The sequence below is a fragment of the Coturnix japonica genome, chromosome 2 (assembly GCF_001577835.2).
Source record: "Coturnix japonica isolate 7356 chromosome 2, Coturnix japonica 2.1, whole genome shotgun sequence".
Classification (NCBI taxonomy): Eukaryota; Metazoa; Chordata; class Aves; order Galliformes; family Phasianidae; genus Coturnix; species Coturnix japonica.
The window spans coordinates 19,163,544-19,307,722 of record NC_029517.1 but is presented as its reverse complement, the minus strand read 5'-3'; the positions used below and the strand labels follow the sequence as shown (position 1 = coordinate 19,307,722).

The 144,179-nt window shown below is 38.7% G+C and overlaps 1 protein-coding gene and 3 long non-coding RNA genes across 5 annotated transcripts in view; all 4 read right to left on the bottom strand.

Moving 5' to 3' along the window:
• The window catches only part of ZNF804B (zinc finger protein 804B), a 195,437-nt gene extending 166,740 nt beyond the window's left edge, over positions 1–28,697 (bottom strand). The window contains exon 1 of the mRNA XM_015853517.2: positions 28,100–28,697. Within this exon, the coding sequence (XP_015709003.1) occupies positions 28,100–28,447 (348 nt within the window). The 5' untranslated portion in view covers positions 28,448–28,697. The remainder of the gene's footprint in view (positions 1–28,099) is intronic.
• A 12,505-nt stretch (positions 28,698–41,202) lies between these two features.
• LOC107309066 lies at positions 41,203–49,925 on the bottom strand. The gene is made up of 3 exons (XR_001553058.2): positions 49,817–49,925; positions 44,000–44,354; positions 41,203–43,474 (listed from the first exon to the last, which is right to left on the bottom strand). It is a non-coding gene; the product is annotated as an uncharacterized LOC107309066 (long non-coding RNA).
• A 32,855-nt stretch (positions 49,926–82,780) lies between these two features.
• LOC107309069 lies at positions 82,781–127,792 on the bottom strand. Of its 2 annotated transcripts, none has more exons than XR_004306391.1 (2): positions 127,692–127,789; positions 82,781–82,944 (listed from the first exon to the last, which is right to left on the bottom strand). It is a non-coding gene; the product is annotated as an uncharacterized LOC107309069 (long non-coding RNA). The 2 variants fall into 2 exon arrangements; XR_001553062.2 differs by lacking the exon at positions 82,781–82,944 and adding an exon at positions 99,372–100,019 and having other exon boundaries at positions 127,692–127,792.
• Positions 127,793–128,629: 837 nt separating this feature from the next.
• Positions 128,630–140,463, bottom strand: LOC107309070. The gene is made up of 3 exons (XR_001553063.2): positions 140,268–140,463; positions 139,062–139,328; positions 128,630–130,569 (listed from the first exon to the last, which is right to left on the bottom strand). It is a non-coding gene; the product is annotated as an uncharacterized LOC107309070 (long non-coding RNA).
• Positions 140,464–144,179: the final 3,716 nt, after the last annotated feature.

The window sequence follows — 144,179 nt, the reverse complement described above, 5'->3', positions numbered from 1 at the left end:
GTGTGACAGCAAGCCTCTTCAAATGTATGCCAAAGGCCAGACTGGCATCTGGAAAACCATATGGGGACTCCAAGTGATTTTATTTTTTTTAATACCCCTTTTAAACTTAAATGAGTTCCTTATGGCTCTCTACTGACGCGTAGCATTAGTCTGAAGGAGCATTAGGGTCAAATAGTTTACTCAGGAATAGCAATTTAAGGATACCGGCCATTGCGGGCATGTTACCACCCTTCAAAGTTTCAGGTACAGAGTAGTAGCTGTTTCCACTCTCTCTTGTACTTTCTTCTCCCATATTTAAGGATCTTAAAAACAATATTTATACTTGTGAAAACATAAGAATTTTGAATATCTGTTTCTAAGTGTTCAAAAATGATGAATTTTGAAATATAAGTTATGGTTACAGTTTCACTGTCAACAACAAAGAAAGAGCTGGTGTATTTTCAAGCATTTGCAATCTGTGCTTCAATGTATTTCAGATCCTGCAATTCTCTGCTTTAACGCTTGCTCTATGAATGCAAAAAAAGATGGCACTCGGTACTGGGATATCAACTGCCTACTTGGAAAATGATTAATTTAAGATAAATAGATGCTGGCTTCAGCTGCACTGATTGTATTTCCTACCCCAATGCTGCAGAATCAGTGTTTCCACTCAGATGTTGTAAAACATATGCAGAAATCATTCTTTTCCACTCACAAACCACAGTGCATCACAGATTTAATCTTGCTCTTCTATACTCTGTGGCTGAATTTAATTTTACTTCTTCCACAAGCCTAACAGACAAAAAATGTTTCCTATTTATTTTAACACAAACTTCGAACTCATGTTATTCTGATTTCAACCCACTTCAATTTCTTAGTTTAATCGCAAATAACAGAGCTTAACTCTATCTACGAGTACATAACAGGATCAATTTAAAGAATTTGTTAAAAACTTAAGAAATTACAACATACCTAACCAAAAACATGTGTGAATTCTTAGTGATTGTGAGACTTAACAGCATGAAAAATATATACATTTGAAGAAAGAAGAAACCTGTTGCCACAAGGCAACGTTATGAATTGTTCCATCGTAAAATATAGCTTTTAAATAGATGCCTTCTAGAAAACCTAACATTTTAAAGTCACGTTATATTGCACATCTTTGAAAACCCTATTCTGCTGGTTTGGAGCACTTCTCCACTTCACAACTCAACATACTAGATTGGGTTTATACCTGTATTCCTCTGTCTGTAGGATGACTCACTCACCATAAACTATTAAATATTCAGGAAGTCAGGGTAGAAGACAAAGAGAAGAGAGGGAGAAAGACAGGATCAGGCAAAACTAGAATTTTATTTCACAAACAAAATAGAGATCGAGCAAACTGGAGGCAAGCAGAATAGTGCAAGTTACAGTCTGGATATCAATATAGTAGTATCAGCTTTAGTGATGAGCTAAGCCAGGAGTCAGAATTTTAACAGTATGGGGGGTGGAAGCTGCATTATATTGAGGAAGCCTCTGGATCACTCCAAAAACATGAGCCCTCAAAGTCAGCCATAACTTCTCACCTCTTTAAGGAATGATATATATCCTTTCCAACTAGCAGTGTTTTGTGTATCACTTTTTATGCATCACTATTTCCTAGCTTGTACAGATTTTCTACAGGAAAAACTTAACACCTCATCTGGGAAGAAAAAAGTGCCTTGCAAATCAACTTGAGAGTTTGCCAATCTTTCTCTTTGTGTACTGGACGCACTTCTATTTTAAAATGCAGGCTTTCTTTTATGTCTTGTTTTCTCATGATTATCTCTGTGGATGAGGTGAGGAAAAACTTCCCCAGCTGTACCAAACAATATCCCTCTACATATAAGACAGGGAAATCCTTACTGACATGGAAGAATTAGTATTGAAGCAGCTACGTCAGGCAAGCAGCCCACAGCACCAGTAGGCTGACTTCTTGTATCCTTGATGGTCATTCTTATTATTGCTTATTTCTTAGAGGAGGATATCTTGAAATGAATCAAACAAAAGACTACTAATTTTTTTGAGAAAATTATTTTTAGCGCACTTTGATACTTGATTTCTGCTGGGAAGACTGACAAAAAGTTGTTTGTTTTTTACCAAAATCAGAAAGCACCTGTGTACCTAAGAAAAGGACAAGAGATAGGTAGGGCTGCAGCACTTTTCTCAGCAAACAAGTTACAGAATTGCAAGTTTGGAGGTTGGGAATAACCCATCCACATTACACTGGTCACAGTAGTGTACGAGAGCGGTTGTCATTACTAGAATTTAAACATGAGACTAATGAAAGCTAGAAGAAATTTATACTGGCTAATCCACAGCTCTGATCCTTCCCAGTGGTCTTAAGATGTCTTCACAAGAAGATAATTCAGCAAAAGCGGGTCTTCCATTTTAATCAAGAAGTTATATTAACAGGGTATTTACCAGGAACAGAAGTAACAGTGGTGGGGGAGTTAGTGAGGAGAAGGAAGAAAGTTACCTAATCAGTTTTTTTGTTTATGAAGGGAGCGTGTGTTCTGAGAAGTCATACTGTATGTATTGGCTTTAAAAACAGCATTATTCCAGAGCTAGCACCTGCCATTTGTGTAAAACAAAAAGCTCCATGGGGTATTTTTTCTCTTTTAGCCCTAAGCGTGTCTTAAAGTAGGCTTATGTAAGCACTAGTTAATAACCTTGTTCTCAAGCATTTAACTATGGAAAGATTTAGAACAATTAGAGATTAATCATAGGAAAAAAAAAAATTCAGACTGACCTTTTACTGGAGCAACTTCTACAGCTTTTCAAACCAATCAGTATGAAATAAGTCAGATAAGCGTTCCTTGGGTTGGATGGAAAAAAATAAAAAGAGCTAAGTCTATTTTAAAAACAGTGAACAATGTAATGTTCAGAACTCGTGTGGCTAATAATCTCTAGTATTTTTATTTAATGCATTATTTAAAGCACACGTAAGATTCCCGTGAAAAGCCTGGAAGCTTGCCTACCCAACCACAGAAAAGACAGCAATAAAGATGTGAATGTTGGGAACCACCTATAGAGAAGACGGATCATTTTACTCTGCTTTCCTATGTATTTTCTTCACAGCAGTCTCAGCCAGGGGATCCATTAGTGCTGCACGGTGATTCTGAGTTTTAAGCGTTTGTCCACAAGAATCAATCTGCATCTAATAAACCATTTTATGTAAACTCCCAGCAACTCTAGCAGATGATAACAAACTTAGCTGAAACTGCTTCCTGTAGTGCAACAACATATGTGGTGCAAAAAATAAAAGTAATTTTTAATTCCATGCATGACTTTATTCCTTCTAGTGTTTGGGTGGGTTTTTGTTTGTTTGTTTTCCAAATAGTGAAAGCAGCACCTTGAAGACACCAGTATGTGAAGTTGTATCTGTTGTTATCCCTTGACAATAAACAGTGTGAGGAGCAGCTCTCACCTCTCCCAGGCAAAACAGTCTGTCTGAATCACTTGAAAAGATTCTTGGTATGTTACTCTGTCTTAAAAGGCTGGATTTTTTCCCCTCTGTCTTGTGTCTTACTTGAAGTCAATAAAAGGATGTTGTACACAGCTAGAGTGATGTCCGCAGGCAGAAGCGGGCTCCTTTCTGAGCTCCAGAGCAAAACAAACCCTTTGGAGTACCTCTTTACTACTCTTCTTCTGCCTGGCACTTGCTTGCTAACAGTTACAAGACAGCATACAAGTGATTTACACTCAATCCAAAGGAAATGTACATACAGCCAGGAGTACAGTGCAGTGCAGCAGTTGACAAAATCCTTCTATGAGATGCAGGTTCTGGGAAGTTCTGTTTTCAGGTTTCTGCTATTCTTTGCCATGGGTGGGAAAAATTAAGCTTCTTGCTGGAATTTCTAGTTGTCACTGAAGTTATAACCACAACCATAGGATGAGCAAAGAAGCCAGAAAATGGAAAGAGCATATGGGCTGAACCTCAGGGAAGCCAAGCACAGTTCCCCAGAAATAACATTTAAAAAATTACACCGTGCAGTAGAATTACTGAAAGCTTACATTTTAAATACCAATCCTCTTGCACAAAGGTGCAGTGCTGTAACAAAGACTCATTAATGGATCACCATATTCTGAACTCCAGATGCTGAAATTAAAGGTACATAAAAATAGAAAAATGCCACCTATAATGGTACCACATCACAACCTCATATACTTCCACATACAACACAGGCATAAATACATCAGATTAAAGGACTTGCTGTAAGTCATATTAGCACAGTGCGAGGACTCCCTCCAAACTGAAGATATAGTCACAATATTATTGAAAAACAGCAGTGACATCAACAGGACTATGTGGGTATAAACCTGAATGAGCCAAGGTGAGATTCTGGACATGTATTTTCTATCTAGATATCTGTTCATTTCTAATAAACTCATTAATCACTAAATATCCTATATTTCAGGAGCTGGGCCATTTGGCAAAAAGAACTTTCTTTGTTCTTAGAGTTCAATATTCTCTACATTTAGAGATTACTTTAAGTGAAAAGAGAGTCCTTGTTTCTGAATGTTGCTGGAAAGGTACAAACATCACAGCCAAATTTGTTTCTCCTAGAAGCACTCAGGTACTACCAAAACAAGGCAAAAACATTACCAGTGAAGCTGAAGAAGGCTGATGACATAAAAGATAACTACAAGTCAAATTATCTTTATTTGCCCTGAAATCTTAAGCAGCATAAAAATCAAGAGTTCAAAATAGCTCAGTCAACATTCAGATGGTAGCCATGTTGAATTCTTGCCTGCATGAAATATCCTTCACAGTGTAAACTTCTGAAGTAATTATCCAAAAATACATGACTTAATTTGAGTTCACTGAATAACATGGAGAAAGTGTCGTATTAAAAAAAATAAATAAGTAAAACTCATCACAAAATACAGCCACAGAAACATGTCTTGGAGCAGCTATGTTTTACTTAATCCCATAAAACAGGGATCCTCAAATGCATTAAACTGCCTTCAGAAGTATAAAGTTAAAGCTCATTAAAGACAATTCGAAAAGTTTTAAACCCTCTTTTGTGGTATCAGGGGAATATTAAACATAGCATTCTGTAGTTTAATGACACACTCTGAAAACTGTATACCCATATATACAGCATTTGTAAAAATCTCCTTGTAAAAGCTTGAAAGAGAAATTTAACTCGCTGTAACACTTGTATAACTTAGGCAATTCTTATCTGCATGCAAAAAGATGTTTTGAAGTTTCTTTAAAGAAAAAAGGCATTTTTTAATATAGCTGATTTAACAGTAAGAAATAATTTGTCAAAAAAAAAAAAAAAGGAAAGAAGGGGGGGAACATTTGAAGTAGAAATGGGGATTAGATCAATACTAATAGCTTCTTGCTTTGACTGTATGCTTGTAAGTAATGCTTTGACTTTTTTTTCATGCAGGTAATCCTATCCATTCAATTAATACTTGTGAGATTTAATCTTATTTTCAAAAGGTGGAATAAGATGTTGAGATAGTATCCCTAAGAGTAGAGATAGACAAGGTATGAGAATCACCTGTCCTACCACCTGCAAAAGTATCTTCTGAAGCAGAAAATCAAATTTTGCATCAGTACAAGTTGACAGAGCTTTCTTCTGGAGGTGCTAATATAAGGAAGTGGAAAGATGTGAGTATATGTGGTGTATGAGAATTTGGCTTCTTTTCCTGTCTTTAACTTCAATACCTGTGAGCTTGACAGGCCAAAATTCTGCTAATTTGACTGTAGATTTTAAATGGTCCATCCCCAAAACCAAATACAGATGAAAAGCTGTTAACATGCTGCAGGTAACGTGCAATTTTTAGAACAATGGCCTTGGTTTACGCTTATGCTGCAATTTTTACAGGGATCTATTAATTCTTGGAGTCCTCATTTTTTTCTGAGGAATACAGTGGTACCTTGTAACTTCCGGTGTGCAGAAAACAAAGGGGATGTCTTAATATCAAATGCAGGTCTGCCTGTTGCACATTTAGCCAGCATTGTGATTAGTCATTTTCCAGTCTTTCACTATCATGAGCAACACATAGGTCCCTAGACAACTAACCTCTCAGGCTACCCTGACGCATACGCCTGTGCTGAATTTCAAACTCAGCCTGTTTACCCATTACTGTTTTCATGAAAAGTATTCTTACCATTTAAGCTGACTTCAGCAGCCCAGTGTTATTGATAACCATTAATGTTTTGGGCATAGAGAAGAAACATTCACTTTTTCCATAGGCTTTTACTATTGACCACCCAGGAATACAACACTTAACAAAATGAGATGACACCGGATAGCTGTTTTTCATTACAAAATGCTGAGTCACATTTTGCTGTATTTCATATGTTTACTACATAAATAGTCCACCATCTGTATACAAATGCACTCTAAGCTGCTGTTTTCAAAAATCAAGCCTACTCCCTAAAACACACAAATCCCAAGCACATGGGATAGCCCTTATTACAATGTGCACCTGGACTCCTTGCTCACTGCAGCCTATAAGGAATCTTCCTAATGATTTCAGCTTTTGATAGCACAGAAAGAAAAAAAGAAAAAAATTGGAAGTGGTGTGTGACGAGAACTAATTTATACTTTCTCCAGTTGCTAGCAGATGTCCTGATGACTGGAGGGTGCTTGCAGGGGTAAAGGGAGATGTTCAGTGCAGACCCCAGTGGAAAATCATGGGACACCTTTAAGGAAGACCTACAGCCCATGATAACACTGCAGCTCTCTTCCTATGAAGCCTCAGGAAAAGTCTGCTGTATAGTAGATCACATACCTTAATTTGTGCCCATAAGGGGTCTCTCCATAGACCAGAATACTTCAGCACCTGGTATGTTATTTAATGCAGTCATGATACATCCACATAAGCTGGCTCTGGTTTATCTCATTATATCTTTGCACTAAAATTGTGACTCTCTGAGCCCATATAATGCATTCACATCATCTCTGCCTATGTGTGAAAGAAATGATGCCCCATTTCCACTGATCTGTAGCTCTTGAGCCCACTCCAAAGAAGGCAACGTAAGAACAGGTAAATAACCATTCATTATTATGCATTTTGCTCAGAAAAACATGAGTGGGTGTATCACAACGGTAAGCAGAGCAACAACAGCAAAGCATCAAATTTCTATGCCACAGCAAGTGAGGATTCACTCAAACGCAACAGCCATGGGCAAAGAAACAAAAGAAAGAAGCCACTTACCTTCCAGAGGCCTCAGGTAAACAGGAATCTCCAGCAAGATAACCCTACCTCCACTGCCAACACTTACATGAGGGCTGGGAAGGCTCACTCCTTGCACCTGGGATCCCCTGGGCTGGCCCTGTCTTCCCACCAGGTGCTCAATCACTGTTTCAAACCCTGATTTAGCATTTCTGCTACAGTGGGTAACTTAAGAGTTCCTGTTTTCCAAGACATCACATATTTAAGGGATGTGTAGAGTTAAGAAAAAAAGACAAATCAAAAACTTTGTATTATCCCTGAAAGACAGATTTAGTGAAGTTAAAAACAAAGGCACAAAACTAAACGCACAAACACGCAGTTACCTAAAACACTTAGATTTTAAGCCCTCTGACCAAAAGAATTCACACCTCCTCTACTGAACCATCTGGAGGTACCAAAACTGTTTGAAAGGAAAGATTGTCTCAGAGCAATACCAAGAGTACTAACCCTGCCTAGATGTGCCTGTAAGCCAGCACCTCCTCCCTGCCATGTAAGCTCCTCCATTTGTCAACACCAGGCACTGCAGTGCTAAGAGCAGGCTTGGTCAGAGCACCAGATGAACACAGTTATATTGTTAGATTTTGCATTCAGAAACCCAAGAGGAGGAAGGCTCTTATGCAATTCAGCACTTAATAACCTTGTCCTTGTCCAGAATTTGAGAGCTATGTTCTGCATCCCTCTAAGCATGATCAAACTCAAAACCCAGTCTAAAACTTCCTGTGAATGCTTTAATCTTCATAGAGAACACTGTACTTTAGGATTTTTTCCTTTTTTTTTTTTAATCATAGTGAGAAAGGACAAGCCAAACAGTTGCTCAATTTCTTCATCTCTAAAAATACGTAGATACCTTCTTCACAGAGGCTCTGCAGGAATGCACCAGTTAACATTAGAGCATTGCGAACAGGCAAGTGCAGTATAAATGCCAAGTTCTGTTACTACTGCTAGTAGCAACAGTAATCATACTTGACTCTTGTATAGTGCCTTCCATCTGAGAATCACAATGCGTTTTACAAAAATAAAATATTCAGATGCTATAGAGGTGGGTAAATATTATCTGCCTTTCAGAGATGGTGAAACAAAGGCTCAAATCAGTTAATTGAATTGCCTAAAGTTAGCCAAGGGAGGCAAGCATAGAGTCACAATAGACTGTGCACATAAGAGATCCTCTGTCATCCCTAGCCACTAGAAATTCTTTCCAATGTGCTCTCACATCACTTTTATGAGCTGTCTTCAACAAGAAGTTTTCATTTTCTTTTCATTTGCCTTTACATTTCCTATCATTATAAATGACAGAATTAAGGACACCACACACTATCCCTTCATTTTTAGGATAGGTGTCATCTACTGAATAATTCATTTACATGTAGTAATACCCATTAACATTTATTCTCCTCATTATTTTTTAAAGTTTGGTGAACAAATGGAGTGTATCACATAAGAATATATATATAAGAATATAACCCATATATATATATGGGTTTTACAAAACTATAAATAAAATCCTCTGAATTCTTTGTGGTCCTAGAAACCAACACTCACATTTTATTATTCTTACTCATGCTTACTAAAGCTCTTTCTTGAAAGAGGCACTTCTATTTAGAAGAAATTTCCTTTATAAATGTATTCATTCTTATGCAAAAATCCTGCTTTTAGAAAGTATTGTGTAGGTGGAATTATGGAATTATGCCCATATGGCCAGGAACAACCACATGCTACCCCTCTGTACACTCAGCTGCTCAAGAACCCTAGCACTAAGTAAGTTCACGTCACGTGCACGAGCAAATCCCAGCTAAAGGTGACATGGCACAAGCCTGGAACCACATCTCACTTTGTAAACTCAAAGCATCTGATGTGGGACTAACTGCCCATACTGATTTTCCAGGAGTATTTGTTTTTAAATAGCACACAAGATATCAGTGGCCTACTAAACTACCCTGAGCTGATACAGATTATACCACCTCACTTCTGCTAGAATTTTCTCATTCATTAGCAAGGTTGCTGTAATTTTTTTTATAAAGTCAGCCACTAGCTGAATAACATTTAAGTGCACGCAGAGTTTCACATATTGGAAAATGCTGAAATCTCATTAAAATTATCAGAGCCAAGAGATGACAAGTGAAGCAGATAGGTGTGTTGCTACTGGACCCAGGTGAATATTGCTAACACTGTTCTCACAAAGTAAAGTGAGGAACTCTTAGCCATATATCTACATATATGAATATTAGTATAAAATTAATGTAGAGAAACATAATATATATACTGGGTATCAACTTAATACTTCTTCCCTTTCCAATTAGAATACCACGTTTTACCAAAATGTCAGATTCCTTCTTCCTCAGCTTCAGTGAAAACATCATTTCCTTTTCCCATATATCTTATAAAATTTGTAGCAACATTTACATATTGTACCTTACATAGCACTTCTTGGAGTGCATCCAGAGGAGGGCCATGAAGATGATCAGAGGACTGGAGTACCTTCCCTATGAGGGCAGGCTGAGAAAGCCGGGGCTCTTCAGCCTGGTGAAGAGAAGGCTCCAAGGAGACCTTACTAAAGCCTTCCAATACCTGAAGGGAACCTACAGGAAAGCTGGAGAGGGACTTTTTATAGGGCATGTCCCCTACTGGACAAGGGGAAATGGCTTTGAACTGGAAGAGGGTAGATTTAGGCTATCAGGAATAAATTCTTTACTGTGAGGGTGGTGACACACTGGGAACAGGCTGCCCAGTGAAACTGTGGGTGCCTCATCCCTGCAGGCATTCAAGGCCAGGCTGGATGGAGTTGTGAGCAGGCTGGTCTAGAGAGAGGTGTCCCTGCCTATAGCAGGGGGCTGGAACTTGATGATCTTAAAGGTCCCTTCTAACCCGAACCATTCTATGACTCTCTGATTGGGTTCTCTACTTAACTTCAATCCATTGGAACATCCCCCACCAGTGCCACCTCAAGGCCCTACCACACAGGCTACTCCCCACAGGAGCAGGCTGTAGTGCCTCAGCCTCCTTGTCCCCTCCCGCTCCCTGAGGAATTAGCAGCTCATTGTGTGTGCACTCTGCACTAAGCCATCACACAGCATTAAGAGCAAAGCACGCATCTTTCCAGGAACAGATAGGGGGATATAATGAAAGCAAGCAAGTGTTCCTTCATACAGAATTACTGCCTTGCCTTTCTCTTCCCTTTCCCTTCTCCGGGTTTGTTGGATGTATTTTTACCAAATTAATGCATAAAACAGAGGCAAAGAGAGGCAGTCAGATGTCTACAAAATTTCCAGTATTCTGTGAAAACGCGGCTGTGTTCCTCCTGCTATCCTCAGGCTGCAGCGAGGAGGGCTCCAATCGAATTTAGGTTCAGAGCTTTCTGCCAGAGAACATTCAGTGCCTTTAATCCAAGCTGATTTAGCATGGGAAGTCATTGTGCATGTGTAAAACACATTGTTTTCCCTTCAAGAAAGAGCATAGCATCTCTGTATTTCCAAAACCGACATAAGATGCTGGCCTAAATTTTCAACCATCTGACACTACGATCATTTTGATACTTTCTTCTTTTGAGAATACAGGAAAAAAAATAATAATAAAATATAAAAATAAAAAAGACAATCTCGTTATTAATGGGAAAATCCTCAGTCAAAAAAATACTAAAAAAATTAATAAGCAAACATCTACAATGAGTTACATGTGTCTAATTTTGGGAAAAGGCAAAATCTTAATGAAGGTGTGATAGTTTTTAAAGGAATACTGTTGGGTATCCTACATCTTAGGCAAAGTCTTTTACACTAATGCATTTAAATACGCATTTATTTTCTGTATATAAAGTACTGACTGTTCATCTTGTTTAAAGTTTAGAAACACATATGATTCTGATGATGATTCCAAATAGTGGATTACAATTTATAATGGTTTTTTTTAGGAGAGATCTGATCATACAACAGACCACCACACCTGTAGCCTTAATCTACTTTAAAGACCGTTAAATATTTCAGCCTTAAAGATATACAACCACTTAGCATTAACCTAAACCAATTATGGTAGCAAGCAAATCTCCACTTACCACATATAATGTAATATGTCTTTTTGCTTCAGAAAATAGTTAAAGGACTGGAAATGTATTTCTTCTTCATGTAAAACAAAAACGTTGGTAGATAACTGTTATTATTGTAGGTATCATCTAATGAATCCTCTTTGACACCGTTGTTAATTCACTGTGTCTAGGATTACTTAATAGTATGATTTTGTATGCCATCAACAAAATTCAAGACCTCCTGTGTACCATTCATAAACCAAAATAACACCAAGAAATCTTCTCCGTTTCAGCACATGCAAGATCAAGCCCTTAATTCACATTATGCATCACCATGTGTGCACAGCATAAAATTAATTTGATGCATTAATTTTGTACTTTATATTAGTACTTTTTAAAATATCCCTCTGGGAGCACAAAAATGTTCAAGGAGGTGACATGTCACTCTGCGTGGCAGATTAATTGCATGGGAAATTCCCCATAAACAGTTTTACAAGAGATTTTGCTGAAAACCATAAGAACCGAGCTCAGTAAAATTCCTTGAAACTGCTACAAGAAGCACAGATTAATTCCTGTACTAGTTACAGGGAAAAATAATGTACCTTTACAATCTCTTGTTGCAAACAAATGCCAACTCTCTGTGCAGGGATGAAGCAGCAACCTGCTGCTGAATGCTTGTCCCCAGCCTGCCACAAGCACTCAGAGAACCTGTGACACTTTGCCAATACTAACAAATGGTTCAGACATAAATTATTGCATGTCTGGCTAAAAACTACGCTTCCTAGGGACATATCTACCATCAAAAGTTGTGCTCCTGCAACTGAAAAAGCTATTGATTCATCCCCTCCTTTGCACAGAATCATTCCCAGCACCATATCTGAAAAGAGGAACCCTTCCCTTGCTCCTGACAAAAGCTGCACTTTGTTAGAATTTTTGTTTGTGATAGAGTAAGCAGCTCACTAACAGAGCAACAGTTTATAGTTTACACACCTTTAGGAAAAAGCTGGAATTACAATCAAGGAAGGAGATGTTTCTAGCAAAACAAATCACATATCCATACTGAAAGCAGCCTTTCTTTCATTACGTTGCCTGAAATTCATACCTACACAAACTAACAGTGCACAAAGTATTCAAAATCCTATATAACACGTATCTGTGTCTCTCAGGTGTCTGAGGGTAGAAGCAGACCAGTGTCTGCAGGATAAATATCACAATGAGGCAGCAGAATCTGATTCCAGCTGCAGTTGTAGCCCAATTCATTAACCAGCTACAGAGTGAGCAAAAATATCCTCACACATAACTGCCAAAATTCCATTTTCCAAACCTTCTACTTTTTTGTGTCAATTATTTTAGATCTACTGTCATGCTGCAGACCCTTGGTCACAGTTGAATGCTTTTTATCTAGCATGCTATCAGTAAAAGAACAAAACCAATGGCTAAAAATGTGTCTATTTTTGCATATTTAGTTTCCCCTTTTTCCCTGTCACTTTCACCTTCCCAAGGCAGTTCTCCACACCACCCCCACCCTGAGCAACCAGCAGTGACACCCTGTGCATCTCAAAAAGGCAGGATGAGCAACCCAGTCCTTCACAGCTCTGTCTTTCATGTCCTCCTGCAGCTTGCCTCCTGTATGTTTTGATGGAGACAGAGAAGTGACCATTAAGCTATCACAGCACACCCTGGTGTAGTGCTGCCATCGGACATGCCTACAGGAGGACAAGCAGAGTGTGCGTACATCATACACCTCATTTAGAAAAACTGAAGCAGTCTCAAAAAAACTCTGGTATCCACTTAGATCCTTAGATGCAATTTTCCATACATAGTTTTCTAGTAGCAATTTTCCAGACTTACCAGATTATTCCTTAGTATCACAGTGGAAGTGCCTACTAACTATGGGTAAAAAAAATGAGACACCTCCATCTCCCACTTGCCTAATGGTACCATCAACAACAAGAAGGAATGAGATTACATGAAGGTGAGCCCCTCTTGCCTAGTAAAGCATTGTGCTCAACTGCTTCCCACTACTGAGCTGCAATGCTGGAAGCTTTCCGGTCTCCCAGCTGTGGCAGCTGCCTGCTCTGCACTCATCTGCATGACAGAAAATGCAAGGTAAATTCACACTCTTGTGAAGAGACCATATCTGATTGTTCTCTACTTTAACAAAGCACAAAGTTCCATTTAAGTCATTTAGGGCATAATTCCTCCTCAAGCAGCCCTATGGATAATGACTGTTGGCAAGTTTCTGGTAAATATTATGTTGGAGGAAACTAACAGTGTGGTCCAAGAGGAAAACAAACAAACAGAAATCCCTCATGAGGCAGTTAAATATACAAGCCCAGAAAATCAGTTTTACATTGTTAATAAAATATTGTGCATTAGATTCCAAAATAAACCTAAAAGTGACACATGTCCCCCATAGGAAAATAATCACTGTGTCAACAGCTGCTGTTAGCTAGCCTAGTCACCAACTTGTATACAAAAATGTAACAGCAGAGAGTAAGTTACTAGTCTAATATTCAGTTACTGAGCTAGTACCAAGATATTTATTAATATTAAACAGTATGAGGATATTGTCCTGCCCTAGGCAACCTGATCCAGTGGTTTGCAACACTGCCCACAACAAGAGGTTGGAGCTCAATGATTTTAAAGATCCCTTCCAACCCAAGCCTTTCTATGATTCTATGATCACTATTTCATATTACTGTATTTCTAATTTAGCAAACATTGTAACTGACTTCTGTGAAGCTTTTCCTATGCTGGAAAATGTGTCTTTTACTTAGATCTGATTTATGCCAACCAAGAATCTGGATCCTGAAAGCACTTGGCACTTGTGTTACCATGATGAGTATTTAAAATATATAGTATAACACTATCTCAAAGTGAATTAATCTAGCTCTGCTAAACCCACTACAAGAATAAGAAATATGGAAGCAAGATCTGAGTCAAACTGCATGCTTCCAGAGAAGGGTGCAAATCAGATCTGCTAAGCAGCAAGAAAGGCGTTATGATGACTGTGCAAATATATACACTATAGCAGCATGGTCTGTATCTCACCAGTATTGTTTGTCAATCAGTAATATAGAAAGACAGTGTACAGAGCCCAGCAAAAAGAGAAAGGTCTTGTTTCTGGACTACAGTATTTCCTTTCTAATTTAGACTCTATGACTAGAGTGATGTTTCAACCCTGGAGGTCCTGGTTAACTAGTATTCACTAACTTTGGCCAGACTACTTACAAAACAAGGTCTAAATAAAATCTGAGGACCAGAACCACACTGACATAAATAAGCCTTACAAACTGAAATCAATTAACCACATTGATTTACACAAGCTAAATTCTTCCCCTGAGTCGATGGCCTCTGGGTGCTTCTATTGCTTACGCATTTAAACAATGCTTGAAGGAACTGTGTAAAGCACTCCAAGAAACTCATTATGATTCATAAATGTTCTCTAACCTGCTCTTTATCTTTGAAACTTATTGCCCAAGAAGTGAAGCTGAGTAGCACATGGACGTCACATGTACTGGTACTGTCTACTGGAAGCTCAAGACAGATTTGTAATTCTGTTTGTAATGCATGTTGCCACTCCATCTTGTCCACCCACCAGCCAGCTGTCAGGAGATGCAGATGCTACTCATCAGTCTTTGGATGTCACCACACAATCCAAGGTACAGCCCTATCTTCAGCATATCCTTATGGGAGCTGGAACCAAGGCTACACTCACAGGTAACAAAGTAAATTTGTGACATGGCTCAAGCACATATGCAACCATCAATACGGTTTTGTATTTACAGTACTTCCCAGCACAGTTTTGGGTTGTGGTCCCCACCGTTCTCTCAAAGCCCAGATATAGTTTGGGGATCAAACTATATGGGCAGTGCTCCCAGCAGGAGGTTAGGAAAAGGCTCCCTTGTTTCAAGGTGAAAAAAAGTGTGTCCATGTGGGAAAACATTGTAAGTGTCTACATTTGCCTTCAAGGCTCTGTCACTTCCACCTTTGCTGCGCAGGCATGGTGTCAGAGTTCCTCTGACAGGATCCTGATCTCAGTATCCACTCTGTTTTATTCTATAGAGAAGTTACAATTAGTGGTTAATGCATACGTGTTATTAGGTCTCAGCTTCTTCTAAAAACTGTAAGCCCATGATGGAGTGCAAAGAGTGGGAAAGCAGAGGGCAGTCCCACAATGTCTGACACACAGAAAACTTATAGCTTCAAGGAGAATCCATAACAGGTCTTCCACCCAGTGCTCAATATAGACATTTGTTACTATTACAGAAACTTGGGTTGATGAAAACACTTAGGCATGCAAACAACATCTTATGTTGATTTCCCTTTAGAGAGTACCTCCCTTTGTTTGATGGCATGTAAACACCAATGCTGAGCAATTCCAAATTCCAATATACATTTAATACCTGCAGAACTGTTCTGACACATCTATAGGTTTGTTTCCTTCTGCAGGCAGTTATAAGCTACACAAGTTCTCTTCTGCTCTATCTGATATTGTATCAGAGAGAAAAGAAGATGTGAAGTTTCTATTAAATTTTTAACATAGGTGGAAGGCAAGTGGATGAGGCAGGCTCTTCTCAGTGGTGTATAGTGACAAGACAAGGACTAATGGCATAAAACATGAACACAGGACGTTCTGTACTAACATGCAGTGATGGAGCACCAAACAGGCTGCCCAGAGAGGCTGGGGAGACTCCCCTTCTATGTAGATTTCCAAGACCCAGTTGGACACCTACCTATGTGACCTATTGCAGGGGTACCTGCTTCAGTGAGGGGTTGGACTTGATGATCTCTTGAGGTCCTTTCCACCCCCTGCAATTCTGTGGTTCAGTGAAACTAAAACTTCTGGCCAAATACATTGCACAGATTAAACTGCTAACCGTGAAGTGACTCCAGCAGGTGCAAAACCTGAGCAAGATTCAAAACCAAGAAGTCAAGATGAAGAGAGAGTTAGAGCAAATATGCAGAGTCAGTGACTGCTGCTCTACGAAAAATAGAAACAGGAGATATATAGTTTCTAGAAGAAATACAAAGTCAAACCTCACACACTGAGGATGAAATGTCCTGAGGTTGTCCAGGTTGCATCAAGTTTCTCCAGATTTACATCACAGAAATGATGTATGTTTGGTCCTGATTTCAGGTGGTGTGGGAATTCACAGGCATATAGGACTGGCCAGGGCAGAGCACCAGGAGCATCAATCTGATGCACACCTTGAGGTAAGATAAATGCTTATACATCTCTATCTCTACAAAAGTTCTTAGGGCTGTTCTCTGGCACTGGGGACACAACAGCCTGTGTCAGTGCAGTGAAAGTCTACTAGCTTCCAGAAGCAAGTATTCACATGCAAACTGTGTGCTGGCAATGGCCCTGCCCTGTGCTAATTCTCCAACCTTCCCCAGATTTGGGAGAGGGTCTCTAGGTCCATGACACAAGAACACTGGAAACAGTGCTCACAATTTTATAGCCTATCTGATTAAGCTCCGGTACTTGGCATAGCCCTGGTGTTGTTTACTAATACAGATGCAGCCTTTGAGGATCTGAGCCTCCGTGCTTTCTGTGGTGAGCTCATTTACTTTGCAATTAACCTCTCCAATCCCATTTATTATACCTGCTTGCTTTCCTGTTTAGTGTCGCTTCTGAAAACCAAGCCACCTCCACGTCTGCCAGCAGAAGTACCTACAGCCTTTGTTCACTGTCCTTCAGAACAGCAGTGAGGATTCACATTCCTATTGTTTCTTCTCCTCGCTGTGAAGTACAGCGTAGGACTCCAGCTCTAAATCACTGTACTTGAGGGCTCATTCTGTTCTTAATATGCAGATCTTATCAAAATATATTAGTACCATCGAGTAGAAAATTGATATCTCTATGTTTCTTCAGATGGCACATATCCTTTATAACTGTAAGAGTTTTGCACCCTACAATTTATCATACAGTACGCTATAATCAAAAACATCAATCTTTTTAAGGCTGTCGAATGCCTAATGCCTCATTCACCATCCTTATTAAGCAGAGGTTAGAATATAAACATAAACTAAGTACATAACAATGAGAGAAAAAAAATTATTTTATGATATATGAGATGAGAAGCCATACCTTTCTTTAAGGAGACAGTTCAAAGGAGCTTTACATATTTAAAACTCTTCATGGTAAGGTACTACAATCACTTAATCAGTTATTATTCTTTGCCTGCAATCAGGAAGCTAATTAGAATCTTTCTAACTGCTGTCAGGCAAATAGAAGGGTAGGAGCTGAACTTTGTACGGACCTGGGAAGAAAGGCTGTCAGCAGTGCCTCACAGCAGTGGTGGTCTCACCACTACTCTGATTATTCTGCTGTGGGTTGTGGACATGGGGCTTTTGTTGGGTTTAGGGTATTTATAAATGATTATTCAAGTTTACAGTTTACTTGGTGCAATGATTAACTGCAGAAGCTTCTAAAACATGCATTTTGAGTACTTTTTAAAATAATTATTGTATTCGTCAGACAGTGCTCTTTGGAGTGTCAGAAAGGCAACATTACTGCAATTAGACATATTGTGACCAAAAAAAAATAAAAAATAAAATTCAGGGTAAGCAACAGCATTTGGATAGAAGGGAAAGGTTTTCAAGGTCCTTATTACTGAAGCTAATAGATGAATTCTAGCTTGAAAAAGAAAAACTAGAAGCAGATTTTCTGCTAAAATATTGTGTATACACACTCACCCTATGTCTGAATATCTCAAAAGCTTCCTTTCCTAGGCTTAAAGAATTTGTCTTCAAGAATAGACAGTGGAAACAAAATATTTTTTCTATGGTTTTTGAGAATGTTTCTCACCGCTTGGTTTTGTTGACTCTGAAGATTATGTGAGTGCTGTTAAGTCATTCTGTAAACCTGGATAAACTCTTTTCAAGGAAACAATTTATTTAACTTCCAATGATTTGCTGTTAAAGGCTGATCCCACAGCCTGCAAATATCAAATTCTGTCACCTACACAATCAGTGACTATTTAAGGTGATGAAACAATACTGTGAACAAATAGATACCCAGGCTGGTAGACCTTTCTCCATCAGAAGTCATAAGACAGAGTGTGGATAGAACACTATTTCAGCTATCACCTTAAGAAACATTTACTTTATAGAATGAAAAACCCAATTCTCTCAATAATCCTTTTTTCCAAAATCTTCACAAAATGAAAACTTGTTCCTCAGTAGTTACAAGAGAGCTCTACACCAGTATTGCACAGATATATTAACCTAGCCAAAATGGGAAGTGTATCCTTCTGCTCCAAGTGTCATGATTTTCAAATAAGGCATATCCTCTAGGGATTACATTTAGAGGCAGGGTTTTTTGTGGTTTTGTTGGGGTTTTTTTGTTTGTTTGTTCGTGTTCTGAGGACTGTTAACTTCTGAGATAAATAACCACAATGCTGCATATGTTTTTTTTCGTAGTTTAACTTCTAAGACACACTTATTATCATACATAATAATCATTATTATAATACTAAAATGCCAAATAATGGATGTGAGCACAGTGAGATGGTGAGTGGTGTGTTTCAGCAGTGGTGACAACAACAGTGGGTCACCTCCATTGATGCAGATTCTGACAAGCACGGCATGTAGGCTCTTTTTTGTTACTGGTGAAAATGCACAGCTAATGGTAGTGACTATGTTTAAAAATAATGATTTGTGTCTGAGGATTTTCACTATCAAATACTATTACTATATTATTTGTATTGTATTCTGCAGAAATAAAAAGGAGGCATTACTTTAGGAGCAACCTATGTATACAGCGCAATATACACTTCCAACAGAAATCCCTTACCACATGATGTATAATACATGATGGTGTTAAACAGATCTTCAGCAGAAGATATAACAAAAGACAAAAATAAAACACTTGTATATTCAAAGCTCATTCCAATGTCATTTTTGTTTCATAAGATATGAATACAATTTCTGCATCAGAGAACACACATCTGTGATTTTTCTATTGATTATTAGTAACAACATTTATCACTCACTCCCAGAAACAGAACTTTCTGTATGTTATTTATTTTGTGCTGTCTCAATCACTGCTCAGCCTTCCTTATATTGCCTCTCTGCCATACTGAATAACCAAGTGCATATATATTTTTCCAATGAAAATCCAAAATCTTTGTACTAAAATCTTGCTGCCCTTCTTTGGACCTGCTCCAGTACCTCAATATCTTTTCTGTACTGAGGTGCCCAAAGCTGACCACAGTACTTGAGATGAGGCCTCACCAGTGCCAAGTACAGGGGCAGGATGACTTCCCTAGTCCTGCTCACCACACCATTCCTGATACAAGGCAGGATGATGGTGGATTATGTTTGGTGGCCCTGCTAGGCAGGGGGGTCGGAACTACATGATCCTTGAGGTCCCTTCCAACCTGGGTCATTCTGTGATTCTGTGATGCCATTGGCCTTCTTGGCCACCGGGGCACACTGCTGGCTCATATTCAGCCAACTGTCCATCAGTACACCAAGGTGCCTTTTCATCAGTCACCTTCTTTCCGCATAGATTTTGCTGTCTTTTCTTTACAGCAAAGTAAGTGCATATCTAATACTGAAGAAGTCACATGCCATTGTCCAGTAGATGAACGCAATATAGTATCCTTTGATCTCTATCAAGGAAGAACAAAAGTACAGCTTCGTAAGAAATGCAGTTAAACATACAGAGAGCTAGGAAAGCCTGCACTCAGTGGCATTTACAGGGTGCCTAATTATTATTTTATAAGAACAAACTACTTGCAAACACATCACATTGTGTGCTCTCATCTTTTGCCATATGGGGACCTGTATGATTGTGCTTTTTAGTTTTATTTTCTAAACAATCCTCAGTAACTGTGTGATAATTCTGTGCTCATGCAACATGGAACCAGGTGTGCAGTGCCCTCCCTGCAGTGATAACTGCATCTCTAGGTGCTCTTTGGCTTAGACCTGTTGGCCGTATGAGTTGTGGCCTCCCAGCAGAGTCTGCTCCTGTGCCATGACAGCTTCCAGCACTGCAGGGCAGACAGAGCATTACCTGGAAATAAGCAATGCTTTTCCCACATGGAGAAATCCTTTTAATTATCCAGTACGCTGTTCACCTGCCATTTGGACCACAGTATTCACCAAGCAACCAATGTGTGATCACTGCAAATTCTTTCCCTGTCCATCTATAGTGCATCACTAGAAACTTCTTGTGACCATAGACAAGGGTATTGATATCTGAACCTAGTTTTCCTGGTTAAATATAGCATGTCATGATTGCACATCTTTTTTGCCATCTCAGAACAACTCCCCCAGAAAACATCAATGGTCTGAGCTTTTCACACAACTCAAAAGTCATTCTTCCTCTGAAAATTTGATGATGAGCACAGAAAACAAGAAAACTAGCACAGACAAATCATTTGTACTGTTCGTTGCTGAAACCTATAAAAAAAACCTACAAAAAAATAGAAGTATGAGAAACTGAATACAAAAACTATCCTTTGAAAATAACACTAAAAATGTATAGAATAGCTACACACAACTATAAGAGTTTGCATTTCCAGCAGACCACAGACCGTAGCAGTCACAAAGTCCTTATTTGTAATTTCTATTTACACCTATCCTGCAGATAGGATTTTTAACCCCAAAATGCTGCCTACAGATTATTTTACTATCAAAGGGTGTTTTCAGAAGTCGAAGCCTTTGCTTTCCAATCTAGTTTCACAAGCCTTCCTTCCTAACCCATTACAATCTAAGCTGGAAGTGCAGGCTGCAGATATACAGCCGATTACAACTCAGAATTTTCTCAACAACATCAAATATATCTCTCCAGTTCAGTCTGAGCAGAATATAGATGGAATATTTCTGTTGACACAAATGCATTAAATCTGTTTTACAATGCGTTCCAGGGAAAACATAAATTGAAAAATTAGTATAAAATAGAGTTGATTAATGTATGAATTGTTTCAGAGCTGCATGCAATCTCCCAGCAATAGATTCTGCTTCTTTACTTGAACCAGCTTGCCAATTATCATTATGTGTAACTATGAAACTGGGACAAAATTATGATGATGATGTTTACAACTTATCCAGTATGCACATAAATTTAGTCTAGTATTAACAATTAAAAAAAAAAAACCAACAACGAAACGCAAACAAAAAGCTGTCATTAAGGCATCTTACAACTGGGTACATAACTGTGCTCTGTGCAGTCCACAGCATTTTTAGGCACGCAAGCTTTCCCCAGGACAAATCTTGTTACCCATCCACAGTAGCTGACTGCACAAGACCAGCAGTCATACATGCCCACATAAAATACAGAAATGCAGAACTCTGAATATCTACATCCAATATTAGAGTGCTTACCTACAGCATCACCTGTGCATATTGTCATCGTAAACAGAGTTGTTTTGATGATACAAAAAATAACAGCAGAGCTGGCTGAACCTTGAAAAACAGTGTTTCCAACTCTTGATAGGAATGTGAAATAGTTGTTTTAAAGGATATACTTATTGCTATTCAAAAATGTTTGGATGCATGGAGTTCTGCATGCACATATGTTTGCAAAATATTTTTCCCCAGTGAAGACCATTTAATTTCTTGGATGATCAAACTGGAATGTTAATGGTATCCTTGAGTGTTAGGTTGGGAATTCCAGCTCCTGCAGGCCCATTTATACATCTAAACTTATCTTTGCCATTGGGTTGTTCCTGTGATGAACTTCATTTGACCTTTTAAATAAATTTCCCCGATACATGTTGTTGTTTTTTTCACAGTAGTACCTGTAAACAAACCTTTCACAGTGATATCCTAGATCTGGAGCTCTAAAAGGATTACAGCTTCTGCTGTATGTTGTAACAAATGCAATGCCCTGGCTTCAAGAGTAAAGACCCACAGGGCATCAAAAACAATGTGTCCATCCGAAGAGCAACGTTTATACACGTGGATAGAAAAATAAAGCAGCAAAACTGAATCTCTTACAGTGCACTACCAGCAGCATTTTAAAATAGCAGTATCTCAGCAGGTAGTTAAAAATATTTTGCATTTCTATTTTTCCCCTCAGAAAAATCAACGTTTTCCCTTGGGGAACAGTTTTCCACACTCTTCTTAATGCATCCTACAGGTTGCCTAATACTAGTGAGAAAACTGGCATTTGCAAGTAACAAGGACTACAGTCTTTTAAAATAATCGGTTGAAATGTAATAAAAAGCCTTAACAAATATTCCTGAAAAGTGTTACATGCCAAAGGAAGGAAAAGAAAAAAGAGAGAAGCGCACTTTGTAGCAAGATGTTCTATCAGGGGAAGCCAAGTAGGAAAAAACAACAACTTGACCAACTTCTTGGCCATTCTTTGAAAGCTCTCTTCCTTCACCATTTAGCAACCCCTCACTAGAAGGTCATTCTTTCAATGATGTTTTTTTATGCAGAGAATCATATATCAAATGAAGGTATCTGCATTAACATATTGCTACACTCTGCGTGCGTAAAACGTGTCTGAACCTCGAGTGAGGGTGCAAATGGATGTAACAGCAATGTCTCAGATTGGAAGTAATGGGCAAACAAGTATTGCCACATCCAACATCAGAAAGAAATCAATCTAATCTTAAGAACTCAGTTGAGGGACCAGTAAAAATACTAGACGGCTAGAAGGGCACAGAAAAACATAAAGCACCTGTTTAACATTACAGCTAATTGTGAGTGTAGGAAATGGCCCCAGAAGAAATTTGCTGAAGGCAATTAAATTTGATTATAATATTATATACAAAGTGTGAGGCCCGTTGACAGAATCAGAAACAAAATATGCTCAAAAGTCATAGATAACAAAAAAAAAAAAAAGGTTTAATACATGGCATAAGCAGCAATGCTACAAGTATTTTCTGAAGGCTTATTTTTGCCCTCTTGCATTGCAGAGATTTACAGAAAGCACAGAAACTCCATTAAAACCATAAAATCAGGAAACAAGTTTACCTCAAACTTTAGTGTGGGCTCCATTGACGCTTATGTTCTGCAGCATGCTGAAGGCACTAGGGTGGGCAGAAATACATTTAGCTCTGATATGAAGTGCTCAGAAGCAGTGAGATCAGAAAATAGGTAGAAGTAAGGTGACTGACCTCACCTGTGTTTCTCCCCATGTGCGCAATGCAGAGCACATGGCAGCATCTCAGGGAGCACCACCTGCCCCACTCTCAGCACAATGCAAGGCTTCCTCCTGTCAGGAGCCCACCTCTGCACCTGGCAGCTCAACATAAGAGTGTAAGCATCATTTTTTGTTTCCTTTCCTATTTCTCCCTCTTTTTTTTTTTTTTTTTTCCCTCCTATATTATTTTTAGTACAGTTGTTTTGCTTTGTTTTGTTTCCCTTTCTTTCCATAATAAGAACTACCCAAATCCCATTGTTTATTGGAGCCTCTGGTTCACTACTGGTCACTTCATACAACATCTCTTAACACGTTGCTTTCTCCTCCAGACAACTCCTCCAGCAGTGCCCACAGCACAACCTACCTCTGCCTTTGGAGCAGTTGGTGGCACACACACAGCACTGAGGAACAAAAAGATTGACATCAGTGACTCACAGGTTCCATGGTTTTCCAGCTGATCACAGAGGCTCCCTCCTTTCAACCTTTCAAGTGGCCACCCAGACACTTCACAACGTATGCCATGTCAAGTAACCTCTCAATTGCTTTCTCACATCTCTGCCTGACACACATCTCTCACTGGTGGCAAACACCAAACTCCCATTTTCTGCTCTGGACTCACCCATACTGGTGTATTCCCTTTAACTTAGATACTTGTGCTATAGCTCTGCTGCTCTCTGCTTACAGCCTCTAATTCCTCTCCCACCCCTTTATTTTCTAAGATTTCAAATAACCAGTGCTGTTATCTGCTGCGGAGAGTAATGAGGTGCTGCTCAGCACTGGTTACACTTGCTCTAGTGCTGGAACAGCATGTTTGTGGCTTGATATCAACTAAACAGTCATTGTTTCCAAGTAGCTGTGAGGGGCTTATTTATTGCTATTGGAACCTCTGAGCTCAGGGTGAGGGCTGTGCCTTTGAAGAGCCAGCTCTGTGCAACACAGCAGCACTTCCCACCCCCAACAACCCACAGAAATTAGGCAAACCCTAAGTGCAGTGGAGCAGCTGCCTGACAGACTGATTAGAAAATGGTGTAAAAAAGTGTGTGAAAAATACTGTATTCAGCTGAAGCTGTGGGGAACAACGGAAGGAAAATAATTAGCCAAGTCAGATATTGGCTAAGGCACTGGGTCTTCTGAGCCTTCTGCTTCCTTCATCGTACAAAGGGATCTTTAAATAACTGGTAGTAAACGAGGCTTTGTTTATATCTCACCTTAAAAAGCTACAACAGAGCTGTGCACCCTAATAGCATCACTGGCTCTGACATGATTCATAGGCAAGGGGGCCATCTGCTGAATTCCCAGCACTGCTTTCTGTTGTATCCTGCAAGGTTTTACCTGGAAGTTGCACAGCTGCGTCCCCTCCAGCATCAGCACTGCCAGGCTGTGAGGTGACAGCACGCCTCCAGGCAGGCCTGGCTGCAGGTAAGCACTGCAGCGCATCTGCCGTGGCTGCAAAACCACAGCCAGCAAGTCAGCACAGCAATCCACATCAGGCTCAAAAATCCTGCAGACAATATCCCAGCCTGAAATGCATGCAAGAGCTCCATGTCCAAATGCATTTCACTAAGTAGAGATCTTCAGAGTGAGAAAAATTCCTACTGCTTGCTTGTAATATGGTCACAAACAGAACTTTTCAGGCAAAAGCCAAATGCTTAAGCATGGAATCACCTCTATACAACAAGCAGTTCTCCCCTCCCACTTACTGCCCTTTCCCCTCAGCAGTGCTGGCACTACCAGACCCAGCGCTTTCTTTCCTGACACACAACTCATTGGGAATTGCTTCTCATTCCATTCTTCCTAAACTCATCACCACATACTCCTAACTAGTTTTTTCTACACAGGGAAATGATCAGAGGAAATGTGGAGTTTTTAAGTGACCTTACAACGATGTCTCCCCAGGTCAACATGTGCAGATGAAGTGCATTACCTTTGTAGTCTTCATATGGCACTGAGGGAAGTGGTTTAGTGCTAGTCCAATGATGGGTTGATTTTTGGACTTGGTCATCTCACCTTTCCCAACCTTTATGACTGTAGGTATCTTTGTTGGTACTGCTACAGCACACAGTCTCTCTATACCAGAAAGATGGATCAAATTTGTTTCCGATGCAATAACAGCAAAGAATGCTAAATAAATACTACTGAAAAATCCTTGTTCACATAGCCATGAAATTTGATAAAGGTATTTAAAATATTCACCACTGTTCTCATTTTGGAAAGCATAGCCTTAAGTCTACTGACATTTCATGGTCTGTTAATATAGCACTTTAAATACAGAAAGGTACACATTATACATTAAAAATTTGGTAGGCTCATGAATAAGATAGTTCATAGTATACAAATAGAGGATTGTTCAATGGTAGGAAATATAACTCATAATCTTTGAGGTTACTTCCAAGGTTAGCATTTTAAAAATGGCTGTGAGATATAACTTATATCTTCCAAAGTCACAATCAGGAGCTATTAAATGAAATAATTAAACAAAAAAGCACAGAGTATACAATTAAATGCCACTTGTTTAGGACCTACTTAGACACAGAAGTGGTCTGAAGTTTAACTCAGAGCTTACTGTTAAAGAAAATACAACAGTTTTGAAGGTGTGTTTGTATGGTGCTATTTGTTGGTTGTTTTTATTTCTTATTTATTTTTTCTCCCATGCTGAAAACAGTTTTATTACCTCAGTTATTACTAAATTCCAGTACGGATAACTCCCACCTCCATAATATAAGAACATACCCAGGTGTTGTATTCACTGTTCCCAGTCCTGAACACATTGATGAGCAAGAAGTATATGGTCTGGAAAGTTGAAAGTTTGTAAGCACATAGAGATAACTGTGGAAAATCACTCCTTTCAGTAAGTAAGAGTATATGATTATCTAGCTTGCCAACAAAGCATTCCTTATTTTTCACCTGAAAGCTGGACTCCCCTATGAAAATATGAAAACAGCATCAATAAAAGCAGTAGTGAAAGCTAAATGCCAAACACTTAAAAGTAAGAACTCTAGATCTACAGTTACCCAGCACCAATAAAACACTGATACACCACACACCTGCAGTCCCACCACTACTTGGAGCTCAGCCCAGCACCCCAAAAGCCTCACTGGCTGCAAAGGGTGCTCAATAAAACAAAAGACCTCCACCCCCCTCCCCCCCCAAAAAAACATGAGTGTGAAAAAGTGAAAGTTTCCCCTCATTAGTTCAGAATGAAAGCTAAGGAGTGCTAAAACCCAGGGTTTCTTTTCTATATAAATGGTCAAAAGTCACGTAAAACATCCCAAATTCTGGTCATATTAATTTCAAAACCAAGCGGTCTTGCTCCTAGCTTCAGGCTCAGGAAAGCTCACAGGAAAGAATGTTCCTATGTAAGGAAAGAAACCTGAGCTTATTTTCAACCTTTTTTCCCCCCTTTTCCACTAAACTCTTGAGTTGACTTGAGACTACTTCAATGTTGAGCAACATCTATTTTATTTTTTTTTTTAACAAAGTAAATATTGTTCCTTGATGAGAAACAAAATCAAAACTATTTCCTGGTCTTGTATTTGCACTTAGAAATATATATATTCTCCCACCAGTTAAAAGAACTGTCTCAAAAACGGTCATTTGTTAACAAAATCGGATAATTATATTCATCTCATGAAGCATTTAAGCTGAGGGGAGCTGCACACACACTCACTATGTAGGTAGGAAGAAAGGCAAAGAAGTCGGAAAGTGAAGGATGCGAGACATAACAGTATTTGAGGGATAATATCTCCTGACACTTGAACAGAGCTTCAGTTCTACTGCGCACAGCACACAATACTCAGAGCAAAGTATTTACAATCACGCTTCCTCCCACTTTAGACCTTTGAGGTTTGTCACCTCTCGAACTGCGGGGTGAAATCTCTCTCCCGCTCTGACCGCGACCCCTCCGTGTTTCGGGGGGTTCCACGCACGGGGTGGGATGAGGGAGCGCGGACACAGCTCAGCCGGCGCCGTCCGGCGGTACCGCGGTGCGGTGCCGTACCGCACAGCGAGGAGCAGCATTGAAGGGCGAACCCGCGGGCGCTGTTAGCGAGCGGCTGTAGGGCACCGGGGGGGATTTCAGACGAAGAGGGAAATATCGGTCGCTTTGCTTCATTCCATCACCGAAAGTCAAGAAACAGAAAGCACAGACTTCATCATCACGGGCGGTTTCCTGAAGGCATTTGGGGTGCGGGCGCGTTGTGGGGCACTGCCAAAGCCAAAGGGCTGAGCAGCGGAACGGGGGCATCCCCGGCACTTTTGGATTGCGGGAAGAGGCTGTCCGGACCCAGGAGCGCTCCACCGAGACGGAGCACGTTCGGCCCCGGCCGGGGAGCGTTTGGGATGCTCAGCGCCCGGAGGAGAGGCTGCGACGCACCGCTCTGCCCCGGCCCCGAACGCCTCTCGCGACCCGCCCGGACATCACAGCGCAGCACGGCGGCTCACCGCTATCGGACATCCCCAAACTTCCCGCACCCTACGCCCAGGCTTCGGGTATCCCGGCACACAGCCAGCACGGGTATGAACGCAGCATCAAAACCTGGGACCGGGCACCGAACCGCCACACTCGAAACCTCCCCCGGCGGCCGCCCCCAACTTCCCTGCAGAGCTCCGGCAGCGACCTTCCCTCCCTCCTTCCCTCCCTGCCTCCATCCCCCCGTGCACCGCCGCAGCCCCACGCCCGCCCCTCCGCGGGGACCCGCGGCCACTTCCCCGCTCGATAAACTTTTCCCCGCCACCCACCCACCCCGCGCCGCCGTGGGCCCCCGCCCCGCTCCTACCGTGCGGGGGGCAAGCGAGGGAGAGAGCGCGGAGGCGGCAGTTACCGGCGAGCGAGCGCCGTTCTTGCAGAGCGGTCCCCTGAAGACGCCTTTGATGCCGCGGTAGTGCCCGTTGCTGAGGTGCCGGGAGCTGATGACCAGGTAGCACGCCATGCGGGGCCCCGGGCGGGCCGCCCGCTCCTCGGCGGCGGCGGCGGCGGCAGCGCTACCCCCGGCGGAGCGGGAGCCCGCATGAAGGAGCGGGCGGAACCGCGGCGGCGACGTCCCCGCCGCCGGCTCATCCAGCGGCCGGCCGAGCGCTGCCAGCAGCGGGGCGATGCGCGGAGGGCGGCAGCAGCCACAGCACATCCGAGGGAGCGCGGAGGCCAGTCCGCATGCTGCTCCGCTGGCGGCAGGCGGCCCCGCGGAGAAGGGCAGCGCGCAACTTGCACAGTCCGCCGCTGCTACGGCCCCTTCCCTCCCTCTTCCTCCTCCTCCTTTTCCTCCTCCTCCTCCTCAGAGCAGGCCGCTGGCAGGCGCGATCCGGAGGGGAGTTTCTCGGCGGCAGCTCCCCATGGCTCTTCCCTCCGGCCGCCCGCTGCCTGCAGCCCCGCGTCGTGCCGTGCCGTGCCGCAGCCGGCGCCGCGCCTCATTCACCTCCGCCGGCGGCGGGCGGGGGCGGCGCGGGGCGGGGGCGGAGGAGGGGTCGGACCGGCCGGCGGCTGGCGGGTCCGGGGAGCTGCGCCCGAGCCCCGCGATCCGACGGGTAGAGGGACCCTCCTCCTCCTCCTCCTCCTCCCTCTCCTCACTCTCTTCACCCAACTTTCCCTCTGCCGGGAGAACCACGTCCTGTCCCTTGCTGCCCTCCCCATCCCCTCTGCCGCCTTTCTCCCGGCCCCTACATAAGCCCCACCGTCCCGCAACGTGAAGCCGGCCGGACGGGCGGGCAGCCCGCGGTTGGTCACTGTGTTACACCCCAACTTCTGGCTGTGCCCACCCCAGAGCACTCGGGTATACGATGCGGTTTGTGACCTAAGTGATGTGCGGGGAACAGCGAGTAGGACGTGCCTCCAGCGATCAGCGCTGAAACAGGTTGTTCTTCGTCCTTCTGCAAGAGGCGCAGTGCTGTGCGCTCAGGGCTGGCAGTGCAAGCTCAGCTCCTTTTCAGCAGGTCACAGGTATTGTCTCTGCTCTGTTACTTACTAAGTCGATAAAAGTAAGTCGATAAATCATCCGGCGTTCAGAGTCACCTGCAGATCTTTCATTTCTTCCAAGTAGATTACTCGAAGCTGCAGATAACAAGCATTTCAGATCCTTCATTTCAATCCGGGAAAGCCCATGTTTTCAGCTACTTAGTGAATGCAACTAATTTTAGCCTCAAAAGAGCAATCTTCCTGTAAACATAAATTTAAATTAAAAAGAAAATCTCACACAAACCTCTGAACTGTATAGATAAAAAGGTCATGAGAAATCAAATGTCAGCTTTTGGCTGTATATGTAAAACAGTGTCATACAACCTTAGTATCAAGTGCTTCCCATACTGTATAAAATTTCACTCTCTGTGTGTGTATGTACATGTATGCCAATAGTCAAATCTATTACTGTATACTTAATGAATAACTATATGATGTTACAAAGCAAATCTGAAGTTAGAATAACCCAAGGTGGGAGCAGCATATTGAGAACATACTTTATTTACCATATATAACAGATTTCAAACATTAAAGTAATAATAATAATAAAATAAAAGAGAAGTAGAGAAAAGAAAGGAAAAGTCACAACTGTGTGAAGGGGTTAAATTGAGAAAATGGGTGTAAAATAAACAGGAGGTAGCGTGTAGCTGTGCTGTGGACTCATTGCTGAAGGCCATGGTAGAAGACAGAATAGTCACATGGCTCAGTGCAGTCAGGCTCTGTGGCCCAGAAACAGAGCTGAGCCCATAGCAGATATGTGCAGGGCTTTTCTCAAGCAAGTCATGATGAGGAGTGACTTCTTAGAAATTACACCACCACACTGAACAAAGATTGCAGCTGTTAATCTGGGGGCAGAGATGAGCTGTTATGATTAGTTCCTCCCACAAGTCCCACAAGGGAATGGCTTGAAATTTAGCTTTGTTGGCATATAATTTACAGATTTTGTTAACTACAAGTTTCTTTCTGAAATTCCTCCTCCATGATCCCATCAATGATTATAGTATTAACTTCAGATTGCTTTGGGCCTGCAGCTTGATTTTCTGGCTCCTAAGTGAACATGCACTTCTGGAAGTGAACACCAGCATCTTTACTCTATGACAGCACAGCAAACATTCCAAAACTTTGCTTTTATGTGCCACAGAACAGAGAGTTTACATCCCACCCAAGCAACATGCAAAGAGGCCTCAATTCTTCTTCTGTCATGAAGAGATATGGGAAGTCCTCTATTCCATAGAGCTGTTTTTGTCCTACCTCTTCAACAGAGCATCCACACCACAGTGTGGCTGGCAAGTGTGCATCACCTGCAGAGAAGCTGCAACAAAAGCAGAAACTCTGCAAGAGCTTCACTGTAGTCTAAGGATAGTACTTTACTCCTTAAACCCACATGGTCTCACATAGTTCATTTACTAAGACTGTATGAAAAGGAAATGATTTGCCCCAGAATAAACTGCACAGTACCCATTTTATCCTGCTGAGAAGGATGATGTGCTCAATTGGCTCTGCTGTGAAAAGTAGAAGTTATTTTAGGCTCGTGTCATTTTGCCAACTCAGGGGAATAGCTACTATGACCACCAATCTAATTTATAAACAATCTGTAGAACACAAGCCTCAGAAAATGAGATTAGGAGTTGTCAAATGAAACAATTAAATAATTATAACATTCCCTGAGTCTCTGGAGATGCTGCACCTTCTTCTCTCTCACCATAGGTCATGCAGAAATATGAATGAACTGTTTGTAGTTTCAGCTGGATTCAATCCTCCACTGCCTCAGATCTCATAAGGCAATTTTCATCTGAGCACAGTGGATGCAAAGTACTACCATTTAGAAAATGACAATTTCTTTGCAGAAGTGTTAGTGTCTTTTCAAGATGCCAACAAGTAGAGAAGCAGGTCAGCTGTCACTTACAAATGATGATTAGACTAATTAAATGTTCTCCAGTTCATCTATCCCTTCAGTTTACACACATTTTTTGCCATTAATGAAGATTACTTAGCATTTATTGCCCCCAAAATATCTTTAAGCTTTGTCTTATTATTCTTTGTCTGGATTGTCCTCATTGCACAATGTGGTGTCAAATTGAAATACCCAGTCTAGCTCTAGAGCCACTGCTTCTGACATACAAATATAATCAGAAAATCAGGCAGCAGAGAAAAGCACATTACTTTTAGTGGTTGAGCTAATTCATGTGGGGGTTTTTTTGGCTTTAGACAGTACATTGCAGATATAGACTTAAAACTCTGTCTACAGTGTGAATTTCATTTAAATTTTATTTCAAGGATTGCTTGTTCTATTTGTGCACAAATTCCATCACTCTGATATTATCTCCTGTACAGGTAAAGCCTGCAGTTATTGTGACTTGCTGGATGCCAACATGATCATTCCTCAGGCCTGAGAGCCCCAATCCTGAAACATTTTTTCTCAATCCCTAGTTGTGCACAGATAGAACAATGACATACTTCCTCATGCCTCCAAACATGAGAAAACTCAAAGAGCACAAAGCATATCTCTTGGCACCACACCTCTGCAAATTGTACTATAGCAATCAAACAAGAACAGAGGGTGTATAGACGCACAGCTTGAATGCTGCTTCACAGTCTGGTTGTTCTTGCAGAGGTAGTTTAACAGAAGAACCCAAACGAACCAAAAGGAAGAACACCCCCTGATACTGATGTGTTTTTTTCAAACAGACTTCCTGAGTAAGTGAGAACTTCTTGACAAGACAATCTGGGTATAAGAATACACAATGAGGTTCCTGACATTTAGCAGCAATATCTTAGCATAGCTTTACAGCATAGATTCTCTTCAGATGTAATGGAGATTTTAAAGCTATAAATCAACTCCTGGCCATATAGGAAGATCTTTGGATTATAATTGCTTAAACAACATACTTGTCTTTCTCCAGTTCCTCTATCCCATCCTGCAATGTGAACACAGCATGCCAGAAATAGAGCTAAAGTGGTCAGTCTTCAGATAGATCCAGAGGTGCTCAAGGCTGGGTTATATGGGGCCTGGGCACCCTGTGGGTGGCAGCCTTTTTTGCACCAGGGGCTGGTACTGGGTAGGCCTTAAGGTCCCTTCCAACCCAAACCATTCTATGATTCTGTGATTCTATGCATACTATGGTTCTCTGATTCTATTACATCCATTCTAGTGGTCTAAAACTATATCTGGTTCCTCCAGGTGAGAAACAAACCTTGCTGAAACTGATGACAGTTCTGGAAGTCAACAATCAGTTTCTCTAGAAATGTTTACTTAAATGTGTCTGAAAACAGTGATAAACTCTTACAAAAACCTAGAGAAAACTGTTTCATTAAATGTCTTATTATTCCACCTAAAGATATAATCTAATATACCGTGTCCCAGTTCTCTGTAAATTAGAATGATGCTTATCATTGTTGGAAGTTTGATTTCTTTTTATCACTGCAGTTCATGTTTCGGGAATGTTTTGTAAAGTTTGATTCTTATTTAGAGTTCCAGGCAGATCTACAAACAGAAGGTGAGCTGTCTTGAGTAAAACTTCCCTGTTTTGCTTTCAGTGAAATGGCATCTTCAAATGTCTGCTTTTCTTCCTGAATCTTCAATGGTACCAATTGCACTTTTCCTGAAGTAAGGTTTGTTAAATCCTTCATTGTATGTCTTTATTTCTTTAATTAATTTGGGTTCTTTTGGTCCTTCCTTATTTTATTTGTCTTGAAGTAAACTGATACTACTTATCCTGACATTTTTAATCCCAGTCTGCCTCTTTTTATCTAAATAGTAGTTACATTCTTACGTACATTTATGAATCACTTATGTAAGCAGTGTGCCACTTTCCTTTGTGTTTATTTATTTTTGCTTCCTCTTTCAGTTTCCATTTTTCTGTGTACAAATTTTGAATCTGTCAAGTTTTATACACTTGAAGCACTGATGGTTATGTTATTCTACTCTTTACTTCATGTAGAATCAATGACAACATTTTATTTTGGATGGAGCTTTTTGGAACATCTCAGCGCTGAATAATCACTTTATATATTACACCTTGCTGATAACTGAATAGCCAGCAAATAAAGCAGTCTCCATGATGAGCAAACCAAAGTGCATGTGTATACATCAGTGAAGAGTGGTAAATCATGCCCTACTTTTCATATGAGCCCACGCTCCACTGACTTTAAGAAAGTCATATAGTTGAACAAGAATCTCATTCAAATAATTCATCTTTACTATAACATTTCTTTGATATATCTCTCATGTGACATTCAGGAAACTCTTTGCATTACTTTCTCTATTGCTGAAAAGAGGCAATATAGTGTTTACCTCAGAGTTACTGGGAGAGCTACTTGATGAATGTTAATTCCTACTAGGAGATGTTGAGAAAGATTGATGATTTCATAATCAGTTAAAAATTTAAAGAAATCTGTTGTTTTCAGGAGGTTTCTGGACACATCATTAATAAATTAATTGAATTAATAAGACTAATTCTGTATTAATTGAGGCTCAATAGTTCCACAGTGTGAACAATAATGTAAAGACATATTTCATTTTCTATTCAAAAACATTATTATGTGGTTTCTTCCTACTGTTAGCTGCATTCGCTACATAATTAAGGATGGACATAGAAGGAATGATGTCAAGTAGCCACTGATATGAAAATTATATAGCAGAACTCCAATTCTATTTTTGTAGCAAATCCTTTTCTTTCAAGAAAGGTGGTACTTGAAAGAGGTGAAGGTTTTACAGTGTTTTCATACACTTGCCAATTTATTATGCTTGCATAAATATTTAATACATCAATCTCTTTCTAAAGGAAGAACATGGTTTGCATTCCAAGTCATATCATTTTATTACATTTACTTATTTGATAAATCTCACTAAAACTTTAATTACTTGATGGGTATTCACAGGAGTGTTTACACACATTTTCCATTGCTCATTGATGGTCATCAGGCTCATCTCCTGGGCTGAGCACTGCATGTGCAAGTGGCCTTAATATCCAGAAGTTGAATAAAGTTATTGCTTTTTATTATTAGGAACTAGAGCTGAATATTAAGTAGAGAGCTGCTATTCCCAAATGATTTTAAAAAAAAGATGTAAAGAGAAGGAAAATATTGTTTAATCTCTCCATCAATAGCCATGTTATCTACAGACAGACAGTGAGGCTGTGGGAGTCTATTTCATCCATAGAATCACTAACTTCAATAACCAACATAACCACATCTGTGAATCATTTTTCCTATTAATACTTGTTTTCCTTGAGAAGTGCTCCAAAGGCTACAGTGAAACAGACCAGCAACAGGAGGGGATCCCTCTTGCAAAGTAAGAGCAAAACCAGCTTTCACTGCATATATTTAACCATTGGCAGTATAAGGTGTTTCCGTCCCCCTGGTATGATCTACAAGGGTCATTTCTTTGGATTGCTTCAAGGAACACACCTACATGTCTGTACTAGTTGTGCACCAGTACATGTGACACCTTCAGGAATTCCATGGACAAATTCAGCTTGATGAGTCAATATCACACTCTTTGTTTTCCACAAGATTTGCCATAAGACATCCATATACTCTCAGCATATTATTATCATTTTTTCTCTAATGGACTCTCAAGCAAAGTTTGTAATAGATGTCACGCTACTTTGTAAAAAGTAGTAATGAAAAATAAAAAGGAAAGAGAATTCATGTTGGGAAAAGAGAGGGCTGAGGAATGTGTGAGATGTCACACAAGTTGGATAAAGATCACTGAGCTGGGAACTTTATGCATGTGGGTCATAAGGAAACAGCAAGTAACTACAGTTTCTGATGGAGAAGACCACTTAGCATAGCAGTTCACTGAGCCCTTCTAGATAAAGAATGGCTAGGAGAAAATAACCCTTTAGAATGAACATAAATAAATAAATAATTGAATGTAAAGCCTGCTGAAATGCCAGGGATACAATTTGTTTTATGTACATTATATATATACACACATAAGCCTATTACATAGATGATATATTTTAATGTATGCATAAATATGTATCTGGTGTCTATATATTAGTGCAGACACATGAATGATGTATAGATATAGATATATATATATATATGCTCAAAATGTTAGCATCTGATTTATTTCCTGTCCATCTTGTTCTCCATTCTTCCCACTCCAGTGAAATGACAATTTTATTTTTTGCTAGGAAACAATGAGAGGGAGGTAATTTTGCAGTCTTCAGCAAAGTAGTATAGAACTCAAGTCCAAGACATTCACATCCATTAAACCACTGTACTATCTCAGATATACATGTTTCCATGGAAGTATTTATTATGCACCACAACAAGTTCACCCTGTTAGCTCTGTATGTATCCTGTTGCCAACATTTCATCATCTGCCCATGATAATACTTCAGCAGAAAACCTTTAAAAAGATTTATAAAGAAAGATATGAAAGACACAGGAAAAATTTCAAACCGACAACAGCACTTGTCAGGTGATATCCTTTGGAGTTCAGCTGTTTGCTGAACAAACACCCCTTCCCATTATTATTCGTCTATGAAATAATAATGAAATAGTAGTGCTTTTTAAGACAAGCACCAACATACTTCCTCTACTGCAGACAAGCACTCTGAGTTTTTTCAGTGTATTATAGAATCACAGTAATCACAGAATCATAGAGTCATAGAATGGGTTGGAAGGGGTCTCAAAGATTATCTACTTCCATCATCTCTTGGAAGTCTCCATGGAGCCTTCTGTTTTCCAGACTGAAAAAGCCCAGCTCCCTCAGCCTGTCTTCATAGGAGAGGTGCTCCAGCTCTCTAGCTATCATCATGGCCTTCCTCTGCACCTGTTCCAACACTTCCACATCTTCCTTTGTGCTAAGGGCCCCAGGCCTGGACTCTCTACTATAAGTAGAGCTTCTTAAGGGCAAGGTAGAGAGGGACAATCACCTCCCTCTCACTGCTGGTCACCCCTCTACTGATGTAGCCCAGGATATCCTTAGCCCTTTGGGCTGCAAGTGCACATAGATGGCTTATGTCAAGTTGTTCATCTACCGGGACTCCTAAGTCTTTCTCTGCCAGGCTACGCTCAAGGAGTTCTTCTTCCTGTCTGAATACATATTTGGGATTGCCCCAACTCAAGTCCAACACCACACATTTGACTTTGCTGAACCTCACTAGGTTTACACGGGCTCACTCCTCAAGTTTGTGAAGATCTCTCTGGATGGCATCTCCTACAGTATCTTTTGTTTGTTAGAAATGTTTGCAAAACATACTTAAACCTTAAGGAAAAAAAATGTGAATGCCATTTTAATTACTTAAATTCCAGTAATTAACAACAGAAAAAGGAAATATGCAACAAAAGAAAAAGGTGAAATTCACTCTCAAATAAAAGGTTAGCATGGGACTGCACAGCTCCTGCCCTCCACAGTATCTCCTAAAGTGTGCTGAATTTTTTCACAGGCTTCTGCATTAGTGTATATTTCATCTGATTTGATCTGAGGTATGTCATTGTAGCAACTTGCTTATGGCCAAAAGTGTAACTGCTTTCTGTGCAGAAATAAAATAGATGTTTGTTTCAAATTTAAATTTAGCCTCTGTTTTTGCAGTCATTTTATGTTCTAATTATAACAATCTAATTTGTAAACAACACATGCTGAGGTTTTGACAGTGAAGTTCTGATGAAACACAGAGTACAAATTTTAATTATATACAGTTCTAATACAGTGAGCACTGCAGCATTTCTGTCATCTTTGAAATGGTAACAAAATGTTAAAAAAAAGTTTTTGAAATATGAGCACGAAGGTAATGAGATCAATAAATGTCAGCTAGAAAAAGTAATCACAACTCTAGAGACTCACTAACCTTTCTACAAATTCTAGAAATAATGGACTGGCTTGGGATGAGGAATTCTTTTAAAACGGGAAACAGATATAATTATAAGGGGAAAGTGAGCCAAAGACTACTGAATAATACCTAAAGCATTGCCTTTTTGGAGAAAAAAATTGTTTAAGAAATGATTAAGAGTAAACAATATTTTTGCTTTTCCTCCCTAAATCCCCATCAGTACACTTCCCCATACATCTTCTGATTTAAAGAGCAAAGTATGATACAAATACATATGTAAACCTAGAGTTAAAATACAAAATATGACTTAAAGGGTAGAAACAGATAATAGTTTTCCAGACTGATCGCCTGATGCTTCTCTTGGGGAGATAGGAATGTTAGAACATTAATTGATCTTTAGATAAATTCCAGATATTTAACACTCACAAGATTTGATGTTGTATGGTTTCTATATTTAATTTATGCAAACCCAAAGCTTAAGCATGAATTAATTCAAGACATGAAATTGTGTGCTACGTTTTAATGCCCCATGGTAAAATCTAACTTCTGTAAGAGCAAACGATTTAGATGCAGAGTGTTAGATTAAGTAATTCTTAAAATGCTGATATTGGTATTTATTTATTTTTTAATTAAAAATGTAGGAAGCATTTGAACCTAAGGTTAAAAAGTAAGGGAAAAAAACATTTTGTCAAACTCATGCAGATGGGCAACAATTTATTTGTTTTAAATGAGATATATGTTGTTTTGGGTTGTTGTTGTTGACAAATTGTTACGATCTGCTGAAATACTGCAAAACTCTGAAGATTCGTGTATACAACAAATCGATTTTAGAGAAATTGATTTTTAAAAGGAGGGCAAATAGGACAGGAAAATATTGTTTATTTCACTATGAAAGTCTCAACACTGACGGAGCTTTGTCACACCTAGTGTATGAGTAAAAGCAGATGGACAGAAATTAGGCTATGGTAATTGGAGTCCACTCAGTGTTTACAGGCAAATACACAGTTTTTTTCATTATGATTTTCATTCATCAAATTATTTTCAAAACTAACACAGACATAAAATAAGCTACAGATATTAGGAGTTTATATTTCATCCTTTAAATGCTAATCTGAAGTGTTAATGCAAAATGGTCCTTATTGAACATACAATGAATGCGTCACAGTATCACCATTAACTTTTATGGTAAATGGTTCATACTTTTTATTTTCTGTACACCCTGTTGAAATAAAATGAATGGCTAAATTAAGTCTTTGTGTCTAATTCCTCCCAGACATTTTTTCATCTTTTCTTTGCTTTGAACTTTTATTTATTTAAGAAGGATTGTCCACATATACATGTGTACATGTGCCACATACAGAACAGGAGGTCCCAGAAGGAAGCAGCTCTATAGCTAGTAGACAATCCAGCAATAAACAGTAAGTTAATACAATGATTCCCTTTTGTTTTCAGCAAAAAAATGAAGTGTATTCTGAAAGCTGTGTCAATACATTCTGCGAACCTGTAAACATTAATTCCAAAAATAAACAATATGTACTTCTTTTCATCTTCTTTTCACATCAATAAGTGCTTGAGAAGAGCCCCTGTCCAAAGGGTCGTCGTGCTGTGGTGACTTTTGAAAGAGAGAAAATCCTGATCCAGCTACAATACTGAATCCATTTCTCTCAGAGCCTGAATATAAAGACGTATAAAAAGCCATCAGCATGGCTGACATACAAGACACCCATTGACAGCAAGACATACATCAAGTGCATCATCGATTTCTATTGTTAATCCATGAAAACCCTTGCATCGTGGAATATTCTAGGAATCTGAAGCTCCTCATGGAATATTCTTCTTTTTCTGAATCTCACATCGCTTCATGTTTAGTAAATATTACCAGCCTTCTTGAGATACTCTGGTGGTTCTTTAGGGGGTCAATTCCAGGAGCACAGCTCGGATTTCAGGTCAGTTCAATTGACCAGGACTTAGCATAACAGTGCTGTGACACAAAGAACGTAGAACTGTGGAAGGGGAAGTGGGCAGCAAACACCTGTGAACGTGGGAGCAGCCACAGGTATATGGATGCACATTACACAAGCCACAAGTCCGTGCCCTTCAGGGTAGCTTTGGAAGTCACTGCCGTGTCAAGAGAGCTGACGCAGGAGCAGCCCAAAGCCAGCAGCAGTAGTTGGAACCGTGCTGAATTCAGGTAAGAAAAGTCTTAGCTGTCAGAAATACAGAATCCATGCCAACACTTTAATTTGCTTTCTAAAATCCCCAGGTCCCTAGAGTCAAAAGGAACTGCAAAAATGAGAACGGGGTATACAGGTATAGTTAAGAGGCTATGTTTAAGGATAGCATCTTTCAAGCCTTTGATTTTGAAGGAAGGGATATTCAGCCAAATTTGTTGCTGCCAATAAAGGATTTATTATGGCATAACATTCCCCATACAAGATTACTCAGAGTAGTCCAAAGTCAGGCAAACTGCATAGCACTGCAGAATGATCTTGTAGGTAACATGGCAGTAAAGTGACAGAAGAAACTCAATGTCAATAAACACAGAATACCACATTTGAGAAAAATAACTCAAACCATAAATCCTCGATGATGGTTAATTACCTACTGCCACTCACAGAAGACATTTTGAAGTTCTTGGGCAGGATTATCTAAAAATGCCAACATATTGCTCAGCAACAGCCAAAAACCCCTGTCAACTGCTAGTGCTAGAAAGCACTGAAGTGCAAAACAGAAAATCATACAACACCTTTGCTCTAAAAGCAAAGGTGAAATAAACTGGTACTAGAGAAGCAGGAAGGGCTTGCAAGCTGAGAAGGGAATTATTCTTCCCAGTTTCTCACATTCTTCCCAATATGAGTTAAGTATACCAAAAACATTGTGAGGATGCAAGCTTAAATCAAATAAACAAACAGTTGCTCTGTATAATCCATCACTGGATTGTGACTTTATTGCTATGGGAGGATTGTCAGGGAAATACAAATGAGCTGGCTTCCCTTCCTGCTATTGAAAAGTCCAAACACACATTCAAAGTTAAGAGTCTTCACAACAGGTTTAACAGTTAGTAGCTCCTAAGAGAGCATAAATAAGTAAGAATTTGCTTGGTTTGTGTTAATTTTCTCTGCTGACCATTGTCAGAGAAAGGACATTGAACAGCTTGTTACAGAAGTTTGTATATGCTTAAACTGCGCACAGTTATAATTTTTGTTCCAGATAAAGTACTACGTATTTAAATCCTGGATAGAGCTGCCATACATAGTGGCTTTGATGGAGCAGAGAAACCAGGTGACAAGAGTAATGTGAAGTTCAATGGTGACAAAACTAAACATTCTGCAGCAAGGACACTGTAACTCCAAAATGGGCAGGGAGGTCCTAGTAGAAAAAGCTGAACCAAACCAAGGCTAACAGCATACCTTTTCCCCACCACAACTGTAGCCAAGAGATCAATGAATGGAGTCTATTCCCTCTCCTCTTCGCCTGCAAAACCACATTTGAGTAGCGAGCCATTTTGAGCAATTCAGAATACACAGAATCTCAGTAAGTTATGAGGGTAGAAACTGGGGCAAATTCATACTTAGCATTAGCTGGCTCCTCTGCTAAAAACTTCACTGTTTGCATTCATAGCAACAGCATCTCAACAACAGAAAACCAGAAAGCCTAGTATATGGGTCCCAGCTGCCAAGCATTCAGACTATCATTCTTGAAGGGCCTCTTCTAGAGTTTGGAAGAGCTTCACTTTTCAGATTGTTTTTATATCACAAAATTTTATTTCAAACTAAAAATACAGATGCATTCGTATACCTAGTCAACAGCAGAAATGGAAAAAAAAACTAATGTTTAACATTTGAAAAACATCTTTATAATTGCAATAGAGTTATGATAATTGACAGCTTCTGCTGCAGCAGGTACTTATACACCTTTTAAATTCTCAGTGCCTAAACACTGCTATTAATTGATAGCACTGGCTATTGCTTCTTAAGAAGCACAGAACCTCCCTCACTCTTTGGGGAAGGATGAAGTCTTTCTGCTGCCAGCCCAGAAAGATAAGGGTTTCAGCTTGGCCTAAGACTGTCTCAGCAGACAGCTTCAAAATGGAGGAAGAGAGAAATCACATTAATGTAAACACCCTGGAGCACCTGAAGCCAAGTTAAAACCTGGACAAATCTTTATTACCATATTTTTTTAAAAGGGACTTTTGGGCAGATAGCATTAAGAAAGATTTATTTCTCAGGTTTACCACAAGATGGAGGTGCTGTAACTCAGAATCATTCATTAACCGGTCAGGAAAATGGTAGGTGTTGTACAAAGGGCACTATAAAATTTTATGAACACATTTAAGAAAGCAATCAAAAATAATTGTATGCAACCATGAGAGATATTATTTTACTCAATTATTTTAAGCAAACTGTATAATGACATAGCAAACTATCTCTGAGCCAGCATTATTTCAAGTTGCAGCAGTTTTCTATTTGCATTTGTATTACTGAGTGCCACAGATACTACTCTGAATCACATATCCACTGAAGGTGGATGGCTGACAACATAAATTCTCAAGAGCATAGAAAGTGGTTGCCAGAGTCAGATGCATACCATTGTCTTGGACATATCAGCCTGAACTCAAGATCCTTTTCTACTGAACTACATCTAGTGCCAGCCAAAAGAGACAATAAAGGATGTTTTTATCTGTAAAATACACAGGTCTAATTGTTCTCACAAGCATCAGCTCTGATCTTCCCCAGAACCTCCAGGATGGTGTCTGCCATCAGAAAGCTTTGAAACTGTTTCTTATATCATAGCTATAGTATGGTATATTTGCTGATGATAAATGCTGCTGGAACAGAGAAGGGAAGGCAGACCTCATTCAGGGTTCCTGTGCAAGCCCAGAAGGCAGTGGAGACAAACTCTCTACCCCAAAAGCTCTTTCTTCTTAGCATCCAGAGATAGGTTCTCCTTCTGAACTTACTTCTATGGGAAAAAACATTAAACACTCTCTACTGTTCCATTTTCTTTCTTCATATTTTGTTTACCTCCAGTTCTTCAGCCACTTTAAGGTGGGTAAGTGAAATTGGTTGGTCTTGTTACGTTACAGTAACGCAGAAATTAGAACAATTAGAATGGGGAGCTCCATGAAGATTTCCAAAGGCTTCCAAAAGTAATGCCTCCTACCTTATTATGCTGTCTCAAAATGTCAGAGCCAAGCATTGGCAATACGGCACAGAAGCTGAACCTTCCTGCCAATATTCTGTTCCATTTTTTGCCATGTGACAGATGACAGCAGAGGGGCAATCTGACAGAAGGGAATCTGACATGGGTGTGCAGATGAAGCAAAGGTGTGGAATTGAATTCCTCCATGTGGAATACAATTGAACCTCACTGACTTTCATTAATGCTTGCTGAATATTTCTGGATACCAAACACTAGATGTGAGCACAGTGAGATGGCGGATGGTGCTTTAAGCAGTGACAATGGTCTATAACCTCTGGTTGAGATTTTTACAAGCAGAGCATACAGGCTCTTGTTCATCACTGGTAAAAATGCAGAGATAATAGTGGTGATTATGTTGAACAATAGGAATTTGTAGCTGAGAATTTTCCTCTATCAAACAGTGTTATTGAAAACCACAGCAGGTATGTAGAGCATGCAGAAATAAACAGGAGGCATTAGTTTTGGAGCAACCTCTGTACATATTTATAGTTTCATAGCACTTGGAAATTTTTTGTTTTCATTGGAGCTACATCTACATTAAAAGACTACTTTAAAAGTGAATCTTTCTTCATATGCCCTGAAGCTATAGACAAACAGTCTATTTAGGCTCTGCTGTACAAATACTGCCTCCACCTGTCATAATCTATCATCTACTAGTTGCATCGTGCATGACTACAGTATAGTTGGTTTTAGGTAGAATAATATTCAAGCTCTAAAAAACACATTGATATTTCAGTAGAATAAAATATATTTGCATAGCAAGAAAAGCCAAAAGAACAGCAAGAGTGTAAGGACCATCTAACAATGGCAGGTGATATCTGAAAGCAGAAGAGTTACTGTATGTCTTCACAAGAATGAATTAAATTTAAATCTCTGAAAATAATTCTCATTGTACATTTGAGTGGATCTTGAATGTATCTAGAAGACAAGAATATATAATAGAGTGAAATCATATTTGATATTTTCTTATGAAGCAGCTATATTTTCAACGTTATCTTTCATTTTCAGTTCATTCTTAGAAGTGTGAAGTAAGTTCCTGGAGATGTATAGCAGACAAAACCCACATGGATAGGGAATAAAGAAGTAAAAAGTGTATCAGATCTCAATTGTAATGCACCTAGTATTCACAATGACAGACTTTACCTGAAAACTTGGAATATACCAAATACCATCAGTAATTTGGTTTAATTACTCTTCTGTAATTCCACAAACTCCTAGAAAAGATACAAAACCAGCACGGATTATTTTGCATGAGTTTCTAAATGAATTTTATTTTATTTTTTTTAGACTTCATTGCTATCATGACAAAACTTTTCACATTAAAGTGGGTTCTGACTTATCACTACAATATTTGGTTGATTAGGTTTACAATCTAGAAATACTCAACTCAATGAGGCTGAATCTGCATTTACTGATGTTAAAAATATTTCCAAATAACAGCCAACTACAATGAAGTCAGAAAAGTTTACATCTAACTGCTTTTAATCTCTTTAAAATTAAAAGCCACAGTTAGAGAAAAGATAATGCATCCTAAAAATAGATGAATGTTGTAGGCTATAAAATTGTCTAATTAAAAACAGACCATCATTCATCATAAATGGTTTTTGCACACCATGTTTTCAATGTGATGCTTGTTTTTCAGAAGATAATTGGTAAAACAATATTTTTTCGTTGTTTAGAAAAATGTACAACACATAAAACTAATGCTTGATGTGCAGATGCCTGTTACGATTGCTCACCTGAAAATGATGGAAAAGGAACCAAATATTAGTGATGTGTGATATGTTTTGTGCCAGAGGAAACCTGTGGCAAAGACAAGGATGCAATCTGTCCAGATGATGAGTACAGCTGTTAGTGTGTTTCCCCAGAACTCTTCTTTTATACAGTTGCTCCTCATCACTGAGCTGTTGGGAAGGCCCAGGAACTCAGCTCTGAGCTGCTTCATTCCTCTTGCAGAGAAGTAACAGCTTCTTCAACTGATGTTAGATTCTTCAAGCAGAGTCTCATGATTTGGAGTCCAATCTTGTTCCCATGTGAAACTCAGTTTTGTTGCATGAAGTAACATAACAATTTTGTGTTCTGCAATTGAGAGCTCTGCAAGGACACATGTAATCAGTTACAGTGATGGTTTGATGGTTTATGCCACAGTCACTTGGGAATTTTTAATAAATATATTCCTGGGCATAGGTACATAGCTGAGAAGAATACTATGGATCAGATTATTCCTTGTAATAGACACTATTTCTTATGTTAAGAATTTCATACTTTCTAAAGTGAGGGTTATATTACTTAACTTCTACTGATAAAGTTAAAATGCCATACAATTAGAGGAAGACAAGCCCTACAGGTTTATTTATATCCTACCTAATGCAAATGTGAATGTTCCTCTATGCCACATAAATATGCAATTACTTCCTTGAAACTTGCTAAGCTGTGCATCAGCAGTTTCTCATGACAGTGAGTAACACAGGTTGATCATCACTGAAAAACAATACCCAGCTTCCCCTCTGCCACCAAGAAAACCCACACCTCCTGGCAATCACAAGCGAGCATCAAATAGCAAGACTTACACAATACTTTTGACAACTGAAAAGTAAGATCAGTCCTAATGCTCCCTCATTTTTATGCAGAAGTTCTCACAAGTTTCATCCTAAAAAAAGCCTGAGGAAGAGTGAGACACAAGAAGTAAATATGGCCCACTTTCAGGATTGTGTGCAATTGTAGGTTGCTGCTATGATTTGCTACCTATCTAAAATGATTTTTGATGTGATACTTTAGCAATAATTGTGAACTGAACGAAATACTTCACTTCCTTGAGGACAGTATCTTTTTAAACTTAGTTTCATCCAAAGGAAAAAAAATAAGCCATTTAGTATAGGAATGGTCAACATGAAATTATTTGGTTTAACTTTGAAAAAACATATCCCCTTTTGGGACAAAAATATTTGCACTATTTTACCAGCTGTAACCCAAAACTGAAGTATAGATTCTGTAGACTTTTTCTTTTCATTTATTATAATTATACATTTGTATGAGGTTGGGACACAACCCACAATACCTCATCAAGGGTGTTTTCATTTCTATTTAAAGATCAAGAGAGGTCTTCATCTTTAGAGAGTTCTGAATTGAAGTTGGGAGGCAATTCAGCATAACGTTATGTTGCAAGGAATTTTAGGAAGAACTTTGATTCAGTAAATTCTATGAAAGTTTGTCACTTAGAATTCTAGGTCTGAAATCTAAAACCTCACATTAAAATTGTGTAAGATGAACAAACAACACGATAAGACCGTATGAGTGTGAGGCTACAAGGAAAAGATGCCAAACCCATTCAAAGACTTTCATGCTTCAGCTCTCCTTCCAGCAGCAGCTAGAATAGCAGCATGCAGTCCTTCCAGCACTGCCACCATGCAAATACATTGCATGTGGATGGAGAGTTCTGTACACATACTCCTAAGAGAAATGCCAAAGACCTTCCAGATCAAGTACTGCCAAAAGAAAAGGAAAAAAAAAAAAAAACCTACACACAAATCCTAGGAGATCCTCTGAAACAGATTCTTGAAAAATCTTCTTACTAGAGTTCATGAACCAATTTTGACAAAAATATGTTAAATACCAACCTATGAACAAAGGGAAAAATTGCTTATAGAGCTTACGTAATTATAGAATTCACTGAACAAATATTTTTGCACAAAAGCAACAATATACTAGCACAGCTGTTTCTTGGCATATATGCTAAGCCTTAATTTTATCATTTTTACCGCCATGATGACTAAATCCCTTGCCAAGAACCAGATGCCATTATGATAGGAAGCCCAAAAACTGCTTGATTGTCAAGATTAGATTTTACACTTTGCTCAAATTGATAATAAAATATCATTATGCAGTGGATACAGATTTATTTACGCTTTATAAGGAGCTTCTAAAATTCAGTAGTTTTTACAGTATGCAGGAGCATTTGGGGGATTTAAAAGAGTACACTAATAAAGAAAGATGAGAGCAGTATAGAAGGTTGGTGGTTCCCATTTATTTTTGGTTGGTTTGTTTAATTGAAATGGAACCAGTTCTGTCACAAAAATAGTTCAGCCTTATTGAATGGTGAGACATCATCTTTGTTTAAGTTCAGGAACAATCTCAAGAAGTCTTTTGCTTGAAGAAATCATGAAAGTCTGGTAGTATTGCTGGAATTTTTATCCTGTAATTACAGCAACTTTCTCCACATGCTTAGAGACTGGAAATATCTTTATAAACTGAAGAATAAGAAATCTCAGAGCTAACCGAGTAACTCTGTAACCTGTTTTCTTCAATTCTGTCAGGTATAAAACATGAACATGAATATTAATGGCATTAATATGGCTTTCATATGCAGTATGCAAAACTGGAAAAATCAAGGGCAAAGAGTGACACTAAAGATAAAAGTTCTAGAATGAAGAAATAAATTTAGCAGGAGAATAGTCTATGGTATAAAAGGATTGAAGTTCCCAATGAACTCTGCATTAGTTGGGCCCAGATCAGCCCCCAGATGGGTTGTCCTGAAGCACTGTGTTAGGTTATTGTTGGTATTTTTTGTTAGTAATATGAAGATTACTAGATTATACTCTATAGAAAATGTGGTAATTTATAACTTTCCATTCACATTACAAATCCTGCCAGGACTTAGATAAAGGGTTTGGAGGGCATTCTACAGGGACAACTTCTGATATGCCTCTTACCTATACCCTGTTCAACCTCCAGGCAGAAAGCATCTGTCCCAGTGACAAAGCAAAGAAGAGAATTAAAGCAACAAAATGGAACAAAAAGTGATTTAATGTCCAGTGCTAGTGCCCACAATCCTGGCACTGCTATCTCCCCCATACTCACAGGCATTAATGGCACCCTAGGCTAAATTTACTTTAGGCAGTGGATGTGTAATGGCAGGTGCAGAGACAGAGGAGTACATACTCAGATACATTCTCATTATAAAGAACAGAGCCCTTCATATCAAGAAAGCTCTACAGCAGCAACCAAAGTGCATAGCAGTTCTCAAAAAACTCATGGTAAAAATAAAGAAAAGCTGTTCAATTAGAAAGCAAAAGATTTTGGCATAAGCTGCTGGAAAATTAAGAGGGTGCTCTTGAATGAAACTACGGAAATGATCTTCTAACTGTAGAGCAAGCAGCATACCCAATCTGTGCTTTCAAAATAGGAAAGTTGAAAATTAGAACTTAGTGGGTTTTGCAGTCCAGCTCCCATTGTAAGAAAAATATGGATTTGGATTTATTTTAGAGAAGTATCTAGGCTTTGGAAATCTGACTATTTTCTTTTCTCACTTGCAGATCATCTTTATTTATCTATTCATCTCCACAAGAAGAAGTAAGGTAAGGCTCATAAACAGCACCTACTTGCTCCTCTCATCTGGCAATTTGCACAGACATCTATTGAAAGCGATCTCAATAGAACATATAGCTTAACAGGTTTTACTTCTTTTTCCATTTCAAACCTAAAAGAATGCAGTTTATGAGAAAGAATGTGCTTCATGATTACATTTAATAAAGAAAAAAAAAAAAAGAAAAAAATATCAGTTTGCTAACAGCTTGTTAAAAGATTGCTAACCACATCAGTTTTCCTTCCTCATTCCAAACAGCAGGGAATCAGCACTGGCTATTGTCTCCAGCTAGAACATTTGGACAGATACAGATAGGCCCTATAGGATGCTGATGGCATGCACCTGTTCCAGAAAGCTGTTCCAGATGATCTGAGGGTGAGGGGGATGAATCTGCAAACAGATTCTCTCCTGCAGTGAGGGCAAGGAGCACGTTCCCAGCAGGCAGTCCCACTAGTGGGGTGTGAAATGTGAGGGTTCATGGAAAGCCCACAGTAAACAGCTCCAGGACAGGTTCACTCACAGATTTCTTGGCATACACACAGCATTATATACTACTGATGCTTGCCAGAGCTGTGTATTAGTTGATAATACATACTTCACTCACTATATTAATTCATGCAATCAAACTTTAGGACAATACTATCTGCATAAGAAAGAAAAAGAAAAATATATTGAGGAAATTGCAACATACCCTAAGTATATAAATATTAAATAACATTATGCTGATATTGTGGGTTTTAAAACTGTTTATTTCTGAAGAATTTGGGGCAAGATGCATTGCTAAGCACTTAATTTAGGCAACAGCTTTCTTGCTGCTACCTCAGAAGCATTTTTTTCTGTATCCTAGTAAATATATATTTAGTAACAGCACCTGCCACATTCAGATACATTTTTATGTGTTTACAGAATTTTTACCATTAGAATTTGAATGCACTTTGTTTGATTACATACTACAGTACCGTACTTGAGGGGGGGAAAAAGTGATTTAATTTCTTCATCCATAACCAATATCATTTATGTCAGCAAAAAGATTACCAGCCCCTCAGTGATTCATCCCATGTCCCCGTTCTCTGACTAACAGTCTGTAAGAAGGTACCGTTCTGTGATAAATGTCAGAAAGCATGCTTTATCTAAATAGCTCAACATACTCTACTGACAGAAATTAGTTAAGGATAATTTATACCCTTTGTTGGCCAAAGCAATCTATGGGTTGTTTTTTTTAAATTGCTTTTGTCTTCAAAATAAACTCAGTTAAATTCTGCTTCATGCCGTAAAATCAAAACAATATTTCATAAATCTGTTACTGAAGATTAGAGTAATCTTTAATTTACAAATGCTGCTACCAGCTATATATGTTTACTTAGCAGAGCTTTGAAAACTTAAGCATCTCTCGTGGCTCTAACAAAAACCACTCACAACCTCACAGAAAAAGAACAACCAGGGCTAGAAACTGTCAGAGCAGCTTCTGGAAATCCCAGCTCATTGATATTTTTCTGTACAGCTGAACTAAGGAACTTGCAAGGGCAGCCTACAAATACAGAACAGGGAAAGTTATAATCACTAACTCAACCTTTCTTATTCACCCATAAAGCTCATGTCTCACGCAATTTTCACTGCTGCTTTCCTCTGGTTTTCCATTTGCCTTGCTCATGTTCTCAGAGGATACTTCTCTTGCCAAGCTTCAGCTTTTAGTTTCTTTCCATTGCTCCCCTTCACTCTTGTACATAAGTTAAAACCATTCTTTGAACGTGCTCACAAGTTGTCACTATCTAATTTCTCATGCATTTGAGAAACTTGAGGAGTTCATACAGATATTGACTTGTACAATAGCTGGTTGCTCTGCTCATGGACAGAAACATAAAGGCTAGTAGTTTCATTTTCGGGTTGACATAAAGCAGCTGAAATAAAGCCCACACGTTTAAACTGAAGAAAATCATTTTGAAGAAAACATGCTCATCCAGACCTTTTAATAAAGCAAAAGGCTGAGCAGACAAGGCAATTTAAGCAGCGTTTACAACATAAGCAAGCTCTGCACATCCACGATTATGAATGTTCACCATCTAATAACAATCCATATGAAACATAATAGAAAGCACAGCAACAAAAACATTGCAGAAAGGTTCTAAACAACAGGAATTGAAGATTTACTCAAATGCAACCTTAGACACAGGAAGAAAGGAATGAAAACACTTACCTTCAAAAGGCCTCAGGTACACAGCGAACTCAAACAAGAGAATCTTACTTCCATTGCCAACCCTTACATGAAGTCTGGAAAGGGATGGATCCTGGCTGCCCCCCTTCTGGTAATTTAGGTGCATTGTATACACCTGAGTTCCGCTGGGTTGGCCCTGCCTTTCCCCCAGGTGTTCAATCACTGGTTCAAGCCATGACTCAGCATTTCTGCTACACCACCACATGCAGAAAATCATTTTCATCTTTCCATAATACAGTACTGAAACAAAACTTTACTATTATTAGTGTATGCAGTATTTAGAGTGTGAGGCCTTCTAGTTCATCAGTTGCATTTTGATGGAAGAATTAAATTCTTTTTTAGATAGAAGCTGAAAAAATAAAATAAAAGGAATTACGCCTTGAGTACTTACCTACAATGTGAATAGAGGAAAAACTGGGTATTGGAATCTAACTTTTAATCTTTCTCTTTTTCCTTTCTGTGTTTAATATCTAATGAAGTCTTATCTTTTTAAAACAATGAACTTTGCATCCAAAGAAAAATCTCTGTGTTGACCTGCATTTCCAGAAAGGACATTTGTGCTTTTACCTATGTTATCACTAAGTTGAAATCTTACTAGATGAAATTTGCCACATGTAAAATTGTACAACATTATGAGTTAGAAGTAGAAAACTTTGACATATGCATGTTGGAAAAATTGGACATGTATTTAATATAGACATGTCCTGTACCTGCTTCAGCTGAGGTCAACAGCAGCTTTTCCTTTGATGTTATTGGAGTCAAAATCATGCCTACTTAAATGTATTGGTTCTGAGCTACACCTCTAAATTTCTGGAGACCTGCAACTGAGTACATCTCAGTCTTTTGTCTAAAACTGTTCACAATGCATAGGAAAATAATTCATTTAGATTGGATTGCTTGTGTGCTGAGATCATGGCCTTGTTCCCTTGCAATGTCTCTGTGTGGATGTTACATAGAGATGGACGAATGGAAGTTGTATTTATTCTATACCTTCACACCACCTCAAATTGTGCAGACATGCTTAGGACAAGACAATTATGGAATAATCAACTATAATGAGTCTGACAGGTGATATTCAGTCATTTTACATTACACCTAACTACAACAAAACATAAAATATGTGCAGCTGTTCTGTGAACTGTATTGTAGCTTTATTAAAGCTCAAATATAATTGCTAATATTTGGTGACAACACTTACCCAATTTTTTTTGCAGTTGTCACTTAAAATGAGGCTGAAGCAGTTATTTCATGTCTTTGACTTCACCACTCAGCCTGTGGCTGATGCAGTTACTGGTGCAGTCAAGCTTTGTGCTCAGCTAGCCATACATTGCTCACATAAAAACAGACTAGAGATAACAACTGCACAGGGTTGATACAGTGGACAGAATTGTGCAGGTGCAAATGAAGTTCTACCATTGGTCCCATAAAGCTTTCTTGTTTAATGCTCTTTGGATATTAATGTCCAATGTCCTCTTTCAAGGCAGTTAGTGAATCAGTCAACAAAAAGAAAGGGAATGAGACAGAATCAGACTGCTGTAAATAAATAAATGAAAATGTAGATTAGGTAGACTGTATCCCAAGTGAGTTCAACTCTAAGTTGGACTACTTTCTGATACTGACGGTTAAACATCATATGTAACAGCATGTAACCATGTGATTTCAGAAGTAGTAACTTCATTACAGCTTTCTATGGATTCTTGCTCAATGCAAAACCCTTCCTGGAATGAAGGAGCTTAGAGAATGTAGTTATAATCATTTTTGTCTGGATGGAAAAAGAAATCAGCCATCACCACGACAACAAACAAAGAACGTATCTTCCAAAAAATGTTAATGGATGATGTCATGTTCCAGAGTTACATGGTAAAATTCAGGATGAAGGTACAATATAACAGCATCTAAAGAATATTTCAGTAACTATTCTTGATAAGGAAGGAAGGGGGGAAGCAAGGAAGGAAAAAGGAAGGAGGGAAGGAAGAAAAGAAGGAAGGAGGGAAGGAAGAAAACAAAAGATCTAAGTTAGAGGTTTTAAAATACATTAATTGTGAGTATTGCAGTTTGCATACAGAAAAGCATTTTTAAAACTGTCTGAAAATACTTTGTTACAGTGCAACTGCTAATGCAGCCTTCACTTTATACTAATTTAATTATAGTACAAGTGGATATATTTTAAGTAGGTAATTTTCACAGTATTAAAGGTACGTAGCCAGCTTTTCAAATGCTGAAGTAAAATTTACATGACAGACATTCACATACATGGTTTGTTTATTTTTAATTTCAATTCAGACAGAAGTCTATTGTTTGAAAATGATAAATTCTCACACTTCTTTCTTTGTTATAGGAGCCAGAAGTAACAATTTATTTATTTGTTTATTTTCAAGTGAAAGAAATACATTCTGCTGGTTTGGGTAGAATAATGGTCTTGTCAGAGAAAGGATATTCAAGGATGGTATGTTAAACTTCCCCTCATCATTATTGTATCAGAAAACAGATTGTTTTTAAAATGAGTAGAAGTTAAGTATTTTCTACTCCATTGCATTAAGCATTTTCACCAGCACCTTCTCAGATTAAATTCTGAGATAATTACAGGGCACAAAAAGACCTTTCCACAAATTCACTTTTTCTTTTTTAAGTAATTTATTCATGAAAACTGCTGCAGATGAAAAAAAAAATAATAATAAAAACAATGGAAGTCTCAAAGGCAATACAGCGCTGTGACTCAGCACTGTGAAGCAAGCTGCGTGTTCCTGTCACATATTCTTTTCCTCTCAAAGGAGGTTGCACCATCACAGAGAAAACCAGGCAAACAAATCCAAACACAAGAGGAGCTCTGACGACTGCTTTATCACCAGTGAGAGCATTCAGGCTTTCAGTAAACCATAGAACCGTAGAATGGCCTGGGTTGAAAAAGACCTCAAAGGTCATCTAAGTTTCAACCCCTCTGCATGGGCAGGGTTGCCAACCACCAGACCAGACTGCCCAGTGTCACATCCATCCTTGCCTTGAGTGCATCCAGGGATAGGGCATCCACAACCTCCTTAGGCAACCTGTTCCAGTGCATCACCACCCTCTGAGTGAAATTTCAGTGAATCACTGATTGACACAATTCTACCCACATTTCTGTTATTTTTTGAAAACAAGGGGTTGTTTTGATATTTTTTGTTTGTTTGTTTATTATGAAGTATTAGGTAAGGCAGATGTCTGTCTTACTCAGAACCAGAACTGTACGCCCAGCCATGGTGTTCACTTCCATCACGAAAGTTTGAATTTGAAAGTACTCACAGCTAAAAAGAAGGTCATTGTTTTACATTTTATAACACAACTTAGGACAACGTGAAGCCAGAATTTGGACTATGCCTTTCCAAATATGAGTAAATTCATCTTCTGTCTTTTGGCATTTGCTAACCCCAGAGGTCTTCATTACTCCCTTGCAGAGCTGAAGGATCCTCTGTTGTGTGAACATGATGCTGAGGCAGCTCTCCCTGGCACGTGACCCTAGCAATAAGCGGTGGCCACAAGTGTGTTTCTAGGACCTGATAACCACTTAGAAAAGCTGGTACTCATAGTGACTTTCTTGACAAAGAACAAGAGGTTGCTGTGTACTAAGATGGAAGAGGGGTGGGTTAAAGCATCAAAACTAAATAAAATAAAAATACGACAAATGAAAATGTAAGTACTCTGAATTAAAGGGCAAATGCAAAGAACGTTCAAACTGCTATTTCATAAATTCTTTTTGAAGACTGGTAAAACTTGACTATTATTTAGTGAAATAGTTTGCGCTGAAGTAAATGGTGCAGCACAATTATTAAAAAATCTGAAATGATCATTTATGTGTCAAAAGAATGACTAGCAAAGGGAAAGGCAATTTCTCCAGTAAAAAACTGTTGCCTGCTGATGCTTTACAAACTTATATAAAGCAACCTTTCTACAAAGTAAATAAATAAATAAATCTAGGTGTGTGCACAAATGTACACAGACTCTCATAGGAACATTATGCGTTGTTTGTAATAAAGATGACCTTGGTACATTACAATACAGGTTAAAAGAAAGCACACACTAAAAATACTGTTCTTGCCCTGACCTGTCACAGCATATAGAGAAGGAAAATATACACACAGTGATATGATGAGCTCAACTACATACTCAGGCAACACATAAATGTTTATGACAATATAGGGAATGACAAAACAAGGTTGCTGGACCAAAATCTACACAGATGCATCTGTGTTCACTGGCATTAGAGCAATACCCAATAACTATCTGCACAATGCCACTGAATAAAAAGGGAAATACCTCGTCCAATGAGAGGTTGATCTCATCCTGTCTCTGACAATGGCTTATAGAGAATGACCACAAAATCAGAAGAGAGGTAGGATATAACAACACTTCCCATGCAATCTTCCAGCCCCACATACAAGTGGCTTAAGGATTTCTTAAACCAGCAGCACTTCACAGCTCCTGAGCTTTCATTGTCTCACAGCACTTTCTTCACTCCTTTTGCCTTGATTACACACTTTCTAAAGAGAAGAGTGAAAAACAACCAAAAAAGGAATGGCTTCTCCATCAAGTTTTCTGTAAGAACACAATACTTTAAAGTGTGTCACAAAATAGGATTTGCAGTCTTGGTGTCAGTGTGGATTCCAGTGCCAAAGCCTCCAGATATGATGAGATGCAGAGCTTTGACTTATAACTGCTCCAAACACTCCTCAAGATATTGCTGGGAGGGGAACAAACCTCTTGCAGTATTTACAGGGTTTTCAGGTTTAATCCAGAAAGCTAATGTAATAAATTTTAAAAAATATAATCGTAATCAACATTGTTAAATCATGAACGTGCAGAGCTCTATATAATTACGAAGCAATGTGAGCTCTGAGTCAAGGACAGACTACAAGAACAGATAATACAATACAGAGAAAAACTGTAGAACGTTAATTAAAAACAGAAAAATGTATTGCCGTGGTGTTTTTATATTAATAGATATTCAGCTATAAAGGAGAGGTAGAAGTATTCTGCCTTTTTAATAAGCCTAAAGTATTGATTTCTCTTTCTTAATTTTTCTCATTTTAATGGTGTACCGATTGTTTTCTTTCATCTGAATTGCAAATAATGTCTTGAATGTCTCTGCTTTGAATTTTAAGTTTTCCTATTTCTTCAACAGTTTTATAAACAATAAAGCTCCTTTCACGTTCCTTTGTTCAAAGTTCAAAGTTTGCAAAACAATGAGGTTTTCTGGGGCATGTCAAAAAGTGAGTTGAATTAATTCTATAATTTCTTCCATTTAGGACCAAAATAACATTGCAGTAACAGATGATACAGTATTTATCTTCACTCAGATTCAACAAAATACTCAAGTTAATCCCAGTCACTTTAAATAAAATAAATAAATAAATAAATAAATAAATAAAAAGTAAATAAATAAATAAAAAGATAGGAAAAGAAACCTGAAAATGCTTATCTTGAGGTTCTGTAACAAAATTAACAGTGAAATGGAATCTCAGTAGAATCAAGTGATCAATTCAGCCTGAATCCAGCCAGCCACACCCAGAAAAGTCTTTCCAGTACCTTCACCCTGAACATCCTCTGAAAGCCACGTCAAACAGATGTTCTTTCCACCAAATTTTGAGCAAGCTGTGGAAGAGCTTGGTCTGGGGTCTAAAGCCAGCTCAAGGGATGATCTACAAGTCATTTTAAAGACACATACCCAGAGTGATACAGCTGCAGTGGTCCTGCTGATTGCAGCTGCTGCTGTTTGGCCTGAAGTAAAAGATGATTCCTCCATACGTTTCTACTGAATCCTGAAAGCCACAAGGTCGTGTTGTTTCAGTCAATGAAATGCATAAATTATGAAATTCATGAATGAAATGCAATAATAAAAACATAAATTAAAAGTGTCAACAAACCTCAGCTTAACTGCTGTAGACAGTCAGTAAAATTGCTTGTAACAGCCTCAAAGATATCTCCCTTTCTGTGACTGTTTTCATTAAGATCATTCTACCTGTTCGTATTATAGAAGGTAACTTCATTTTGCTCAGGCAGAAGTGCAATTAGGTGACCTAAAATATATTTTGTCTGCTTATAAATGTAGAGGCTCTTTTAGCTTAATGTAATTAAAATGTGCTTTGATATATTTTTCTGGAGGTTACGTTTGTCCCTAAGTGTCAAGGTGAAACAACAAATATCTTCAAATTTAATTATGAATACAAGCCTTGGCTCAGAAAAGCACTTGAGCACATGAAAAAATCCCATTGATACTGAGATAAACAATCTCTTAAAGAGTAAACTTTCACTTTCCACTATCTATAAGTAGCTTTAAAAAACTGAAGTGGTCTTTATCTGTTTTTTACAAACAATGATCTTTATTGACCTTGATGTATGGTGATGGGTAAGAGAAACTAGAACTCTGCTGATAGCAGGGAGGATGATACACAGAAAGGAAGAGGGGTCTGGAGAGCTGCGGACGGTTGTAGGCGGGTTGGTGGTTGGTTGATACTGGACAGTGTCCAGGCACTCACCCAGATGCTCACTCACTTCACTCTCCTATGGGATGGGTAGAAAACAGAAGGAAGGTTCAGAAATTGACATAAAGTCAACTTAATAGCTGAAGCAACAGCTGCTTCTACAAGAAATTGGAAGGAGGAATTTATTCATTACTTCCCATCAGCAGGTGGTTGTCCAGTTACTTCATGGAAAGCAAATCAACACTTGCAAGTGTTGCCTGGGAAGAAAATGTTTTAACAAATGTCCCCTTGTTCTTTCTCTTCACTTTGAGCTTTTGTTGCTAAGCACATATGTGATGTTCAGTTCAGATTTCAGATCCCTTTGGTCAGTTCAGGCCAGCACTCCTGCTTTGTCCTTTCCCAGATTTGTTAATACAGTAGCCAACTCGCTAGGAGTGGAAGAGCGGGGAAAAAGAAAGCCTCAACACAGTGCCAGCGCTGTCCACCAGAATACTGCTGTGTTTCAATAATTCTTAGTCATAAATCCCAAACTCAGCACTGTACAGGCTACTACAGAGAAAATTAACTCCATCCCAGGTAGAACCACTACAAGGGGAAACAGTTGAAGGGAAAGAACCTATGTGATGAATAAAAAGATTCTCTGATTTGAATAGAAAATACTAGGCAAAAGTTTGCTGTATTGCCAATGTTAAGTAATGAAAATTAAGCTGCACTGCTAAGTTGTGCTTATGAGTAGTGGAAGTGAGACTAGCTGTGATAATTACACTCCCCAAACTGAAGATAAGATTAACCATGTCTGTGGTTTTCACTGCTCCAACCCTTTATCTCTTGTTGGCAGTGGAAAATAAGGCTGAAGTAGAGCAGTTGTACCTTTAATTACATTTCTCTTGATGGGGAATAAAAGCATTACTTTTCCAAAGGCAGCACTAGGAGGCAGGGACTGCATGTGGCTTTTCAACAGTAGCTCAGTAATGATCAATGTAATAAATAACAACTTACTACATTGTCACACAATCTTATCCAAAAGTTAACCATGGAAAAAAGGACAAGTGAAAAATGCAGTGAAGCAAAGCAGTTTGATGCACCGTCCTTGGAGGTGTTCAAGACCAGGTTGAACAAGGCCCTGGGCAACCTGATCTAGTATGTTTGGTGGCCCTGCTAGGCAGGGGGGTTGGAACTACATGATCCTTGAGGTCCCTTCCAATCTGGGTCATTCTGTGATCTGTGATCTGTTGTAGATGTCTCCATCACTGCTGATAGTGAAAGAATGTAGACTCCTGCAAGGAAAGCTGTTGTGCATCAATAGATCTTGTGCCCACGTCAAGAATGTCTGGAAGACACTTCCACTTGCCAAGCTCTTATTTTGCTAACCAGATCTCAACCTAAGTAGGGTCTTAGCCAACAGCAAAGTTACCTCTATAGCTGCAGGAGTCCAGGGGATCAATTCTGTTACTTGTGGGAAAGGGAGATCTTTTTATCAGCTTTTCCTTCTGTACCCTCTTAGAGATTTTGTCTAAGCAATTATGAGTACCATTGTGAAAACAAGAGAATACACTTGAAATTAAATGTAGTTGATTAAACATATTTAAGTAAACAGTGTGGCTTTGTGAACATATGTTGAAATGCAATCCCAGCACTTGCCCAACATTTGTCAGACATTCATATTTCTACTGTTTTAAGATTTATAGTCTTTACCTCACTAGCATAATGAATTTTAAATTCATATGTGGATGTTCAGGGAAATGCAGGCCACATGCTAATGCCACCAGCCTAAAGCATTTATTAAGCAGCATTTACTGTCTAAACCAGCAGGACTGGTTGTTGCCTATTAACCTAGGGCAGCATACTACTTCTGTTCTTCAGTAAGAAACAACATGAGTGATCAGATGAGCCATTTATCATACACACTAGAATGAATTATTATGCATAAGGAACATATCATGTGTTAGGAGAATGCTGATCAACTAATTGCTTCAGAAATAAAATAAATACAATGCAGAAACCCCAAAATACATTCTTAATTAAAATGCATTTGTACCATTGTTAATTGTTTCCAGTTCCCTACTGTTTGCTGTTTTGACATTTAGTCCTTTAATAGGGCTGTGGAAAACCAGACCATACATCAAAACCTTCCTTTCCTTTCTCGAGCTGATGGAGAAAAAGTCAGCTGGGAAGGAAACTCATTATGCAAACAAAAATCAGACAGCAACATATCATTTGCACCATCCTCTGTCAAGCTATAATTTGTCTCTTCCTATTGTTACTGTCAACAAGGACTAATTTCTATGCTGGAGAGTTCCTCCTCCTTGTGGAGCTCGATGCTTTCTTTTTCCAGCCTTTGGGATGATTATATTTGGAAGCTAACATGGACACTTCTAAGTCAGCTTTAATATTCTGTCCCATTGGGAATCTCCAAAAAAGTGTATACTATTCTCTGTGCAAAAGAGTTCATATACATCTACTAGAGGACAGCAGGGAAATGCTCAAATAGCTAAGGTGCCAGCAGCAATCCAGCAGCACCAAGAGAAGTCGCCGCAAGCTAAAACATACTTCCAGCAGATTTATGGCCCTGTGGTTGATCAGCCTCTTTGCTAACATGTTCATCATGTTATATAAGTGAAGGCTGCAAATTGCCACGATAGTCCTACTAAAAATAATGTGTTGTGCTTAAATTTGTTCTTAAATTATTTTCCTTCTAGTGATATTTACTATGACAAAGAGTAAGTACGTATTTAATTAATATATCTTATTTGCTATGATCAAAAAAATATGCATGGCTTGTAAAACATTTTTTGCACTGGATTTCCTGCTTTAGAGAACATGCAATTACAGTGTCTCATACACAGACCTCTTGGACTTCTACTCTCTTCCGAAAGAGCAGTTAGTCAAAATACATTAACAATACATTAACAGTTATAACATCCTTCTGTCAAAATAGAAATATAGATATATATATATAAATTAAAACAAAAAACAAAAAAACCCTCTTTTTCATGTGTAGTATATGCAGAAATGATGTATTATTTGTGTGTATATGCATAAACGCCTGAACACATACATATGTATGCACATATACACAATGACTTGCTTCATTAGTTTGTCACTTTTTTCTCAAAACTTGTCAGTTTATTTTTAAAGACTGAGCTCTCTGCAGTAACAGGTTGGTGTCTGAGTCATGGTGAAACGCTAAATCAGGACTGAGACAAAAAATGGAGTTAAAGTGATATCTTTGTATTACCTACATCTCAATTAACAATGGACATCAACACAATACCAACACTTCATCTGAAAAAATGTAAAGTTAATAGTGCTGTTACAAGATAGTCATTTTTCTCTTTAATACGCAGAAAAAATATAAATTTACCACTGAGTAGTATGACCTGGGAAAGGTGTGACCTGACCATAGCTGAAGAGCAAAAGCCACAGCAAGGAAGCGAATGGCAATGGGTTTCAATGGACCATCACTCAGCTAACTGAATAAATCATAACATTACAAAAGCCTGCAGGATTAGTCCTTGTCAAGTTTAAGATTAAACCTACTTAATGCCCTTCATTCTGAAGGCAGATATTACAGCCAAAATCTTTAAGAAACTAGACTGTTTAAATCATTAATCTGAATCATGTGTTTTACATATGACAATAGATATAATTTTTCCAATATCCAGTGAGAATTTTGTTAGTATAATTTAAAAGAAATGTAGCATTAAGCAGATACGCAGAAGTCAGCTGAAATAATGATATTGACATTTAATTTTTTGTAGGTCTCAGAGGGGGAAAAGATCAGTTAAACGGACAGGTTGTATTTTAAGACACTATTTATTGCTAATTACCTACAGCAAGTTAAAAACTGACACTTTCTTTATGAGACTTTTGTAATGACAAACATTTTTTTAACTAATGTGTTTTAATAAAGACAGAAATAACTGTTACTGACAGTGTAAATGATTTAAAAAGAAATAAGTACATTTGAAAGAAAGAAATATTATACAAATATTCTGATTATTCTAAGTGTAAGAAATGTTGACCTAATGTGTATTTTTGCATATCACAGATTTAAGCACAAACATGTATATACATATATACATGTGTGGAACTGATGTGTTCAAAATGGAAGAGACCCATTCTCTTGCTCAGTTGAGTCCCTCAAAAAAGTAATTACTCTATAGAAGCTCTTTCAAAATTCCTTATAATGTTTCTTAGGGGATTAGAAAAGGAAAAAACAAACAAAAAAAAAAAATGGCAGGGGGGAGGATCAAAACACCTCAGAAAACCTAAGGCCTGCTGCTTTAATAGACTGAGTGACTGGTTTTGAAGTAACCATACAAAGTTTATACAAGATTGTATGTGTATGTTTGGACTGGGGAGGGTGCTATTCTGAAAATATTTTATAAAGGTTATCTTTGAAAGACATTCAGAACTGTTCTGATTTAATTAGGAATCTTTTGCTATTAGCAGTGCTGCAAATTATAGAGGTGAAATTAAACCTCTCAGAAGCTTGCTGTACTTATAGTTTCACAAAGAAATTAGGCAACAGGTTATTCAGTTCCAGCCTGTGATCCAGACACCAGCAGAGATTAGTGAGCTTGGTAGCTATGACTCAGAATGAAATAAATTAATTCAAAACAGCAAAAGCATTCTATACTTATTTAGTTTTACATTGACTTTTTTAGGAAAAAATAATCAACACTACTTCCTTAGTAAAGCCCTACTGTAGTATTAAAGGTAGAAAAATCCATCAGGAACGAACCTTTACTGTAAGTGATATTAGACTATATAAGTAATATATTATTTGTATGCAAAAGTTTCTTTTAAAATATCCTAGGAAGAGTTGAGATTCCATGCTGCCTTTTGGAAAAATAACTGAATGGTTTCTGAATATATACTGTTGTTTTTTCATGTAAGATAGTGAAGACTCCAAAACAAGTCCTTCCAAGGCACGCCCACGATTCATTCAATCTCAAGAAGTTAGAGAAGTAGTTCTAAGACTGCAACAAAATGACCTATCAGCTTGGAGTTAACAATAGGGGTGATTATTTGGCTCTACAGATTTATAGAGATTTTTTGGCTTTGCAATTTTTTTATAAAAATTTATGGGATTCTTTTTTTTTATGATGAATAAAACCTCGCTCCTGTAAACAGATTACAAGCAACAGTAAGCGGCGGCAAGACTCATGGAGTAAAACTTTAAGCCAGAATTTCATGCATCCATGTCAAATAAAATTGTTTTGCATGTAGAAGTGTTCAGAGCTCCTTTTTAATTGTTTTTCATCCTTTTTTTCACCCTTGCTTCTTCAAATGCCAATTTGCTCCACACATGCTCTTTCTGATAACTGAGATCTTTTTTTCCTCTCAGACTAAAGCTGTAGCTTTTCCTGAAGTTTCTCTCAAGTCCTGCTGAGAGTCTTGATGAGATAAATTAATATTTAAGTTTAATATTTAGCTGCACTATTTTTATTTATAATTAATTATTTATCAATAATGTGGAATGAACGCAAGTAGATATCCTCCTTGCTTCCTGGTGTTCCTGCAATGAAGAAGACTGGAGACAAACAAGGGACAAGGTTTAAATCACAGAGTTGGAGATTTATATACAGGTCAGCAAGAATCAATTATTCACATTACACTTAAGAAACATTTAAGGATTCCTTCAACCTGACACTACTCAGCAAGTGGTTAAAGCACTTAACTGCAATACAGTAGGGGATACATTGGATCCTTCCAGGCAGACAGAACTGGACTGCTCAGGGCTCTCCCATGTTAGAGAACATCAGTCTTACTGAAGAACTTTTGAATCACTGCCTTTTCTTGTCTAGTTCTCTTTTCCACAGCTTTGGATTTTTTGAAAAAAAATCATTCAAAATTTTATTTGGAATTCAACTGCTTTTTTCAACAAAAAATAGTTCTGGCTTTCCATTTGTTTCAGTCAAAATATTAAACTTGAGACATTCACTGTTTTAAATGCAATTTATCCAAGCCAGACAAAATGAGGAAGGTAGTGAGTTTTACTTTTAACAAAGAAAAGGAACTCAAAATGTCTCCATAATTACCACCTATACTAGAAAGTTAGCAGACAGAATTTGCAAGAACAGTTCTGTAATGGCAGTTATAGCTTCTTGTGGTCATTGCATACACAAGCCTGCAAACTGCATATGACTAAATCCATCATGTAGCCTCATAGAGACAAATATGAATGAAAAGCAGATTCACCTCTAAGAACCATTGCAAAAGCTGCTCTCATTTGAGCCAAGGGAAACATAGTCATTCTGCTTTATAGTTTGTAGATGCAACAGAACTACAAGGGATGACAAATGCATGACAAACAGCAAAGACAGTACCAAATGTTGCAAAACATAATGGAATAGTAGGCTAATATTTCTACTTCAATTTAATTATTTGAAAAAAATAAAATACAGTAAGGGATGTGATGCAATTTTGCCATCTTTTGATTAGGTCTCTCTAATTTGCTGAGCTGCTTCAGGTTTCATTACAGATTTTCTGCTGATGGAGTCAAAATTTCTTTACCCACAGTTTTTTTCTGGAAAGGTCTCTTCTTTTAGGAATGGTCAAAGAATCACAGAACCATTAAGGTTGGAAAAAATCACTAAGATCACCTAGTCCAACCATCCACCTACCACTAACACTGCCCACTAAAGTATGTCCCTGTGTACCATATCTGCACATTTCTTGAACACCTCCAGGGATGCTGACTCAACAGCCCCCGTGGGCAGCCCATTCCAGGGCCTGACCACTCTTCTGGGGAAGAATTTTTTCTTAATATTCAACTTGAATCTCCCCTAGTACAACTTAAGGTCATTACCTCTCACCATGTCACCTGGGAGAAGAGATGGGTTCCCACATAACTACAAGCTCCTGTCAGACAGTTGCAAAGAGTGATAAGGATGTGAGTCTTCTCCAGACTATACAATCCCAGTTTCTTAAGTTGTTCCCCCCAAGAATTGCATTCCAGACTCCTCACCAGCTTTGTTGTTCTTTTCTGGACACGTTCCAGGGCCTCAATATCTTTCTTGTAGAGAGGAGACCAAAACTGAATACTGTACTCAACTTGTAGCCTCACCAGTGCAGAGTACAAGAGCATGACCACTTCCTTGCTCCTGCTGGCTACACCATTTCTGATACAAGCCAGGATGCCATTGGCCTTCTTGACCATCTGGGTACACTGCTGGCTTTACATTCAGCTGAGTGTCAACTACCACCTGCAGATCTTTTTCCATCACACAGCCTTCCATTCACCCTCCCCTAAACCTGTAGCGTTGAATGGGGTTGCTGTGATCAAAGTGTATGTCCTGGCACTTTGGCTTGCTGAACTCAAACTTGTGATCTACTTTTCATGAACCCATGCTGGCACAGCCCGATGCCCTGGTTGTCCCACACATTCCATATTATCTCATCTGAGATTATCTGCTCAATGACCTTAGCTAATACTGAGGTCAGGCTGACAGTCCTGCAGATATCCAGGTCATCTGACTAACAGCAGGATTTATTCAAAAGCCCTCTGAAGTCTTCCACTTACTCTCTAAGGTATGCTCTTCTGTCCTAGCAAATAGATTATTTCAGTGATGATGAAGTAAGTATCTTTCATTTTGCATTGTACTGTTTTGTTTTATTTTGCTTGGGATAGTGGAAGAAAGTAGGAGAGATTAGGTTAAAATTACAGTCCTAATTTTAAAGCCCAGCATAATAAACTATTACTTTGAGAGTAACAGAACACTGGAACAGGCTTTCTGGATCTATTGTGGAGTTTCCTTCTATGGATATATGCAAGACCCACCTGGACAATTTCCTGTTCAAACTACTCTAGAGAACCTGCCACAGCAGAAGGATTGGACTAGATGATCTCAGAGATCCCTTCCAACTCCTACGATTCTGTGATTATTATGGGCCCCAATTAACTGATTCAGCAGCAGGCAAGATGCTTTGTCTCACTTTGTGTCTTTTTGTGTATGTGGGAAGAGTTAGTCATAATGTTGAAAACACAGCAACCTGAGTTTAATGGAGTCAAGAGCACTCTGTTTCCTTGAGCTTTAACATCTGCAGTTCTGTGTTTCCTCTTGGGAAGAGTAAGTCATTGTTAAGCAAATCAATTTCAACTGTATTATGCCTCAGTAGAAGAGATTTCTTCCCATATTTTTACAACATCAACAATATATTCAATACACTGCTTTTTTTAACCCACATTTGTGCCCTATTTGTACCCAGATAATCAAGAAAGATATTAAACAGGCTGGTCCCAGTACTAAACACTGGAGAAAAAACTGGAGAAAAACACTTGTGACCAGTCACCAGCTTGGTTTAACTTCAGTCACCACCACTCCTTGGGCCAAGCCCTCTGGACAGTTTTTTTACCCATTGATCAGTGCACCTGTCAAAAACCTGGGCTGCCAGCTTCTCCAGGAGAATACTGTGGCAGACAGCATCAAAGGTTTTGCTAAAGTCCATTACATCCACAGATTTGGCCTCATTTACCAGGCAGGTCACCTGATCATAGAAAGAGATAAGGTTGGTCAACCAGGAGAACAGTTTATACTAGAAAAAGGAAGAGCAACTTGGCTCCCCATTTTAACCACGCTGTTAATGGAATAGCAATGCAAGCTTATATTTGCCATTTGTCATGAAAGAAAAGAAAAAAAGAAAAGAATAACTTAACAGAAAATTGCTCTTCCATTATAACTTGGAAAAAAACAGCTAAGTAGAAATATATTTCCCAGCAGAGCAATATCAAACATTTATGCTTTTACAGCTTTGCTCATGTCAGACAATATAGAACAGTGTTGCCAAGTTCAGTTGATGGAGAAAGAAAATGCTGCACAGACTGGTCTCAACACAAAATATTAATGATATCATTGTAATTAATAAAACATTCAATAAAAGCAAAAGGGGAAATGATTGTAATTTAATACAACCACGCTAGTAGTGCTACATTTACTCAATTCCTTTGCTATGGAATTCCAGGAGAATTTTAATGATGTACGTTAATATAATAGATAAGTGCAGAAAAATGACACATCTCTATAAGCATTTGCTTACCCATTCTGAGATGACTTTTTGGCTCTCTGTAGAGTCAACCCTTGAAATTAAAATGTATTGAAAATACTCCTTTTAGAGTTCCTAATTTCCATTTGAGTGGATGTTAAGGTTTATCAAAACACAAGATTTTTATCAATACATTTTAAATGGGAAGATAACATACTTTAGGCAGCAATGCATACGTAAGAGAATTCATTTTTAAAAGCATAGATTTTTTTTTTCATTTACCCTGAAAACAGTTGACATTACCATCTGAAGATTTGGGAAATTATCAGGGCTGTGAAAAGCTAAAATATCTCTCTGGTGTATTTATGAGAACTGGTTTTTTTGTTTGTTTGTTTATTGTTTTTTTTTTAAATCTGGGTAATCTTAAGTTTCTCTAAAGCAATTTTTTCATAGTTTCATAGTTTTGTGCGGGTTGGAAGGGACCTTAGAGATCATCGAGTCCGGCCCCCGGGATTCGAGCCTCTGTGTAGCAGAGCGGCACTTCTACCACTTGCGCCACAGGGGGGATTCGAACTCCGGGCCCCAGTGTTGCAAGGCGTGTTGCAAGGCGGCGTCTTTAACCACTGCGCCACCGGGGCACACTTGGGGCACATTTTCCTATGTTCTGTTCAGGTATCGAGTCACTGACGCTATTTCAGCACTCATAATGTTACAGGTGAGCCCAGCAACAGGTGGCTGATTGTTTCTGATGCCTGATGCTCATCCTAGACTGCACCATGGCATTAGGATTGATGTCAAGCAGAGTCATCAGAAGGAAGAAATAGGATCTGGGGTAGGACGAGGCAACGAACCCTAGAGCAGCAGCACAGTGAGCAACCAAGATGGGAGAACCCATCCTGTTGGCCAGTGAGTCAGGTTTATCTCACCTTTAGGTCTTCAAAAGGCCTACTGGCTGGTTGCAGCCCAGATTATTGCTTGTAAACCTTGATTACACCAGGCAGCTGACTATCACTAGTCCAAAGGAGAAACTCCAACCTCTCCCACTGCATGTTTTTCTTTGTCATACCAAGGCTCAGCTGGAACACTGCTTCTTTACCCTGGCTCTGCACAAGCATGTGCTGGTGAATATTGCCTATTCTGCTGTATTTTTCCATGAAGAAAGAAGAATTGTAAGCCTGGAGCCATATTTGCTCCTGTGTGTGTTGGCATCCAAAAAGATAATTTAACTGGGAAACTGCATATGGGAAGAGTAATATTCATGGACAGATAAAATGGGCAAGGCTAGCTCTCGCCTGCCCAGGAGCAAATGAAAGCAGGCCAGAGCCTCTTCCTCAGCTTCTTCTATATTTCTGAGATACAGCCAAGAATCTGAGCCAGAGCCAAAGATACAGTGAGCTGCAATTCTATTTTGCTAATAAAGCTTTGTTCTTTCTTGTGACTATTGTACAGAAGAACGTGCCAATGATACAGCTCATGAAGCAGCAGTGAGAGGTGCTGCCAGCTCCCTCAAAGTGTGGCACATGGGAGATCACTTTATACAAAGACCTCACTTGGCTACAGCCTGCACTTAAATCACTAGAAAAAGGAAAGCATGTGATCAGAAGGCTTCATCCATATACACTGCTGAAGAAATTCCTGATGTCAGTATGACTGCCAGCAATTAGCTTGGCTTCAAATCAACAGACAACCTGTGTATTTATCTGATCACTAGCAGTGTTTTGTCAAGCAAACCAAATTCTGGGACAAAAAAACCAACCAACCCATTACCCAAGGACTGAGTCATTTTCCTACTAGATCAAGAGAGTTTGCTACCAGCTTCAGTGGAAGGAGAAAGAAATTTGTTAACTCTCATGGTTGCAATCTTTGCCTTTTGTTTCTCCTCAGCCAAAAGTGACTTAAAAATAAATCACTTTGCCTTGGAGTTTATTTTTCCCCTGAAGTTTTTCAAGAATTTAATAGCAACAAAATCCTATTTGGTTTCTGCTACAGAATAAGCTTGTGACCATTGAGACCAGTATTTCTACAAGTTTACTTACTGTAGACATATTTAACGTGCTCTAACCATCTTCCAACTTGACTATGTATTTACTCTTGTAGCATTTAAAGACTGTGATCTGACCAGGACAGAGACTTCAGGAAATGCCTTCAGGCAAGACCTCCTTAGTGTGTTATCACAACAAAGATAAATCTCTAACAATAAATATTTGCTTAACTTATAGTTGCTTGAAGGCTGAATACCATAAAACTTTTGGAATAATACTGACAGTTTTCTGTAGTGTTCTGCACCTGATTAGATTAAAAATAAAATGACATGTTTCTTAACTTTCTAAAAAGTGTTATATAATATTGAGAAGTATTGAAAGCTTTAAACCTCAGACATCCTACTAAAAAAATAAAATAAAAATCAAACATGCAGGCAACATAATCTATCAAGTCTGAATAAGTGTGGGAATTACTTTAATCTGTCTAACAGAAGGGCAACTTAATAGAACGGGTCTTGAATACTCCTCCATTACAGCCCAACACTAAGCTTAACTTTTATCCAATGCCTGATTTGTTTCAGTGCTGAATGATTCGTGATGCAGTACAACTTCATATTGGGAAAGCAGGATCCCTTTTTATTACTGTGAACAGATAACAAAAAGATAACGTCAGGTTGATGTTTTTTCTCCTGGTGTTTTAAATAAAACTCTGATATCAGTAATTTGAATCTACAAATTACACAACAGTAATGCTGTGAATCAGTGCAGTTTTCAAACAAGTTATCTCTGTGTATTACAAAGTATCCACACAGCTTTTGGTGCCTGTGGAAGTTTAATCAAAAAACAAACAGACCTCTGCAGATTGACCAAGGTATCAGAGTTTTGTCTTGAGTCTAACAGTGCAGACTAAGAAGCACCTTTATAGGATAATAAGGTATTTGCTCATCTGGGAACTCTCATAACCTAGCTTCTAGGCTTCGCTTCACCATGATGTGAACCAAATGTAACACACTACTTTGGAAGAAACTCTTTTGCAAAGGCTGTTTTCACTTGTTGTTACAGCAGCTACTTAAACAGCAAAAGTGCCTTACAACAGGCATCAGCTCTTCAGTTGTAGCATTCTCATTCCGGGGATACATCCAGAAGTAGCAACAACTTGTGCTAAGTATTTTAGGCTAGTTTCATTATTTCAAAGATCTCATCTGGTTATGTATGCATAAATCCCTTTTGGATAATTTCTGGATCAGGAGGTTAATTATGTAAGACTAATTTGTAAAATAACGTTAGAGTAAAATGCTACTAAACATTAAGAAAAATAAGTAAGTCTGACCATCTTTCTAATAAGAGGAATATAGGACAGAGTGAGATTCATCTTATGCGTATTAGCTGTATAAGTGAAATCACTTAGACTTAAAATGGAGGGGCATATGTACACTCAGAAGCAGATTTTTTCCTTTTGCATTTTTAGAGGACACTGAATTGGGATTGGAGTCATCTCACTAACAAGCAGATAAACAGAATTGCGATTATTTAGTCACAACTTCAATTTACCTAAAAATTTAGTCTCTCTCTGTCCACAAAAACATCTGTGTGCATAATTGGTAATTTTATAATAGAATATCCCTGGAAAATGGATAATACATTTTTCTCATTAGCATCTAGAATTTTATGAACACTGCTTTTCCTCCCTCAAGAGAACAACCCCATAAACATCTCATTTTGGCTGCAGACAGGTTCATATTCTGATGAATCATATTTTGATGGCCACAAGGCCTGGTTGTATGGGACCCTGGGCAGCCTGATGTGGTGGCTGACAACTCTATCCATGGTAGGGGGGTTGAGACTACACGATCCTTGGGGTCCCCTCCAACCTAAACCATTCTATGATTCTACAGTCTGTTTTTGTGGACAAGCTCTTCTAAAGTGAATCCTTGGGGCACCTTTCTAAGAAAACTCCCACCGATGCCCATAAATGCATCTGCACTGCCAAAGCTGATGTGTTTACAGACCATTGCTGAGACTCCTCTAACTACTCCCAGGATCAGTCAGCTCAGTTAAAAGCCACATGAAGAGATTAATTTTCAGGAAGTATTCTTTCATTTCTCATTGCTGACTACAGAGTAGTTAATATGTAACCATAGCTGGAAGAGATAGAGGAAAACCCTTGAGTAATATTTTCTCTCAACACCTTGAGTAAACAGGTCAATTTCCAAGACTGTTTAAATTTATTGATATAAGCAAAGCAACATCATTATTTGCTCACTCACAATACAACTGACAATTTAATCTAACTTTCTGCAGAATTTGCAAGGTACGAGTATTCTGTGTGATGTTTTAAAACCATCACCACATAGTTATTTTGCATATACACAGGGGCTTCTGCTGGAAGTAGAAGGTATTGTCAATGAAACTAATTGTCCATCTGTGCAGAGATGAATTAAAATGAAGGAGAGTTGTTTCCTTTTGCAAAACATTGACAAACATAATTAATCAAATTTCTTTTATTCCAAATAAAACCCCTGCAATTTCATCCTGTAATTCTGCCGTGACAGTTGCTGGCCACATATCAGCTATGTGAATTCCTGTGGAGAATTTGAGAGCTGAAGTAGCAGAGAAATGTGTCTGGAGACTTTCATATTAGAAAAGAAGTTTAAGACCTACTAATTCTTCAGTTTTGAGAATAAATGGCTTGGGACATACTTTGTTTCCATTAGTCTGGTTTGCTTGCATTTTCCTATTGGAAATGACCACAGACTGTATCAGTGCACTTGAAATAAGGTTTAAGTTTCAGCTGATGGATAAGTTCTCATTGGCCTAGATCAGAACTGTGGTAAAGAATGTTCCAATAATGAATTATATGGGTTACCGTGTCACCACTTTGCTGTTCGGTATTATAGTTCACTAGCATCAACATAGACCAGGAGAACTGGGCAGAACCAAGGCCTCCTGAAACAAAAGGATTTTTGAGAAGACTGACAAGCTCATTTTACAATCTAACTGCATGGATTTTCACCTCTAGCAGGGCTTGCTAAGTAAATGAAGTTTCTTTGTTAAAAGTCAAAAACATGATTTAGTATCATAGTATCATAGTCTACTATGATACTATGATACTAAATTTAGTTCCAGAATAGAATTGGTCATCCTCCTGCTCTGAAATATTTTTGTCCCCTTGGAAACCAAGTCAGAGATATTCTTACCTTTGACCTAAAGGCAGCACAATTACCAGAGATGTTATATTCTGAGAGAAGAAACAGAACACATACTACGTTTGGATAGGATGTATCTCCTCAAGTGACACAATGATCTTTCCGTTTCCTCCATTTCAGCTCCTCAATTTGCACAGAAGCAGACTCAAGTCAGCCATCTACTAACTAAAAAAAACATGTATTTAGGATTGTCAAAACCCTTTACCATTGTGTAGTTCTTGGAGGTGCTTAGGCAGCACTGATGATTTCAGCATAGAGCGTGGGTTTTCTACTAGTGTGTGAAAGAAGTAGGAAAGAAGTAGGAGACTCCAAAAAAAAGCAGAGGTGATGGGGGGGGGTGAAGTCTCCCAGTTATTCAAGGTCAGAAGTCAACAGCATTTTCCACATTTCTCAATGACCAACTACTCTGCCCTTATAATCTATTTGAAGTGTTGTCTTTGCTTGCTAAAAAAATTCCCTGTGCAAGAAAACCCTAAAGGCAGATTTCTCTTTCCTCGATGTTTGCTAACGCTCATTTGAATGCTTAGTGATGATTCAGTTCAACTGTGTTTATAATTCTTATGCTTTGTTATTTATAAGCATTCATACAAACAGGCCTTTTGTTCACAGAAATGTTTGCTGAAGGGCTATTTTTCATATGAATACCTGCTCTCAGATGGAAACAAGGGCATTCACTCAGAGTAAGAAAAATTGCTACTTCTTGCTATTTGCTTGTTCCTGTTCACATGTTCTGAAAGTTGCCATCATATACTCTACAAAACAATGCCTGGAAATTAAATGGTCAGTTACATGCCAAGAAGAGCAACAGTAGATTCTGGAACTCTGGTTAAAGATGAGTTACACTCCCTAAACAGCTCAATTGATCTCAGTGGGATAACTCAAAATAAAGCATAATTCCACAAGTTAAAGCCACAGTATCAGCTCAAAGCAGAAAAATCTGTAGACTACCTGCAAGACGCAGACATTCAAACACAAAGAAGCTTTTTTTTGTTTTTTCAACAAAGTGTCAATCTCATTTTGTAAGCAGTCTCTCTGCATTACCAAAGCAATGCACACTCACAGAGCATTCATCTGCCATAAATAACATCACAAGCTCTGCTATCCCTCCTTCTTTCCTCAAGGGACAAGAATCCTTAATGCACCAATGTCACCTTCTGACATACTTAGAATTTGTATAATAAAAATGCATATAATAAACAAAGAATGCAAGTGAGGAACATGACAAATTTGAGTCGTAAGATACTGAGAATCTCTTTGTATGGTGAAAGATAATCAAGGCCTGAAGCTGCAGAGGAGTAGAGCATCTACAACCACATTCATATTTCAGCATTAATACAATATACAACATCCTCACTATAAGGACTCGGTCATCCTTCTTCCTAAGGATGAAGTAGTTTCCACACAAAAAGGTACTATAAAGGAAAAGTCAGCTTCACACTTTGGGAATATTTTTCACTTAATGATTTGAAGCCAACTGTCATGGTACACAAGGAGTCTACATTTATTCACCACATCTGGCATCTGTTTTATTAACTCTTCCATAGAGATTTCCTCCCAGGAGCCTTTTGTAATACTTGTTGGAAACATTTCACTCTGCTCTTTGTCTGCACTCACACACTCTTTACTGTGCTCTCCAGCCTATGGCTCTCCTATGCCAAACCTCTGCCCAGGTGTATCTGATGCTGGTACCTTACACTAGGATATGCACTGGTAAGATATGCATAAGGCTGTGAGATCATTTTAACATCAGTAAACATGAAGAATTAGCACTACATTTCATTTTACTGATTCCCCTAAAACTTGTAAAGTATCATCACTTTTAAAAGCTATGCTTTACCACTTTCCCCACCTTATGAAATGGATGGACACACCTGTATTTGATACAGAAGATTAATTTTAATTACTGCTTTGTGCTTTGGAAAATAAAATAAAATAAAATAAAATAAAATAAAAAAACCACTTTGCAGAGCCAGAGTGGGGAAGAGGGATTTATGCAAGTATGGTGCTAAATTTTGGCCTTCTGAAAACATAACTTTAATCCCCTGCAGTTGCCAGATAACGTTTCTGAAGTTGTTGAGATATTAAAGGGGTGGCAGTTTATTATGAAACCATTTATATTTTGTCAGACTGTTAACAAGATTTGTGCTATCTGCATCATGCAACAGGAAAGCTGCTGCAGAATCGATAATAACTTCTTACTATGCATGCCAAATTGTTGGTGCAATTGGCACAGAGTGGAAAGAAATCAGAAAATGATATTAGTAACTCCATTCAGACAACCTACATGAGTTGAGAGCCAAGTTACCCAACCCTCTTTATACTGCTGCTTGATTAAATTCATACTACATCATCAGCCCATCAAGCCTCAAATTATCACAGACTTTAGTATTATACTAAATCCTTGGAGCTGAACAGTACATGAAGCAGGTGTACAGGTGGGTCCAAAACATGAAACTATGCTTTTTGGTATATTTAACACACACTGATACATGTATACCTAACCAATTCTTCCTTATATGACAATGCAAATATATTAAATATATACACATATAATTTTTGCCTATCTATACCTACACACATATATAATGTCATCCCAAGAATAACTGTTTCAAGTCATTCTTCTCTTGTTCCTTTTGTGTTGGTATAGATCCTGAAAGATGTGATTCATCGCCAACTTCCATTCTTCAGTCACCATTTTAACTGTTAAATGCATCATGGTGAGATCTTTTATAAGGTGACAGGGGGATAATGTATAGATAGAGAAACTGAAGTCAGTTCATAATCCTGAACAAAGTGGAAATGCTACTGGAAATTTTTTTTAACCCTTTTTGAAACAAAGAACTTGTAAGTCAGAATGCTGGTGATATACAATATTACCTGAAATGCACTTACAGTAGTGCTCTGCTTTGTGTGCATCCTGTGCTTTCATAGGGACAACCTGAAGGTTTAAAAGGCTATGCTTAATGTAGTCTCAATACTCAGCACTTAAAAAAAAAACAACAAAAAAACCCAAAAAACTCAAAGATTGGAAGTTAAAAATTTGCCTAAGTTTCCTGATTTAATGCCCCAAAATTGTCACAGAAAACAAGAATTTCAGGCAAATAGCAGGACATAAGATGTACAAGGAAGGTTTCTGAATTGAAACATATAACAACAATCAGATTATGCATGGAGGTTGCATTTAGAGTTTTTAAGATGTAAACCAATGTGATTTGAACTGAAGGATGAAACTGAATAATTTAGAGTTGAGACTACATTTATAAATCTGAAGAGTGTACATGCCCTCTAGACATCCAATCCTGGAGAAAGGAGACAATGTTGAACTATAACAAGCCATAGCTATTCACCTACCACTTCCACCAAGTGCTGTATGGTTTCCAAAAGGAGTGAGAACAGCACCACATACACTCTTGTCTGGACTGATCATATTTAACTGCTTGGAGTTGGTTCAAAATAGGTTATGCCATCAAGATAAACAGGAATTGTAGCCAAGAAAGGGAAAAAGAAAGAAAGAGAAAGGGAACAGAGAGGTAGTATGTCACAGCTGCAGGCAAAGACAGGCAAGAAATACCTCAGAGACTGCAGCACTGCCTTTTCTGCACCCCATACAGTATGAGAAATGATAGTCAAATGGTACAGATTGAGGAAGAAGGGAATGACCACAGCATCTCTACAAGATGTAAGTTATTGCCACCTACTGGTTCATTGTTAGACAATTCTTCTCGTTCCTAATTCTAAATTCTATACAGACTATTAGTTTATCTAGCATCCACCTGCTCTAGAACTGACTACTCATTGCCAACATTATCACAAACGGCTTCAGAGCTTCAGCACTTCTAAGTGTCTGATCTTTCCAGGTTCAGCAATCATAGAACTTATTAGGAACCTCATTCTTTCTCTTGCCTGCATCTGTGAAAGTAGAAATCAGGACTTCTACTAGCTCCCCTCCCCATTCTGCATTTTCACCAACCAGCCTTTAAGATGGAGGTTTGCAATGTACTCACTGTAAGAAAATCACCCCACTGGCTGTTTGTTAATTAATACATTCAGGTTAAAGACTTTTAGATCGTACTTTACAATAACTTTATTTCAAAACACAGCAGTGATGTTCACCATATAATTACATTTTTATAATTATTGTTCTGCATTTTTATTTGCAAACTACCTCTAATACATTAGCCACGTCATTGTGTTGTTAGTAGGATTGTTAGCTCTAACACAGCATACGCAATATTGCAAAGCTGCTCTTGGAAGAGGAGCTTTGGATGAAGATCTGGCTGTAAAAGTCACTTAGAAATAAAATGGGTCAGTAGGTCTTTATCCTCTTCAGCAAGATCAGGTTCATAGGATAGCACACTACGTATATTGAGATTTTGCTTTTTGTTTATTATTGTAATTGTGGGTTTGGTTGTGTTAGTATTTCCACTGAGGATGCCAGTGTCTAAGAAAACCTAGCATAAAACCTAGTTTAGTATTTCTAACTTTTTGACTGGGTATTCTTTACAACAGAAATTCTCCTCTTTTACTAAGTAATTACCCTACATGTATTTCTTTAAGTACTACTAGCAACCTTCCTATAGTTGAATGTATATGATAACATTTAAATTCTTAATTCCATATCCAGATGAGCAAATGAAGCCATTCCACGAAGGCTAATACTGACTTAAATTATGAGAACTTGTATTAACAGCCTTTTGCACACATTATGCTGTGCCTTCCAAAGGTACCTTACAAGGTCAGTCTTCAAATACACAGATTCTGTGGGGCTGCTGACAATGGTCTGCAAAGCAGCTATTCTTAGGATTCAGATTATACATACCACTTATCACAGTGAGGAGTGGAAGAGAAAAGCTATTTCAAATCCCTGCAGGCCTATTTATTCATATGCTCAAAGCACTTTCTCACTGCCTTCTAAAATCATTTATAATATGTTCTGTGTCTTATCAGGTGAGCTTTTGTAAATAATTCTGTGTTTTGGACACAATATTGTACACATCTTGTATGTATATTTTGTTGCTCTTTCATTAAAAAATAAGATGGATGAAATCAATTCCATAAGCTGTACTGCTATCTACTCTTAGCATTCTCATTTTGACAGATGAATGAAACACTGAGGCTACAAAGTAGAAGGGGCACTCCTTGATAATCCACTAGCTAGAAAGGATTATGTCATTTCCTATCAAGTAAAGTAACGAATGTGTACTCATTTTATTCTCTGATAAGTGATAAGACTGACATCAGACAAGTTCCCTTCTTCACACTTTTCCTACACCAATAAAGATCGAGTGGAAGTATTACATTAACCAAAAAGGGATTCAATTCCTTTAGGTACCTAAAATGAATGTAACAATCATGTTTATCTGCATCAATAGCCTGACATCTCTGATCACTCTTGATCACTGGAATGCAGCTTGGATGACATTTAACGAAATGATAATTTGTTCTGTGGAAAAAAAAAAACAAAACTCAAGTAGAATGCACTGACTATGTCAGTGTTAAGTTTAATCTATCAAGAAAATCTAGAAAACACTATCTTGCAATTTCTATGTAAATGTGTTGTTTAAAAATAGTGGTGGAAAACACAGGTTGGGGAATCTTTGTATGTGGTTCAGAATAGAAAACATTATTTTGTTCCATTCATCTGTTTTTGTATTATTAGCCTGGTTACATCTGGAGTATTTTGCAATACCATTTAAACTAAGGAATCAAATAGAGGTCCTTAAATTATAATCATTTATGAAGTTAATAAAAACAAGGTGCATTTGGTCAAGAGACTAGGAAGATAGAATGATACTTACTCCTCCTCCAATGTAATCAAAGAGTCAATACTGATCATACCTGAGTGGATAGTCCATGCCTGTAAAAGGAAAGCACAGTTTTGACAGTAGATAGCCATGACAAGGGAGCTACGTGTGGAACATGAAAATAAAATAGGGGTAAAACTCCTCCTTTGTCCTCCCAGGTTTGATCAGGCAATTTTTACCACATGTGAAGAGATTCCATAGTTACTTGTTACCTATTACATAAAATAAATAGCTAGCACTGATGAGAACTATTAGGTTAGGCATTAATTGGCTTACCACACCTAAACAGTCTCTGCTGGATGAATAGTTGTCAGCCAAATGGGGAAAGGCTGATCTCCATTGCTCCTTGGAGCAGACTGAGCCTTGAAGTAGCTGAGCTCGCAGCTTCCTTGTTCTTCTCTCCTCTCTTAGAACATTATATCCTTTCTTGTCAATATTTTTTCTTTTGAACTTCTGTCTACTTCCATCCCAACAATCTTACTTCTGTCTACAATTTTATCTTCCTTATCTCATATGGCTCCAGGGTACGTGCTTTCTCTCAGCTCTCTCTCCACCTTGCAGTCTGACTAGGAGTATGAGCCAAGTTTATGCAGGTGTGCTGAATCAGACCTGGCCTTGGATCAGAGGCAACACAGCCCTAGGAGGAGAATGACAACAGCCCCAGACTACTAATATTTGTTCCCACTTAATCAGGAATAGAAACTTCGTAGTTTGAGGAAACTGGGACTTTAGGAATGATGAGGGAATAGGAAGAGAAATCCCTATATACCCCTGCAAGGGATGGACATTAAGGCATCCTCCCCCTGCTCTCTTATGCTTGTTTTCTGTATCCATGCTATACAAGAAGTGGAGAGGGAATGCAAAAGAATTATAAGAAGTAGAACCTGTCTAGGCCTGAAACGAAAAGCTCTGCTACATGATAGTTAGCTAATGGCTCAGCAGTCACATAGTTCTCACAGCTTAAATGAACTGTACCAGCAAATATCCCCCACAGCCATATAATGGTGTTATGAGACCAAAAAAAAGTCAAAGTCCAGAGAAATCTTCTCTGCCAACCCCAGAATTACCAGCGTCCCAGCTCTGATGTTGGTAAGAAATGTATTGAACAAAGGATTTAGTTCTGATCCTTTGAAGAGATGTACTGACCAGGGGAGAAGTTCATTATCTGCTTCCCCTTTCATACAATGGGACCATTGGATGGAATGTCATGAGTGACATTTTTACTCTTTGGTCCTGAACTCAAAACCAGGTGAAGCAAGGATAAGTTCCAGTGTGGCCCAGGCATTCTTCCACTATTGGGACACACAGGTTTGGTACAGCTGCATTCAGAAAGAAGAGCCAAGCGTCAAGGTTAATTTATCATCATTGCAAGAAACCTTTACGCAGTGATCTACAGACAAATGTCCATTGTGATGCAAGAACCCATTCTTATCTAACTACAACACATGCAGAACTGTGTGTGTGGATTTGGAAAAGGGTCACAGCAGCAATATTAGGTAACTCATAAGTTCTCTACCACTGGAGAACGTCCACAGTCAGTGTAATTTTCTTTCGTTCTACAGATCATATTGCTGCCGCACTGCTGCTTTAACTTGTTTGAATAGGAACTGATGAACAATTTTATATTTTAATGTATATGAAAATGATATGCTTTTTCTTAATTTACTATTTCCAGAATCACCATTTTAAAAGAAAATTTTTTATTATTATTGTTTTCCATAGAATAACCTTAATAATAAATGAGATCTCTTCTATTTTTTCCTTTCTACTAATTGTTTTTATTAAAAAATAATTTAAACCCTCTTACCCTCAATAAGGCAAATTTTTAATTAATAGCTGTATGCAAATGCCCACAGCCACCACATTATAAATTTGATTTCATGGAAGTTAAATTCTTCCATTATTTAGCCAGTAAGCTTTTGTTATTTTATAGAAAATGAAATAAATTTTTAATTACAGATTATCAATATTTTGTTTGTTCATACATCCATATCAAAATTTTCTCTGGTTATAATAAAATATGCAACCTGTGCTTTGGCACAAGTATCATTTTATGAAATTAAAGTTGGATGTGTTTTAGATTTTGCAGAAGATATAAAGCTGATGGTCTGGACTAAGAAATTAGACTGCACTGCATCAATTATTTAGTTCAATGGTTTGCATTTTCATTAGTAAAAATAGGTTCTGCCTCTTTCCTCTCTCTTACCAGCTGTAGGTATTTTACTCAAATCTAGTGTTTCCCCTAACCAGCAAACAAAATCAAAAACCCAGCAGATGCATTAATGAAAATGAACTTACCTTAAATACATCAAATGTTATGAAGCTGTAGACAGCGATACCACCACTGCCTTCTATTTTCTCAGGGTTAAAAACAGATGTCAGATGGACTCTAAAATTAAAATTCAATATTAGTATTGAGATATAACAAAAATGTGCACTAGTCTTGCTCCAGCTAGAATCTGTTGATAGAAGATTGTTCCTGTTGTTAGCATTCCAATGCTTTTCTTCTATTCTTGCATTTGAAATCATGTGCAGATCACCACTCAGAAACCAGAGCAGTGAAGGAAAAGATAAGAATGAAAACCATGGGATCATGAAAGAGTTGGTGTATTGTGTTGGAGATAGTATCTTTAAGGGCATCATAGAAAGAGGCTTTTTCTGAAGTCCTTTTGACTTTGTTCCAGACAAAGACTTGGTTATCTTTCTGTCAAATGAGGTGTTCCTAGTCAAAAGGCAGATTCTTAAAATACTGACTCTGCTGATTCTGCTTGCAATTGCTGTAACTGTGTGAGGTTATCTGTGTTTTCTGTACAGTTTCCTGACTGTGTCAAGATATGATCCCCATGGAACATAATGACTTCAGCTAAACCTGCACTATCAAGGAACAAAGTATTGTGATCCATGTACTGGGCATTAAACACTCCGTCATGTGTGATCCTATCAACTTTTCTGCCTATGGAGCCAGACCTAGGACTCCACTGAACACTGGATCTTAGAAATCAAGTTCTGATGTTATAAGCATGTCAGCATGAGACACTGCCTTGTTCTACATCAGAAGCCTGAGATCTGAGCTATGGTAAACATCTGTTCAGGTAATTGCTGTCTCAAAAAACAGTGCATCACAGGAAACAGCCTTTTGGGATCACCACGTACCACCCCACATGACAGGTTAGAAAGAAACTCACAAAGCTACTCACAAAGCTAGATTTTTCAGTTATTCTAATACTTCAAGGGTCATTTAACTGCAGTTGGGTCTTTTCACTTATTTCAATGGGCTTACAAATCAATCCTTACTGTTGTTATGGAACATTTTAAAACTGTACACCTGACCTGCTCTACAGCCTTCTATGTATGGATTAACTCTGACCAAATGCTTAATGCTAGGACAACTTATCAAATCTATCTGAGGTGAGGCCAAAATTTCACTTATAAAGTGAGCTAAATTTAATTCACCCTGTGCCTGCCCAAGAGACGGGTGGGATCCTGGGCTTTCTTGTTTGTTTGCTGGGGTCAGATAGATACGGTAGTCACATACAGAAAGAATCAGAGACCTAAAGATCTCTCAGTCAAATAATATTTGCGTTAATCACTTTGCTGATTTTTAATTTTCTTGTACCGAAAATACATGTAGGTATAAAAATGTAAATGTGGAGATTTCTGACAAACACAATACTACACAATGCCAATCAGAAAGGAAATGAAATTATACACGAAGCAGAAGAAAATTCCCTGTAACATTACACTGTAGGGAATGATAAGGGAACTATAATTACATTGTAGAAAGAGATGTAAGTTTTCTGCTTTAAAAGTGATGAGAATAAGACATTAAAACCTCACAGATGGATGACAGATGACATAAAATAAAGTGAGGTTTATGCTAATCTAACATGATGTTAGGTTGCTGCTGTTGTACTATGATTAGAGTATTGCAAAATACTCTAATACAAAAAATACAAAAAAAATACAAAAAAGCTGAAATGACCAAACTCAACAAGGCAGCAAATTATAATTTACACGATTGACTGATTCATTTTTTGTCCTTGAGCAAAATTTTTAAGGACTAATTTTCAAAAGGTCAGACTTGCGACAAGGTGTGTGAAAAGGTACTCCTGTTTTCACATGTAATACATGACGGGGAGAAAATTGCCACAGACAGATAACCAGCTATTTGCCTGAACGCAATGTGAGTTCATTTGAATAAAAAACTAAGTGAAAGTCCAGGATTTGGCAAACAACAGAGATTGGAGGAAAAAACTGCAGTCAGTTGGACTGACTAATAATATTCAATACCTATGGTCAACTTTCATTCCAAAGATTTCCAGTTTTTCATGGAGCATTCCTAATTAAGTACTCCTCAATTCCTCCTTCTGTTGAAAATATTTGAGTATCTTACTATCCTGTTTATTTATTTATTTTAATATGTTTCAAGCTTGTATGTATTTGAGGAAAGAAAAACACTGAATGATTTGGAACAACATACATGTACAGCAGAACTAATTGGATGAGATTACTCCCAGAGTTGATGGCATCATTACTACAGGAAGTTTTAAAACATTCAGTGGCACAGGAGGGCCTTCACACAACTCTAAAGGCCTAAATGTAATGCATTATCTGCACTGCAAATGTCTACAGATCCAGTTGTATTAGACCATGCTCTAAATCATTGGACTTTGAATCACGGTAATAACAGAAACACTCTATTTTAGAGGAGACATGACTACATGAACAGTGATGCAGCAAGGGAGATGGAAATAACAGAAGTTTACTTTTCAGCATTTTTAAGCTGACGATATCCACAAATTACATCGAGCCATATTGCCTTTTCAACAGTTATAATACTGACTCAAATTACAGTGAGAAAGGTTAGTGTAATCCTCCTTGTGTCTGGCTACTTGAAATTAATCTCCCAGTACGATTTTGGAGTTCGTACCTAGGAATCTCTCTGCTTTTGCAAAATGTATATGCATCTTTTATTTTCCATACTTTAATTGGTGTAGTCCATTTTCTTTAACAAGCTCTACTTCTGGAAGCAAGCCGTCATTAACTGTTAATTCCAAACCCATGAGCATCCTGCTCTTGAGCATTTACTGCAGGCTTCAGTTTTAAATTCTTTTAAAGTCAAACTATGATATAGCCTAGCAGTGCTAATTTTGAGCTGGATATTTGGCAAGGTATACCAGCACCTGGTTTTGAAATACTGAAATGGGATTTTGAACACTGGAACTGTTCTGAGTACACTGAGATTTGGCCTCAAGTACTAATGCTGATCTGAGGCTATGTGCACCTGGTTTTGGCCATATATTATCTGTGATAATAGATTATTCTGCCCTGGACAATTAGGTTCAGGTTTTCTGTGATTGGAGCACTGAACTGAGAAATAGAAAATCCAGGTTAAGATCCATAGTGTGACAGATGGCTCTTGAAAACAAAACAAAACAAAACAAAACAAAAAAAAAAGAATTAAAAGTTGAAAGGCAAAATTTCTTAAAGATTAATTGGTAAACGGCAACTGGGGGTAATCTCTAAAGGTTCTTCCTCTTTGATTGGTGTTTTTCTTTCTCAACATTCTTAAACCATTGTTTCCCAAATATTAATAAGGTATGTGTAAGAGCATTCATTGACAACTTGAGCAAAATCAGGAATTTTAAAGTTTACATTTGATACAGAGAGGGATAGGGCGCACTAATCCTACTAAACGTCCTAGTGTTATATATGAGCATGCACAGGTCCTCCTAGATTCTTTGCTGAGGTGTGTGCAGTGTTTATGGATTAGTGATTAGAAAATCATCTGTCGTAGTCATTAATACTGTTGTGGTATCCTGATGGGGTTGATAGGTAGAATTTATGTCAAAGCTGGGAACATCTCAGCATTTCTACATAGAAGCATAAAAATTGATGGCATTTTATATGTGATACCATCTGCTTTTTATGGGTTTTGTCTTCTCTGGATGTTTTTGTTTTAATTTATTCTCCTAGGAGAATTCATTTCTTTAACATTGAGCTTGTTAATAGGAAGTAAAAAATATTGCTGTATGTGTAATACAGATAAATTATATAGTCAATTGTATAATATGGCTGTTTGAGTGGATTTTTTTTCTGTCGAGAAACATAACTGAAATGGGCTGATTTTCAGACGCACCTTATATCTCAGCTCCTGCTGTCTACCAAGGAAATTCTGGGCAGCTCCAAGAATTAGTTCCCTGATTGCTACATTATGAGGAGGTTATAGACCTTATTGACATCACTCACCTCTTTCAGCTCAGAATACACAGCCCACCCCGCAATCAATCTCCCTCTCATATTTCTGTCCATAGCAGCAGGCATTATTGCTTGATGAGAATGTTGTAATCAAACTACAACAGCGTCCTCCAAACCTTGAACCTGTGCCCAGGCTGTGAGGCTGGTGCCTCCACTAATTAACTATTTTAAATTTAGCTGTCAACTTTAATTAGGAAATCCATTGTCTCAAAATATGTGACCTGATAAAAGGAGACAGTAAAAGCATCTATGAAAGAGTGAAACTTAAGCTTTGTTTTTTATTGTGAGCTTCAGCTTCATATCAGTAGAAGTTAAGGATGTGTGGTTCCTGGTGTTATGAGGTGCAGCACAGCCTTTCCACATCTTCACTGCTTAACTCCTGACATCTGACAAGTTTCTTTTTATTGTCTAACCCTGTAAACACACAAGGGAAACAGAAAGGAAGAATGTGTACAGTCATCTGCATTTTCAACCAACCAGCCAGATACATTAGCTCCACAAAGTATGTGCTCAATGGGATATGTAAGAAACTCTACAAACATTAAATCTAAATTAAACTGTACAAAAGGAATAAGCAATATGCAGTCCACAAAAAGGCTGCAAACTATGTCTAGGATCTTAGAGTCTGCCCAAAGCTCTGTTCTGTCCCACTGCACCCTCATTAGTTCATTATCAAGCCAATCCAAAGCTAGCTCAGCCTGTGCTGCCATCAACATGAGATTCAGGCAGATTCATATTCCTTCCTTTCTAGCCTTTGTGAGACCATACATAGACCCGCTGTGGCAGTCTGGGGCTCCCTAGTTCAAGACATGTATTTGTGCAAGTACACAAGATTACCAAAATGGTCAAGGGGTCAGAGCACATATCACACAGAAGGCCTGGTTTACCCAGCCTTGAGAAGAGTAAACTGAGGCCTACAAATGTGAAACCTCCTGTAGCTGGAGGAAGAAGGCTTCATCAACAGGCTCTGCTTGATCAGGTAGCCTGTAGTAGATCCCAACCACAAGACTCTTTTTTTTGTCCTTAGTCTCCAACTCTCACCTGTAGGCTTTATACTTGCTCATGACGATTCTTCAGGGACTGAGCTTCACACTCGATATTTTCTTTGATGTAGAAGGCAACGTCAGCTCCCCTACTTCCTCACCTGTCCCTTCTGAACTGTTTGTAGATGTCAATAGCCACATTCCAGTGGGAATAATCCCACTAGATTTCAGTTCTGGCAACTACACTGGTTTTTAAGTAGCATGGTGCTTTCCAACTTCTGTTTGTTTAAAGCCATATCAATGAGTTCAGATAGATCCTGGAATTCTTTTCCTCCTATGGCCTATATGGATTCCAATAGCAACCATGAGGCCAGGGGCTGAGTAAACCATCCCACCGTTGAAAAAGCCAAAATTCTTGCCATGGTACCAGACTATTATCCATGCATTATCACATTTTTTCCTGGTCCTCTCAGTATCCCTCCACTACCACTCAAGGGTCAGAGGTAGCACCACTTGTACTCCTGCACCATCCACTAACCATCACAGTCCCACTAAATCCCTTTGAAGTGTTCCTTGAATTACTTTACATTTACCATGTCGTAAATTTGTTTTGTCAGTCAGTAGTCTGCATCAGTTACTTCACAGTACTTGTTCATATTCTTACTTGGGTGGGCAAGGTTATTTGAGCTGACCTATATACTCAAATCCACTTACCTCCAAAACACGGTGTTTTAAAAATATCTTTCTAACTGCAATAATCTAAATTTAGAATGTTTGGATTTCAAGAAATGCAGTGGTTTTTTTTCATACATATGCATTGGTTTCCATTGACTCATATACAGAATGGAGTCACAGAAACCATTCTTTCCACTGCGTTTAAAAAGCAGAAAGATTATTTGTCATCTCTTCAAGAAACGTGTAACTTTCATCTCTTCTACTCTTTCAAAAAAAGCCAAAGTTTGACTTATGCCTGTTTTTGTTACACCTTTGCAAGGAATTTACCACCATTTGTCACTAGCGACCCTTCAGAAATGCAACTGTCAATCCCTTAGATAAGATGTGAAAAGACAAACAAGTTGTACTAGTTTGCTCATCCAGTTGATGAGAGTGAACCTTCCCATGTAGGGCAATATATATGAAGACATTACTTTCTTGTGTTCAAGCAGTCTCTTGGAGTTTTGCCTGGGCTGAAATAAGAATGAAGGAATATAATAATATAATAATAACCAATGTCACACCTCAACAATTTCCCCCTCATCTAGAATTTACACAACTGTTCCTATAATTTATCTTCATTACCCTAACCTACTTATAACATGCTTCATATATTCTGTCTTTTAGTGCAGATGATATTATTTTATGATCTGCTTGTCAAGTATGCTTTGAGGTTTAACAGCTGAGCATTCAAAAAAGTCTAAAATATATACTGTATACAAACCACAAGGACAAAACAAGGGAAACTACTGAAACTGCTGTGTGCATGCACATAGGTACTACTTAAAACAGGGAACTTGGGACACAGGGGAAAGACAACAAAGACAATGCCTATTTGTAATGGAATTTTGGTTTCACACAAGGATAAGAACTGAATTTTATTGTTTTGTTGAAGGGCACCTTAACAGCCAAAATGATATTTAACTTTCAGAATGAGACTCAAATGTGATATCTAATTTATATTTTTGCCTCTCCAGACCAAATAGCAATTGTTTTGTCTGCGTTTGAGAGGAGATGAAAGAGCAAACAGCAGTGCAGAAGGATACTGAGGCTAAAACCTTTCAGATGGGTTTGTGAATATACAGGTTTGCAAATATCGATGGTTCTTTGCAATAAAACCCCATTCTTATCAATTTGACTTCAATGAACAGGGAAATTAAACTAGATTTCACAAGCCTTCCAGCATTAATTGAATAATGAGATCAATTAGCAATGCTGCTAAATTATTAATTGAGCTTCATACATATAACCACATTATCTCATACCTTTCTCCTTGTAGGTAATGAAGCTTGTCAGGGTAACCCTAGTACAAGTAGAGGCAGAAGTAACCATTCTTCACACATAGTAATCCACGGAAAGGAGATTTTAAGGGTAGGAAATTAATGAACACCATCTGAGTTTCTTCCAGTAAAAGTATATTACTTGCTATATAAGTTCTAATGTTATACAAGAACAAAGAAAGTGTTAACATTTCTCTGCATGTCCAAGTAGTAATGTCTACTCATTCAAATCTCCTGTTAACTGGAGTAGATTTTTTTTGCCTTCATGTGCTTAATGGATACAGATTTTGAATTTAGTTTTATACCATCTTTGTACTACACCATTGCTAACACAAAGCATATGCTAACCTGCTATCTGTTAGCCTTCCAAGGGACATCAGTTCATTTCTTAGATATGTGAGTGCATTTTACTCAGGCCGCTGGAAGACAGAGAGCTCTGTCTTGAATGGAGGCTTTCAGGAGTCTCCACAAGGAAGACAGTCAACCTGTGTTGCCTTTCCCATCTTTCTGTGAAGGACAATGGGGCACAATTTTTTTTGTGCAAAGGGACATCTTCTCTCACTGCCTGCCATGGCCCAAGCTTTCCTGGCTGCAGTTCTTCACTAAGAGCTGCAGCTTGTTCATTCTTCTAACTGCAGTGGGAAAGGGAGAAAATGAGAAAATTTTGCGTGCTTGGACTCAAGAAGCCAGTAGGTGAGCACTCAGCTGGCGGGGAAAGGAACTGAAGTCTGTGTTTAAAGATGTCACATTTTCAATAGCAGCAGCAAAATCTTTGTCATGGTTTCAGATCAGGACATCCTAGTTCACACTGAAATCTAGGAGGAGAATTTAAATAGCAAGGGAAATTTCAGGGAGTACAAGAGAATGTCTAAGTCATACAGGGATACAGAGCTTCTGCAGGAATTTGGGGTTAAATCACAAGGAATTGCTGAGCGTATCCAGAACTTTAGCTTGACCAACAGACACTCTGTTAAGGTTTTGACTAGACTGGAACTTGCCCCAAGTGCAGATTTTAACAAATGCAAATCCTCCTGTGCAAGCAGCGGTCTCTGAATTGGCTCAGGTTGCTGTGAAATCAGAACCAATTCTCAAGCTAGGAAAGGATCAGCCCTGTGCAAATTAGAAAGTAGCTGTTTTAGTCCATAGATGCTGCTAGACAGGCAATGTAAGGAAATGCTGAGAACAGAATTAGTCTCTAGGAAGAGAATTAATCAAATGCCTCTGCAAATAAATGTGCTGGACTTCTGCAATAGTAGGCAATATAACAAGAACACTTTGAATTTACATTAAAACTACACTAATTCTTTAACTAGTCAAATTTAATTGCATATCGTACTTTATCATGCAAATAACCGTGTTTTCTGAATATATACTGGGGAAGAGAGGGAGAAAATTACTTCAGAACTTCCAATTAAGCAAGACAGATGAGAATCAATGACATCTTGGAAATAATTTCAGTGCAGATAAGACTGAGAATTTAATGTGCTCAGTAACTCTTAACTTTCCAAAATAAGCCATTAGAAGTGCAAACCACATCACCCATCCCAGGAATCTGCAAGAAATCTATTGACAGATAAAAATTCTCACTGAAGATCTTTGTATTGATTTACATGTTTCATTAAATGCACTAAAATTCTGCTTGCAGTGAGTGCTTCACTGCTGCAGTGACAGGCATTCTATAAATGCAAAAGACAGATTTAAAGTTACTCCACATGTGCTCTTGTGTAACACTAAGAACACTTCACTGTATCTAATCTGAACTGGGTGAAATTTTGTGACAGCAGAGTACCTGACAGCTAGTAGCATCTCAGTATGTGCTCATTCTAGCTGTATATCAATGTGCGGCTTTGCTTTTTAATTCTTATCTCCCATCTGTGCTGGACAGAAAGAATTTGTTGTTCATATATCCACTGGAGAGGAAAAACACTGAATTATGACCTCTTTTGATTTGATTCACTAACAGTATTGTTATTCTAAAGGAATCTGAAGTGAGTTTTGGTTGATTGACATCAGGAGGATGCAAAAGTTGTCACAGTACTGAAGAAAGAAACAAAGAAAATCATAACCTTATCCAGACAGTGCCAGTGATATATGATGGCAGAAGAGAGAGCTCTGGTGTACACATCCTGAAAGGGTTATTTATTCAGATTTCTGAAGAAATCATATTTTTTCCTGATGTATGGAACTTCCTTTCCCACTTGATGTTTGTTATCTTGAGAAGAGCAGCAGAGTTCCAATTATCAGAAGGCGTTCTGCTGGCAGCAGCAGGAGGAAGATTTTCCTACCACTCTGTGAACTGGAGATGTGAATATTTACCCTTTCTATTGCCAATACATGAATTACCTCAAGTGATAATGACCATTATAAGTAAAAATTATTATTTTTTATAAATTTTGGGGGGAAAAAAAAGAAAAAAGTTGTGGAAGGGGTATATTTTATGACATTTATATCCTAAATATGAAAATATTGCTTCATTATCTATTTTTCCATTCTTTTTATTAATTGTACAACTTAAAACCAGCTTAAATAGATACCTACCCCCACTGTTTGCAGCAATTCACATACAGAAAAAATAGGAATTTGTTTTTGTTCCTACCTTCTTCATTTCTTGCAGATGTTTTCTGAATACAAAATATGTTTTACCTAGAAAAACATCTTCAGTAAGAAATTGAAGAAACGCGAGAAGCAATAGGTATTATGTAAAAGTAACAATATTTTATAAGTAAGAAGAAAGTGTTTTCACCTCCAAATTTTAAGGAATCTACTCAAAAGCAACAAATTGAGAACCACTCAAATGAATGTCCATTAGAAGGAAATTTTTAATGAGAAATTAACTGCTGTAAAGAGGTGGCCTCAGCATAAATGCTGGTCAGTGCAGCACTACTGATTGTGTTACAGCCCTGTGATGGTGCCCAGCTGAAACAATCATTACTTACTGTATAGGCCCACATGTTAAAAGCTGGCTTTAGCTTCTGAATGCTAACATTAACACCAGTCAGAACTCCCCTTTTATATCCATATCATTTGAATTAAAATACACAGTTCAAACAAGTTCCAGCTTTCCAACATAAGTTTTCCCTAAAAAGAGAGACAAGTGAACTGTTCTATATCAAAAAGAACACAGTGTAAAGAGTAGATCTTATCTTTCCTTACTTTCACCACTTACAAATTACACATCTCAGCTGTTTCTCTTGCTTCCCTCTACAGCAGATGAAGGGATGGAGGTTAATTTGACATAAATACAATCAGAGGATCACGGTTGATCAGAATTCATCTGCTTTGCCAGGAGTCCTGGAAGCAAACAAGTTAAATGTAATAAAAAAAAACAACAAGGCCTCTGTGCTGCCATTTAACCCCAACACATTCTCAGGTGAATGAAAAATGAACTCCCACCTGATTCTACACAGCAAAATCAGCCAGCTCAATTGCCAAGCCAACTGCAGCCAAACTGACTTTACCAGGAACCTATATTTTGGCTGGCAGAGACTCATCGATTTGTCTGAACAATCATCTGGATCACAGCCATAGCAGATAAAAAATTGAGACTAACTTTTATGTAGTGAATGATCACTGCAAGGTTACAAGTTGTTGATTTTTAACAGCAATAAATCTCTGTTATTTAGCACGTGAGATTTCCAGAGATGCTCTAGCTTAGTCCTTCTGCTGCTGTAAACCCTTCAGCCCATCCTACCCAGCAAAAGCACTTTGGAGGCTGAAATATTTCTATGCAAGGAGAAATATGAAGGAGAGAACTTCCATCATAACACCCATCTGTGCTTCTTTAGTGCCCAGTATCCAAAAGTCCCATTACTCTTGTAAGGCTCTGCAGGGCTGAATATATTCTGGTTGCTCTCCCTTTTGTCCTTGATGTGCCTCTTGTATGTTGTGGGCCAGAGGGACTGATGAAAAGATAACAACATCAGTTTTATGCCAGCTGCAGATTTCTCTATTCTTGGGCAATCCTTTGCTGCACACTAGAGGCTGCTTCAAGGTCCCTTTATGTTCCTCAGGTGGTTGGACTTCAACACAGGCTTGAGTCCAGCCTTCAGAAAATATTGCATGATTCACACCCTGTGATTTGTGTCAGCTTGAACAGATGTTTGGTTATAATCCTGCATTCAGTTTGAAAGTTCAATCAGAACTTTGCTTTTGTCTCCCTGTTCAATTGTGGCTGTGTCCAAAGTCCCAAAAGGGATGTGAACGATAACAAAAAGGGGTTCCACAGGTACATAGGCAGGAGAAGACAGGCCAAGGAGAGCGTTCTCTCTCTGATGTAAGGTAATGGGGAGCTGACTTCCTCAGACATAGAAAAAGCTGAGGCACTCAATGAGTGCTTTGCCTCAGCCTGGTGGTCAGACTTCTCATGTCTGCCAGGACCCTGAGCCTCTAGGTGGGGGTGTGGGGAAAGGTTTCTGTCCCACTCTAACGGTAGAACAAGTCTGAGCCCTCCTCATGAAACTGAAAGTGTATAAGTCTATGGGACTCTCTGAAAGAGATGGCTGATGTGGTTGCTGAGCTGCTCTCCATCGTATTTGAAAAATCCTGGCTGTCTGGTGAAGTCCCTGGAGACTGGAAAAAGGGAAACATTACACTTTTAAGAAAGGAAGAAAGGAAGATCTGGGGAACTACAGGCTGGTGAGCCTTACCTCTGTGTCTGGGAAGATCATGGAGCAGATCCTCCTAGAAGCTATGCTAAGGCACATACGAGACAAAGAGGTGATTTGAGACAGCCAGCATGGCTTCACCAAGGGCAGATCTTGCCTGACCAATCTGGTGACCTTCTATGATGGAGTGACAGCTTCAGTGGACGGGGGAAGGGAGATGGATGTCATCTACCTGGACCAAAGCCTTTGACATAGTCCCTCACCACATCCTTCTCTCTAAGTTGGAGAGGTGTGGATTTGAAGGATGGACTGTACAATGGATTAGGAATTGGCTGGCTGGATGCAGCCAAAGGGTTGTGATCAATGGTTCTGTGTCAGGGTGGAGGCCAGTCACAAGCGGTGCCCCTCAGGGGTCAGTCCTGGGACCAATGCTCTTTAACATCTTCATCAATGACAAAGACAATGTCATCAAGTACACCCTCAGCAAGTCTGCAGATGATACCAAGCAGAGTGATGCCATCACTACACTGAAAGGAAGGGAAGCCATCCAGAGGGACCTGGACAGACTTTTTTTCTTGTTGCTTTCGCTTTTTTAAATGGAAAACAAGGCCTTATAAAATTGCAAGTAAGATATATAAAATGTAAGCTTCAACCCAATTGGGATGCTGAAATGGTGTCAGAAGACGGGAGAATTACAACATGTCTCAGGTTGGAATGGACCTTAAAGCTTACTCAGTTCCCACCCCCACCAGTTCAGCTGCCCAGAGCCTACATGGCCTTGAGCACGCCAGGGACGGGGCAGCCACAGCTCTGAGATAACAAGCAGCAATGAGAAACTGCTCCTCCTCCACTTAGATATGTCATTTGTAACTTTGTACATTCCTGTCAGACTTCACAGTTCTCTTTCACGACTCATAAAGAATCTTCCACTGCTTTGACTTTCCTTCTCCTCTCTGAACTTTTCCTAGTATCACTATGTTCTATTCAAGCTGAATCTTCAGCACAATGAAAAATGCAATCCCAACACTGTGCAATTGCATAAGAATTTTTATTGTGGTTTTATACTTACTCTCTGTTTTCTATTTCTTTCTTAGTAATTCCTATGATATTCATTGAGTTTTATGCCAGCTATTGAGAATTGTCCTGATGTTTGAGCAGATCTTATACCGTAACAAAAATTTCTCTTTCCTGAATGGAAATAGGTAGTTTAGAACCTACTGTCATGGACTGCTTTTCCCCCTGTGCCTCACTTCACAATCATTACACAGAATTTCATCTGTCATTCTATTGCCTGCATGGTACAATAACTTTTCTCCCAAACTCAGTGCAGTTTTCATTTTTATTACCCTGAATAATTTGGCATCATCATTAGTCTCCTCATTCTCCAGCTTTTTCTTTTCTCTATAAACTGAACATAAACGACCCAGCAAAAGATCCTGTAATCTATAACTTCTCTCCAATGCAAAGCCTCAACATTTATTTCTTCTTTTTGTTTCTTACCTGCTAACTTGTTAATCTATAATATGACTTACATCTCTCTCAGAGGCAACTTAATTTCTTTAAGAGCTTGTGGTGCCAGCTGCCCCCAGATTTATTACCAAATCATAGAATATGGTACTTATCCACTTCATAAATTGCTTTCATATCTAAAGATGAGAAATACTAGATATTAAAATTTGTTGCAAAATCTGTATTGGGTTGCATTAGATAAAAAATGTTATGAAAGATGTAACTGAAGAATAGGAGTGTGAAGACTGCATGGTATTTTGAGAGAGATGCTGGATGTTCTACAAAACTCATGCCCTCTCAGCCCAAGGCTTTCTGAGTTTCAGCAGAGTTATTGTTTGTCTAATTTCTCCATGTGTAAAATGGGCTTCCAATTGTGACTGTGTCAGGGTTAAATAAATGTAGACCTGGTAGCTTATCAAAAAAGGTGCCAAAGAAAGATGAACTTTTGCTAGGTTCCAAGTACAGGTCTTGACAGATTTGTCTATTAAGTCCCCAGAATCTTCAGTGTTTCAGTCATATGGTTTACTGTTGAGGGATTTGATGTCTGCTGTTTTTATTATTTTGCTAGGAAATGACCCACTAACAGCCTGGAGATAGAACAACCAGAAAAAGAAAAAGGGAACAGTACATCTGTGATGCAGACAAAAAGAAAAAAAATAATAATTTTGGCACACAAATTTAACTCTATTTTATTCCCAAGTAATTTTGAGCATTGCATTCTCAAAGTTTATCTCTAATAACAGTTGCACGGCTTTTCCAAAGTTTTTTTTTTTTTTTAGCTATGTAACATAACATTGGAATAAAAATGAAAAAAGTAGGTCAAAATGCCACTCTTCAGATTTTACCTAAAACCATAAATCATGTTTTGGCTTGACAAAAGTTAAGATCTGAACCAGCTGCTCCTGATGTCAGCTAATATCATCCCACTGATTTTAAGAGGAGTCCTTTTAAGAACCTTCATGAGCAGAAATATATTTTATAATTTATTTTTGAAATATTGCACAAATTGCAGAGGATTGAGATGGAGTGACAGAGTAAACAAAAGAGAATCTGACTGCAGTGGCTGGCAGGACTCAAATCGAATGTGAGTTATAATTGGGCTGTGTATAAGAGATTAGTAAGATGTGATTCTGCAGTACTTTTAATTATCATTCATTTGATTGGAAATACTCAGGGAGAGTGCTTAAAATATGTATTCTCTATGGACCATACCCCTGTGAGAAAATGAAAAATATTCATTGTGAGTGAGCAAAGAGTTTTAATACCTTGCTATTAAAATCTAAACCTCTTGAATTACTACTATAGCTTTGTGCAGCTCCCTGCTTTTGTTTCCTGTCGATGTTTAGCACAACCAAGAGGCAGGGACACCACACTGTTGTTGAACTGACAGTGTACTGTCCCCTCTCAGAAATTCCTGTCCTCTGCTTTTGCACCATGATCTCAGCAAAGGCAGTAAGAAAGTCAATGGCTTGGGCCATCTGTGAGACTGAAAATAAAGGCTCAGAATTCAAAGAACCCAAAAACCCAGAGCAGCATTTGAAAGAAATCTCAGAAGACCTACAAAAGCAGAGTAAGCAAGAATGAAAATGATGTTCAAAACCATAAGGTAGCAGGGCCAACCTGTGTGGGTCCCAGCTGCCATCATAAATGTGATGCATTGCATGGACGTTGGAGCCAGTTGCAGAGGGAGGCACAGAGAGGCCAGTGCTAACATCTGAGCCCAGCTCTGACTTTGTGTACTTCCCTTTGTGATTTAGAAGAGGTTTGCCACTGCTACGTGCCATCAGTCTTCATAAATGTGAAGACACACTGTCATCTTCACTACTCCTGACTGCAAACACAGGTTCTCATTCAGCCGACACACAGGTCTCTATAGAGCTTTGCCTGGTCTAAATTGTTGAGGAATAAAGTAGTGACTGTAATAGCGATACAGTGATTTAGAACATGTTTTTATTATTATTCTGCTTACTATCGTGGATTATTTATAAACATATGTCTACAACAGGTAGGATGTCTCAAAATCTTACTATGTTTGGTTTCTTCTAAACACTTCTTAAAAAATATATCTTTCAAAAAGATATTTTAGGGTGGTTACATTTATCGAAATCCAACCTCAGATGCTCAGATCGGCTCATCTTGTCTGGAATTCGATGTAATTAAACACTGCAAATTGAATGTTAAATTCAATAAAAATCTCTCAGTAGGCTAATGAAAAATCATTTGTAACCTATCAGAACAGAAATCTATAGACTGAAAACACATACATTCTTCCACACGCTCGACTGAAAATGAATTTCCTCTCCTCAACGATTGAAAAAGATAGAAAACGGATAATAAAAATCAGGAAACTCTGTGATATTGCATGGCATGTTTTCCCAATCTGAAAATAGACTTGTTCTCTCAAACACTGGATAATTTTTTTGTCTTTAGGAATTCCTTTTTAAAGAATTGCTACGCATGGAAAGCTACTGCTATGGAAAAGTCACATGGGAGAGCACAAATATTAAGACCAGGTTGTTCATTGCATCTACATTTTTCTTTAGAAAAAAAAAAGAAACAACAACAACAAAAAAAAACACAAACAGCTTTGCACATGGTTACGATTCAGAGATGGAAATTTTGTGCATTCATATTACCATAAAGTATGAATCATACAGATCTCTCATTGTGTGATTATGCAAATACACATTAATTACACAATTACAGGCATCTATGGTGTAATGAAATATGATTAATTATATTACTTGCTGAATGCAATATCATTAGCTACTAGAGGTCCATAGATACATTTCTTTTTTGGATTCACAAACGATTTAATATTATGAGGGAATTATAAATTATTGTAACAACAGCTGATAAAAGCAGATGGAATAAACTTAAATGAAGCCAAGATGATTTACACAGCTTTAAATTGAACAGTTTGTGTATTTATCCAGCTATAAATGTTTTGCTCCATAATCATGAGTTCTGTTTGGAAAGAAAGTTTTGAGAAGAAAAAAAAAAAAAAAAAAAAAAAAGACAAATCTCTTAAAGCACACTTTAAAACGGTAAGCGGTACTGAAGGAAAAGTAATCAGTGGGAGGTGATGTACAGCTCCCAAACCACAACAGCAGTGGCTCAGTTGTGAAGTAAGGACAAGTTCTCCTGACTGGAAACTTCAAGCATGATCTAGCTTACTTGCCTTAAACAGCTAATGGGATAGGCAGTTCCAGGCAATCATCAATTCCACCTGTCTCAAACACCCCTTTCAGGACAGATGAAGGGCTTTCTGGGGGAACTTACCTCCTTCTGTTGATTATAAAAGAAGTCTTGATGTATGGCTTGAAGGTATTGCTTAAAGGTAACTGACATTAGAAAAGATTAATCCTGCCTGCAAGAGCACTAGATAGGTATGATATCTCCCAGTCGAGTCCCAGTAAAAGGAGCCTTTTCTCTTAACTGTAACATCTCTCATTAAGTTTTGAGTACGGATCTCAAACTGTGTGGCCACCTGTTCTCATGCCTGGACACAGCTGCTTTGAAATGCCTGACATGGTCAGTCTTTCCCCAGGTGCTGGGACTCACAAAACATTACAACTTGTGCAGGATGTCTGAGGGTTTCCATTGCCTCTTCCCAATCCCTCAGGCCTAAGGCTGACATGTTTTACGTGAAAGCTTCACCATTGTCTTGATACTATATTTCCCTGTCCACCAGTAAACAGCACTTCTGTCTGACACTGGCACATCGTTCTGACTGATGAGGAGAACAAAATATGTTGCTAGTCAGACCACGCTTTTTGTTCTCTAGCTCAGTCTTCCTCCATATGGAAGTCTAGTGATTTCTGTTAACCTCATCATAGCCCTTACATTTGAAATTAAACTGCTGTCAAAGAGCAGAGTTTCTTAACTTCCAGCTTGTAAAGATACTTCTTCTTCACCTCACACAATCACTTCATAAAAATAAATTTTAACTTTCTTCCAATCAGTACAGAAGGCATCACGGCAGAGAATCTGTGATGCTTTAGTTAGCAACCATTTTTAAAATGCAGGAGAGTTCACCAATAGCTATAGTAAACTTTAGCTGAAAGCAGAAGATTGCTATAACATTTCCTCTCCGTATTTTTCAATTCAAACTAAATATCTGACTATTTTTTCAGGTATGAAAATAAGTTGTTTTCACAGCGCTGGGACTGAGCATCCCAAACGCTGATTGTAGATGTAGGTTTTCAAAGAAGCACTACACGAGATGTGGCTATATATATCTATGGAAATTGATGTTTTTGTCTCATCAAATGGCATAGGTTAGAAGGGGCCTCAAAGCCCACTCAGTTCCTCCCCCATTCAAGGGCAGGGCTGCCCCCCCCCACCAGCTCAGCTGCCCAGGGCCCATCTAATCCAGCCTTAAGCACCTAAAGGGATGGGGCACCCACAGCTCCAGGCAGCAGTGCCAATGCCTCACAGACCTTATGTTCAGAACTCCCATTGAATTGCAGGACTTATGAAGCCAACTAACCTACTGATCTCATATTTCTTTCTAGAGATCATGGACTGGATCCTTATAACACAGGGAAACTTCTGGATCCACAATGTCACTGAACAAACATTGGGTGAGTACAGACAGGCAGCCATAGAACAGGTTACAGCTTTCAGTTCCATCTGATTTTCTCAGCAAAAGGATGAACACCGCACTTCCAATTCCCATGCCTGCCATCCTCTGACCCAGAGAAATTGATCAGCTTCACTCTATCCAGTCATAAATCTGCAGTTTGCCAAGTGGAAGGCTGAAGTATCTTGTCCAGACACATGCAAACTTAAAAAAGTCAGATCTGCAAGCTGTTTTAATTTTCAACAAAAACTATTTTCTGCCATTAATAAAAACAGTTTAAAAATTCCATGAGAAAAAAAAACAAAACTAGAAGATGATCATGGAAGAGAAAAACGTTCATATATATAAAGACATAAATATATATTTATATGAAGCTAAAGCAGAAGTCAGCATTTGTCATGAAAACTCATCTGTCAGTTCAAGAAGTAAATGAAAGTTCAGCTCTCCTCTTGATTTGAAGCAAGTGCTGCAGTTCATATTTTCAGAATTTATAACACTGTGATGCTTGCCAAAATTCCTTAATTAGATCAGAGGAGAAGCAAAACTGTCAGATGCAATAGCAGAGTACAGCAAAGGAATAAAATATTCTGGGGTTAATTGGATAAGCTCATTCAGCCAGTTTTGCCAGGCTACTTTTCTACAATGATTTGCAGACTAATAATGAGGATAGGGTTTCTCTCAGTAATAATAAAACAGATTCCTCAAACACATTTCATTTACAAGACCCAAGAATTTTTTTTTATATCTAACATAAACCAACATTCAATATCCTTCTTCCCACAGCACACATAAATTGTGAACTTCTCATGAACTCAGCTGCTTGCTCAGTGATTTGGATATGTTACTTGCATGAAAGCTTCATGGCAAGTGCTGCTGACTGAGTGCTGCAGCGAGGACAAGGCCCAGTGAGATTTCCCGTTACACAAATTAGTTGAGTCTCCAGGTCTTCAGAACTAGTTTACCCCACTTACAAGGGCAGAAAGCACATAGCCTGGAAGACCAAACAGTATCTTGTGCTGCATCAACAGATGGTTGGCAGCAGGGAGATGGAGCTGATCATTCCCCTCTGCTCTGCCCTCATAAGGCCACAGCTGGAGTTCTGCAGACAGCTCTGGGGCCCCCAAGCACAAGAAAGATGTGGAGCTGTCAGAGTGTGTCCACAGGATGGCATGAGTATGCTCAGAGAGCTATAGCATCTCTCCTGTTAAGAAAGGCTGACAGAACTGGGGATGTCCATCTTGGAGAAGGGAAGGCTCTGGGGAGACCACATTACAGCTTTCCAATATATAAGCAGGAGGGAAACAACTTTTTACACAGGCAGATAAGTGTCAGGATAAGGAGGAATTATTTTGAACAGGAGGAAGAGAAATTTAGATTTGATGTTGAGGGAAGTTTTTTCACTGAGAGTGTGATGAGGCACTGGCACAGGCTGCCCAGGAAAATTGTTGATGCCTCAACCATGGAAGCTTTCAAGGCCAGATTTGATGCGGTACTGGGCAGCCTGATCTGGTGCTTGATCTCTGCCCCATGGCAGAGGACTGGAACTAGATGATCTTTGAGGCACTTCCCTACCCAAGCCCTTCCATGATTCTATGGTGAAAGAGATGATGCAAAACTCAAAAACTAGGCTGCAAATTGTGTTTCTTTTGATTCGCCCACTTATTGATTCTCGTGTTATTTTAGTGATACATATGTTTTTCCTTAATGCAGTATTTTAACACGAACATTTCTAAGATGCAAAGAAAAAAAAATATTTGCAGCTCATCTATATTTTCATGTGAATCTTTTTTTGCAGTTCTCTGTCCTTTTCAGTAGTTTGTCCACTTTTTTATACGTGTTGTAGGGACACATCTGGACTGAGATCAGCACAGTTGATCCCTAGAGGTATTTGAAAACAGGAGAGAAATAAACTTCACAGCTTCATGAAGCATGAGGCCAAAGCCAGCATGCACATTATTTTAAAGAGGCCCTTCCAAACTGTGAGCTGAGTACCCCAAATGCCACACAGCTCTTCTGTAACTGACTTGCCTTTTGTTAAGTTCCAGAGCAGCTGGTCAGGATGAATTCTGCTAATGTGGTGCTCCACCAAATTATCTCCCAGCCACAGGAGAAGGTTAATTCTTTACAGAACAATGAGCACTGAGATATTCTTTAAAGGGAAAGAATAGAGACGACTTGACATTTGATCTGTGTTTTATCCGCTTGTACAATAGCAAGCACTCACAACCACTTTAGGGAAGTTAACAAGTAAGTTAAAATGCACCTATGCAGTTCACTGACTAATGCGAGTGTTTTAGGAAAAACAAAAAATGCTAGACCTTAAGAGTATTTTGAATGCCACAGTATGATTTCAGCAGTTATTTGTGGAGGATTCATTCTGAAATAAATAGGACCAGTCTTTTTCCAGACATCCAAACATCTATTCATCATTCAAAATACTTTCCTGGCAGATATGGAATAGGATGAATGAAATCAAAATCACATCAAGCACTGCTAAAGTGTACAAGCTGAAAGGCAAACTCGGGGATATTTTTGCTACCTACATCCTGAAGCAGCTGCCTCAGGAAGCGTTAGCATATAGCTGGAAATGAGCAAAAGGAATCCACCTTACTCCATTTCTATGCTCAAAAGCAGCTTTGGGCTCCCCTCAACAATGCTGACACTACCACATCTGCATACTGCTCCAGGGTACCCTTTTATTTCTATAGCGTGTCAGAAAAGCTTTGTCTCAGTGGTTTCTCCAGCTGTCCCTTGCCCTGTGCACATCCGTGCAGAGGATCTCAAAGTTCTGCTGCTTTTGAGATGCCCCCAAGCCTCTATTCTCTTATGACATAATGGAGAACCTCATGTAGCCACAGCAGAAGCTCCATGTTGCCCTTTCTAACTAGATGCTCTTTAAGCAAAGTGCTCTTTCTAGGAAGCATTTAATTAAGCTAAGCACAATCAGTGGAAATTGAAAGATTAAATAAGAAGCCAAGGCAAATGAGTAACTACAACATTACTTACTGATCCTATCTTCATGTCTTTAAGAATTGGAAACAAAAAGACTGCACAGAATTGTCCCTCACAGAATACTGAAGAATAGTGACATCCTTTTATATGACAGGATGCCAGACCTTAATACTCTGACCCACTATTCAGGCAAATTAATCTTGACTAAGGAAAGCTCAATTAATTTAATTTATTGCCAATTAAAATAAACTTTTCCATACTGATTCAGGTGTTGAAAATCAAAGACATAGGCAATTATATAAAGCTTAGGGAAATCTCTCTTTTGTGCTCTGCAGGTTCAACTTCAATCCAACTTTCCTCCCCCCTTTCCTGTACTCCTCTTGTTTTATTTGCACCATGTTGTGCTCCATCTTCTCCAATCCCTTCACTGTGGTGATGGGCAATGCATGAGATATCAGCATGTCATGGTTTCATTGTGCCAATCCCTGTTTATTGCTTTCCTCCTCACCTGCTCTTCACTTGTTATTGCTTTCAGACATACTGTGGATCATCCATGGACCATAGTCCTTCAGAAGAGTTCTTGTCTCAGTGTGAGTTGGCAAAACAGCCAGAGTTCTATCAGAGCCATATCTCCTCCAAGCTGGAGCACCACTTTCCATGACTGTATCTCCAATAGTGCCGCTAAAAATGTTCCTTTCCACATCTCTTCCACATAATTACTCTAGATGTGTGTCTTCACATTTCTCCTTCATGCATCTCCTTTTTGTGCATCCTTCTGCATCTCTTCCCACATCTCCTTTTGAGCAACCAAACAGGCATCCTCTTGTGTCTCCTTCCCCAGTTAACAACTTTCTTTCCAAGGCTTTTTAAAGAGAAAGACATTAATAGTCTCTTTTCTTGAAACTTTAGAGTTTGCATATAGACTCCCATGTTCCCTTATCTCCCCCACACAGGAATGTACCCTGGAGCAGGACACACTGATCTCTTTTCCAGCCTGAGGAGCCAATCACAGAATTTCACAGACCATGTTCCTCCCCTTGTCCTGCCTCACCAACACCTGGTACATGGTGGGGATACTTTACATACACATAATCAAGAAAAATAGTAAAGAGCCAATTTTGACTGTAGAAAAGGTAGTTCTACAGAATCATAAAACTCACAGTATTTTACTTCCTCTCAACAATTAACTGGTTAATGAATAGAGATGCTTGAACTGAAAACAAAAATTAGCATTTGTCAGGACAAACATATAACTAAAGCAAAACATTTCAGTTTTAGTTAATGACAGCACCTTCCTGAGTGGTAGTCAGAAGCGTTTCAACCAAACTTTCAATTGGCTTTGCAAAGCTTTGCATTTGTAGCGATGAAGAGTTCTTTGCCTTGAATTTGACCAGAAACATGAATGACTGACACAGAACAGCAGATAAGCTGGTTGGAAGGGACCTCTGGACACCATCTAGTCCAGTCTCCTGCTTTACATGTGCCTACTGCCAACAAACAATCAAGACAGCAGTGACTTCTTGTTACCATCACATGAAATCCTGCAAGGATGGAGATTTCACTACTTTGAAGTAATAGGATCCCATGCTGTGCCAAATTCCTAGTAAAACACTTTTCCTAATACCCAGTCTGAACCTGCCAAGTCTCCATTTGCAGCCATTTTCAAGGGCTATCCCATATTACATTGCTGTGCCCCTCTGTTGTTTAGCTCCCCACCAGCAGCTGCAGATGCTGAGACTGCCCCTCAGCCTCCTCCACTGAACCAGCCCAGTGCCCTCCCTCTCTCCATGTGTTGTTACCCTGTCAGACCTCTGCTGGATCCACACTAGTTTCTCAGCAGCCATCCTATAGTGAGAAGTCCCAAAACATGACACAAGTGCAGGGGCAGTCTCACCAGCATCAAGAAGGGAAGGCTGATAACTTATCGGCCTGATGGCCACACTCCTCCTAATGCAACCAAGCATATGGTCCGCCTTACAAGGAGAGCATAATGCTGTCTCCTGTTTTGTCTTGAATCCATTCTAACACAGGTTTTCAGCAGATCTTTTAGTCCATCAGACCTCTATGTGTACTTATGGGTGGGATTTTTCTTTTTCTTCCTCTCCAGTCCTAGCGTTGATAGCTGTAAAAACTATCATTGGGGGGGGGGGGGGGGGAGTGGTGGAAATCATCTAATTGCCTTAAATGAGATTGTACCTTATTCTTTTCCAAGACTTCATGCAAGAAAAGGGCTAAGGATGTTATGTTTCTGATATATTATACTTCAATGCATTGATTACATTGCACTACTGTTCTAAAGGCATTTAATCCTCTCCTGTAGAGCAAAGGTGCTTGAGAAAGGATGAGATCTTGAAAGCCTGATCCTGCAGTTCTGAATTAGGTTTAGTTTTCTGTTGAGCCACTGTCATTAGTTGGCATCAATAAAATACTAAGAAAAATCTTTGGGTTTTACTTTTGGGTTACTCATCTTTTTGCTCTCAAAGCTCTCAAGAATAATCATTTTGCTGTACTATGTGTGTCTCTCCAAAACTAATGCCTCCTATTTATTTCCATGGAAACTGCAGCAAATACAAAGAGTAGGATAGTGCTACTTGATAAATTGTCAGCTACAAAACAGTATCTCTTGACACAGTCATGACCATTAGTTACACATTTTCACCAGCCCTGCTCATAAAAATTTGCACCAGCAGAGGTATTGCTGTAGCCACACTGCTGAAATGCAATGAATGTCAGTGGGTGCCATTCTTTCCACATGGGGAAATTCAGTGACATTCCTTGGGTCCATTCACATTTCCATGGCAGATGCTGTTTTGTCACATTGCTCCTCTGCCACACAGCAACAAAACGTAACAGGAAGACAGCAGGAATGTTCAACCTCTGCTGTCACACCACCAACATCCATCTCTGACATCATAAGCCTACATAATAAAACAGGAAACATTACTTTCAGAGCAGCCCTTGTAAACACTTAAAGCCCAGCAAGCACAACAGAGCACTCAGGATGCTCAGAAGACCTGCTGCACTCTGCATTTACCACACAGGAATTGTGCTCATACTGTGTAAACTGTGATCACCACCATGTACCATAATCATGAGAATTAGAGGAGGAAAAAGGGCTGTTAGGTCAGATTGCTCAGGGGGCCTCAGCTCAAGGGGCTGTAAACAGACCAACTCCTAAAGCCAGGAGAGCTCCGCATACAGCTGCTGCAGCTGCAAACCACATCCCCCAGGAAGATGAGGGGGCTAAAAATTACTTAATATTTCTGCAAGCAGATTCCAGGCTTCAGATCAGCTGTCTCATACACAAACTTGTGCCTGACACACAAAGAGACCTCAAGAGCTGAAATATATGGATCAGTGAGGAATTTAACAGCATGCAGCACAAGGACATGCACCAAGAGCAACGAAAAAGAATTTCTGAAATTAAGGAGAAGTTCATCCTCCAGCAATAACAGAGGAGGTGAGAGATCTGTGATAGGCTGATTCAGGGACACAGTGAGCCCTCAGTACAGCGGGGCTGTGACATAAAAGCAGTGATTCTAAGAAGCATTAAACAAGATCTTTCTTCTGGGAGAGAGACTTATTACTGCCTCGGCACAAGACCCAGTTTGGACTCATCAAGAATGTGGAACACAACTCTCATTGCTTCTGCTCAAGGGAAATTGAATTCAGATGCAATATGCACAAAGGAAGACTTCTAGAAGGACCAAATGAATGGGCTGGCCATCCTACAGCACAAGGCTGAAAGACCTTTGTCAAAGTAGGTTTAATGCAGGAACTTGCTGTATTTTTTTCCCCTGTATCTGTGAAAGATAAACAGGTGAAAACTTAGAGAATTTGGAAGGGATGAAGGAAGAAAAAGAGGACCAAGGGAATTAATATATATAAAAAAATTACTAATATTATAATTATATCATTAAATATTAATATTATATTATTTTAATATATATAATTGTTATAATTATATTAATAATTATATAATATTATATATAGCTGTAATTATATAATTATAATTAATTAATATATATATGTATTTAAAATCAGGGCTAAGTTTCATAGGAGAATATAAGTACATAAACAGACCCCTCCCAAAAAAAAAAAAAAATTCAAACGTTTTCTGTTTTAGAAATGATTAAACATCTTTTCAGTAGGAGTAAAAGGTGTAAGAAACATGTGATTTTAAGACAGTTCTTGATAGAATTATGAATGGGATTAAATATCCTATGCCAGAAAAGAGATTTTTTGGTCCACTGGCTCCTTGGAATCCCTCCAGTTCCATTCATTGAGCTGCTTTTTTAAAATATGCCACTTATATGCTGACTAAAATGCTTGGAATGTGGTATTGCTATACAGCCTACTACAGTCACCACAAGATTTTTTTTTCTGCTTTATTTTGAGGTTGTTTTTTGGTGTGTTTGTTTGTTTTTAAGGATTAAAAGAATACACATCTGTATATGACAAAAGACAGATAATCAGATATCTGAGAAAGATTAATAGAAATGAATATGCAAAACTAAGGAAAAGTAGGTTGAGAAGACAAAGAATACACAAGTACTTAGCAGAGCACAATAAAGAGAATAAGTATAAATTATTCTCATCAGTCAATGAGTTTGATCAAGAAATTGTAATAAACAAATTAAAATGCAGCAGGGAAAATTTATAACAAGAGGAACAGTTGCATAAGGGAACAACCTGCTAGTGGAGGTTATAGAATTTCCATTTGACAGTCTCAAGGCTATTTTAAGAACAATGATCCAGGCTGATGGACTGAGATGTCCCAAAAAGAATCTCTTCCATCACAAATAATTTTGTTCTTCTACAAGCACCTCAAAGCTTAGTAGGAGCTGCACTTAGTGAAATGTATCAGCTTATTTCTAAGAAGAAATTACATTCTAATAAATATTAAGTGGAAAGTTAGCTAGCCATTTTTCCCATTTAGTAGAAAATTAATAATATTTCACTTATCTACTTTCTGGAACATTTCTATTCATTTTCAGCTAAATCTATTCATCCTACAGTTCATCCAAGAAACAATTATTTTCAAAAGCAAATACAGACTTCTCTCGTGTCTAGCATGAGAACAGCTTATTCATAGAACAACCCAAGTTGGCAGGGACCCGCAAGGATCATCAAATCACATTTAATATGTCTTCCTATATTCCTTTAGTTCTTTGCATGCAAGGCCCATTATAACACCTTACATGTTTCCTATTAAAATTGGCACAGCACACTCTACTTTCAAACACACAGCCACTATTTCATTCTTAGTGACATCAAGTCCAATTAAGATTATTCTTTTTTCTGCTCTTCCTTATTACTCTGTAATAGTCATGGCAAATTGTTGACATATTTATTAACCAACGTGGACCACGTACATAGAATTAATGCAACTATTAGCTAAGACTATTTAATAGAGAAAGAATGTACTACCCTTATCTATACATTGAAAATATCAAATGTCAAACTTCCTGGGATACAACTAAGAAATCAGAATAATTAACAGAAAAGCCTTCTATGGACAGAAAAACCTTCTATGGACAGAAAGTTTTGTAGAACTGACATCAATGTGTCCCAGGCAAACTTCCTCAATATATTGTCACAGTGCCCTAAAGGAGACCAGATATTTTCTTTCCAGCCCTGAACTAAGAAATCTGAAAAAGAAAATCCATTTCTAGAGGTAAATATGCTGATTAAGAAGCAGCCTTCTGCTGAGAGAAAAGTTGAAGAGGATTATAGAAGAAGGTCTAGGTGTGGTTTCATGTATGTATCTGCTGAGGCAGCTACTCTATACAAAAATAACTAATAAGGCCCTGATCCTTTAATTTAAACATACAGAATACAGGTCCTTGTGTTATCTCTGGGATATTCTTAGCAAGAAAGAAGCAGCACTGAGTGTGTAGTAAACTCTCTTATTAAAAATGACGCAGTCTCTCTCCTGATAGAATCACAGAACTATTAAGGTTGGAAAAAGCCTCCAAGATCATTAAGACCAACTATCTACCTACAACAAATATTGCTTGCTATAGAGCAAGCCCTACTCCTCTGCTTTCAGTATGTGACAGCAAATGCATGAAATACAGGGCAACATTTCCTTCATTTCATTCCTACCTGACCTTTATTTCAGGACAATAAAGCTCATGCAAGATTATCGTGATTCAGAGTTCAATATTAAAAATATTTTTGTATGTGTTTTTGTCAGTGGAGTTACAGCACTACACATATCACAGCTTCTACTGTTAGAAGTTAATTTACCGCTGTTTTTCCCATTACCCCCCCAAGATAAAAGAGGAGTCCTCATGCTGTATAGACCAGGAGTGACTTCACATGAATCAGTGAAGATGGCAACAAGAGCCCCACGGCTGTGCTGTCTGACACCACCCATGTAAGTATGTACCACATGTGTGCAGAAAGCCATCCACTGCCAGCACGCTCATTACAATGCACTGAAAAAACTGCCTATGATGAGCTGTCTGATATTATATGACAGGTGAATGAAGCAGGTGTAGAAACAATAATAGCACAACAATTTAGTAAAAAGATCCCATTTTTAGGATTTCTTTTTAAGTACAAAAATACAGAAAAAGGTTACTGCTGCAGCACTTTCAAAAGGACCTTTTTGAGTTACCCAGAGCATTATCTAAAAGATGGCTTCACAGAATAAAAGAAAATGAGGTTTAGTACATTAGCACTTACATTTTTTATTTCAGCAAATAAAATGTCCTTAGCTTGATTTTGCCACTTTGCCTATGAAGTGTCATAAGGAAATAATAAGTGATGCTAAGCAATTAAGGCTTAGCAAAAGACTGGATACATCTCTTTTAGTGAAGAACGTGTACTAAAGAGTCATTAACTTGTGTTTGTGCTTCAGCAATCCAGTATTTGGAAAAGATTAGGACATATTCTTTCCATTTTCAAATCCTGCATCTCTTGCTTTCTTAATGCTTGCAGAATGCATTGTGCTTACTGCTAACACAAATGCAGCAGTGGAAAGATTTGTTTTCTGTGTAAATATGTTGACAGATGGAATAAAAAACAGTGAGCTATGAAATAACATGAATTACATTTGAAAAAAAAAAAAGCCAAATATTTTAAATTTTTTTTAAGTATTGGTATGTAATTAAGCTGCTCACAAATACCATTTGTAATAATGCACTTGAATTGGGAATGACTGAGTTGCATATTTGAGAGAAGCTGCAAGTTCAGCCAAGGAGAAATGCATGTTTTACTTCAGAAAAGCATGCTCTCCTCCAGTTTGTCTTAATGTAAATCTTACTCATTGTCCTTCTCTCTCTCTCTAGCAGCCAAGTACTGACATCATAATAAAGAGCAAATTTCAAAGCAAACATGTCAGCTCATTGTCTGCCTGACAACACACGGAGTGATGTAGTGGACAAGTCTATCTGCAAACAAGTTCCTGCTTCTTAACTCCTTCTTAAATCTGCTTTGTTTTTCTAAAACAGCAACAATTTGAAAGGAACAGAAGAATACTTCATCTGTTTCTGCTTACTCTCACATCTAGAGGTGCATGCAACAGAGAGTAGCAAAGGAAAAACAATGAGCACTGTACTTTAGAACATAGATTTGCCGTTTCAAACATGTATTTGTGTGACTGCAAACAGGAGGTCCTTCTGCAGTGTTGGGTGCCAAAGGGAATCATTATGGACTCCTGAGAAGAGTGCATAACATATGGGGAGGTCATACTCTACAGTGTGTGTGTCTCAGTGCTGCACAGATTAAGAAAAGCCATAGTATCTAGAAGCAGCTCTGAGATTCAACAAGATTGATAAGCTTGACAGAGTGGAATGAAGACAGCTACTTGGGAATGCACATGTCTCAGAGACAGCTCACATGAGAAAGTAAAAGAAAGCTATAAGGAACACTAGGAAAAAAAAAAGCAAAGAGGTCACAAAGGTATTGTTACTGTTGGGTAGTTTGCCTCAAGGCTCAAGTTTTTTTTCTGCCTGAGAATGAGAAAGATGCCATTTTTCTCCTCCCTTCTCCTAAACTTCCTTCATTATCCACCAAAAAAAAATGTGTTGACATTGTTCAACTTGATGTTCCAGTTTTTCAACTCTTAGAAAATTACCAGCCTGGAAATGATGTGTTAGAATAACGCAAATCAACCTGCAACCTTATACTTATCCTGGTATAATCTTCCGTGCATTTCAACATCATCAGTGCTGCACCACCCTCTGAGTAAAGAATTTCTTCCTAACATCTAACCTAAATCTCCCCTCTTTTAAAGCCATTCCCCCTTGTCCTATCACCATCAGACCGTGTAAAAAGTCAGTCTTCCTGCAGTTCATGAGCTCCCTTCAAGTACTAGGAAGATTACTTTAAAAAAAGTCATAAAAGCTGCGCTGTGAGAGCAGCTACATGCATGAGATTCACCTACATGCTCAGTTTCCAATAGATTAAGTATACAAACTCTCTTTTTATTTCATTGTCATGGGCGTTTCAAATCTTTCAAGTAACAAACAACAAAAACCTCTATGAGTAACAGAGAAATGACTGTACTGCTGACATTCACTGAGGTAAGACCAAAACTTATCACCATGGTGGTATCCACATTAGTTACACTGGACTGCAAGGGTTCTGAGCCTAAAATACCATGGTAACGGAGATAAAACAGCCACTTCAATTTGCTTGTAAGCTCAACCACTAATAGAGTGAGGTTTTTTTCTTTTTTCTTCTTTTTTAAATCAAAGAAGATCTCCGAAGAAAGAACTTTCAGATTGCTGTTCCCTCAAACTCACATAAAAAATAAGCTATTTGGGGCAGAGAATTCCAATGAAGATTTCTTTCTTTTTGAAGACTGTTCTTCTGATAAGAAAGCACAAGTTGCCATCCTCACATTATTACAAACAAGATATCTCCAGAAGCTCTCAATTAGTGTTTTTTTTTAATGGCCTTGATAGAAAAAATATATATATACAGAGAAAAGTTTCAATATTTAAGCAAAAAAATTAAAACACTTGAACTCCAAATTTGAAATAAGAACATTCTTCTCTCCCCAAAGCAATATCCAATTATTTTTTGCTTTATGCCTCTAACATTCTTGTAGGCCTGGTCCAGTAGTATGTGATGATGAGTGCATAATAACTTACCCCAAAAGCATATCACCTACAGGTATAATAACACTGCACAAGGCAGTCCCTTGCAGGTATATCCATGCTAACTAATCCAAGTACTGAGCTAACTCCATATGCCAAAGGCACTACCCTACCTAATATAACCTCCTTCTTGTATGTATAAATTTCACAGGAAGAAAAATGAGGAGAGGGAAATCACTGCCCTGTCAGGACTCTCCACTTTTTTGTAGCCAAGGAAGCTCATTTACAGCTTGCTTGAATGTATTTCCACTGCAACATTCTATGCAGATAAATCATCATCATAAGACCATAGATAAGTAAGGAACAAAATCTGATAGAGTAGCATCAGAAAGGACAAGGTAATTAGCACTGATCAGTATGTCGGCAAGAATCAGTAGATAATTAGCCCATCTATTAATAAATTGTGGGTGGGAGAATTAAAAAAATATGTTTTCCAATAAGAACTCAAACAGAATAGTGTAGTAGCTTTGCAATTATGCACACTGCATTCTTCTTCCAAAGTGCAAGAGTCAGAATGAAGAAAATGCATATCTATAGGGTGAGGCAGTAGGGTCTGCTGTCAAAGTTCTTGTATGTGGGGGGGGGGAAGAGCATTTTAAAACCATAGGAGAAAAACAAGTTAAAGAGAAAAGTCAAGACGTAAGGAAAGGAGTACATCAGCAATGAAAGCAGAGGAATTAGAAGCATGAATTAGAAGCACTACATCTGTAAGAGAGGAACTGAGAGTGGCAGCATATAAAGGAGGAAGAGAAGGAGAACTGCTGGGAAGAACAAGGTTACATCCCACTTGGAGGTTCAACCTTATGGTAAATCAGTACGATCCTACACTGAGAGGAAGAGAATAAAATATATGAAGTATATCGCAAAAATGAGTCATTTTTCAGGTCATTACTTTATATGTTGTGTTAGATGACAAAACCTAATTTGTAGCACTGTATATGTACATGTGTAAAGCAATTAAGAAAATGAGATAATACCTGATAGAGAAGTCAGAGAGTAAATTTCAGGCAACAGATGTTTAAAAGCAGACAAAGAAAACCAGAAAGAAACAGTCTGTTAAGGATGAGTCTGAGATAGCACTACCTTAAAAAAAAAATAAAAATGAATTGATCAACAACCTCTCACCATCCAGAAAATCCCAGTAAAGGTAACTCTTCTAGTAAGGTTAATGGGACAGAAAAAAAGACAAAGGAAAACATCAAAACACTAAATAAGTTTTCTTAGCAGCCCTAGAGAATTCCACAACTTCAAAAACATTACAATGGAAACTAACCTGTACCTTTTATTGTGCAGATATTTGTCATCCTTCTTATAGAAGACACAAGCATCCCAAGATTAGCAACATATGAGGAGCATGCACATACATTTCTACTTCTCTTGGCCTTGAGGGACAATATTACTTCCTTGCCTCATTTCTACCAGAAAAATGCAGCTTGACCTCTCAGGGGATACTACAGGGTGAGCAGAAGCAGAGAACCTGCCATCCTTCTGAAAGCATTTCTATGGTTTTGAGCTAACAGGAGGAATAAGAGCAGGGCAGCACGTAGGAGTTGTCAGATTATGTCAGAAAGCCCCACATTTAGCTACAGCAACAGACAGCTACAGCACTCCTTAGTCCCCTCTGCCTCTTTCTCTCCCACAGAAGAGAAGACAAATCAGTATTGTAAGTTTCTTTTATTTCTTGTACATCTGTCACATCTGTATGTTTTGGAATCTCTTTCCCTCTCTGCTACACACATCTCTTCTTGTTCTGCATCAAAAGAGCTCTCAGCATGGGCTGTGGACATCAGCCTAGTGCAAATAGCTGCACTGTGGGCAGGAATATTTATTATGGTATAGCTGCACATCCAGCATGCATTCAGGGCAGCAGTTGGCCTTTCTGAATAGAGACATAACCTTTTAGGTAGCTTAGTCAGGTCTCTGGCTGTATTGCAAAGAGGCATGGCAGAGGGCCTCCCAGACCTGTTGTGACCACTGATAAAAACAAGCAAGCATTCTCTCTTCCTCTTCATTCCCCATCAAAGCGGTCACTTCAATAGGAGTCACAAAGCTCCTGCTGTTAAGACACAATAATGATTTCGTGACCTAAGGAGGCTATTACACTTATTTCTGAATCATATAAAGACTTCGCATCTCTAGAAAACCAAGATCATTATGACATTTTCAGTGTAATTATGAAATGCCTTTTTTTTTAAAAATAACCTGACAGAAACTTTAACAAGAATTTCCAGTAATATTTTTGTACATCTTCTAAGCCCTCAAAAAGAGGATTTATCCTTAAACTTTTCTAACCTCTTTTCCCTTCACATTCGTTAGGAAAGGATTCCAATTGTTCCCCCAAACTTTAATTGACTAAAAGAGATTAACCACAGGGTAATTTGGGTACATAGAGCAGTTTTACTTTCCCTCTGCACTGCTAGTGCATTTACAATGTGTATATTGAAGACTGACACACTCTGAAAGCTTTCAGGGGTAAGTATTGTGCTTGGCATCCAGTCATAGCACCCAGACCACAGGGGCTCTTTGCTTGCTACACATTAAATGGCACCAGTGCACACCCACTGGAATCTCATCCGGATAAACAGCCTCACAACCACAAGGAACAGGGATGAATATCACCCATGAGTTGTCATTAAAGAAATCTCCCTCTGGACACATCAGTTCTACTCAAAATTAATATACTGATCATAAATAATAACAGTAATAATACATTCTAATACTTTCTCTTTGAATGCAGTTTTCTTGTCGAAGACAGAAAAAAAAAAAAATGCATCTTTGTATGCTTAAAAAAAAACCCAAACAACTTCAAATGTAAATTCCATTGAGTTTCTGCAAACGTCCCATGAATCCTCTTAAGGAGTTCTCTGTCTATCAGAGACCATGTAGGAAAGGCAGGAACTGAGAGGTGGGAGCTGCACCAGGGGAGGGAGTGGAGGATCATCCCCATGTCTGCCTCATCTGCTCTCAGCCATGCAGAAAGCAATTCACTTGTTTACAGGTACAACCTGGATATTGGAGCTGTTGTTTCTTTAGTAAACCACCTCTCAGTCTGACAACAGAGAAGGAGCTATAAAGCCTGTATTAAGCCTAAGCCAGTTTTCAGTATGTCAGAACTGATTTACTGTAAGCTTTTCTAGGGCTGTTGTATCATTTATGTAAGGGTTACTGAACAAATCCCAGAATGCTTGGAAAATCAAATATACAGCAGTGTAATTTTTCAAAATACCTGTGTACACTGTGGGTCATATTCTGATCAGTGAGATGAATTGAGAGTAAACTCAGTTCACTGATATCACTGGCATAACTACCCAGGGATAATACAAATGAGGAAAGGACAAGAAACATGACCACTTTGTGAGCAAAAGCCCCTAAAATGTTAAAAAGAAACACAAATAGGTTTGTGTTTACAGCAGTCTGCTCCCTGTCAGCTTAATTCTTTCAACTGGCTTCCAGCCTACCGAGATCCCTGGCTGCTGAGCATTAACGTGCATGGGCTGAAGTGGTTGACATCCACAATTGGAGGTCTCCTAGACAGAGACAATCTGATATTTTATTTAATGTGATTTCATTTAAAGCTTTGTTCTTGTCTTTACTTTTCCACTCTTACATTCAGATGTACAACTGAGGATAACCCTTTATATTTGCTAGGTAGGATCATATACAAACATGAGGAAAACTCCAAGAAGCCTTTCTATGTGCTTAAACATGCTGACACAGTTAAAACAAGTTCAGCCCTAAGTTGTGACCCCCAGGCAGTTAAGCTGTGCTACAAAGTATGGGAAGAGTTTTTACCCAGTGCATGTGATTATAGCTTCAAGTTTAGTTAAACAGAAAAAAAAGTGTGATCACTAATTGCTTTAATTGCTCCTTAAGTGCTGCTATCTACTTTCTTTTTTTTTAAAACCAATGGACAAAACAAAAATCAAAATAAAACAAACAATAAGGTGTAGAAGACTTTAAGATATGTTATTTTGCTTTAACCAATTCAGTTTTGGTTTCTATGGAAACACCAGACCAAATATTTCAGTGAAATTGTTAAAGTCAGAGCCTAGCAGAGTTTGAGAGATGAGCTTTGAAATAGCTGCAGTGTTTCAGTTTTGTTTGTTTCTCAATGTCAATTCCAGTCCTCCAGATTTCTTAGTCCCCTTATCTTCTTTAAAGAAGTGATATTGGATAGCCTCATGCTATTGGACACTCTGCAGCTCTTGTAGCTTCACCAAGGGCAGGTCCTGCTGAACCAACCTAGCAACTTTTTAAGATAACTGCATCAACGGACAGGGGAAGAATCACTGACATCTTCTATTTGACCTTCAGTAAGGCCTTTCACATAGTAGCTTATAACATCCCTCTCTCCAAGTTGAAAAGATGTAGATTTGACTGGTCAGTGGATAAGGAACTGGTTATGAGGTTACATCCAGAGAGTGGTGACCAGTGGCTCAGCATCCAGATGGAGATCAGTGATGAGTGGTGTCCTTCATGGGTCAGTACTGGGACCTGTGCTCTTTAATATCTTCATCAGTGACACTGATAGTGGGATCAAGTACATCCTCAGCAAGACTGCAGATGACATCAAGCTGAGCAATGCTGTAAAAATGCCTGAAAGACCTGACAGATTGGATGCCATTTAAAGAGATCCACTTAGGCTTGAGCAGTGGGCCCAGATGAACCCCATGATGTTTATCAAATCTAAGTGCAAGATCTTGCACCTGGTTCATGGCAAATTCCACTATCAGTACAAGATGTGGAGCCCAGAGGAGGGCTAAAATAAAATCCAAGGGATGGAACACCTGCCATATAAGGACAGGCTGAGAACTGGAGTTTTTCATCTTGGTGAAGAGAAGGCTCCAGGGAGAATTGAGAGCAGACTTTCAGTATCTAAAAAGGGGGTTATAAGAAAGAAGGGGATGGAGTTTTCAGCAGGGTGTGCTGTGACAAGAAAAGGGGAAACAGATTCAAACTAGAAGAGGAAAGATTTAGTCTGGACATATGAAAGTCTGGTTGATTTTTGTTTGTTCTTAAACAATAATGGTGGTGAGGAACTGAAATCAATTGCTCCAAGATGTGGTGGATGCACTATCCCTAGAGAATTCAGTGTCATCCTGGACTGAGCTGTAGGCAACCTGATTTAACTGCAAATGTCCCTGCTCACTGCAGGGAGGTTGGACCAGATGACCTTTATGGATCTCTCCCAACTCAAACAATGATTCTGCAATACTATGATTCTATGTTACGAGCCTGAATCTGGCAAAAATTAATCCAGTTAATTTTTCTGCTTAGAAATAACTAAAGTTTCTTTTTAATTGCTTGCTTTTTTCGTAGGGTTTCCATACATATTTTCAGTAAAACACTATTTAAACATAGACAAAATCACATTCCTTGAAGTGTAGTCAGTATTTGAATAACAGCAAATCACAGGTGTGCAAAGCTAACAATAGACTAACAATAATCACTTTATATGACCAAAATAACTGGTGAAGTTATCTTTGTTTTTAAAGTGTACTTTCAATGTCTCAATTCCATTCCATGGTCTATATCTTTTTGGTTTGTTTTATTTTTTAAGTCACATATTTCCCAACTGTATCCATATTAAAACTTTTAAAAGATGAAGAATTACATTTGTGTGGACTGAAATCCCACACAACAGATTACAGGGCTGTGAAGGACCTCAAAAATCACCTTGTCTTTTCCATGACCATCTGGCGGGATCTACTATTCAGTAGTATTTCCCCAGTAAATGTGTATCAAGTCTGTGCTTGAAAGCCTCTTTTGAAAGATATACCAGGGTGTCCATGGAAAGGCTTCCCTGCTGGTTCCCTTACTCAAAAATTTCCTAAAACTGGTTAACTTGAATGTCACATGCTGCAATGCCTGTCAATAGCCAGGTTTACATTTTCCTACAGAAAAGATGAATGTATATGAAGCAAACCACTGGCTAGGTATGTAAACCATAAACACTTTTCATCATTTTTCAGCAGTTGTAGCCTACATGAACATACTGATAATCAGAAAATGCACAGAACATTTAATGCTAAAATAAAATTAATCTAACACCTGTGTCACAATGTATATCTGGGAAATCAGCCAGAGACAGACAAATATCCAAAAGCATATGAAATTACCCTCCAGCTGCATTTCATCCTGAAAGTCTCAGGACTATTTATTCTTATTAGTTACATTTGTCTAAATTCATAACAGTTGGATGCCATGCACTTGTCATCTGAAAGAACTGATAGCCTTAAAAACTGAGCATCTCCTGAGCAGAGAAATAGCTGAACTACTCTAAAGGATAAAAAGCACTGGGATAGAAGGACATAAAGCCTCAGGAATAGATAAAAGTAAGAAAACCAGTCAGGGCACAACCAATTGTGGACAAACTCTTACGAGTTCAGAATTCAATCAGAATGTGTTGTTATCAAGTATCCACTTCAAAGTTGTTGATGGAAATATATCCCTCAGAAAGAATACCAAAAGGTGTGGGTGTATATAATACATTTGTCAAAACAAGACAGCCACTTCATAAGGACTATCTAGATATCTCAGCTTCAGGAGACCAGAGGTTGAAGTAGAAAAAAAACTATTAGCTGTAAAATCACCTGCTGGACTCTAACTCTTACCTGAGACGTACGAGCATGTCTGTGGTGCACATGCATGGAGTTGTTACACAAATGCTGTAAAAAGCCCTTGGGCTGCTTCATTTGTTCAACAAACCCTCAGTAATTGAACCAAAATAATAGTCTTAATGTTTCTAGCACAGAATTTTGAGATGGAAGTTCCTCTGTATCAGAATCAGATTCTTAAAATACACATCCATTAACTACCAACTGAGAAAGTACAGCGCAGCTCTCAGCAGTCTGGCTGATGTAAAGGATCCTCTTTTCAGTCCTTCTGCATTATGCTCTTGGGCTGATACTTCTGGACTTTGAGATTTGTACTTTTGGGTAACACTTCAAGTGACATTGTCTGCTTTGAAGTCAATGGCAATTTTGCCATTACCTTGAGTGAGGCTAGGAGTACATCAAAATAGGACTCACTAAAGCATGGGATCTCTTGATGGATGGGATGAGTATCTGAAAACTCTTTTCTTGATACACCTTGGGAAGAAGAAAACCCAGGAAACAATACTTTGAATTTCACGCAACCTACAGCATCTCACTTATGCTGTTACAGAGTTTAGTTTGCTTACTGAAATGCACTCAAAGGGTTTGTAGAGAAGCTGCAAAAGAAAATGCCTATATTAACAAAAATGACTAGAATTCTCCATTTATTTATCATATTGCTTGATTCTATGTGTTCAAATATGCAACAGAAGAATACCATAGCCACTAAGATAAAAATTTGACAAGAAATCTGTATGACTTCCTAGATACATTTGCACTCTCGCAACTTGCATTATCTGAATATTTATAGCTTTGCACATTTTCTACATCACACGCTTGTTACTCATCTGTCAACTTCTTCCACTATATCTGCTTTTAATCAGTTTACTTCTACAAAAAAAAAAAAAAAAAAAAGACACCCAAAGTGATAGATTTCCAGTAAGTGTGAAAATGCTTTTAATGCTACCTCTGTATGATGGTATCCATCAATAGGGATTTATTCCATTATATCTATTCTTCAAAATCTATTCCCTTTTACCTCCAAAATTACCTACAGCTTACTTGAAGTCTCGATTATCTGCAAGATTTTAAGAACACCAAGCCTATCAAATCCCAAAGGTACTCTGAATTTGAGTAGATTCACAGAGAGAATAAGTATGCATTGCTGCTTTTGTCCAAGAAGTAGTGAAAGTGGTACAAAGGATGAGGAGCTCATTGGATCCTAGAATATATGTCTAAGATCCTTGCAGCCATTCACCCAGGGGGAAAAAAATAAAACAAAACCAAAAAAAACTTATGTCTGACCTGCAACGTGATGTTTTCTAACATGCATATAAATTACTGAAGATCATACAACACTATGCACAGAAAATAGCTTTATTGTTAGCACTTGGGCTGCTATACAAGCATTTCTTGGTTGTTTTTTTTTTTACCTTAGATGTTTATGCTGAAATGGATTCCAGTATGACTGACAGCACCTTGACATTACCATTCACCAGGAATATAGATCCGTATACAGAAATTAGTATACTTCCATATGACCATGAGTTCTCAGTAAACTACAGCAGAGAGTGTAGCACCCTGTGACATTGGTTTGAAGGTGATGACTTCTGGTAAATATTAGCCAGACAACACAACCCCTTCTCCAGCAAAAAAGGACAGCAACAATACTGAAGTTTTTCCTGAGTTTTCTCCCTCCTTGGACATACACAGAAGTCATCTGAACACAGTCATGGAAAACCAGTTCTAGGTTGCCCTGACTGAGCAGAGAGGTTGGACAAGACCTCCAGAGTTCCTTTTTAACCTCAACCATTGATTGATTGAGTTTGTAATATTCCAGTATGACAGAAAATTCTGTAACCTATGTACGAGTTGCTGAAGTGAAAACTTTTCACCTAAAGACAGCCTGTGTTAAACACCTGCACTTACCCTTCAGAGCATTAGTGGACTCCCATAGTTTTGATTGAAGAGAAAAATGTGGAGCAGTTTTTTCTTTCACAGAAAGCTTTCAACATCAGTAATTGCAAAATGTTGCTGTCCAAATCTGCGACAGCTTGGCCTTGCTGAGGCTGCCAAGTTGCTGCAGATATCTACCTGTCTAAAACGAAAAAGGGCACTCAGCCTGCCAGATATAATCCAATGGTAAAGCTTTAAAGTATGTTAAAGATAGGTACTGAATTAATTCAGAAGCTAAGATCCCTTCAGGTACTGAACCTTGTTTGACAGATATGATTTTCTGTCATTCCTGAGATTGCTTCTAACATAAACCTTCTGCAGCAATCCCACAGCGTAAGCACTAATTCATTTTTGTGACGTTTCTCAGAACAAGCAGGTCCAACAGTGGGAAAATAGGAAAACTCCTAAACAGGGAGATAAACTTTTGCTGAATACTAACCAAAAACTTCTACACAAATGCTTGCCATTATTTCATGTTCATTATTGCCAATATAATTACAACAGCCAGGAAATTTTTTAATCCTTCAGAAACAATTTTGATCTTCCCCAGCATTTAAATATTTTTATATAAAACTACATATAAATAACTCATACAACAAGGCAAAAATAAATTGAATTAAGAAAAAACATGAAAGCAAGAGTGCCTGGTGTACAAAGGAGACACCCAACAGTCACAGGTATTTCAGAATCCCAGAGGGAGGAAAAAAAAACACTAGCAAAACCCCACCAAAAAAAAAAACCAAAAACCCACCAAATCAAAACTCAGAAGGCACCAAGAGTTTGTCAAAACATAATGAACTCAGAATACTTAAGTGAGCTACAAATGCAAGCAAACTCACTGCTTCACCATCAAAAACACTGTGGCTCACCAAGATAAACTTCCTTCTTCAAGCAAGGTTTGAAATTTTTACTGCTTCTGTTGTATCCAAACCCAAAAGTGAGATAACATGACTGAGATGGTGGGAGTTTGTCTTTAAAAAGAAGCATTCTAGAACTCTGACAGAATATTCACTGTACTCTTAATTACAATTGATAGCAGAAACACATTGACTGTTTTCTGAGGCTTTGAGATACTTTACTTTTTACAGGAAGACTAACCATAATCAGTTCAGATAAAAAGTAAAGTTGCTTCCTCAAAAGTTTAATTTTGGGAACCCCACAGAGAAATAACACAAACTTCTAAAATAATCAGCAAGGCCTAGAATTCTTCAAGTGACAGGACTTGCAGATATATTTGGGAATCGTGATCCTGATTCTGACCATCTACATCCAACCAAGGTCACAGCAGTTCCTCCAGTGAATAAGCTTGCTGAGCTCTACTCATTGCAAAGACACTGTGACCTTTCAAATGCAATGCTTTTTCATCACCCGTAAACAAGTAAACATCATAGAAATCTGGGGTCAATCTGGCAGACTGCTCCAGTTAAGGAAATGAGACTTTGCTTCAAAATCTGATAGGTAAAATAATGACCAATGCAAAAGTGTCCTTGCACAGATATCCTTATATATTTAAGGTAAAGGCAGATAGTCCATGTTTCATAGGTGAAAAGTAACATATATCACATTTCTCTCACACTAAAGAAACCCACACTTTACATAGACATGTAAGAAGTTGGATACTTTCACAGCAATAAAATCAAATCTAGTTAACAGAATAGTACAGATATTCATATAACAACCTGTCACTGTGCTACTTTTTACTAATCAACTTGCTTATCTATCTGTTCAACAGACATAATATAAGCTCTACAATCAGTAACTGTGGTCTTGACAGCCTTTCACCACCTTTTTAGAGCAATGCTGTGCTACGACTGACAAATTACATCAGTAATGTAACACATATACTCCTAAGCACAATAATGGACATTAAAAGCATGCTCCACAACATACCAGTTACATCTATTATATAAACTGCTATAATAAAGCACCACATTTCAGCTATTTGAAAAGCATTAAGAATTCATGTTATATGAACAGGAACATCCAATACTAGACCTCCACAAGTGAATATTTAAGATGCACCATGAATTACATTGCCAACTCAAAGAGCTTTAAAGCACTTTGGATGTTAGTAAAATCACCATAATATAATGGACACCCAAAATAAGTCATACATCAGACTCCTGACACTCACTATTACTGTATGTCTGTAAAACTCAGGACTTCTGGGAAGTAATGGGAAGTAAAGGATAGTCATGTTGTACTCCTTCGTGTGGAAGGGTCATTTTATACTGTTTTTGTATTTTATATTATAGCCATCAAAGCATTCTTTCCACCTTTGTATTTCCCCCATAGAAATGGGGGTTGTTTGTTTTTATTATCTTCCCCTTCTGGATTCACTGTATTTTCCCCCACACACACACAATAACCAAAAACTCTGTGTTATTTACGAAATATGCAATCAACAGCTTATTGCACAGAAGAGTGGCACACTGAGACACCCCAGAAGGAAGAAGGACAACATACATACTTAAGGGCATAGATCCTGGTGGTCTCTGCCAAGAGCTAAGATGGTGTTTTAGCTCTGCTTTAGCACTGGTCTTAACAGATTTGTTTCTCCATCAGCACACAATCTCTTTCCTATAACTTTTAATAATCACTCAACAAAATCAAAACCAAGTCCCTTAGCTGCTATGTTTCTATTCTCACAGCCCCATTACTTTATTTGGATGAATATTCACAGAGCATTTTTTTGTTTTCAAATCTGAACTGAGTAGACTTGCTGAACTAAACTGATCAATAATACATCAATACATTTTTTGTGCGTTTATGATGCAGTTCCTCCCTGTCCCTTGAACAGCACTGTGCTGAAGTTCAGAGCTGAGAAAGAGATACATGCCTGCAAAGAACCACGTGTGCTAATTGTGCTTTATGCATTATTGATACATAATGCATCCCACTTACAAGCTTCCAGAGCCCTAAGGCCTTCTGAGAGATTCAGAGAAAGAGAAATGAGAAGATCACACCAGCCCTCAGCATTTTCCATCTCTCCACTTTGAAATAACACACAGTAACAGAAGTAGAGGGAATTGCATCATGAGGCAGTCATTCTCTATCTTGGACATACAGACCTGCTTGTTGAAACAATGTGCACAAGTGCACTGCAGCATTATCTCACTTGAATTTTGGCATACGGTGTCAAGCTGTTTACGCTTTGCTGACAAAGATGGTTTCCACGGCGCTTTCTCTAGGAAGATCCTTTTCAGGAAAACCTTGTTAAGCACCTGACAGAACCAATCTTCTCTCAATTTCAAGACACTCAGACCTTTAGACGTAATTACAAGTATAAATAGAATGACTCATACAATTTTGCTGCTGTTTGTAACTTACATTTCATTATTTTCAATTAGCTGACAGAACTGACAATTGTAGTCTTCCCTGGAGACAGGATAGCGAATCTAATTTACAGACTTCCTTTGCAGTTTGGTAAAATGCTGCATGTCCATATGGTTGTGCACAGAAGTAAACTCACAAGTACCATGATGAACCCAGACTGATGTACCAGATTTCATTGTTTTTTCATTTGAAAAAAGAAATTTAAGAGAGTGTGGCAAACTGTATAGGCATAAGAGCCCATGAGGACACTACTGACAGTGCTCCTGTTGTGTTGACAACATTTTTGGTTGTGTTTAATGAATTTAAAAACAATTTTCTTGGCATAATGAAAGAAAACTGAAAAGATCCAATGTCCAAGAAGTCCCCGAGTGCCACTCAGCGTGGCATCCTCTCTGTCACCCTGAACAAGGTAACCCTGCAGGCTATGTGATAGCTGAAATGTGGGAACAGCACCAACACCACCAGAAATATGACAGGGAGAACACAGAGCCCCAAAAAGCCACTGTCATCCCAGTAAGCACACACCTGGAATTCAACAGCTCACTTCCCTTAAGTTCATTATATTCTATACATATGTTGCATCTTTCTAATTTATTACACAAACGCAAAATTAAAAGCTTTGAAAGTATTCGCATATTATTTTCACAAAGAAGCTCCAGTTTTATCCTTTTCTGTGGTTACACTGAAGTTTACCCAAGTGAATTACCCCAGCTCAGATGTACAGTCCCAAATCTCCCATGGAAAGTAATGTTCCTTTGGTACTCAGTATGGCTTAATCAACTGCATGGGGAAGATAATACAGAAAATACCATCAAAAACTACAGCCTCTGAGTTCTGAAAAGAGAAAGCATAAAAGTCCACGCAGCTCATCTGGTTACAGCCTTATTGCACACTCCCTTTGGAAAGTAAATAAAGACTGTGGGGAATTTTCCAGTAGATCCAAACAACTGCACAACTCAAATGATAGGGGAAAGAAAAGAGAGTAAGGAATGTCAGGGGGGATAGAAAAATGACAAAAATTAGAGTTTCAAAGCATCTTGCCCATTTTGAAGTTGTCCTGATCCACTTCAATTAAGGTAACATCTGATCAGAAGACATTTAAGTCCTTCAGTTTATTTTCTGGACCTTTTACTCGTGATATTTTAAGATCTGATAAAGATACATTAAGGCGAGGTTACAAAGAGTATTGATGCTGTACTTAAACGTGAAAGAAAACCTTGTTGAAAATCCAAAAGCAGCTTACAAAATATAGGTGGATGATAATTCCCTGTTGCATTCAGTTTTACATAATTAGGACTGCACTAGAAATTAAGCACTGTACGATGATAAAGAAAAAATAACATGAAATACTTCACATAGTATAGAATAACTTATTATAGTCATTATATGTTCTCTGTACTATCAGTCTATTTGATACATTACTTCCTAAAAAGTTACCTGCATGCCTACATTAATGTGATAGAATGAAGCTGGAATGCATTTCTGAATTGAGTCTCCCAAGCATTCCCATCTACCACAGTTCAGTTCACACCTCAGCATTACCTACAAACATACAAAACCCATTTTCTTAAGTATAAACCAACATGAGAAGCTGAACTCCACAATTGCACCTGTTGTATTCCAGCTGCTGATGGGCAATCAGTCCACACAACTGAATGAGAGATTGTCGAAACTAAGTCCCACAAAACACATATACCAGAGCAGCTGGAATCTTGACATCAACTGGCCCTCTACAAAACTGTTCATAGGACACTGAAGTGTCTGTTAACATGGATGTAGTGCAGAAGAACAAATTCCGGTTGCTTTAACTCTTGATAGTCACCTTGTTCAACATAACAAATCAAACTTTAAACTTTCATGAATGCTTATTAGAACTCTCTGTTCAACACCTTGTTACTTAGGTAATCCAGTTCTAAGTGTTGTGTAATGTTAGGAATAAATCATCAGAGAACTTCACTACCTGAAACAGATCACTATAATTTTTATGATAATAAGACAATCCAGTAAGATTTCAGATGTGAACACCATCATAAGTAACTTTACATCTTACTCATTTCACAGTGATTATTTTACCAACTCTCCTTCCCCTAATCAGAGATAGAACTGAGGAAGACAGATCAAAACCAACACTTTCTAGAACATCTCCCCTTAATTAAGTCATTAAGGAGAGAGTTAAGCTGTTAATAAAAGTAATATTCTGACATTTCACATAAATAATCCTCAACTGCATTAAAAAACACATTTAAATTTGAAAAATGTAAGTTTTACAACAAAGATAATGAAGGGGTCAATTTAACATACAGCTACTGTACTTATCTGATTTTGTCTCTGAACTGATACAAGGCAGCAGATAAAGTTGTTTTAAACTAGTTCAGGATTACCCAAGAAAGGTAGAGGTCACAATCCAGTATCAATGAAGGAACTACTCACTGGTACCTGAGGATCAGAGCTCACCAAACTCTACAAAGTGCCTCCAAGCAGAAATTCCTCACAGTTGGCTGCCAGCCCTTAAATGAAGTCTGGGAGCCTGGACCCTGGATCCACCCCTTCTGGTCGCACAAATGAATTGCTTACAGCTGTGCCATGGGGGCTGGCCATGTCCCTTCACCAGGTGCTCAATCACTGGTTCAGTGATTTTATTTTCTCCAAATCTTGTATAACAAATGTTACTACAGTACTTCTGCCTGTGCTGATACAAAGAGGATTTTTAGTTTTATTTTCTCAAGAGCTTCAAATATTCATTGTTGAGTACTCCGTCTAAGCACCAGGAGTTTTCATGCATTTAGAGACAACTTGCTATTTTGTTCTGTTTTTGTTTTTATTTAAATACACAGGAAATTCAGTTAAATAAATGTGATCCAAGAACAGGGTACATGTCTACAGCACCACCAGAAACAAAAGCCAGTTTTCCAAGCTTGTGGGCAAAAATCTTAACAAAAGCCATTTGTTTTCTTTGGCAGGTCTGAGAAACAAAACCACAGCTGCTGAAGTCCAAACCTGGAGAAGACTACAACCACTCTTTCAAGAGAGATCACTTCTTTCTGGCAGCTACTCCACCACTCCTTTCCTTTACAGAAATATCTTCTTGCTTTGCCACGCTTGCTCTAGCTCATCATTTCTATTTGTTCATCAGATAACATCAGATTATTTCTATGAGTTAATTTGGAGGTGGAAGATGCCCATTTTAGATTTGCATGTAACACTAATTAACCAGTGTAATTTTGGGTAGACAATGACAAGAATGCTGCTCTTAGCTACACTTGCATTGATTTGGGTATTTTCTCACATGGCTGTAACATGAGGCAGTTTTACCCAGCCAGACTGTTCTCTGTCTGAATAGATGAGTGATTCAGCAACATTTTAATTTGATGTTTAGCAATATATTCACACAATTTTGCAGTCCTAAGCAGAGAAGCCATTCACCATGCCCAGAAAAACAGACGAATATCAGAACAGGAGAACTAAAGGCCAGCCACCTGTCCTGGGATTTTGAGTCAGACTGAAAACTGGAAACGTGGCAGAAAGTTTACAAGAAAAATGGATATAAATATTAAATTTTATCTGAAATAGAGAGAGAAAAGAACGTAATGAAAGGAATAAATCTTAAAGTGGAGAAAGATAGAAAGAAATTACAGAAAAAGTAAGATAAGGGAAACAATGCTGGAAAAGTAGAAAAGCATGTGTGAGAGAAGAGAGATATAGGAGATAAAGAGGAAAGATGGCGGGATAGAAAAACAGGGCATAACATTAATTCAGCTGGCTAAAGTCAGTCGTAGTAGAAGGCTGCACTTGGCTCGTCTCTGTTCCGCAAAATGTTTGTTGAAGTCTGCAATGAAGCCTGGATGCGTGGAAAATCTGGTGTGAATTCTCTGCATCCTTTAATGATATTTAAATCATTCTAAACGTTGCAGAAAAATATGATACATTATTACAGTTCTGTTTCTCCTAAAAGCAGACTGGGATTTTATAACTTTACTTTAAAAAAAAAAAAAAAAAAGCTTTTTTTTTTTTTTCCAGGTTGTGGTCATCATATAGTGCAGCAATCATAAAATCATGCATTGTAATAACAAGACATCATTATGGAATCACAGAATCACAGGGTTTGGAAGGGACTTCTAGAGATCATCGAGTCCAAGCCCCCTACCCAGAAATTACCACACAATAGGTCACACAAGTACTCATTCAGATGGGTCGTGAATAATATCTCCATATTAGGAGGCTCCATAACATCTCTAGGTAGATTGTACCAGTGCTCCATCATCCTTAGCATAAAGTTCTTCCGCATGTTAGTATGGTTGAGATTTTCAGATCATGTAGGAAAATCAGCTTATGAATGCAGTTTCTTCTGCATGATTCAAGAAATCATCATTACTGTAACCAAAATAACACTGATCGAATCTTTAGACTTCGACTAAAAATGTATCATTACTCCTGAGTCCTATAATCCTAACCTGAATATGTCTGCAGAAAATGTTGCTTGGAGATGGATGAGATATTCTCATGGTCAGAGGAAATTCAGTGCACAAGCTGAGAATCTGATACATTTGTATGCAATATTCCATACTACAGTTATCTTGTGCATGGCAGACCAACTCCCCAGGTGTGAAGAACAGCAATGTAGTGTGCTGCTCAGGAATTGATTCTGCTTTATACAAGCTACGTTCATGTACAATTGCATAACTATCAGCTGTTCAGAGAAGACAAAGATTATCTTAATGACTAAAGCAGTAGCCATCAGTATCCTGTAAAGGAAAATAAAATATTTTTTTAAAATATCTAAATTTAATCACTTTTTAGTAACAGTTATTTTTAAAACCTGGACCATGAAGAGAAATACAGCTAATGATGCTGTACTCAGAGCAGCACTGATGCCAGCCTGCTTGTCTGTTCTTGTGGTTTTTGTTCTCATCTGTTCTCAGTGCCTCTTTCCCCATGCTCTGGGTGTTATAAAATGCCACGGCAACTACTCAAGTCGTGGATCTTACATTTTTACTTTTCTCTAGTTATTTATAGGGTCTCTCTTTTCTAACTGAAGCATCATTTCTCCAAACTTATTGGAACCTAATCTTGTAATCTCTCTAGTAAAAAACAAAAAACAAACACAGCAATCCTGGTTTAAATGAAGAACTATGGGAGCTGCGAGAGCAGAGAGGTGGAGGAAGATTTGAGGAAGATTTTCCTAAAGGGCAGTGCTGGTCAGAAAGCCTGCCAGCCTGGGGGACTCTGCCTCCTCTCTTCTTGTCTAATGAGAGGAGAGTGGTGGATTTAAGCTGAGGTCAGAGACATCTGTCTGATCCCAGTGGTCTCTAGGATCTGGGGAGGTCTTGCTGAGGGATGTACCAGCAATTAAAAGACAACAGCTCAATGTGGAGCAGGAGCAGATCTGAAAAGATGGAAGTGAGGCACATAAATGGAAAGGAGGGATTTGGGTGAGAGGAAAGGTAATAGGGAAAAAAAAAAAAAAGAGTCAAGGAGGAGGAAAAAGCAGTAAAACACAGAAGAAGGGATGAAATAACCACAATCCTGATCTGTGCAGAAAACCACCATAAACTTCCTTGGCTGCAGAAAAAACTTTCCCCTTTTAAACTTCCCCGGGGATCAGCAGGCAGTTTGGGCTGACAGCAAGATGCAGAGCTGGCCCAGCATTCACAGGAATGGTTCTTCGCTGAGGGGCAGTTTTGCCCATGGTTACATCAGAATAATCACTTTGTTGGCCTTCATACTTCAGTACCATAAAGCCAGATCCATGGCTGTCCCTCTGCTGATGGGACTGACTTATCCTGGAATAGTGCTCTGGTGAGTGATCTTCCACTGCTGACATTTAATGTTGTTCAAGGCAAACAAAATGTGTCACCAGAGCTCCTTATCAGCTAAAAAAAAGGGCAAACATCTTTGCAATGTTACTATATTTTGAAAACTAGACTGAGTGATACCAGGCTGAAATGCCCTGAGACTCAAACAAATCAATGATTTTAGTGGGGTCCATGAAAAATCTTCTGAAAAAAAAATAAAAAATCCAAGAGCAAAATACTACATAGAGGCAGAAAGGTTATCCTGAGGGAGTTACACACTGTTTCCCACTCCACCTCCTTCCCCCTCACTGCACCCAACCCCCCAAGTTTTCCAAGTCCTATCCGCTACTAAGTGAGCATCGGAGAGATCACTACTGAAAACCCTGTAATGCATTGTGTTGCCTCTTGATGTGCCTGTTGAAGTTCTCTGCCTGCAATACAAATGGACGGATGCATCCAGAAAGCAAAGTCTCTGCCTTGTAATGAAACCTGCATCAGACAGCTCCCACCACTGAATTATGTGCATAGTGTGCACAAGTATTTTCAAGAGAGCTTTTAGAAAAGGCGAGTAAATATTTATTTTCTGTCTCTTAGAGAAAACACTTCAAGGCAAGAAGCCTAACAGATACTGGCTCTGCACAGGAGCACCGCACTCTGCCCGTCCTTCCCTCTCACAGACACACCTTCACCCACAGACTTTCCTCTTTGCTGTAAGCTGCCTTTTCAGGACTGCTTTTCTCTATGTTTCTACCAACAGTAGCATCTAAGTGGTGTTCCTTCTCTGTACTGCATGAAATACCATCCCTGAGAAGCCCTGCAAATATTCGTATATATGCCTTGGGCTGTATAACAGACCTTACACTATACAGCAGAAAGGAATGTGTTCAGGTGTTGTGCTGTAACAATTTCTCAGGAAGACAACTGCCATCATTCCAAACATTCATTCCCCCTTTCTTCTTCCACCTTTTATTGATGGGCATGACACCCGATGGTTATGGGACACCCCTTTGGCCAGGCTATGTCAGCTGTCCTGGCTGTGCCCCCCCGCAGCAACATGTGCAGCCCCATTCCCTCACTGGCAGGGTAGCGTGAGGAGAAGGAGAATCTTCTCTGTGAAGGACTGCTCTGCAACAACTAAAACATCATTGTGTCATCACCACTGTTTCCATCAAAAATCCAAACCACAACATTCTACGATCAGCTACAGTGGAAATTAAATCTATTCCAGACAAAAGCAGGGCAATATCCTCTCCCTGCTGTTTTCCACTGACACTTCAGGAGCTGGTCCCTCCCAAGCCCTTCTCAGCCCTGCCTATGATCACCAATGCAGCAGCTGTTGCTGGATTGCCTGCCTTCTGTTGCTTCCCAAGGTGAAAATGTGATTCCTGCTTCTGAACAGAGTTGAATTTGGATTCAGTAATGGGTACTGCCTGTGGACTCCACCATCAGCATAGTCTAGCACAGCACTGTGCTATTGGCAGGCTGGCTGTAACAGCAGCCAAATGTCCTGATGCTGCCCATGCCCAGTCCTCACCACCAAGAGCTTAGTGTGACCCATCTGGTGTGTGCCACAGTCATTCCTCATATCTGATACATCTGATATACCTCTGTCACGATGCAGGCATTAAGGGATCCAAAACTCTGGATGTCCCACACCAAAAATACAGAGCCACTGTGCCTCAACTGCTATGGTTGCCATGTGAGGCCGTGCCCCCATTCTCTGTCCCAGGTCTGCACTCACCACTATGGACACGTTGCTGACTTCATGTGGAGGGGCAGCTGCTCACTGCAGTGGGATGTCTCTGCTCTTTGCAGGGGGGCTGGACTAGGTGACCTTTAAGCATCACTTCTGACTCAAGCGATTCTATTTTATGATGTCATGAACCTGTGAATGCTGTCCATTAGTAGCAAGGGGAGGCGAGTGCTGCTTGGATAATTTTGACATCCTAGGGGTGAGTCATGGGAATTCTTTACTTGATGCTATTTAGAGATTATTTCAGAGACAGTAACTAACAGAAGAATTACTGTTTTAAGCTCCAAAGCTACAATGTGATGAATTCCTTCCACTGCAGAGAAGCTTCCAAGCACTTACCAACCCTACCTTACAGGAAAGTGAAGCTGAAAAACATCAGTGTCCCCAAGTGAGAAAGCTGCTGCTGCTAACCCATCTCCTAGCCCCCATCTGGTTGTCCATGTCACACTTCTAAGACAGAAAATCTTAGGATTATGAAGTATTATGTTCCAGTTTTTGCCCAAACAGAACCTGATCTAGTCAGGGTGTCAGATCAGTGTGAGAATTGCCTGTGTGCAATTCACTGTGCAGCCAATGATACTCCTCAGGGAAAGTGACTACAGCTTCTCTGTGTGAATAGGGAGAAGGCTGGAGTATATTATGAGCTGTTTCTTTCTTTCTTCTTCTACTTCTTCTTTTTAAGAAAAAAAAAAACCAAACAGGAAACAGAAACTGTCAGACAATTTTCCAACTTTGGTATTGTTAGCTGTTGCTAAATTAACAAAACATCCAGTACGTGACCAAATTATCAAATGGCTTAAATACAATTATAGTGCATTTTAAATATCAGTTCTAATTATATTTTCCTTTGACAAAGTAATTACACTTCAAGAAACTGCAATCAGAACAATTTTTCACTGCCAAATCTGAGAACAGAAGGTGAAAAAGGTGCATTTAGATGATTTTATAAATGACTAGCTTAACTTTTACATAATAAAAAAACATAATAGTAAAACATCTTAAAATAGACTAGAGAACCCACATTTTAATCTCATTTCAAGTCATTCAGTGATTTGTAATTTAATGAGCCTTCATACAAGTCTGTGCTTGGCTTTCTTCCTCTCCATTAACTTGAGTTCTTGGTATTTAGAGTTGCTGGGCTGTTCTAGAAAGTTTGCATGTATTTTTACTCCAAAATTCACACGAGTAAAATTAAACAAAACCATTAAACAAAAACATTTCCGGATCCAGCAAGATGCTCTGAACTTCTGTTGAAGAAGACTGCAAAGTACACTTGTGAGGACTGAAAGGGTATTAGGTTCATTAGCTTATTGTACTGTGGGATGTTGAGCATAGAAGACTAGCACAAAAGACAGGAATAGAAGCAATAAATTCAAAATTCAAGAACAGAAGCCCAAATGAACAGAAGGAAGCAAAGTCTGTACCAAAGACCAGAACTCTCACACCGCTGGCTAATGAGATACTGCAGGAACTACTCAAAGCTCTGAGGAGCTTCTGCCAAAACTTTGTAACTGGTAAGAAGGTGGAAACAAGACTATAATGGGCCTCAAGGACAAGAGAAAAAATATGGTATATTTGAGGCGAATTGTGCAGATGCAATAAACTTATTGTGTGATGTTTAAGGAAAGGCCGGGTATCAGAGTGGATCAGAGAGGAGCAATAACTTGAGAAAGGAGTGGAGGGTGGATGGAAGCAGCCAGGGTGTGTGCCTGGCCACTGCAGGCTGCTGCAGGTACACTTCATTCCCAGAGGTTATCATGGCTGAGGGTGCTCTCTGGCCTGTGTAAGTCTACGCAAAAGAGCTGCAGGACAGAGCAGCTGGTGAGTAAAGAGGTCTGAGCAGTGGACACCAGCGGACATCGAGGGCCAGACTCACTACAGGAGACTCCCAATTATGTTCATGTGCACATTCATGTTCATGTAAGAGAGATTTAATAGTGAGCAAGCAAGGATCATTTAAGTTCAACAATTTTATACATAATATTCATATTCCATGAATTTGGCCGGTGTCCACTGCATGCTGGAGAATAGTACTGAGCCTGGATGCCCTCTGGGCTCAGTGTCCCTCCAACAGTGCTTCATCAGCTGACCTGGTATCTTCACATGCATATGCATAGAACCACCTCTCCAGGTTTGCTGTGGATGATGGGAACTGCCCTTCCAAAACAGTGATGAAAGAGAAAACATTCACTCCTTCCCCTTCACACAGACCGGGTGTTCTTCCAGCCTGAAGCAGCAAGGAATGCACACAAACGCTCCCAAATTTCCACCAGTCTGACTTTGACATATCACTCTTTCTGGACAGTAAGAGATATTCAACAAGACTAGAACAAGAACAGCAATCCAGCAAATGTTTTCCCTTCTCCTCCTCGCACTGCAAAACATGGTAGGGATTTCTGATAGCAGACAGAAGGTTAAACTTCGTGATGCCCATAGGGTCTCTATGAGAAAAGGCTTCCTCTGAGGGCAATACTGCATACAGTGACTCTCCAGTGCAAAATAGTGACCTGGCAAAAACATCTTTTTAAGCCCTGCTTCACACTCAGTAAGATCTGAAAAAGTCTCAGAGAGCATCTGAAATACTACCTCAGCTACTTCACCACATGCCCAGGACAGCTCACAGAATCTCCCTGGTGGAGATGCTGGTAAATAGTGAGTTCAGTGTAAGTTTATCTGCACAGCTAGACTAGCAGCAGATTGAGAGGGGGAAGATCATTTGCAATTTTGGGATGCTGACAACGTGCAATTTGAGACAAAAATATTTGCTTTGAGGCTCTTACTTACAGGTTCGGCACCATTTCTGTTTCAGTCTCCCTTTCAGGTGCTAGTTCAGGCTGACCGCTTTTTTATCTCCTTTTTCTCCTCCCTGTAATTAAAGTACATTATATACTTCTGGAATAAGATAGTTTTGTTCAAGGTATTTTTTTCTCTGGTGTTCAGCTAATGAGCATCACAGCCATTAAACCTGAAATTAACTTGGTGGTTTTCAGTTTGCAGCTAGAAAGGTTTGAGGCCTCTGCAAGCTCTTAGCAGCCTCCTACAGAACCCAAGCAGCTCATACTTTTTTCTTAAGGCAAGTATCCCTGGAGAAGCACTGTGTAGCAATTAAAATTGTTCCCCCATCTCTTTTTGCTGCACTAGAGACCATTTTGTGAGAGGAATGCTCTTTTTCATCTTTTCTGTTGCTAGACATCTCTTTGGTATCCTTCTCCCGTGGTAACACCAGAAGTTGGGTCATTTGTTTCTCTGTGTACGAAGTGTTTCAAAAGTTGGTGCTGGAAACAAGAGCCTGAAAATCCACAGAGTGCAGCATCACTGCGCTTCTAGTGTGTATGTTTTGGGAGTGACAATCTGCCCGTTATCAAAGTCTTACCAGGAAGTAACTGCAGAAACAACATTCATCATGAGTGCTGTCCTATATGTCTGGATCAGAAACACAGCTCTGTCTCTGAACAGAGCTACAGAGAATAGTAATTGTGCCTGAAACCATACAGGCTGACCAGAGCAGCCAAGCCATGTTTTAATTTGCTTCTCATTGGAATTCAAATCCCATATTTCTCATATGAATGTGTACATCACCCATCCCATGTTTGGTTTTAAGCCATACTAGGTTCTGAATACAAATGATGTCCAGAAATCACCATTATTTCTTAAAGACCTTTTGTCTAGAATAGAAAATAGAAAAAAAAAAGGGGGGGAGAGGGGCAGGAGAGGGATGAGAGAAACCATGCAAATTTGAGCATATTGGTATTCAGTTCTTAATAAAAACTATTAGTATAGTTCTAAAAGCCATTGGCTTTATTTATAACCTGAATTATTATATTCCTTCAGGGTTTCATTCAGGGTTTCAATGATGACATTCTAGCTGCACACTGTCTGTCTCACAGTCCTTGTTATTTTAGTACTATTCTGCAAAAGTCAGTATTTATGAAAAAGAAAACAGGGAAGATGAGAAGGACCAGATTGGTGCTAGGCCCAACATACCAATCACACAGCCAAAATGGCTTATGTATTGTCACAAGTGGCGCTGCTCTCCCTTCTGCTCTTCACCTCCACTCACATCTTTGTTTTCCCCTTGAATATCATGACGCTTCATGTAAAGTCACATGAACAGAGGATTCAGCCTGGGGTTTTCAGTGGCAGCACTTCAGTGTTGATTATGAACCATTTTGATGTTTTCCACTGATTACCATTTGAATTTCTCCCTTGCACGACATCTAAAATGATTCCTCATGCATCTGTTGTCCTCCTTCCTAATACAAAAGTGCATTCCCTAATACTGAAAGGCAGATAAAGAACATGTTCCCCAAACAAAGCACAGCTAGCCTGTGGCCAGCCTCTTCCTCAGTATTCTGCTACGTCAACATCTTTCTTGGATCCCCCAAATGATTATGCATTTGTACTGCTGAGGAGAATACCCAGAGGTACCATAAAGCCAAAAGCTTTGGCAGGAATTTGTCTCCTCAGTCTTCCTTCAAGGTACAAAACAACTTCTCACACAAGGAGAGAAAAATGAAACTTTCTATATATTCACACTATGGAATAACTGCTTACTTTCTATGTATGTAATACACATAGTACCTGCTCTTACAAAACACCAAGAAAAGTAGATCAGTATTTGAATAACAAGGTTATTGTTCATTATGTTACAAAAGATGTTCACTGATGACTAAGATGGATGTGTAATTAGCAGCAGACCACTTCATAAACATACGCCAGATCGTATCATTGTCATGAACACGATGGCCAAACGTGATATTCGCAATTTTCATCTAATCTTTTTCCCTATTTTCCAGTTGTTTCACTATGTTTCTTTGCAAGTTCCATTAACTATCAGCAGTTCAACAATCACTCAGATTACTTTACTCAAAACAAGACTTTTTTTAAAACGTGATGTACCTATTCCCTCACCAGCCATTGAAAGGAAAGAGAACTCTCTGCAGTTTTAAACTGACTTTTAAAAATACATTAATATGAAGCCAGAGGCAAGACTTAATGACAGTCATTTCTACCTTTCTCTAAGTACTGACTGTATATGCAGGGGCTCACAGCAATTCCTTTTCTAACTGAATGCCTCCTTCATTAGAATATGAGGAATGAGGCAAGTTCCCATTCTTTTCCAAGAAGATGGGCTTTTAAGGACTTATTTAATATCACAAGAGAACCAAAGGGTAAAATAATAGCCCTACCATGCTTTCCTTTGCTATGTCACCTCTGGCAGCAGGCACACCGAATATGCAGCCGCATTGTCATGAGATCATTCAAAAAGAAAAATAGAAGACATTGAGGACCTTCAGCCATTACTGTCACACAAAATGTGAATGAATGCCAGACTGACTCAATATAACGTGCGTCCAGCTTCAACATTAACCTCATGAAAAGCTTCAGGCATTAACTTCTGAGATCTTGGAACAATTACTCCTTTTTTTCTAAATGAATATGTTTTTTATTACAAGTCCCTGAAAGTATTAAGGGTGATATTTGTATTCAGTTCGCTTATTGACAAGTTGAAGTTGCAGGCATTAACAAAAGTCATTTTACTACCCATAAATTAACATGACAAATTAAAAGATGACTTAAGTATACATAGCTTCTCCTCTTCAAGGCTTTAAAGATCTGATTGGCAGTTTCAATGCTGCAGTTTTCCTGATGAGATAGTGCAAGTTCACAGAACTGGACATCAGCTACCCATAGACTGTGCATTTAATTAATGAAACATATTCAATGAACTGTAATGCAAGTCTGATTCTTTAAGCTCATAGAAATTGTAAGCTACATGTTCATTACTGGACACAGTTAAAGTAGCAAGAAAGGATGATAGACCACCACAACCCTTTGTCCCACCTGGCACCAATTTTCCAAGCCTTCTACACACAAAGTGCACAATCTCAAGTCTTTCAAGAGTCTTTTGTTTTGCACAGCCTCTAAAACTGTAACTACCTTAAGATAAACCTTGGCAAAGTAAAGTCAGGCAGTAACTGACACTGTGGGAGAACAGATGGGCATTTTAGACATTGTAAAAGCATTTAACCAAGAGTGCCAATCCCATCTCTCCAGACCAGCTCTGTATCTTTTGCGCCATAGAGCCCAAGGACACCCAAAAATTTGTGAGCTCTATCTCATGCTGTGTCTTCCTCACAAGAGGAAGGGATGCTAACAGCAAGATTAACTCACAGCTGAATGAGAATGATGTTTCACTTCACATCTTAGCCATCACTGGACAAATCCCACCCAAATGGAGTCTCTATGGCTTTTTCTGCACATGCTGCCCAGCTGCACAGAGCAGATACATGCATTCATGTAGGCCACCACACACTTCAGACTTACTGTTCAGCTGGAGACCAACCTCTTGCAATAAAAGCAGTAAGCTTCAGACACATCAGCCCATCAGGGATGGCTGCAGTTGAAGCCAGTTGTTTTAACCACTATCCATGATGTTGCCCAAGCAAACCAAGCAGTCTGCCAATGGAGCAGTTTATACTGAATGAGACAGAGGTGCTTTTGTATGGTTTATCCAGCTCTGTTCTCAATGCCAGTTCCCCAAGCCTGTGAAAAGCTGTGGATGCAGTTCCTGGCTACAATTTGTAGGCCGAGAGGAATTTACAAATCACTCAAATCCCAGAGCTGACAAGCCTGCTCTATAAATAAGAGAAGTGGCAGTTTTTCATCCTGAGTTTAAATTAAGTTTGAACATTCTGAAAAACCTCCTGTGAGCCTAAAATACTGATAGGAAGTATATACATTTACTCCCTGTCTAATCCATCTCAGATTAACCTCCTCCTGCCCATCCTACATCTTTCTAGTTGGAGGAAACTGTGACACACTGATTCAGACTAAGAAAAAAATGTAGGTAGTTCATCCAGAGTTTTTCTTTGGTTCAGATGTTGAGCTAATTATGGAAACACCTGTGCTCCCTTGTTAGAGCTGAGCAGTGCCTGCAGCCTGCACGCTGACAGCACACCAGTATCTGTGCCCTAAAGCAGCTCAGTGCATCCCCCACTCTCCCCTGGCAATACCTTTCCCATCCACAGGTCCCATGGAAAGGAATCTCACAGACTCTTGAAAAGCAGTGACCAAATCAGACTCCAGTTAAAATAAATAGTACAATGAAGGGACAGCTTCATTATGCCCACTGGGGCATCATAAATTTCTGAATGCATCCAAATGTATTTTATTATAAATTGTCCTTTAGACTGAGGCATGCATTCAAGTGAAGAAGGGATCCACGTTCCTACTACAGACATCAATGACAGCACCACCAAATCATTTCTTCCTCTGGCCCTATGAGTTCCAGAGAAAGCATCTTATTGAGTTCTATGTGTAATAACCTTAAGGTGAACTTTCTAAAAACATCCAAACAAGTATCATATTTCTTGTGTATTATTCCAAACTGTGTTGAAAGTTTTTGTACATCAGGAAAGTGCTTTAAATTTCCTTCCTTGCCTACTTAGCTCCCATTCCAGTAAACACACACCTAAATGAAAGCATGGACCTTATAGGTGGTTTTTTTTAAACCAATAATGGGTGTTTTATCCTCTGGTATTATTAAAAATTGCATTTGTTCCAGCTTATTTACCATTAAATTTAATTCACATATGCTGTTGAGGGGGTTAGGTCACCACAGCAAATATGAATTTTTACCTTTTCACTTTCTATTGTTTGTGGATTTTCTTTCAGAAGTAACGTCTCTGCTGCTGACTCTATATCTGTATCCGGCTTGAAATTGATAAATGTCCCATTTTCTTTCATGCTGGCAGCTTTTGCCACAATATTAACTATGATCCTTATATCTTCTGAGGTAATATTGTCACTGCTCTCTTCTTCAACCAGCCTGTGCACAAAAACCCTAGCAAAGAAACTGACTCATTTTGGATCTTGCTTATTTGTTACAAATGCCAGTCACTGCCTTGAATTGGGGGTTTGACAGATGTGATGAGTTCTTCTGATCTCAGTCTTTGAATTGAGACTACTTTCCTGTCACAGATCTTTTTTGGATTTTGATTCTATCATACAGATTGCAAAATAGTCTTCCATACTCATAAGGTAGTGGGTGATTTCCTTTTCTTGGTGACCTTGCTTCAGATTTTCCCATTTGTATTTATTCAGACCTGAAGTTTGTATCCAAATATACTAATCTTAACGTTTGCTAGTTAATAGAGAGGTAAATGTTTGCACTGAAAGGACACAACTTCACCATAAAAAAGACATACTCTTGCAGCTCCTATTAATGGAAGTGTAGTGAATCTCTCTCCTTAGAGGTATCAGAAAGCTGAATAAGTCCATCAGCAGTGTGATTTGCCTTTGAAGGTGGCCCTGCACTCAGCAGGAGCTTAGACTAGATGGTCTCCGGAGATCCCTTCCAATTTAATTATCCAATGAATACATAGTATTAGTACATTATCCTTATATCACTGATTTTATTAGTGCAATTTGCTCTCCCTCAGGAAGCTTTGCTGTAGAATGAGCCCTGAATCTGGTGCTTATGAAATCAACAGACAAATAGGGATTATTTAACCTGCATAGTAAAAGCAGATACTGTGTAAGCCTCCCAATGGCTTTTACAAGTTCAATTTGTAAATATCTTATTCTTGTGGGTTTTTTTGCTGCCTAGGGAAGGCCTGCTGTAGTAACCATATGGTAGATCAGTACTCTGAAGTTATGATACCCTGAGGCCTGTGTGTTCCTTACAATCCTTGCTCTTTAAGTGAAGAATCACTCCAAAGAATCCAAATGAGTAAAGAGAGATACCTGCACTGCTGGAGAACATTTTCTCCTCAGGCTGGTATGCTTCTCTTCAGCCCCATGAGCTGGGAGGCCCTCAGCCTGCTTGCTCCTCCTGCCCATCGAGTCTTGCTTAGCCAAATCAGCCAAATCATAGCCCTGACCTCCAGCAGCACACTCCTAACACCACCTTCAGGCCAACACTTCCTTCCTCTGCTTGTATTTCAGGATGTTCATGACTTTCCTGGCAAATGATTTTTCTAAAAAGGAGGAAAGTATAAGGTCTTCTTTATGACTGACACAGACCAAGGGGCAGCTGCTGATGATAGACTTACACCAGACCTACCTACTAAAGGAAAGAGGTGAAGGAAAATGTCACAGCAAACTTTGGTTAAAAAACAATCGCTGAATCCAACCACAGCAGTTTCTGCCGAATACCAATTGATAACAGGAATTAAAACACTTCACTAACAACTTCTAGCCCATTTTTCTGCAGCATGGTTTAATCTTCCCCTGCACTGAATTCAGCGTTCTGAGTTTTCCCACTGTACATAGAGATGGACACTATGCATTTGTTACTTCTTAGTGAGCAGAGCAGATCCTAAGAATGAATTGCCTGGAACAGCATAAAATATAGACTGACTACAGCTGCTGTTCCTACTCTCCCCTATAACCTGAACACATCATCTTAGTAAATATGATTTCCTGGAGTGATGAGTTTGATCCTATCAACTTCTGGAAATGTAATTTCTTTGACTGTCCAGCTTTAGAAAATGTGATATTAGGAAACGAAGAATAAATGCAGCAGAGAAAATTAAAGCAAAAGGAAGCACAGAGAGAAGCCACACAGCTGTCGAAAAGTCAGCTGCTCCACATACCTGTTGGGGAAAAGATGATAAAAGTGTGACTAAATGATTTTATAAGAGCGTTTATGTAACCATGAAGTCATCCAGGTGAAACATAAAGAAAAAGCCAAAAAAAGCAAAGCCACAAAAGTAGAGAAAACTTTGCATAATGTGGCAGTCCTAAGCCACCAAGGTACGGCAAGTGGAAATCTCCTCTTGAAACTGATTTAAATAAGGAGGTAACTTTGAACAGTAGATGATACTGAAAAAGCAGAGCCCAGACAGCTGTTACTGCTCAGGATGAACTATTTTTTGTCAGACAGCTAACAGAATAAAAAGGATGCAGATTTATTTAAGAAGGATCAAAATTTAATCCATGAGGTATCGTTACTCAGTGTCTTTATCATTTTAAAGTTTTTAGATCAAAATGAATCATAGCATTTTCATAAATTTTACTGTACTTGGAGATTGTCCATATTCACCCACTGGAAATCATATTTTTTTGGTAATAAACCATCTAATTGGAGAAATAAACTTATGCCTGTATTCACTTATGACTTAGGGTAGCACATAGATGTTAACAAAATGAAAATAGCTACAAGAAGCAGCTCAGAAAAAGCTTCAAGATCTGTTCAGTCTATGTGGTAAACAAATGGCTAGAAATAACAGCTGTAGCTAGAGAAATCAAGGCTGGTTTGGGAAGGATCTGTAAAAAACACAGGGCTAAATCTGTGGTGACCTGATCACTTCACAGCCTTGGTGCATCCCATAATCCTAGCAAAGATGACTGTACAATATTTCTAGGTGACAAGTACAAGACACGACCAAATCGTTTCATTTCTTTTGATCTACAATGGTGCAGTGACATACAATAATTAGTTCAGGATTTATCACCAGCTTCTGATTCTGTTCAGCAAGGAATCAAACTTTACTTCAGTCAGTACAGGCCTGTGCTGTAAATCTTTTGCAAATGGGGCACACGTTCGGTACGTTAAGCAAGATCTGAAGTCACATTTTCTGAAACTTTTAGAATGACACAGCAGCCTCCTCCTTCTTTGTTAGTTCCTGTGATGCCCATAATGTCAAGGTATAACTTTGACAGAGTAGGCAAATGAGTATGTGAGATAAGGGAGTTGATGAAAACACCACTCGTGTGTATGTCCACCAACTAAGAAACTACTTATGCTGCAGCAACTACTTAACTGTTTTACATTATCCAATTGTTTTTAACATTATGCAACCACGTGTGATTGCTCAGATTGCTTAAGTGTGTGGTCACCTATTTTTTGACCAGTTAAGGACTAGCAGTATTTTGGGCCATCCAACAGTTTATTAAGTTGTATTACTCCAGTCACCCACTGAAAATGCAGCAAAGTTTGTTGCAGTTTGCATTTGCTCCTTATGCTTCAGGCTCCTTTGCCTCCTGCTCTCACCACATATCTCACGTTGGATTTTTCTTCCTAAACATACGGAAAACCTTTTAGTTTTAAGGGAGGAGGGATAGAGTATTAAAAGAAGTGTTGCAGAAATGCATTACATAAAATTCTACGGGATTACTTCAATCACATGTAATTTCTTCAATCATTTTAATCAAGCAACAAGAACTCACATTGTGATAACTCTCCACATTTTTTAATAATTGTCCCTCTTGAACTGGCATTTGTCCCCTGCTCAGTTCTCTTTTAGGAAAGAACCTTGCAATCTCTAACTTCCTGGCAAACTGTGTGAAATACATAAATTTCCACTGATGAGTCTCTCTAATATATGTAAAACCAATGACATCACAGTGTACCTGTATTCACTGCAGGAAATTCCAGCTTCTCTGGGAAAGAAATCCCCAGCCAGGTCCTTTGTCCCAGTATGAAACTAAGAAACGCCTCCTTGATCTTCTTCTTCTATCCAAAATTCATGAGAGCCTCAGGTTGATTTGCGCTTACACTTGCTCTTCCTAGCTTTCCATCTAATTGAAGTCCTATATTTTGCAGCTCTCCACACTTCAGCACATTACTTGAAGTCCATTAATACTCTGCCATCCATGGGACTGCCAATATGGAGCACCCTGTAATTAACAGACAAGGATGGAATTTTAAAAACACGAAAACTTCATCTCCCATCCTGTGACAGTTGTGACAAAGATGCAGTTTTGTCCCAACTAATTAACACTGACAGTGAGGATACTACACAGGAGCTAAATTGCAAGCTGTTTTGTTTGTCTTAATTGCTCTGCTGGCATTATTTATCTGTCCTGCATTAATTTAAGCAGGAACAGTTTTTGTTCTTTGGATTTCAATGAAGATTATATTAAATATAGCTACTTTCATTTCCTTTGCCACTTTTCCTTGATTTCGCAAAAAGACCAATTTGAAAAAGAAAGAACACAGTAAATTTTGGCTCAGTGGGAGACGCACTCACAGTTGGATCCCTTCTTTTTATATTTCTCATAACTGCACAAGTACGTTGCCTCCTGCATTTTCCTAATGACAGGAATTTAAAGTCCTAGACAACAATCAGCACAACAGGAGCAAAACTAGTGCAGTTTTATTACTACAGAAATAAAATCAAAAGCTGGATCTGAAGCTGTGCATTTTCAACTTTTTCCTAATTTCAGTTTTTTACTACTTTTCCTTATCATTCATCAAAAAAAAAAAAAAAACAAAAATCAAAAAACAACTAAAAACAAAACAAAACAAAAAAACACAGAGCTTTCAAGTTATTATAGAGTGTATCAGACCATTTTAATTAAGCACAAAAAACAGATAGTGAGAGCAGTGTTTTTCTGAGTGAGCACAGATGGTATTCATGAGAGTAGCTAACAGAGGACTGCGGCTCTCAGGTAGGTTAAACTGTACGTTCAAATCTCCATGTGGACTAAAGTGACAAAACACAGGCACAGGTGGCATTACCTGACTGTTCTGAGAATTCTGAGGACCAGAGAAATCTGCACACACAGCATGTAATACACTTAAGGACTCCCACTGGTACCAGTAAATTTTCTTACATCTTATGAGATGATGTTGTTGAGCATCCATTTAATGCCTTGATATCCAGTGGGACAAAATTAAGCTAAGATGTAACATCTCCATCCAAATTAACAAGCTCCCACTCTGTACAGCCTTTTCTAGTTGAAAGAGAAGAAAAGACATCACCAAGATTGTTATTCTGCTGTACACTTGTTTGAAATATCAGGATGGGGTGTTGCTGTCCAAAGGAGGTGCAAGAACTTCCTTAGGGATTTCATGAGGAGATGGAAACTTGAAGGAAAAAAGAGGTTCATATTTGCCACATTCATGACCATCGCAGTAAATTAAAATGAGGATATGAAGGAAATAGGATTTTTTTTGAGGAAATGAGACATTGGTGGTTGCACTCAAAGCAACATTCTCCTCTCAAACTTCCCTTGATTTAAACGTTCCTACAAAAATCACTAATACAGTGGGAAATGTGGAATGCCAAGTGAAAATGAATGTCCCTTAACTAAGAAAATTAAAGGGAAATATATATTTATTTACAGACTCCAGCAACCTCTGCTCAAAAGAAATAGACAGAATCAGAAATAATCTACCTTGGTGAAAATCTGTGTTGAAACCAATAATCTATTTCAAATAATTATTCTGGATGAGAGTTAGAATCTATTCCAGAACTTATAATTTTTCCTCATACCTGAAAAAAAAAATGTTTTGTAATGGAATTAGATATCGCAAGTTTGGGAACTTATAATTGTTTGATAGACATATGAGGATAATGAGGATACGTCTGTTGGAAAAGAAATTCCCAGTTTCTGATCTGGACTGGATCATCATCTGAATGGTCATCATCAGCCCTGCACTACCTCTGGTGTAAGAAGTCTCTCCATTGGAATGAGTACAAATCCACACATTCAAAAGAATGTAGCAGTTATAAAACTCTCCTGTAAAGTATGAAATATACTTTAAAAAAACTATTGAATCCTCCTGAAAAAAATACCATCTTTTTAATATAAGGCAAAAAGAAGTAGGCACAGAAGTGTGTTTGCAGTTATTCTAGAAAGACAAACATTCATACACTCAGGTTTGTATAGGAGAATCTTATTACATGCCCTTATAAATAAAGGGGAAGGGAAGTAGAGAGTTACATTCTTCCTCTGCACAGTTTTCTTCCCTCCTTGGTACTAGTGCTGCATTTGCTGAGATTACCATGCAGCCCAATGTATTACTATTGACAACATGCTAAGATTTGACTTCCTGAATGAAAAAATCACTATTTCAATTTATGTGTTATTCATAGTGAGCAACACCGTGTTGTTATTGCTTTGGCTGCTTTTGTAATGTTTTCCATTCCCAGCAGAAGCAGAACAGGGTGCATCAGTTGGTTAGCCGGAATGATTCATCATTTTTAGGTGTTATTACAAAACCTGAATTTTGTCATCCTTTTCTAGAGAGTTTTGTTTTTATTCTTCGTGTTCAGAGAGCTTCAAACAATTATTTTTACTAAAAATAGAGAAAATTGCTTTTTTTCTTCAAATTTTACATGGCTATATATATATAAAAAAAATAAAAATCTGTTAATAATACAAAGGATATATGCATCAGTTTCTGGTAGCATCTTACAATAGCACCTCTTGCTGTGTCCAAGTTGAGGACCTAAAATCCCACAAACATCTCCATGTGAAGCACCATAGAAATTTTCACAGCCACTGCAGTTCAGTGGAGCAGCTTTTCACAGCTCACAGCAGCACCATACTGTGGTTATGAGCACCAAATATTGAAGAATATATCCAGTAAAGCTGCAGGAGCATGTAGGGATGCAAAGATGTCATATGCTCAATTGGTAGCAACACATGCAGAGAAGGTTATCTGATACTTTACTTTCTCAAGCGCTGGCTTCAGCTGCTTTTAATTTTAATTTAGTCATCAGATGCCTATTTCAAGGTAAAGTTTCAACTCAGACTTTTCCATGAAGATATTGCCAATGAGTTGAGTGCTATTGGAACCGAGTGGCTTAACATATTAGGAAACAATTCTCCAAAAGAGTGATTAGGGACTGCATCAGGCTGGTCAGTGAGGTGGTAAGAGAGAGCTTGCCATCCCTGGAGGTGTTTAAGAAAGGTGGAGATGTGACACTTTGGGACATGGTTTAGTGAGCAATATTGGTGGTAGGTGGATGGTTGGACTGGATTCCAGTGCTACGAAGAAGTCAATCCACCAACATGTTCCAGCAACTGCTGGTGCAGCCAAAGTGCTTTCAGACCATCAGCTGCTGCTGGGAAAGCTCACACAGACACTGATAGGCAACAAAACTGCCATCTTCACAGATCCAATATCAAGTGAGCCACACTCTGTGGTCCCTCAGACAGCTTTCCTCAAGAAGACGGGGAAACCAACACTACAGGCACTGAAAAATGCCTTTGGGATTTAGGAAAGTAGCTGAAAAATATTGTTAGCAGAGTGAAAGAGAGCTGGAGTGAGTGGACATGGTACCAGGAGAGAGGGCAGGGGCTAGGCTTCAGGTGCAGATGGGAGTTTGCAGGGTGATGGGAGATGGGAGGAGAAGGGAGCAGGGAATGGTTGGGGACATCGGCACCAGATTCACCTCCAAAAGCCAGAACCAGAGGCAGTTAGTCTGAATTTCTGCATTACTCTTCTGCTTTGTTTTTCATGCTGGAAAAGCAGAGCATGTCATACTGCACCATATGGGCCTATCCTGGGGGCCAGTCATTTGGAATCCATCACGTAAGCAGCTGAGCTGCGTCATGCGATTCTGCTTTGTGAGGGGCTGCCATCACCAACACACACAGAATATTAATGAATTTTACAACTGCTAGAGGACAAATGAGGATGCAGGCATTGGCAGACCTTCGGAATACATCCATATAGTGTTTACAAATGGATTTCTGTGTTTTCATGTTGGTTTGTTGGTTTTGTTTAGTTCATTTAACTGGATAGGCATTAAGAACCTCCCTCTATTGGAAAGAAAAGCAGAAAATAAATATTTGGTAGTTTTCCACACATGGGCTCCTCTGAGAGAAAGGAGCATGTAGTTCACAGGAGTAGCAAACTGCACAAATCCAAAGCTGCTAAACTTATTTTGCAAACAAAAACCATTCAAACTTTTCCCAATTTTTGCAAGTTTGACTTGTATTTTAGTATTTCCTTACTGTGTGTGGCATAAAGGAGCTGTGCAAACTGTGGTGAACAAGACGCTGGGATCATCTCATCCCCTCTCCTACCAGAGTATCCTTGGATAGTTAACTGGGTGAAGTTATAAGGTTATTCTCAGAGTCAGTACACCAAACCTTTATGTTTCATTGAGAAACACTTCCTTCCTCCCCTAGGGAGCTACTGAGGAGCAATTGCTCCTGAGGCACAAAACCTAAGTGATTCGCAAAGCCAGGCGCCTCATCACCAGCCTGGCAAGTCTTGCTTGAAAATCACCAAACTAAATGTTGGAGCAGACAACAGTGTGGCTGTTGCAGAACTTGACAGGGCCCAAAGAGGCTGCCCGGTGTCTCAAGAGATAGTGGAGCAGAAAGCTATTTTGGGGAATATTTCATGTGCAACAAATAACTACTTTTCCTTTCTTTAAGTCCTTTCATAAACTTCTCACCAGCGTGGCATTTGATCCATCAAATAATACACTATGTCTGCTAGGCCCCATATCTGTTGTTTTTCAGAGAAAAGAACCTCAGGGGTTCTGAGCTACCATAAATTCTTATTTTATTATGGAACTCACTTCAGTGATGGCTGAGAAGTGAATACTACTTAAGATTTGGCATTTGGGGCATTCTTTGACATCCATGGACTGGAAAGCTCCGAGAAGGCACCAAATAAAAAATGACACAATAGAAAAAAAAAAACCCAAAAACCCAGGGACTTTTTTTCTCTTTTGAAAATTATCATTTGGACTTTTTCCATGCCCACAAGAAAAATTCAGG